Source organism: Aricia agestis, chromosome 1 (genome assembly GCF_905147365.1).
Source record: "Aricia agestis chromosome 1, ilAriAges1.1, whole genome shotgun sequence".
NCBI classification, from domain to species: Eukaryota; Metazoa; Arthropoda; class Insecta; order Lepidoptera; family Lycaenidae; genus Aricia; species Aricia agestis.
This window is the reverse complement of record NC_056406.1, coordinates 6,629,487-6,773,665: the sequence shown is the minus strand read 5'-3', so window position 1 is coordinate 6,773,665 and position 144,179 is coordinate 6,629,487. Positions and strand designations below refer to the sequence as shown.

Genomic DNA, 144,179 nt, shown 5'->3' with positions numbered 1-144,179 from the left:
TGACATTAAAATTTTTACTTAGGTAAAATTATATCTACTTTCTATTACAAACCACAATAGATCTTGTATAGTTACCGGAAACAACGACACCTCATGATTTACTACTCATTATGATAATAATCGATTATTTCTCGAACCGGGCGCGTTCTCTCTTTTCATTATTATGGTTTATGTTCGGAGATGTTAATTATACGGCCGGCCATTTTAAACAACGACATAACTCTTTCCTGCCTCTCGTCATCAGAATATTAAACACCGATCACATTGGCTTTACGAATTTATTATTTGATTGTTCGTAATGCAAATGATATAGGACGGTAGAGTATAGTCTGTCAAGAAAGTGAAGAAATTAAAAAGTGGCAACATCATACTGTCATCCCTTTTTTCTTAGATTGATTTAAAAGGGATGACACTACGATGTTGTCACTTTTTAATTTCTTCACTTTCTTGACAAACTATACACCTATGTTATTTGATACTTTTACATACTTGATACTTTTACGGCCGTTCCCAATATTTGATCTATCTCTGGTTTTACCCTACTAGAGATAGGAATAGCTCACAATTGACATAAAATATATGTCTCTAATGTCTAATGTGAGCTATTCCTATCTCTAGTAGGACAAAACCAGAGATAGATCAAATATTGGGAACGGCCGTTAATCAATTTTGACCTCAAATGTTAATGTCAAACAAAACACTACACCTCGAAATCATCTCGAAATCAATATTTCTTTTTTTCTCGATCAATAAGTGATACTTAAAAAGGTAGCATTAAAGCCGCTTATGCTTTTAGAGCAAACAAATTGATACTTTACTTAGTAGAAAATATGTTATTTTTAAAGACAGAATGTGATAAGGCAAAATAATCTTAATCAGCTACAAGTACAATAACATTTTCAAATAATATTGGACTCAAACTGAAACCACTCTAGTTCTTGGTAGGTCTAGAAATACAAAAACAATATTCCATCCAGGATAAAGAAAACGTTTGTTACATGGTAGAGCTATGCTTTAGCACGAATGGACCGGCTTGACCGGAGAAATACCACGGGCTCACAGAAAAACGGCGTGAAACAGCGCTTGCGCTGTGTTTCGCCGAGTGAGTGAGTTTATCGGAGGCCCAATTCCCTACCCTTCCCTTCCCTATTCCCTTTCTTATCTCCCCTACCCTGTAATCCTATTCCCTCTTAAAAGGCCGGCAACGCACCTGCAGCGCTTCTGATGTTGCGTGTGTGGGCGACGGAAGTTGCTTTCCATCAGGTGACCCGTTTGCTCGTTTGCCCCCTTATTTCATTAAAAAAAAAACAGACCAATAGTAAAATAATGCGATAAATCGTGCACAGTGCGTAACAAGTACATTCCGAAACATACATCACTTCCCTAATCACCGTGAGGGGTGGTTAATCGTTATTTTGTAACGCGAAGGCAGCTACCGGAACGATTACGAGGTATTCCGCCCAGTGTGGGATTAACAGTAATTGCCCGGTAACCGTGTTACGGCGCGCGGGCGCAGCGCGCAGGCACGACTCACGACCACGCTACTGTTCAGATATTATCTCGAAATTTGAAATTTTAATTATTTTTATAATGGCCGGGGATGGGCGTTTGAAAAAAGAATTCAATCTATGCTGACGAAAAAAGGTTTGTTGAAATAGTAAAAACTCTTTGGGCATTCATCACGAGCTTCTTTAGGTCTACCAGAATCTTATGGCAAATTTTGATGGCAGATTTTCAAAAAATATCCTTGATCATTGGGTAAATCTTTATGTTTGCATGTTTCATACACAAAATAAGCCGCTTTAAGGAAAAAAGGATCAAAATGTTTTATTCCAACTACCCCGGTATTGCTAGAGTCAATTTATTTTCTCACTTTTTGCCATCAGATTCTGGTGGACCTATAGTTTTATTGTTAAATAATCAAAAATAAAATTTGTAAAATTTGCGTATTATGCCGGTTACCGAGAAAAAGTTTGTTTTTCAAATGGTAAAAACTCTTTAGTCTTTGTTAAATTGTTAGAGCTGAAATAGAGCTGAATTAGAGCGGAGCAGATGGTGTTACTAGCACATATAGTGAAAAATCCGACAGTTGCACACGTCAGAATATTAACAGAAACGTTGTCTAACGTCGAACGAAACTTGTTTACTGTCTGTGCTGGTGCGACCGTCTTAGATAGCGTGAAAACATTGCAATATATCCTGTGGTAAATCGTAAGTCGCGTGGATAGTATAGTTTATTTAGAGTCTAACAACTTGTTTGTACGACACTTTTATTTCTTTTGCGGTTTTAATTTCATCTTTCGCATCCTCTGGAACCCGTTTGATTTACGACACGTAGACGTGTTTGACCGCCGTTTACAGCTCACTCGTGGCGGTGGCGATGTCGTCTGTAATATAGGTATTGATTTACCGTTAAATTGGGAGTCCTTGGCAGAATTTTATTATAGACTTTACCCACTACTTTACTTACTACGATGGCTCAGCGACCCGAAGTGGATCTTGGACTCCGATACGATTTTGCGCCACTTGTCGCGGTTTTGCGCAGTTTCTTGCCACGCTTCGACTAAAAGATCGCGCAGAACCCAAGAATTAATTTAAAAGGTTACCTTTTACTTCTAAGTCCTAAAAATTGATATGTCCTTTCCCGCGGCTTCTAAAAAATGAACATGGTCAATGACACAGGAAACGAAACGCTCGTTCTTGCGAAGACTCAAATATGTTCCATATTCGTATTATGAAAATTACATTAACACATGTTCTATAACTTATAAGAGCTTACTTACAATATTATATTGAAATTAAAAGCTTTAAACATAATACTTATAAATATATTTTTTTCACATAAGAAAATATTATTAAAATGTTCGAAGAAAGTTATTCTCTATGAATTAGCTGACCCATTTTAATTAGCTCTGTAGACTGCAGCAATCTACTATAGCTAGCGATCGGCTTTGTCTCTAACTTATCGATAGACAGATTATTATTTCTTTGTGGTTAATTAGTTTTCTATATCCATTACAAGTTCATATCCGTATCTATTATGCACTCTCGTAATATTATAAATGCGTATGTCTCTCTGTATGGTACTAAACTTGGTACCTATGACGAGTCAAGTCCCAGGAAAGGCCTCGGAAAGGGACATAGCAGAGTTTTATCATGAAAAAAATTCTATAACTCCCGAGCGAGCATGCATTATGCAACTAAGTAGCAAAATAAATGTAATAAAACGGTGCTAACTGGTTAAGAAATAATTTTGCCACCGACATCCGCCCAGCATGGGTCTGGGAGTAATTATTCACTGAGACCCCGGCTCCCCGCACTCCGCTGCCTGCTGTCTGCTGCCTTTTGCCTGCTGCTCGTTGCCTGCTGCTTGATGCCTGCTGAGTTTAACCTCTTAGTGGTCAAAATATTTTTTATTTCTCGATATTACGTTTTATATTTGCCCTCTATGCATTTACTTTACGAAGGATGTACAGCACATGTTTGTTACCATTTCAGTTAGATTAGCTCCTAACTTTTCTCTTCATTACAATTTTGTAAATGAAATTAACTTGCCTAATCCGTTTCAAAAGCAAGTTAAAACAATTTTAACGTCTTAAATTCTACCAAAATAGCAGTGCATCTTGGTTCATCTCTGTCTTGTCGTTATAGAGTTTTTAATTGCATCTCACTTGGCAAAGGGCCGGAGTAGGACATTCGATCAGCGCGCGCGCAGGCATCCATCACGCAGCCCCGCCCCCTCGGCCGACGTTTAACCGAGGTCAATTATTAAAATCTCCAAACATTTTAAAAGCTACAACCAACTTTAACAGCGTCTAATATGGTCGTTGAAAACGATATTAAAATGGTATTATTGATTTATATAATATTTAGTCTATTATAGCATGTTAACAAATATAGGTCTACCAGATTGCAATTTGTGATTGCAGATTTTCAAAAAATATCCTTGATCATTGGATAAATTTATATTTACATGTTTCACACACAAAATAAGTCGCCAAAGGAATAATAAAGGATGAAAATGTTTTATTCCTATTACCCCGGTATTGCTAGAGTCAATTTATTTTCTCACTTTTTGCCATCAGATTCTGGTAGACGTATACTATCTAACATTGCGTATCAATGACATAGTATGACTACATAAATCATATTATATCGATTACTTCTAGGTATATTAAGATACATTGATAGATGTAGATGCCTAAGCCAATTGATAAGTAGAAATAAAATATATTAATATGGTCAAGGTATTTTATTAAAACATTAGCAAAATAAGCCCCTTATGGTACTAATTATTCCTCTGATTTAAAAACCAGGTGCATCCAAAATAATTTAGTCTCTACTTACTGGCACATTAGAAATTCTTTCAAATAAGAAAAACATCTCGCTGGCAATTTAATACGAACCCGGAGTTTAAAAAAGGAATACACCAGCATGGAATGTTGAAAAGTTGGAGCTACCAATCTATAATACGCCTTCGGAGCTCTCCTCAAATTAATTCATTATTCCTTAGACGGTAAGATTGTATTTCAAACAAGAGATATAAGACCATTTAAACCTCCAGAAGGTTTTACGAGTAAATTACTGGCTTCCGTTTTTCGGTATTTCAAAAATGCGTTTAATCAAAAACAATGGAGCACAATCTGAATTACTTCGTTTTAAAAAACGAATTAGATTTGACCACGTGCTGTACGGTCTTATTTTCCTTTTTCTAAGATCTCTGACAAATTTCATATTCAGTGCTTTGAAAAATAATACACTATTTTCCTTCCCGTTTTTCCTTTCGCTTGCCAAATTTTCCCAATAATGACACTCGTTATAATATACATAGAGAGTTTGCATCAGCTTTCGACTTGTATAAAACAACATGAGTCACCGAAATAACTAGCATACCACGTGAAATAATAACACGTCTGTCGCTATAGGAGTAAAGGTTGTGTTTTTTCATCGCGTCGGAACCGGCCGAGACGCCCCAGGCGTGGCACGGGCGCGCAGTACCTAGAAATTATCGTGCTTAATCTCTGCTCCGTCGGCGCAGCTTAAACATAACTGTCAATAAAAATTGAGCGTTTTAAATGTGGCAACTGGCAACACTTGACTTTCACCTGACAACGGCGGTTCATCGTTGTCGCGATTTTTTATCTTTTCTGTGACAACTTTTCGTCGATGAGAGCCAAGTATCGAAAATGTAACGATGACTGTCTTTACAAAATTGTTACTTACTAGGGAAAAATGACCTATGACCGGTCTCTGCGGGTTTTGACAGGAGATCATCCTTACATTAGCATTGTTGATTTGTTAATTGTTTGCAGAGACATGATAAGTTTACAACAATGTCTTTGATGTTTTGAAGCTAGCCAATTAAACACGATCGTGAATACATAAACTCCTGTAAAAAACACAGAAACTGGGCATGAGTTTTCTCAAATATTATAAAAAATATCAAATTCTCCTTTATTAAGCAATGTATGATATATAATTATTTTGTAGGAATAAGAACACATTGTGATTACAAATCCCTGTTAATTAATTATTACCTTTTTTATGTCTTCGACCGAGCCTAATAGGAAGACCTTTTTGACAGACAGTGCCAGTTTTAACAATATAATATGTATTATGTTTAAAGTTTATCGTTGATAATTTGATATAGTATCATTGTTATCTCTATCTCATTTTTGTATTAACTAAAGAAAAGCAGTTTAAAATCTTGGGAGATAGGACTATTTTATTACTGTCGAATTAACTAACAAAATCTTTGAAAACTTCATAGATTTGACGAGACAACCTCTGTCGGGCTCCCTAGTATTCAATAGATATTAAAATGGTAATTCAACAGATAAGCAAAACGATTATAAGAAAGCTAACATAGAAACGTAAAATAGAACAGAGAATTGAAAGTAAGTTAGACCCATATTTGATTAAACCTTACACATAACTCCGTAAGTGTAGGTTCTAGTGATTTAGATGCGTTATTGACAATTTAATTGGTGGCAATTATTGTGTTGGCCGTCAGAAGTGAGTGATGGTCTATATTACAGGTTTCCGGCCGAGCTAAATACTTACGAGATGTGTTGTGAGCGCCTGTTATCCTGGTACTTTGTTATGACGTGCTACGTTTGCTATTAATGGCACCTTACAATTATGTTTTACTAAATACCTAATACCTACTAGGTATGACAATAAAAGAATTGTAATTTGTAGATGCCTTTGATATAATTATTATACCAGTCTTGTGTATTTGCCAAATGTGTTAATTAATTTGTAAAATCGAAGCTGTCCTAAATCAGTCAGTCTTTAAAAATCTTCCTTCTCACAACACAACAGAAGGCTCACAATTCGTCTTTTTTTTTCTTCAGGTAAGCTGCAAGAAGAAAACACCTAATTGATGACAGAAATAAGGATATTATTTAGAAGAAAATGACTTTTCGTTGTGTTCCAACATTTCAAACGGTGTCTAACGACAGTAACGCCACCTGGGTAAGTTTAAAGAAAATATAATTTTTGAGACTATAGATTCTTGCCACTAGATGGCAGTACTGAGGTTATTTACTTAAGAAATTGAAAACAAAATGCTAACTCAAAAACAAGTGAAAAGTATATTTTTCATTTTAAAAATATTTAAGTACCTACTTATATAATTTTTTTAAATGTTTCGATTATTTAAAAAAGTTAAAGAAATGAGCCACTTTTTCGCGTTTACTTAATGAAGCGCCCTCTATTGATAAAGTACGGAAGCTAAATACTATCACAGTCTAAGCAAGTAGTTCAGATACTCTACGCTAGGTAGCGCTCCGCGTAGTTTTCCAAGATAAAAATTCAAACGCCTTGTTCCTCTGAAATATGTTATGAAACGTACTTTTAAATGTATACTATTTAATGTTTAGAATCTTTTAGATCGATTATTAGCATCAGAATAGATTTTAGATCTCAGATTTAAACTGATATCACGTACGACAAATCGTATGTTTTTAACTCGTTAATAAACACAGATAGGTAAGGTATCCTAATTTCAAGAGCTAACTAAACTTAAGTTAAAATCAATAATTATAATTACGAAATCGTCTAAATACAAGTCTTATTTGAAGGGGTACGTAGGTGGCGAGTATCGTTAGCGGAACAGTTTGACAAGTCATTGACTTGTACCTGTTGACATGTCAATAGACCTGGCCTGACCCGACACCCGGCTTCGCCCACACATACATACTTGAGATTTCCTCATTCATTTCTCGACCATTTAAATTTCAATTAAAATAATTATAGAATAATATGTTGCCTGCTTCGTAAGTGCAAAAATTTGTTTATCTGAAGCCATACATTTTGCGGCAATCAAAACTATCGCGACCTTTCCCATATCAAAATATATCATCTTAATATGTTAGTTTGTATGAACGTGCAGAGGTATGGATAGACATATTTTAGTATTTATTATATTAATGCGTAACTCGTAAGAAGATGTTAGACATGTTGCAATTAACTGTTTTAACTGCCAGGACCTAACCATGTGTTACCCTGGTTTTTTGACAGGAGTTTATCTTTTCAATAATAAAGTAATTGATTGGTTAACATGTTCAACGTTTACCTTTTTTTATTTTATTTTTATTTAATTGGAAAACATAGTGTTTATTTAATTTATAGAAGGCTGTATGAAATCTAGACACCATTTACACGTTTTCACATTTAGAAATATCTATCTATCAAAATCTAGAGGATAAAACTCTTGCCAGAAACCTCAAAAATAATAATTAAAACTAAATGAAGCAAATTAAAATAAGTCCAGAGTTTCCGACCAATTAGTATCGTATCGACTAAAAATATTTTATTAGTTAAAAACCGTTTCGTAGCACCGTAGTCCGTAGCGCGCGTTGAAGTCTTTTGTGCGCAGTCTGAATTATTGTCTTTGTTGCATTAAATTTTCTTTTTTTTTTTTGTTCTACTTCTGGAATATAATAACTTATCCAATAAAATCCATACTCTAGTAGATTTTAATCTAAAATAATTGTCTCAGTAGGTATTTAGTTACTAAGTAGGTACATAATATTTGAAAAGTTATGTTAAGTTATAATCAATTAAAATATTAATAACAATATTCATTCATATAATTTGTTTAGAAAAATATTTTAACAAAAATTCGTACAAAAAAGTAATTACTAATTACATAAATTACGTCCGACCAGCGTCCAGCCGCACGCATCTCCATCCGAACGACAACAAACCAAATTTAGATCTTAGGAATATAGCGATAGGGCTTAAAATAAGAGTACCAGGTTTGTCATACATATACATACATGCAAGCTACAGCGCAATCAAGGTGGATGTATGAGAGGAACAATGTTATAGATTCGCGACGTGGTGCGAGGAGGAAGTTTTCTGTGTATCACACCCAACAAGCGCAGATAAAACGAAAGCTTGATCGCAGCTTTCAATTTTAAAAATATTTTTAACGTCATTTCTTATTGGAATTCTCATTAAATTATTATAATGTTTTAGTAACTTGAATACTAACTATATAGATTATAGGGTATAGTAAAAGTAATATAAAAGTATAAAGTAATATATAATTAGGTTATTTTCAAATGATTTTAAAAAAGCTTAGTATCGCGTTATTTCGAAGGCCTTTTTTTAATCTTTTTTAAATTAAATTTAGGTAACGCATAGGAAACATACATTTCCCCGGCATAAAAACTGGGACTAAAACTGCCGCACTCAGAGTGGAACCACTTTTGACATAAGCCCCATACATTATCTGTCAAACTCTTCATTAAATTGAAGGTTTAGCGTAATTAAATGTCTCTGAGTACGACGAAAAGTATCTTCTGTATTCATATTTATTTACAGCATAAATCAATATCCGTCTTTATTATTTTTCAAAATTAAAAAAAATCTCGTTAAAATATAATGTTTTATCTGCGAGTTTCGTCGTCCACACATTCAATCCCCATTCCCCGTCTTTATCATGTCCGGCGGCGCTCACTCCATGTGATAGCCCCGAGCGACGCGCCGCCCGCGACCGCTCACGTGCGCGCTTAACGCCGCGCCAAATTCGAATTAAAATATATACTTACGTGAAACTAACTAAAAAAAAACTTTTAAATTCGGAATGTTCCAAATTATTTAAAAAAGAATAAGTAAATCGCTTTAATCCAGTTACGTAAAATCAAATTTCGAATTCTGTGACCGACGGTTTTCGTTTTGTATAATATATGGATGGGTATAAAAAAAAGTGTGAATATTGCGAATAAAGACAATTTACACAAGTGGATAACGATCAAAGAAAAGTGCAAGAATAAAGTTCTAAAGGAAGATTGAGTCCGGATTGTAGGCCACGAATCCACAATACAAAGAGGCAAGTCAACAATACAACAATTTTAAATAATCAGATGTAAATCGTCGAAAAGAAAAAAAGACACCGAGAAAATCGAATTCTCATACAAAACGTAATCGTACCAATAATCGTGTAAAAGTTCAGTATAGTTACCCAACCCGGTTACAATAGCCCGACCGATTCGAGTTGAGCTCGGGCAGATCACCGGAGTATAGGCGACCGTTTGGGGCTGAGGTGTCAAGCTAAGCTGGTCTTCGATAGCGGTCATCTCCAGATAATGATCTGTCGATGATTTACGCCGCACAATGGAGCCCGATAACCCGGCGATGTGACCAATTACACCACCATGACCAAAGACGACCACCTGCTCGATGCGGAGCAGGACCTGACAGTCGACGACATACTAAACGGAACACCTAAGAGACAGAAGTACGATACGGAAACGAACAGGAACAACAACTGCAGTCTCCCAAACAGAAACCTGAAGAGGAAGGCAAAGGAGTACTTTGACGAGAAGATGGTGCAGCCCAGCATCAATATTAGCATCAACAAGGATTCCAACAAAACGATCAGACTGGAGCTCCGTCAGCCGGACAATCAGTGCTCGATCACGGACTTCAAGATCAATGAAAATGATGCTGAGGATACGAGTGTGCTAGCGCTGGTTAATGATAGTCTGAGCGATTACAACGTGAAGGATGGCCTGGATGGGGACAAATCTAACGAGTTGAATGTCGAACAAGAGTACGGAAATGGAGAGGAGAAGGTGAGTGTCTAGAATACTCTACAAATGCTAATTAGGTACAACATATTGGTGAGAAGATTCGATAAAATAACAAGAAAGATGTCAGCAAGTTTTATCTTTGAGGATTTCATCTATTCACTAGTTTTTAGGGTTCCGTAGTCAACAAGGAACCCTTATAGTTTCGGTCTGTCCGTCCGTCTGTCTGTCCGTCTGTCCATCTGTCCGTCTGTCCGTCCGTCCGTCCGTCCGTCTGTCTGTCCGCGGTTTTGCTCAGAGACTAAAGGCCCTACAAAACTGTAATTTGGCGTGAATGCACATATTAATAATGCCGACTGTACTTACATGAAATCTTAAAAAAATATTTTTTTCTTGTCTGGTTCCCTACACATCAAGCGGGGATATGATGCTGATGTTGTTAGTAGTGTAAAACACGTTATAAAGTACAATCGTTGACCATACAAAAATTATCAATAACAAGTGGTACTGTACTACGGAACCCTATATTGCACGTGGCCCGACACGCACTTGGCCAGTTTTTTTGATAAGCTAACGTCAATACTTGAAACAATGTTATTGAAAATACTCCTATCAAAAAGCTTCAGATTACGGGTGATTAAACGGAACTTATAAAAATTATCGACTTGCAATTTACTTTTGACGTTCTCAAAATTATTGAAAGCAATTTTCCTTGTGTTTAAAGTAAGTACAAATTGTTGTCCGTTACATTGATGGTATCAGGGCTGACCTCCAAATGTTCACAGTGTACCGGCGCGGAAGACACGACCGATGTCCAGGTATTGATACAACATTACTATCACTGTGCAAAACGATAAATAACTTGCATTTTTCGATTCGAGATTCGATAGAACTATAACTATAGGTAAATCGTTCTGCTGCGGGAAAACAAACTACTAAATAATAAGAGTAAAGAACTACTGGTATTTCAAAATATTACTATCATATTACCCTTTTTTTTATTAATACTCATCCCCCCTAACGGTGTCAGGGCTTGTTGTTAACAATTAAGTTTTTGCAACATAACAATTAATTTACATTAAAAATTAAGTACATTACATTAAAATATGAAATTCTTATAAAATTATTCCAATTAAACTAACTAACGATTAATAATTAACAATTCAAATAAATATTATTCCGATTAAAAATATTATCAATGTCAAATTAAAAACAATAAACATACAGCACAACATTTAACTACCCTAATATCACAGCTTAAGAATCACAATAACATACTCGAATTTCTCTTATTAGTAGCACACACTATTCTCTTACAAAAAGAGAGAACTCATATCATCATATTACACTTTGTTGTTTCTATATACCCTACTCCACATACTTGCGGACAGCACCCCCATCCCCCGCAAGATGCTTAAAAGCATTTTCTCGGCGAAAAACGAAAAGAAAAAGGTATTATCATAGACAAATAGCCTTTTCGGTACTTTATCAGAAAGTTGTAAAATAGGCCCTTAGTTTAAAAAAAAAAGTTAAAAAAAAAAAAAAATTTGTCCACCACACTTGGGTATAGTGGAGAAATATAGCTCTCTCTTTTCACAACGTTAGCAAGTGGTGGACATTGTACATACAAGGAATCGACGTAGTTTTATAATAAAGACTTATGATAAGTAATGTTTATTCATTTCACATACCTATTGTTTAATACACGTATTACGCTGAAGTACATTAGTAAGTACATGTCACACAATCGTCTCAGTACCGTGATATGCGTTTAGAAAGTCACGCGGCGTAGGAAACAAATGATTGATGAAACAAAATCTAAATGAGACTTTTCCCAATGCTGATTATTTCCGAACGTCGTGAACGGTCAATAATAAAGAGAGAGCTGACCCTTCTTAAAAACTTCTGATTGCAATCAGATTACAATTATTGTAAAAAATATATTTGTTAATATCGCAACGAGAATAAACCAATGAAATATTAATGTCCTGTGACGAAAAACATTTTACTATTATACAAGATTATGTTTTTTAAAGTGCGTAAAGTAATGCAGTTATAACGAAGCTTAACGTTAAAAAAAATTGAAGAATTGTAGAGTCTAGAGCCATGCAATTCTTTAGGCTAAAATATGACGTTTTTGCAATTAAAATCATTCCATAGAATATTAAATTTTAACCGCAGACCGTTTAATATCAAAAGCCTATTTAGTATGGAGTGCAGCCATTCCAAATGGACGGCTGGTGTATGACCAGCTTAAGTATATCAAAGAGGTTATACTTTACCATGATTACCATTATGGTAATAGACAACATTTAAAGTCTTCATCAAACTCCCGAGTCACACAATAAATAATACTGTAGTTACTATATTTTAACTTATTTTACCCCGTAGTCCATATAAATAAACTTTATACGGTATTAAATAAAGGTCTTATCGCAGGTAAAATAATTCCGAACAGAGCGTAGCATTACACAAGTATTAATAAGTCGTTATCAGACATCAGAATGCAGTGATTAATAGATTTATTCAAATGGCTGTTACGTGCTACTGTTACATAAATTTAAGTACGTTCATGTAGTGAATTTAGTCATCGCCAATAAAAATTTGATATTTCTTTTCGGCATAAAACTATCTAACATATTTTTGGCTTAAAAATGCTAATATAGCGTTTTCGGCATCTTGAACTGCCCGGGGCAGGCAGGGCGGGCCGAACGGATACGAAAATAGCCGAAGTTTGAATTAAGAACATAAACTACGTATATAATAGACAATAGTACTAAGTCCACGTGCTTCGTGAATCATCAGTTTTTTTCGGCTATTTCCGTATCCATTCGGCCTGCCCTGCTTGCCCTGCCCCAGGGCAGTTCCAGATGCCAAAAACGCTACTAGTTTCTGTATTTATTTTTTCATTCATTATTTTTTAATAAGTGCGAAAGTATTTATCAGTATATCTATACCTCTCCAAGTTTTTTGCAGTTGGTAGGCAATACCTAGTATTACATTTTGTATCATAGTGTATATTATTATACAGCTCGCCTACACCCTACATTCTAGACTACACGTACTCATTCTAAGTATGCTAATTCATACATACAAGTTTTTATTGCGTAAATGGTATTACAAATATAAATTAATACAAAATCTTACAGTTGAGCTTTCATGGACTTACAAAAAATTCACGTTATAGCTTACGTAAACATTATTCATTTTTACATTAGAATGTAAAAGGTTATAATTTAATGTAAGTATGCGTAAGATCACGACTTAAAAAATCCAAGGAAAACATGCTTTTTGCATCTGTATTTAAAGTAGTTTATATCCTTTACGTTGGTCTACTGGTAGTTATGAAAATAAGTCTACTTTTTATATTATATTTCACAATTTTATATGGTTTATCATCATTTGCTGTCAAAAAGAAAAAAACCCGGTTTTGTAACAGTACATAGTGGTGCACCACATTAATATCGATAAAAAATAGTAATGTGCCAACTAGCTAGTATAAATGACGCAAGCTGTCAATCCGACGTGTTTGACGTCGCGTGAGTGATTGTTCCGACCGTCGCGGCATCGATATGACCCAACACTAGTGGTGGTCTCGGGTTTCAAACAAAAGTACTCGATAATGTTCGAGTAGAAAAATGGTTCCAGAGTTCTTTTTGTAAGTAATTAAAAGTTCCACAATATATATCTAAGCGAAGTTATATTTATAACTAGTTATAACTATTGGCTATAGCCAATATTTGTCCTTCTTGAATACTTTGTAAAAGTCGCTTGGAAATTGGAATACAAGAATACAATATTATATCCATTAAACCTTTAAAGTCTTTATAATATAGTATACGTGGGAGAGCCATGCTTCGGCACGAATGGGCCGGCTCGACCGGATAAATACCACGATCTCACAGAAAACCGGCGTGAAACAGCGCTTGCGCTGTGTTTCGCCGAGTGAGTGAGTTTACCGGAGGCCCAATCCCCTAACCCTTACCCTATTCCCTTCCCTACCCTCAACTTTTCCCTTCCCTTCCCTACCCTCCCCTATTACCCTATTCCCTCTTAAAAGGCCGGCAACGCACTTGCAGCTCTTCTGATGCTGCGAGTGTCCATGGGCGACGGAAGTTGCTTTCCATCAGGTGACCCGTTTGCTCGTTTGCCCCCTTATTTCATAAAAAAAAAATACACATTACACAGTGTGGAACTTTAAACTTATTAGTGAGGATGTAAATAAATAATAGGAACATTTATAAAACTCAATCGTATAAATGAGTAGCTGATATGAGAATAACGTTAACATTTAAAAATTGAAAGAAATATTGAATTTTTTTGTTGAGAACCGGTTTTACTAAAATGTTTAATGGACTTTACTCAAGTGCCAATAAGATAGTCATCTAGGTAAGAGTTAAAACACTAAAACGAAAACTTTATGTTTATTTCCGTATAATATTTTCACCTGACTAACATTAAACTGCATTTTATTTTTTTCTACTCAGGTTCAGTAGTAAAATACATAATATACTTTGTTTTAATAATATGTAAGGTAGTTTATGCTTTTAACTTTACAATAAAATAATTATTGTATTAATTTCACTTTTTTGAAGTTATGAACAAATTTTATATTGCTTACTTAGTTTTTGAAGTTCGACCTGAAAAGAGATTAATCATCTGATGGCAAGCGCCATTCTCATTCGAATAAAGCTTTTTTGGGGTTCCGTACCCAAAGGGTAAAAACGGGCCCCTATTACTGAGACTTCGATGTAGCTAGACTTCTGAAATTTTCACAGATTGTGTATTTCTGTTGCCGCTATAACGACAAATACTAAAAACAAAATAAAATAAATATTTAAGGGGGGGGGGGGTCTCCCATACAACAAACGTGATCTTTTTGGCCTTTTTTGCTAGTAATCAATAACGGCAATGGGTAGGTAGGCACTTGAAATACTCATAATATTCTTAGTTATATTTGTACTTTAGCCCTCCGTGCACCACGTGAGTAAAAGTTACACCGTGCACCACGTGGGGTTTGTCAAACCCCAAGACGTATCTGGACAAGGAATGAGTAATTTGTATTTATTTGTTTTTTTTTCCAAATAACTGTTTTTTGTCTATTTAATTGTAATATAAAACGATACTTACTGAGATAACTCCCATTTTTAATCCTATACATCCAAAAATGAAAATTTAGTAATCTTTTACCAAGTAAAACATAGACTCTTTTTTGGTGAGCTCCCACAGTTGAAAAGATACCTTGGATTTCCCGTACTGCTTTAAAATTTTAAAACTAACTATATAAGGAATACAAAATTAATAATATTAATTTAATATAATCAGTCTATACGATATTCAGGCAAGTTGAAATCAGTACATTTTTTACAATGAAAGTGGGCACAGTATGTGTAAGCAAATAGGTCTATTATTGTGCTCACAAGCATATTTGAGTTTTCAATTTATCTTCCTGATACAATCTAAATACTTCTTTATTGATCTTGATAATTTTTCTGATGGTCCAGGGGCTGCTTTGCCGAGAAATTGGTGAAACCGCTTCAATAACCTCTTAGTATCCATGGTTTATATCTTTGCGATTTTTTAAATCTTCTATGAAAGTCATACTTAATTTGTTTATACACCTATCCACGAATGCTTATAAAATCGAAATGAATTTAAATATGCGAGAAAAATAGATTTTTTCACATTTCACAATACTCTGTCTATACAACTTTTTAACGACGTCCTGAACTACGTGGGGTTTGTGGGACCCCAGCACACTTTGTTTATGTCTGTTCGTTGCATTGGTGAAGAAAATCCTAAACTACTGCCGCCGAACGGTAAGGGAATGTCTTAACTCCAGCTACATAGAGCGTTAAAAAAATCTCACGATTATTAAAAAAGTTATTAAAATTTTTGTACGTCTGGGGTTTGTCAGACCCCACGTGGTGCACGGAGGGTTAATAATTACGAGCTTTTGCCCGCGGCTTCGCTCGCGTTAAGAAGTATTATTATATACAAACTTTCTTTGGTTGGAATTTATCAAAATCCTTTCTTAGCGGATGCCTACGTCATAACATCTACCTGCAAGCCAAATTTCAGCCTGATCCGTCCAGTGGTTTGGGCTGTGCGTTGATAGATCACTATGTCAATCAGTCAGTCAGTCACCTTTGAGTTTTATATATATAGATATTAATAAAAATAAAATAAATATTTAAGGGGGGCTCCCATACAAAAAATACATTTTTTGCCTCTTTCGCACAATAACGGTACGGAACCCTTCGTGCGTGAGTCCGACTCGCACTTGGCCGATTATTTTTATTCAAACTTCTTAAGGTACTTTTCGCGCTGGTTTTCAGCCAGGTCGTGGCCAATCGATCATGTACATTATACCAAAGCATATCTCTGGCACTTATGTCGCGTATATTAATCACTCGTTACGTAACACATGCGTGCTACGTCACAAGAGAGGGCGCGGCGGCGCGGGCGCAGACGCCGTACTTGGCGCAAAGGTTGCCGCAACTGGGTCACTGTGATGGGACATCAAGCTGGGGCTCCGTACTGTAAAAAGTGTGTGTCATTTTTTAAATATGTTAATCTCAACTAAATCGTAAATTGGCTTAGCGCCTGTACGCTAGTTTTTCGTAGCGCGAGAAGTAAACTTTTTTTGAGGGTTGTAGCCTGGTTTTATTACAAAAATGGTTTAATTTTTTCAAAAGTTAGAGAAAAAAAATCGAACTCATGAATTATGGCATATTTTAGTGACATATTCGCTTTCAAATATATTTTTTTTCTAACTTTTGAAAAAATTTCTCTGGCTTCATATTAATCTGACCTATACTTCATAAGAAAATCGTTATAACTTCTAAACTACCTAACTTGGAGCATTGAAGTAAAAAAATTATTTAAGATAAAAATCTCGTCTATCATTTTAAAATAAAAAAGAACTAGTTTAATGTGCTAGATTTTTCACAAAAAGCCATTAATTAAAAAATACACAATTTTTTTTCTTAAACTTTGATTTTTCTATGTTTAATTCCACGAAATGTATAACATATTGCCTATGTAAGCGTAGTCCACAAGTTTAGCTATCAAATGAAACCTTTTTTATCCTCATAGGATATTTACATGAGAAGTACTGGTCAGATTAGTGTGAAAGCCCGAGAAAAACTAAAATGGCTGCCATTTTACATTTTATCTCTCTCTCTCACGGTTGTGAGAGAGAGAGATAAAATTTGAGGGCCAATTTGTCGATAAAATATGCCATAGATCATGATATTAAAGGATCGGACACCGGTGTCGGGACACATTGTATATGTCACCACGTCATATCTTCAATGTTTAAATAGTCAAAATCGTTGAGGTTGCGACTTGCGTCATTTGAAATAATTATATGCGGAAGAAGTGTTATTTTTTCTAAATAATCGCGGATATTTTAAAAATTTTCTTCTCGTAAGAACCATCCTCGTACTTTAAGAATATTGGCTCTAAAAAAGAATTTGCAAATTTGTTTCAGCCGTTCTCGAGATTAGCCCTTACCTTACCTACACATTTAGCGATTCACTACAGTGACTTCCAAAAAGGAAATATAACAGCAATATTATGTCCGGAACCCGTGCGGCTGTTGTCACTTTCGACTACACCTGTACGTAAAAAGTGCATGCAGCATGAGGCGGCTCCAATAAAAGATTGACGCTATCGTCATTCATTTATTATTATCGCAAGGATCACGACCACCAAGCGATGTTACATAAAAGATAGAATTACAAAATAAAGTATAATAAAATAATTTTTAAACTGAATATAATAATAGGATAAAATTATTTTAAAAACATAAAGTTTTCTCAAAGCTACGTCTAGCTTCAGACTATAATAACTTAATCATTATCTTTAATTAGGTACTTAATTATTAAATTCAATTTTCAAGTATTTTTAATTTATACAAAAAGTACTTTCCGAATTACATAAAGAGTTTGTACATAAAATTGTAAATTTTATGGAATATTACATACTCGGGTACTAACTGCATCCTAAACACTACATTTTAAAGTGTGTTTCAGTGTTATCAAAGCTATAAACGGCCCTATATCAGGAATGAAGTAGGCTCATAATATGGCGTGTGCGATGCGATAGCTATAAAAAGTTAGTGCTCGTTCGACACCTTGACATCTCATTAAAATTTAATACCCCTCTTAAAAAGTATACGTTTAATTATTAAGTTCCGTCTACACAAACAACAAATGAAAAATTGCATGATAAGGATATTAAGTATTAACACATAAATATTATGTTGGACAATTTTTATGGTTGGCAGGAAGTGTAAGTACAACAATAATTATTGAGCTCTATACTGTTATTTTTTAACCTAGATTTTACTAAGATTATGGATTACTTTTAATATTTAAATTGGAGTCAATATAGTCATAAAGCCGTTTATTAAAATAAGTAAATAACATGACAAAAACAAGGCCTATATGCATCCATTGTGGACGATTTATACAGTATTTTCAGAGCGACAAGTTTTTTTTTAATGTCGGTATGGTTAGCACTGACAAGTGCCTGTGTTTAATCAGCGGTAGTAAATAGCAATTCACAGTTGTTTATATAATAAGGACACTGGACGGTGCGTAATGCGTTTGCGTGAATTTTTACATGTTCACGCGGTCAAAGTTTGTCGACCTTTACGAAATGTGCCGACTTACTTGACGGGGACAGTTTTTGCTTCTGGTGCTGACGAATGCCGAATTTTTAAATTTCACGTTAAATACATTGTATTGAAATCGCTCCTACTTTAAGCTTGCATTTTCACAGCATGAAGAGTAGTTTATACTTTATATTTTATCAGTTATAAGTTATAACGGATCTTGGTTAACAAACTACTCAAGTACACAGAACTACCAAATACGTATTTGATAGTGCGACATATTGTAACCTAAAGTAACTTTTATATTGATAAAAAAAACATAAATTTACTTCGCAACATGTACCGACCACATTGTAGGTCAAACGTGAAAAATGTGTATCAAAACAAGCGCTTAAATCAGATGAGATTTAAAAGTTTGGTTTGTAATCAATCCTAGTTATCTGTACTATAGATAGCAATTATTCAAGACAAGTCGTGTTGCAACAGCTCTCTATCGCACTAAAGGTCAGCTTACACTGGCCGTCGCCCACGCGCTACGCCTCTACTGTGTAATAACTTCTTAACTGTTATAGCCGCTAACAAGGGTTCTCGACGGATGGATTTCCGATGTTTACTCATTGTAGTTGAGTATTTTTATATCGGTAAAAGATTGCGAGATTACGTTGGCGGATTTTAAAGGTATCGTCTCGTATTTACGTACTCAAAATATTGATTTGATTACATGAGCTTTTATTAAATTCTTGCGATGCACGAATTTTTTGGTACTGTAATATTTCATTTTAATGCAGATTATATTTTTATGTGTATCATTTCAGAAAAACCATACACACGGCCGCACTTTAAGAGCTTATAAAATTATGATAGCTTAACTTTTACTTAATGAAGACTTTGACAAAAAGTCTATGGAGCTAATGTGATATGCCAAGTCCTTATATTCTATAATAAAATAATGTAATTATTAAATACTTTGTATCACAGCCGATAGTATATCGTTTAGTTTATGCATCTAATTAGTAATAACTCTGATCGCTACAACTCTTCGACTCGAACTCGATCACTTCCTCGCGAGATGAGTTACGAACGAGAACTGATAGTTATGCCGTTTGTTAATAGACTATCGGGCGACTAACAATAATATATGGCCAGTTCATTTCGTATACGCCATTGTATTTTTTACACATAAGCGGTCACGTATTTTGATAAATAACCTAGCTGTATCTCATCTGCCTCACAAAAGAATGTTTGCTTACACAGATAAAAATATTCTTTATTGGACTCATCATATCTGGTTTTAGAAGATCTTTTGATTTAGGAAAATTCTGTAATTTATGTGAGCGGCTAGTAACTGTAATTGATGGAAATATTCTTATCAGTGGCCATTATAGACTCTATTAGGATTTAGGCATAACTTTATATTAATATTTGTATTTGTATTGGTTTTAATAAGTTAAGACGCATGAACAAAGACTTCCATTTTAACTTCTAAGCGCCATCAACCTCAAGTAACATAAAGCTATAACCAATTGGACAGAATCTCTACTAATAAAAATGATAACGACTCTAGACTAAAGATGACTTCGTCAAAATATTTTGAAATCAAAAGTCACATACGGGTTCCCTAAATGTTCAAGAGTATTATGGTACGGAACGGCCCTCGTTACTATAAAAATTTTGTGTGTTCCTAATACGTGCTAATACTGCCTATCACACTACGCAATAATTTAATCTGCTGGGTGCTAAGTGCGTCACATGCCACATCATTAATCAGACATATAGAGCAAGAACAAGCAGTAGTTCAACATCTAGGGCGTAACTTACATAATTATTGGCTATACTGTAATAAATAATATGTAGAGCACATTTGACAATGTCTTAGTCATTACAAAATCAGAGGATAATGGTTCTTTTTGAGTATACATAAAGACTATATTGCTATAGACAATTATTAAATGTAATGGCACATATCGGCCAGGTGTACCCGCATATAACATACTCGTTTGTATAGAAAGTTGCTCCCAAATCATTCTCGTTATCATTACTCAATAACTAATACAATTTAAGTCGGAGAAATCTAAGCCTTATTAGCAGGCCAGAGAGGTAATAATCATTTAAAACACTATAGCTACAGTAGCCTTTCTCACCGACACCTTACCCATGTTCCTACACTATTTTTCACATGTCTTAGCAATGTAGTTTGCTGTTTGAGACATATTATAATAATAGATATCATATACGTCTCAAACTCTATATAGTGCCTAATATTTAAAAAAAATATAAAATGAAAAATATTTACATAAAAAGCTCGTTCTTATTTAAAACTTAAAATAAATAATTATGCAATATCAAGAGCGATCCACATTGACAAGTGTTTAAACATAAAAATATTGTGATCAGAAATCGTTACAGACCTTCATAAAAATTCTTCATTGGTATGATGTAATTCGAATTTATTTTTGCTATATAAACTAGTAAACTATAAAGTTGGCGGAAAACGGCTAACAAACCTCCGTTTTGCTGACGACATTGTCCTGTTCGCTTCCACAGCCTCTGCGTTACAAACAATGCTCCAAGACCTGAGCACTGCAAGCCTCGAGGTGGGACTAACAATGAATAGGTCCAAAACCAAAATAATGACCAATAGCACGAAGCGTAGGGTCGAGGTAGACGAGCAAGAAATGCAATATGTCGACGAGTACATCTACTTGGGCCAGTTAGTTTCTTTTGAAAATAGACAAGGGAAGGAAATCGATCGTCGAATCGAAAACGCCTGGAAGAGCTACTGGTCCATGAAGACGCTGATGAAGGGAAATTTACCAATCTCCCTAAAGCGCAGACTCGTCGACATGTGTATTCTGCCTGTCCTAACCTACAGTGCACAAACTTGGTCATTGACCAATTCACAAAAGTCCCAACTCGGGGTTTGCCAAAGAGCAATGGAGCGCAGTATGTTAGGAGTAAAACTTCTGGACAAAATAAGGAACACCACACTGCGCTCCAAAACAGGTATGAAGGATGTAGGTGTCAAGGCTGCCAAGCTGAAATGGGATTGGGCGGGTCACGTTGGCCGTATGCATTCCGACCGCTGGGCAAGGATCTCAACAGAGTGGGCACCTGAAGACGGACGCCGCCGCCGAGGCCGGCCTAGAAAAAGATGGCGTGATGAGCTGGAGGCATACCAGCCAGGCTGGCTAGCGGTGGCGCAGGAGAGAGACAGATGGAAGTCTTTGGGGGAGGCCTTTGCCCAGCAGTGGGACAGTTTAGACTTATAATAATAATAAACTAGTAAACATAAAACAGTAATCATTTATAAGTTATAACATACTCGTATGTATATCTTATATCTTTAAACGAGCAATTCTTGTAAATATATATATATATATATATATATATATATATATATATATATATATATATATATATATATATATATATATATATATATATATATATATATATATATATATATATATATATATTTATAATTGGAATCTCGTAATCGGCTCCAACGATTTTCATGAAATTTAGTATATAGGGGGTTTCGGGGGCAACAAATCGATCTTTACTTTAAATTAATTATTACAATTTTACAGTAGGTTCTCTACTGATACCTCAACTGATACGGCCAAAATGAAAAAAATACTGGATTGAAAATAACATGAAACAATACGTACTAATGAGGAATTGATACTAGTGAATAATTTCGTTAATCTCACACATATTTGTACGAAATTAGTATAAATTATCCAACATATAAATAATTCTTCTCATTTTGTGTACACATTGAAATACTCACCTTACATTCCTGAAATAGAGCATACAACAGCTTGCACGGGGAAATCAGCTGTAATAAGGAACACCTGACCACAATGGGCGGTGGAATCAATCACATACTTCCACGAACATAACGGATTCCTGAACATCACTTTAAACTTTCTTATTTTGTTGCCTTCAATTTAATTAAATCCTTTTTTGCAATTGTCGAGTTCGGAATTGGTACAGGGTGTTAGCTGAAAATGAATTGATATTCATTGAATGGAAAATGTATTTCAAGGGGCAAATTAAACCATATAGAATTTTTTATTACAAGACACGTTCTTAAAAAAAGCATTTGAGAAAATATGCTACTTTTGACCTAATTCAAATTTTGGTTGCGTAATATAGAAAAATATTTTTTATTTTTTTAACAATTAAACCCAAAAACTTTTATGCCTTTAATGAGCTTTGCAGAATGCGACTTTAGGAAAGCAATTAATCTTCGTCGAAGGTGCTCACTCCACTTTTCTTTGCCGTCGAATGCTTTTCAATATGCACAATTGGCATTCCAATTTTAAAACCTCAGTAGCTCCGGCGAGGAGGTCGTCACCCTTCTGAACTCTCACCCGACGAGCCTTATATTAGTTGCCAGCACTTTTGTGTGCACACAAAGCGCCCGTCACTTCTAGTTTATGTCAGCCGGGAGATCGGAAAACGATCTTTCGTGTAAATATTAATTTAAATCTTCATTGTTTCGCTGCCGTCCGCTACTCGAAACCTTCTCTATCTATTAGGTTATCGGAAATAAGTAATATTGAGTATTAATATAATTAATCATAACTTTATCTCCGTCGCTCGCGGCCGCGGCTACTAGATACACGTCGATTCTCATATTTCAGCTAAGTGGAATAAATCAAATGTAGGGATAAAGATTTTTTGTTTACAATTTGTGAAACACGTCGAGCGTATTACATCATAACGCAGTTTAATTAATGTAAAAGTTTTTGTCAGCGAAACCCGTTGTGCAGCTTTCCTGGCGTATTTAGAACGAGCTACAAAAAATTACACAACATCGAGTACCAAGGTTTGATATAAGATCAGAGTATTGACACACATATCTTAAAACGAGTTTGTTTTATCATCATTCTCCAAAAATCGGGGCCCGAACTGAAAAAGCCGTAAAAATACCAGGTCTCCGTAAAGTCTCAGGTCACGACTTCTGACCTCAAAAATCTTGTAAATTTTGGCTTAAATGTAGCCTGTTTGAGGTACTTGAACAAGTGATAATTATCATCCGGCACGATTTTGTTGCAAGCGACACACTCAATATAATTGTATAAAAAGTGAGTGACTCTACATTTTTAACGCCGCATAATAAAACAAGTTTGACGAATCACACTTCCTAATTAGGAATCAGGTGAAACGTAAGGCAATATCGTATCTAATATAGCAATAACGAAGGCATTGTTTTATAATGCATATACAAATAAGCTATTACACGTGCTCACGACTCTCCCAGTGACCCCGGCTACTATTGTAAGCCTGGACTCAAATTGGCTCACCTTTCACCGATTTGTGTTATACATAATACTCATATTGTTATGTCCCGTATGGAATACTTCGATTTCAATTAAATTGCAAAATGGAATAGCCGTTTCTGTCCATTTTAGAGTAAACCTATATAATTAATGGCCTTTAGGTTATTGAATACACAAAGCTTTATACTAGCTCGCTTTATTGCTAAAGTTTAGACCTAAATCATAGTCTAAAAAGGTTTATTTTGATTTATTTTCTAAATACTTCCACACTACATAATATTACAAATAGGAAGTGAAATCCGTCTGTCTATCATATTTTTGATAAAAATTTAAATAGAGACTAGAGAGATATACTTCGAGTCTCGAGGAACGACATAGGATAATTTTTATCTCCAAAAATTGTATATCTCGAGCAATAATTATTTATATTGAAATAAAGATTGGGGCAACATCTAGATTCTAGAACCTGTAAGCAAAAAAGTACTGATAACTATATTCCCATTTGAGACTACAGGATTTAGTCTTCTTATTTTAACTTTACTACACCGTTACAGATTTTTGGACAAACAAAAAATAATAATTTCTAAAATGCACAATACAAAAATACACTTTGATTTGAAGTGCGACTCAATAGTGAAGTCATTAGACGAATGAAATTATTCACATTTCCGAACGAGGAGCTGGCAACATTGGCACCCCGCCATCTTGCCCGAGGCGATAGGACCAATTGGCGCGCGTTCTTTATTCAAAAAGAAACTACTGGCACAAATGACAATACACATTTATTTTTCTATTCATTTGATATTTATTGTGTTCATTAATTGAGAAGTGATTTCGAATTTATTGAATGGTTTTTATATATATACTTCTATTGATCAAGGAGATGTTCAGTTTTGATAAGTTTGCTTAGCTTTTGAAATCTACAAATGACTATCCGTCCAAAAACTTTACAACCGAGAACTCTAGATCTATGCTTCAGCGAGTAAGAAAAATTTCGTTACGTTTTCAATAATATTATGTCTTTAAAACTAATCCTAATAACTACACAAGACATTTATTTCTTCAAAGATGAGCCTCAATATTGGGTACTAAAATTAAGGCACTCTCCTGATAATGTATGTATATCCAATCAATAAAATTGATCATAATATGAAGTTCTTGTAGGGGTATATAACAGGATTGTGGGGGTCCGGTAGCCTGAGGCGATGTGAATCCACATAAGGGGGACTAAATAACGGATATTAAACAAAAGTGAACGAATTCGGAGATCCAACCGTCCTGCGTGGGGACCACTCAGTGTTGTTATTTTGTAAAACATTTAAATTTTACTTTTTTAATGTTTTTTCGCAAATTTATGAGTATAGAGACTACATGGCTTTTTACGTGTTAAGAAAGATAGCTTAATGTTCTCTGGCTAGCTACAGCTTACAAAGGATAGCAAGTAAAATATTTAAAATTAGAATAATCGGCCAAGTGCGAGTCGGACTCGCGCAAGAAGGATTCCGTACCATTATAGAGCTAAATTAGTCCAAAAATTGTGTTTCTTGTATGGCAGCCGCCCTTATTTTTTTTAATACGATTATAAAATATTAAATTACACATATAAGTAAGTAAGGATTTTGTGAAAAATTCAAGTACCTACCTATTGCCATTATTGATATATCTGAGCAAAAAAGGCCAAAAAATCACATTTATTGTATGGGAGCTCCCATTAATATTTATTTTATTTTGTTTTTAGTATTTATTGTTATAGCGGCAAAAGATATACCTACCCAATCTGTGAAAATTTCAACTCTCTAGCTATTACCGTTCTTGAGTTACAGCCTGGAGACAGACAGACGGACAGACAACGAAGTCTTAGTAATAGGGTCCTGTTTTTACCCTTTGGGTACGGAACCCTAAAAAAAGAATAATATAGTAAGTGCACACTGCTCAGTCAGATGAATCTTAGCATCACTTAGTTGTGAATTTTAGTTTTTGATCAAACCTTGATAATGTATCCTTAATAATTACTATTCATATCGGCCGGGCTCAATACCCGCAATTTTCTACACGCAGAAATTCACATACTTAATAGAGTAAGCCGTACTTATTTTTTCCTTACAAAAGCAATATCCGGGACTTAAAATATCAGACAGTTGTCTTAGCTTTTTCAGTAGCTAAAGCATGAGGACAGACGGACGCACTTTAGCAATTACATATTATACGAGTATAGACAATGTTCAACTGAATAAAAAGCAATTTTACATAGTGTGTGTAGTTACAGTAAGCCCAGTCATGTGTGAGACGTCTTTATTGTAGCGATTACACATCGTTCGAGCGAGCTTGATCGCCAATCGGAAAACGCTTACACTACCTACTAATTAGCGAACTCAGGGTGGGGATGCCGTACTAAGCGTTCTCGATTAGAACTCGACTTGAATATGGTTTTAATATTTAAATTAAGATGCCAATTTAGGAAAACATTGTAGATATACATAGGGATTTTAGTGGATTTTAATATTTAGTATGGTGATTTAAATTGTATTGTGTGTAAGTTGTGATTATTTCGAGTAAGTTAGTAAAAGGACACAATGATAACTTTTATATTCTTTTGATACATAAATTAAATAATTATTATTAAATGTAAAACCTTGAAGAACCTATCTATCTTCAAAAAAACAGTAGTAGTTAGTATTTATTATTAATACCTATTTACACTTTATATTTCATTATTCGAATACATTTAAATTTTATCAGGTGTTTACCATGGAAAATTTTAATATAGGTACTTGAATTTATAGATAAACGACTAGTAAACTGTACATTGTAAGTCGATCAATCAGTGTGCAATTAGTAGTGGATTTATGGGGTCACGGAGATTCGTAAGGCCGAGAGCACATACCCCGGGGGAAGACCGCCCTCCGGCAGTTGACTTTGAACACGCGCCGCGCACGACCGTAGCGGTCATACGACTTTTGCTATTTACAAACTGTGTTTAAAACGGAAAACCGAAAAAAGAAGAAAATTTGAAAATCGACCTTTTTGAGCGGACGAACTGTAGCGTCTTTTGCTTACAAAAATATTTTCTAATTAAAAAAAGAAGTATTTTTTCTGCGTTTAGTAGAAAATACAGTTGCATTTCCTAAATGTTTGTTATTTTTATTAACTAATATTAGCGCTTTATTGGATGTTTGCACTTTGTAAGACGCTTTTAAAGTTTTGGGTCTTAACTACTTGCAAACCCGTTTTAATGTTTTCTGTAATTATTTTTATTATCTATGGAGCAATTTGAATGACCGTACAAAATCGATTTGATGACGATATTAGCATACAAAATTTTATCGTTTATCGCTTAGTTAATTTTATTCAATTAAATATTTACTTTCATATATGCTACTTTAGTCACTCGAAAAACAGAATTCCATTATTGTTAACTTTTGTTTTAGTTTTATGAGCTCAAATTAACTTAATGAAATAGCATTTTCGAACATTACATAACATTAGATGCCTAAAAGGCTACATCATTTCTAAGTAAAACTTTGGAAAGAATATAACTATGTCTCTAATATTGTAAAATAAGAATACGAGTATGTAACAAACTAAAAATTAATTACAAAATACTCAAGTGAACACTTTTTTTTTCTAATTTGTGAGTGAAAAAGTGGCGGTGGCGTACGTAGACTTGTCCAGTGTGATCGAGGTGCAGGTGAGAATTGCCTTTGTTCTTACTTCTCTTCTAACTCTGTCCCACTAAGTTCTTGTAGTACTAACTACAACTTCTTCACTTAGAAGTTCATAATATGTCGAGATTAAGTAGTAAATATAACCTTATCATATCTTCAAAAAATCCTGAAATTTGTGCAGTATTAATTCATTCGAACCGAAACTATACCTACTCAGATCCTGTTGGATTTAGAAGTTGTTTTGGATTTAGATTCCAAATATAGAAATAAAGATACACATACTTCTCTTTGACCTACCTATCGTAATCAGGTAATTTTTTTATGAAATAAGGGGGCAAACGAGCAAACGGGTCACCTGATGGAAAGCTGCAGGTGCGTTGCTGGACTTTTAAGAGGCAATAGGGTAATAGGGGAGGGTAGGGAAGGGAAAAGGGTAGGGTAGGGAAGGGAAAAGGGTAGGGTATTGGGCGTCCGGTAAACTCACTCACTCGGCGAAACACAGCGCAAGCGCTGTTTCACGCCGGTTTTCTGTGAGCCCATGGTATTTCTCCGGTCGAGCCTGCCCATTTGTGCCGAAGCGTGGCTCTCCCACGGCAAATAACATTTTCGTATTTAACGTCAAGTACATAATTTTGAAGTATAACCTCAGTACTTCAAAATTATGTACTAACTTCAAATTCGGGAACAGACGCGACTACATCCGTTACATGTTCCATACTCATGTTATGTGTAAAATAAAAATGTTAAACAATTCACAATCGCAGATAATTCATCGCAAAAACACTTTTTTTGCTCTTACCGCCATAAAAAGAAATCTCTTCTAATAAAATTTCCATTCGCTAATAGCTGTTTGTCTTGTAATGTTGAGCTAAATACACTTAATTTTTTACAGCAGCGTATGTAGATGGCATCGCATGTTCTCTTGATTGGTAATTTCGATACCATCCGATACACTCATAATTAGAATACATTATATTCCATCGTGATACTAAGAACACTATACTTTATATGTCTAGTAGTTGTTTGCTGTGACTTCGTACGCGCATAACAAAATCGAAAAATCGTACATTTCCCTGTGATAAAAAAGCGCATAGCGTTCCCGTGGTCTATTCTATATTGTGAGACAATTGTCATCTAATTCGATCTTGAACCTCCTAGTAGTAGAATATTTAAAATAAAAAAAAGAAACATACATCAAAGCAACATATTATCTACACAATTCATCAAAAATACTATTCAATAAATTGCAGTTACTTTAAGATGTCACTAATGTACCTAATTATTAAAAATAGTCAATTTTTCAAATTCTAACCTTTGTTCATTTCATTTGTTAATGAGACAGCGCACGCCATTAACTATACCTACGATTGAGATAGCGACACGTTTCAATGTTGATTAATTAAATGTTTATAACAGTAAAACTCTACGATTTATCATATCGCCTAGTATAAGCATCAATTAATTCGTTTATAATGTTTAATGGAACCGAATGATTAATTTGTTGGCTCACACATCAGCAGATTTAGATTTATTATAGAATGATAAACAACCTTACATATCATTGAAAAACTACTTTTGTAATTTAAAACTTGTTTTATACTCAAGTTATACCACCGTCAAAGTTCAAACCCTTGTACGGTTACTTAAATTGTAACATTACAACCGATGTCAATTATTATTTTCTAAGAAATTCCTGCTTACTAAAAAGCTAGGTCTGAGAACCAGAAATATGTTTGATCATCCATACTAATTTAAATATTCATTAAATACTGCAAAAAAATATTATTATTATTAATAATATAATAAAAGCTTCACGCTCAAACCTTGAACTGATTTTGCTATTTGGTAAAATATAAATTAAGAAATACTTTGAGTACCAGGAAAGGACATCAAAGGATATTTTTTAACCCGAAAAAAACTTTCCGCGCAGCGGTAAACGAATTTTGGCGCAACAGTAATATACTTACCCATAATTATATACGAAGGTAATTGTTAGCTGACATAAAAATATATTACAAGAAGAATATTGTGAAATGTGTGTGTAATTTTAATAGGTAAGCGCTGTGACCGTGATATGAATACATCAGCCATCTTATTTATCTCAGCCGCATTTAATGCAAAATCATTAATCTATGAAGCCGTGGAGAAAATTACGCAACACTAAATTGAAAATTCTACGTGTTAATATGTAAATGATTTGAATTAAGAAACGATTAAATTAAAAATAAATCAGAGCTGCAGACAGGCATAAAGAACGTGCTAAATCGTTCATTATGACTTATAACATTTTTAATCTGTATACGGTAATTTGTTTTTTTTATCGTTTTCGGAAAATGTCTCCGATTTTCTTTCTCTTACAACGTTATAAATGCAAATATTTGTGACATTTAATTGATTTATATATATGGACTAAACAAAGTAAATAAGAACCTGAGTTTAAAACAAAATTTACACATAATATGACATTTCTAACTTGATAAAGATTTCGCTGGACTTACATAGTTTTCTCTCAACATGTTCACGGGCTAACATAATATACAGTAGAGAATATATATAATTAAAATCACAACTCTTACAAATCAAAGAAAAGCGCCCACGTTCGCTTAATATAGTGTTACTGTGTTACATTCAAATCTCAACTTTTTTCACTACTTCACTTGACATCGGCTTCGTCAAACGATAATTAAAAATAAACAGTTTGCGTATCTCATGAATACCGTTAATTACATTCTATTTAATTCATTAGGTATACGTATTTACACACCTTTTATAAATTTTATGTTTTAATCAAGTTATAGAAGCGTTAACTCAATTTAGTATTCTTAATTCTTTTATACGATTAAACTGATGATTTTGTTTTAGCAGGTAAACTATAAAACATTTGACTTAATATAAAAATTAACTCCTCACAAAAGTGGCAATAAACAAAATAACCAGCAATTTTATTCATCTGTTATTTAAAAAATATTTATTTAACAAAATTAAAAATTAATAAGCCGAATATAGTACCTCTCCTGTTTTTGGATGTATATTAAAAATCGGTGTGAAGCAACACGAATTTAATACTTGAATTAGACATAAGATAATGTAAACCTGATGTATTTAGTATACTTTCATACGAGATAAACCACATAATTATTTACCACATCCGGTGCATAAATTTAAAAACTAGATCGAATGTAATTAGACACAAGTGACAAGACGACGTGTGAAGCAATCAGAGTGTTGGATAAAAGAAATACAAATGTTAGAACAAGAACTGTTGAATCTTAAATATTTAACAACTTTTCTTTATTAATTTTATTAGCCTTAAATTACTTTTATCTTAATATATATACTTATATAACAGTTAAAATTCTGTAAACCATGTAGAGTATTATTGGTGAGCCCCATATTAAAAGAGTCCAAAAGTTAAACATTTTTAAAAGCTTTTATTTGACTTGCTCTATATGTATGTAATAAATATTCACTTTGACATTCCTATTTTAAATCTTTACCTTAGCACAAAATTTATCTTATATCACTTAACGGACGTTGTTCGTAGAGTCCACATCCTGAGGATGCTCCGGTGTTGGGGCGAAACGCGCGTCGAGGTTTTCAACCTGCATGGTGGTGAGGGGCCTTGCACGGATTTGCCAACATTATTGCTTGTGTGGTGGTGGTGTTTGCAAGTTCTTGCATGCGAGTGTACGCATAGGCAGTGTGGGAGGAGGGAGGTGCTGTACGCATGTCTATGCGTACACTCACTCATTTACTTAAAGGTGGAAGTTGTTTTCGCGGAATATTGCTAAAAATAATAACAAACTAAATTTAAAATATGGATTTCCGCAAAGTAACGCCTGATTCCATTAACTACAAAATTTATCTTGTCGATAAGAGCTATTATTTTAAAATTGTTACTTAAGATTTATTGAGTTATAAATACGAGTTTCTATAATTAGGTGCTACGCCGTGCTACGGAGCGCTACGCGGCTCTTACTTTGTCTTAAATCTCTATTTTTAACAGACTTCCAAAAAGGAGGAGGTAATATGTTATTGCTGTGGATATTTTTTTTAACGGGCCCACCATACATTCCCACCACTGTATCTCCTGTGTCGCCAGGTATCCAACCACACCCTTTGATAATAATTGATCTCAGCGAGCCCGAGACATACGTATATTATAATATTACGTAGGAAGTATTTTCCTTTCCTAAGAAAACCGGCAGTGTATATGAATAACAAATTACTATATAAATTTAGCAATAAGTGCGGCTTTCGACATAAACCAATTATACTTTTAAGTTTTACCATACCATACTTACTGTTGGTTATTTATAAGTTAATCTGTAAGTTCATCATAATGATATTTCGTTTTCAATGCATGACGAACAAAAAAAATTAAAACAATTCTAAACAAATTGATCTCAAGATGGCACGTGCTTTAATTCAAACATTGCGTGTCCGTATGATTATAAAATCATTAAGCTATGAGTACTATGACCATCATAATATGTTACATATAATTTTCCGTTGTAATTTAAATTTAATTTAAACCATAATTAATTTACAAAATGCACATTATAGAATTGATTCTGTTGTCATATTTTGCAAAACTAAAAAGTATCTAAAAACTGTAGTGTTGCATTTACTTTAATGATGACTTAAATGTGAAAGGAAGACGTTTGTTTTGGTTTTCGCATAATAACACAGCTTCAGAAATAATATAGTTGGCCATTGGCATACAAAATTCATTGCTGACTGGTGATGACTATACATAATATTAAAGGAAACAATTAAAGTAAATATTGATGAATTTATGATCAAAATTGTAATAGTATATTTACCACATCACATTTATCATTAGATTTCTATTACAATAGAAATCAGAGATTGTTCTCTATTAACACCTTAATAACTACATAATTAATCTTTTAACGCGTCTAAACGTGATGTTATGAATACACCATGTGTAATTAGTGTTAATTACTCATTAACGATTCAAATAGGTATCTCGATTGGTATTTTAAACGTACCACAAAAACAATCTATTGTAATCAAAGTTTGATGAGGTAATTTTGATTTGGTACACATAATGTAATTTAAATTGATAGCTAAGACCACGAGAGAAATGGTAATGTTGAGCCAGATTGGTTGATAGGATCTCTTACAAGTTTAAATTAAAGTTCACTGTGTTGTATACTTAGATATTAATTTCTATTTAATAAAATTAAAAACAATCAAAGATACATGGTAAAATTAATTATACAATCAATTCTGATTGTATGATTATTTGTGTACATTCGTACAATATATGTATTAACCATATTGCTGACTCCTTGAAAACCACAAAAACTTAACTGCTTTTATATAATTTAAAAATATTTGAAAAAACTATAGGTCCCGCGTATCTAATGCACTAATTTTTATTACACTACGGAGGCAGCAAAGTAAAATAGCAACCAGCTACCAACCGAATAGCTATTTTACGTTATTACTAGATGTTGATTAAGGCTACATTATGCAGATGATTAAGCAGTTTCACTGAACAATCTATAAGTTTTGCACCCATTCCTTATAACAGAGTAAAGACTAGTGTAACCTCGGTCTGTTTGTTGGCAGGAGCGCCTCGGCGGTGGCGGGCTCGGGCTGGGCGGCGGCGGGTTCCGCGGCGGCGCGCAGCCGTCGCTCGCGGACTTCCAGCCGCCCTACTTCCCCCCGCCCTTCGCACCCGCCGCGCACCCCGCCAGCCCACACCATCAGCAGCAGGTACATCCTACTAATTTCTAGAAATAAGTCTTCCTTATTGTCCGGGTTCCCTAAAACAATTTTTTTTATTACTATGAAAAAAATTTTTGGTAGTAATAAAATCGTTAGGTGCTAGGAAGCGTCGTCGTCGATAAATACGCTTTCAAACATTCTGTGCCATTATCATACCATGCCTTACATTTCAATATTACCGGCTTGGGTACTTTAGCCGGCAACGCCAACGGTATAATATGACAACTGACAGTTCTATTACCGGCGATGTTAGCTACCATGATGGCACGGCTATAGGACAGGGTGATGCTAGAAGAGTGAAGACTGTCTTAAAACCATAAAGTTAATATACCTAGCGGAAGGTATAGGAACTTTATGCTCAAAACACATTTTTCATTTATTTTATGACTTAGCGTGATTTGCTCATGTAGCCTAAATTGCAGGGCCATGGCATGGAATACAACGGCGGCGGTGGTGGCGAGTACGCGCAGCACTACGCGCCGCAGCAGCTGCTGCCGCGACACCACACACACCACGAGCCGCACCCGCACCTGCGACACCGCGACAGCCATGACGTCATACACTCGCATCACGTGAGTATACTCTACATATACAGCCCCGTGACCTCATACACTCGTAGCACGAGTATGCCAACCATACACATAGGCCGGACATAGACGGACGGCTGCCGCACGGCGATTTGCAGTTTTTATATTAAATTCATATGCGCAATACACGGACCGCTCGAGTAGTCCTTGAGTGGTTGGAGCAGTCGCTCTGCGGTCGAGTTTTACCGTGCTGTCGAACAACAACAGGCCGACTGCATGACGCGATCGTGTACGACTTCAACGCGACCGCTCCAGAGTTGTCGGTTCTGACTGCAACTTGCAGCCCGTCTATGGCCAGTCAAGTTACAATATACATATTGCTCCTATGAGGTCACACAGACCACAGTGCACACTCATACTACTGCTGCTGTAGGCTGCAAATTACAATCTGCTGCTTCTGCTTCTTGTACACCAAATATTGTATGTCTGGTCTCAGGCTCCGACTGAGACAGTTTATGTATTAACATACGGTAACCAGCTTGCAGATTCTGGAACTCCATACTCCCATTGCCTGGTGCAGTACCAGGCACCGAGTCAACGCTCATTTTTTGCGAAAAAGCCACAAAATTATTAACTTCCGCTTATAATTTTCCAGACAACCTTACAACATAATAATGACGTTGAATATTACATTTAATAAACATTGTTTAAGATAACATTTCTTAAGGGCCGAGATATCGGTACGTCATAACATCTCGCCGAACTATGTGCCCCTTGCCCGAGCCGCGGGCCTGGCATACTTGCCGACCCTCGCTTATTATGTTATTGGAAGACCCTTTAGGAATTGCCTTCATTTTATTAGCCCCAACGTCTCAAGTAACATAATGTTTGAGTATGAAGTGATTTTGGTTAATTATTTAATATTTGGCATTAACCGTAAATAGCTAGTAAAAGATATTTGACAACAAAAGTTGGAAATAGAAATAGTTCTACCAATATTACGTGTATCATAATTACTTACTGATACTGGTATTAATAATAATTCTACTCCGCAACAAAACATACACATTAGCCATTACTCATACGACATACACTAGCCTAACTCAATTATGTTCATCAACGAAAAACCTCTTCCACAATACCAAATACCGAGTGTATTGGAGCGATCAATAAATACCACATTATTACTTTAAGTAAAAATATGACGGTCCCACTTTAGAAGATTAGCTGTGCTCTATGGTCCATTGAGGGCCCACAAAAGACGCCCGAGGACGGACGCGATAAGTTTATAATGGTGTAATAGCAAATTTTAGTACCCAATAAAAATGTAGAGAAAATAAAATGTAGGTTTATTTTTTAAATAAACATAAAATTGTTTACGGTGCTAGCGTATTCAAAATACTGTTGAGGAGATTATCGTTAAAACTGTATAATATTCGACTTTTTTAAAATACCGGTGTTTATTGGTTAAAAATATTAGTTAAATACGATTGATTATATTTTCGTTTCGTTCACTTTTCTCTACATAGACCGTATAAAATGGTTAAGTAGATAACTTTAATTTTTTCCCGATTTACCTACCTGTTTATAGTGTTAAATAATAAGTTCATATTAATTTTCACACATCCATTTTGATGTTTGATGCATCGATTTCTCTTTTTTTTAATCGACATCCAAAAAGTAGGATGTTCGGCTGTGGATATTTTTGGGTTACCTACGGCTTCTGTCCGAAGTAAACTAATTCTAAATTTGAAAATGTCACTGTTGATTACCTATTTTTCGAGTACTGAGGCACCAATACAATTTCAGCTGTCCCACGGCGGCTTCAGCTACGGCGGCGCGGAGCGGCGGGCGGACTACGGCGCGCGGGACCAGCACGAGCTCGCCCTACACCATGCGCTGCACTCCGCTGACGAGACACAGGTATGGTTGTTATTACCAGTGGTATAGAGGATATTTTCCTATGTAAGGTTAGTAAGGGTAAATTCAGACATAGCGTAAATCCGGTTAATTCAAGTTAAAGCTAAATCAGCGAGTATTTCGTTGCCTGGTACCACGATGCGTTGACAATTTTTATGCCACAGCCTGCGTACGTACGTTATCTTAAATTATCCAGACACATATTTTGTGTTCGAACTACATTGAATACTCTTTAACTCTTTAAAAAAACCCAATAAAAACCATTGACCACGAGCAAATATTCCTCTGGATGACATAATACTATTTTCAGCACTATAATATTATTTTACGCCTCCGTGGTCCAGTGGTTAAGAGCGTGGCTCTTGACTCGGAGGTTGTGGGTTCGATTCCCGCGTTGGAACATGTTATTTCCAAGTTTGGCTAGGACAATGCAGGCTGATCACCTGATTGTTTCACAAGTAAGATGATCCATGCGTCGGATGGGCATGTAAAAAGTCGGTCCTGCGCCTGATCTCTAGCCAGTCATGTCGGTCTTCCGTCCCACTGGGTTATGAGAGGAAAGGAATAGACAGTGCTCTTGTGTACTGCGCAAACACTTGGGCACTATAAAATTACTCTTGCGTACCTGGCCTGGTTTCAATGAAACCGGTGTGGGGGTATTATTTTTTTTTTTTTAATGCGGCCCATATAATTAGACTCAATTCTGAATTTGACAAACTGGCTCTACACTGTATAGTGAATCCCCACATACTTCTCATTTTAAATTGCACAAAAATTTCACAAGTGTTTTAAGATCAAGTTCTTTTGATGATGCTTTCGAAAATAAAATGTGAAGTATTTCCAATATCTTCCCGGTATTCGTTATTAATTTTGATGCAAGATCCGATACGAAATTCGAAAGTCTGCCTTTTTCCCCGACGCGGTATACATTTAGCGAAGAAACACTTTTCAGAATCAGTAAATTTTTCAAAACTAAGGTTTTGACTTGTTTTAAGTGCTAACTTAGGTAAATTATAATACTTTTTAATACATGCGAGAGTGACAATAATAATAAATATTATTATAGGTCTACCAGAAATGCATGGCTTTGGATGGGAGATTTTCAAACAATATACTTTATCATTGGATATTTTTTTACATTTGTATATATCATACACAGAATCATAAGGAAAAAAAGTATCAAACGTTTTGCTCCAATTTCCCCAGTATTGGTAGCGTAATTTTTTTTTTCCGTTTTTTGCCATCAGATTCTGGTAGACCTATATAAAGATATTTGTTGTTAATTATCATCCGTAGATAGTACAGCTGTAAATCCAAGGAGAATATATTCCTTCTTTTACGATTTGTGTGCTATGGATTGTAGGTACTATCAGTTGATTCCAAATCGGGGACCTAACTAGTTTGGTTGCGTTACGTCAAACCCAGCTGACAGATCACAATTAACATTGAATTGACATATTCGACCAAATAACATTGGTCTGTCAATTGCATAGGAATCAACTTTCTCGATGGTACATTAAACATTTTAATTTTTTTTTTCAGAATGCGGGAATGGATGATACAAGCGGTTTCATGACAGATCTACCTCTTTTAAAAAGTGAGTATTTTTTTATCTAAGTACAAGAACTATAAAACTCAAAATAACAAATTAATAACATTCATAATGGGATTTCTAAAATAATTCCACAATATTCAAATCAATTACAATAAATAAAACCGTTAATAATTCATTCTTATGCTTTCTATCTCTATAATGCGGCTTCTAAAATATTAGGTAGATATGACTTATTATCTCTTGGACATTTGAATGAACATATTTTTATTCGATACGGCGTATAGTAGGTTAAATTAGATTTGGGAGATTAACGCGGCCATTGAAGACATGAGTGAATAGAGTGGGTAACTAACATTTTACAACATAAGAGCAGTTACTCATTTTTTTTTCTTATAATTTATACAAACATAACTTACCTACTTAACCAGCTAGCTAATATTTCTAGCTATAAGAACATAGAATCCAAATTTTATTTATTTTAAAAATCTTTTTTCAGGTCCTGAAGCCTCCATTTACGCAAAAAAGTCAATTTTGAAATTTTCAGTTACCCACTTTATCCTGTCATGTCCTCATTTTTGTGTCTATAGTCTATACTATATAGGAAGTAGCCGTGACGTCGATGACCCGGCGGTCGCGAGATAAAGCAGTAATTAGACTTCGTAAAACAGTTATCGAGTACGTGTATCGAGTTTTTTCATGTCCGGCCTGGATATCATATAAAAAATAGATATAACTTGATTATTGTTTAAAAATGCTGATTAAGAGTTCAATTTTGAATGTAGAGACATATCTTAATGCAAGAAATTTGAAATAGCAATACACCTAAATACCTAAGTTATACACTTACGCTAACATATTATAAGCTTTTGTAACTATGAAGATAGAGCAGTTTCCTAAAAATTAAAGTAACTATTTACAAAATGTTAGTAACGTTTGAAATATTTAATTCTATTACTACAAATTTAATTTAACTACCTACATGTTAATTGTAAAGCAATGTTATATCAACGCGTATAACTATCTCATTCAACGTTCGAATAATCGATATCGAGAAAATAAGAGTTTCGATCAATCATTCGATATTTAAATAGCGTAGGTGGCATGATACGCGACTCATTATAGCATGATTACAGGTTTGAATTAGCGTATTGTGTGTTTCAGCACATCACTTCCTTCAATAAAGATTCGAATCTCACTCTCATCTTGTTTAGAATAAGTATAATGATTTATCCCACTGTTAAAACTTGTGTACTTATATATACGCCTCCGTGGTCTAGTGGTATAGAGCGCGGCTCTTGACTTGGAGGTCGTGGGTTCGATTCCCGCGTTGGAAACATGTTATTTCCAAGTTTGGGTTAGGACAGTGCAGGCTGATCACCTGATTGTCTGACAAGTAAGATGTTCCATGCGTCAGATGGGCATGTAAAAAGTCGATCCTGCGCCTGATCTCTCGCCGGTTGTGTCGGTCTTCCGTCCCACTGGGTTATGAGAGTAAAGGAATAGACAGTGCTCTTGTGTACTGCGCACACACTTGGGCATTATAAAATTACTCCTGCGTAGCTGGCCTGGTTTCAATGAAACCGGCCACCGTCGCCGAAACCGGTGTGGGAGCTATTATTATTATTAAATAAATAAATAAATAAATAAAAAATGTTTTATTTCTGAGTAAATTTGAATCAAATTTTTTCTGAATGTCTACCTGATGCCTACCACCGGTTCGGGAACTACCCCGGCGAGAAGAACCGGCGTAAGAAACTCGCACGGGTTCCACTTTTTACCAAATTGTTCTTTTCAAATAAAGTTTACAATTTTGTAACTTAATATTATATACAATGTCAACATACATAATTGTAAGTCATAATATAATAATGTAGAAGTAGCCTTGCAAGAAGCCATCCTACTCCCAAGATGTGCCATCTTCTATGAAATCATTGACCTTATTTATTAGCTTTGGCACACAAACGCTCTTTGACTACTTTTTAAATTTATTAATGGAAAGATTTTTAACGTTTTCTGGGATTTTATTGTAAAGGCGTATACATTGACCTTTAAAAGATTTACTGACTTTACTAAGTCTGATCACTGGCATGTCCAGCTTGTGCTTATTTCTAGTATTTCCACTGTGAATGTCACTTTTAACTTTAAATTTATTTATATTTTTTCTAACATATATTACATTATCCAAAATGTATTGAGAAGCAACAGTTAGAATACCAATTTCTTTAAATTTATCTCTCAGAGATTCTAAAGCAGACATTTTATAAATAGAACGTATGGCTCGCTTCTGCAGCACAAATATTGTATTAATGTCGGCAGCGTTTCCCCATAAAAGGATTCCATATGACATCCTACTATGAAAATAACTAAAATATACTAATCGTGCCGTGTCTTCGTCAGAAATTTCTCTAATTTTTCTGACTGCATATGCTGCAGATATTACTTATATATAATTATTAAAGTCTGGTAGAAATGTGAAGATAATAATATATCATTATAATTATTGTATGTAAATCAATCGGCAGTCGTCCACTATGCTAATTTTGCGCGGGCTTTGAAAGTTACTAAGCTTATATAGTAAGTTTATGTTTCGTTTCTGGCTATTATTATTTATTATAGGTATATTCTATGATTCTATGTCAAAATGAAAATAAAAAATTGGCCAAGTGCAGGTTGGACTCGCGCACGAAGGGTTCCGCACCACAATAGAGCAAAAATAGGCTGAAAATTGTGTTTTTTGTAAGGGAATTGGGAGCCCCCCTTAATTATTTCATTTATTTAAATTGTATTAGTTATTAAAGTACAAATAAAAATGAGTATTTCGTGAATATTTCAAGTGCCTATGTGTTGCCGTTATTGATATCGCGCAAAAATAGCAAAAAAATCATGTTTGTTGTATGGGACCTTTACTATATTTTAATTTATTTTATTTTTAGTATTTGTTGTTATAGCGGCAACAGATATACACAATCTGTTAAAAATTCAGAAGCATAGCTATAGCAGTTCTTGAGTTACAGCCTGGAGACACACAGACAGACAGACAGTCGGACAGACATCGAAGTCTTAGTAATAGGGTCCCGTTTTTACCCTTTGGGTACCTACGGAACCTTAAAAATACTTCTTATTTCGTAACTTTCGCATTTTTTATACGATTCGTTAATGATCTACCTCGTGGTATATTATTTGAAATTGTAACTCGCAGAAAACTTAATTGGCCACTGATATTATTTTAATGTCACGCTGATTCCTTTTTCAAAAGGTGTTAATGTAACGCCGCCAGCGTGACGCCAGCTAATAATACATTAATGTTTATTGTATTAGTGTTGCCATACAGAAATATTACAATAAGAATAGCTATCACGCTGGGCGAATGTTTTGGGCGTGGCGCACGGCTCTTTGTTAGTTTTGAACGTGGAGAATTTTGTAATCGCCCGTACCTTTATAAAGGTGTCGCGCGGAACTTTCTTTTGAGCGTTTATTAAATTTTATACGGCCAATTTTGATATCGAATGTACGCAGTAATAAAATACGTATACCGACTGAAGCAGGTGTTATAAAATGCTTTTATATGCAAACGAGATGTTGCAAGCGTATTGTCATTCGAGTTTATTTAATCAGTTGATTTATCTACACAAAGTGATCAAATGATTTGTCTAAGTATTAAACTTAAGTGTGTTATGCTCATATTACAAATACTTTGGTTTAGTGGCATGATTTCAGAAATATTTTGAGGATTGATTTTATTCTCCACAACAGAATGAATTTGCCAAGTTCTGACAATTCACAATCTATATTCCTATTGTAACTTAAGAATTTAACAGTTAGATTATTGCTACAGTCTGTACAAAGTGAAACAAAATCAGTTTTATGGTACCGGACTACATACACATGAACACACAACTTCACACAAGCGCCAAATTAAGCACAAGGCGTCAATTAAGAGGCCGATCGCCATCGACTAATTAAAACTTCCACCTATCAGTTGACGTGTCAGTGAAATATATAGCACTCTATCATTTATTACGCCTTGTAGATTCAAATAGAAATTCTTAAGATTTTAAGCATTTTCACCTAGACTAAGTAGTTTTCACCAGTTATCAACATGAACCGAAAATCAAATGCTCTTAGAGCACATTTATTACAATATTAAATATTAAATTAAATAATATTATGTTACATAGATTAGTAGTTACTATCATTTAGCACTTACCTAGCTACCAAATTAACTTACCTCGTTAAAACTATACATTTTTAAAATATCTTTTTTTGAAACAAATTTACTCCTAACTTTACTTTAACAGACGTCTGCTCTAAATGTACAATAATATTAGGTTTATACTTAAAACTGTATACATATATTATACTACTATATACAGGTGTTATAAGTGATAATACTTTAGGGCTGCGCTAGGCAACAGGCGGACCGCGGTCCGTATGCGAACCGCGAAAGGTTAAATCTCGGACCGCGAAATATTGGAATGTATTTTATACCAAGTACCAATTAATACATAGATAAGGTATACGTGATACCTTTATTAATTAAAATAATATTTTTAAACTACATAGGACAAGTGTGATTTTTCTGGACCTCGTAAAAAATTTCCCACAGTATCCGGACCCCACCTAAAATTACTTGCCGACCCCTGCTTTAGGGTGTGTACTCTCCTCTTAGAGAGACCACATTTTTTTTCACTTTTGTATGGGGAAATTCGTGACGCTGGGGCACTTGCCCATATAAAAGTGAAAAAAAAATTCGTCTATCAGCGGTGCCGCTTTCACAGTGAACAGGAATACGTAATGTACCCTAAAGTATTATTACTTAATTTTGTTACATCCTGTATAACATTCTCATATTAAACTCAGGAATACGTACATACCCTAATGTATTATCAGTTATCACTTAATTTTACCCTGTATAACATTCTCATATTAAACTGATAATATTAGGTAAAAGCTGTATCTAACATTGTGATATTAAACCAACATTATCTGCAGCGATGAAAGGTCGCGACGGTCTGGGCGGCGGCGGGTCGTGCGCGCCCAACGACGTGTTCTGCTCGGTGCCGGGGCGGCTGTCGCTGCTGTCGTCCACCAGCAAGTACAAGGTGACGGTGGCGGAAGTGCAGCGCCGGTTATCGCCGCCGGAGTGCTTGAACGCGTCGTTACTCGGAGGAGTGTTAAGGAGGTAAGTTTCTTACCACTTTTTACTGCGGTCGACTAGGCCTGGTATTGAACCTATGCCTAAGTTTCACAACTTTTTTTTGTCGATAGGCCTGACGCAATGTATTAACCCTATAGCTAGTTGCTTCTTGCGTTTGAAGAATGAAATGTTAATTAAACTAATATGTTATCGACAAAATGGAACGATTAACTTGCATTTTACAAAATTGTACACAATATTTTTGACACACAACTCTACACAAATTGTGAGAATCGCAATGCACTTTGATATTCTTATGCCCGGTCCGCACCTGCGTAGTGCTTCGTGCTTAAAACGATACCATTGGACGATCTGCGTGTATCGTCCAATGGTATCGTCTCATAGCACGAAGCTTCGTACGATAGACGCATGTGTGGCCGCGGCTAAAACGATTAAACTGTATAAATTATTATTATTATTTGTAGTGATAAAAGTTCAGTCTTGATCATTTATTATTATTACGCCATCTTGTTTTTATGTGACTTGACCCTAAAAGACAATCGTAGCTCTGCTTACTCAACCAATAGACTAATAATAAGTTATCAAACTTTCATATGAAAGCCGATTGCAATCGTCAATAGTGTTTCTACGATTAATATACTGCGGCTTAGAAAGCTTTAATTGAAAACCTCTGTATAGTCATATTCTTTATCGCGAACAATAGAGCGCCGTCCTTATTTTCTCTCTAATATCTTTGTCTATTTATAATCACAAAGAAATACAAACAAATAAAATAAAGTATTTATCTTAGCTACTTTTTTATACCCAATCAAAGAGAAGATATTGTATAGAGAAGAATAAAGTGTTATTTTCTGCTTGAAATTTTTACAGCCATATTAACAGTTCTTCTGGTAGCCACATAGTATAATAAGCAGAACCACTAATAAGATTGATGACAAACGAATTGCCAATCAAAACCACATTAGCTGGGTATGGTCAACTAAGCTGCATGTACACTGTAAACCATCCAACGGTATCTCCAATAATTATCTTTCGGAAATCAAAGACGTGTACTTGATCGATAATCTCTTTAATCGGCCGGTATCAGTGTCGGCTTTAGCGCTACAGCGCCCTGGGCGAGATTGCTTCGGCGCGGCGCCCCCTTACTACAATTCAAATACATACGAAAAAAAACGGCCAACTGCCAAAAGGCCAATTTCATAAAATTAAGGAATAACTCGGCATCAGAGCAGAGGGCGCCAGTAGCATATAAAGAAAATAATCCAACAACGTTGCACACGTCATACCAGAATATTGACAGAAACTTTGTGAAATTTCGAATAAAACTTCGAAAAAAAAAATTATAGCGTGAAACATTGCACTAATATATCGTGTTCACAAAAGAGACTAAGTGCGCCAAATAAAAAGGGGCGCCTGTAACGACCGTTTTTGTTTGCCTTCGGTGTCCCTTTTCCTCCGGCGCCCTGGGTCGCCCAACCGCGCCTCCCCTAAGCCGCTACTGGCCGGTACGATATCGGCCGCCTATTACCGGCCAATGTGTCGATTCATTCGATTTAGTTTTCCATTGATTCCGAATATATTCGGCTCGTTAGCTCTATGATTCTCGCTTCTTTTGTTGTTGCTTAAGCGTGTGAAAATTCAAACCGAATTGGCAATCGACTGACGCGTTTTGTAATTGATTAGGTTGTTTCCTTTGTGACTATGCGGCTTTTCGAGTACGTGTGCTTCAGTCAGAGTTGTTGTTAGTGTAAACAAGATCTGACCGCTTCTAAACCTTCTCACTTCTGTAGACGTATAGAATTAGCCTGGAGAGGCAAGAAGCGTCGTCACTTGATAAGCCCCACTTTAGATTTTTTTGGGACCATTTCGACATTTAAGATGAATTTTATTGGTAGCGAATTGTTATGTCAAATACTTAATGTATTATGTACCTACTTTCTGCCATAACCTAAGTAAAAAAAAATCGGTAAAGTGCGAGTCGGACTCCCGCACTAAGGATTCCGTACCATAATAGAGCAAAAATAGGCAAAAAATTATGTTTTTTGTATGGGTATTATTATTATAATTCAAATATAAAAAAGTATTTCGTGAATATTTCGAGTGCCTACATGTTCCTATTATGGTTTACGAGCAAAAAATGGCTAGCCACAATATTACAATATTTCCCCGTCTAGCTATAGAGTAGGTATAGCGGTTCTTGAGATACAGCCTGGAGACAGACAGACGGATGGACAGACGGACAGACAACGAAGTCTTAGTAATGGGGTTCCGTTTTTACCTTTTGGGTACGGAACCCTAAAAAATGAATAAATTCTATTTCCGAATTACATTAGTGTTGGTTTAAATGAAACGGCGAAGGCCTGACTTGTAAAATTTTGCTCGTTAGCGTAGTCGGTTTGTCCATTTCATAACTTCGAAAGTTTTTAATGAGTCTTTCTAAATTACGTATCTCAAGAAATAAGGATCTAAATTATTGTAACCTCAGATTGTAACCGTTACCGTCACACAAGTTATATGAAAGTCTAAGGGCCTGTTTCACCACTTCCTGATTGATATTAGTGCTGGATAGATAGCGTATGGAGCATATTCTGTCAAATAAGTTGTGGATAGCCTATCCGGCACCTGATCAAGAAGTGGTAAAACAGGCCCTAAGTCGATATTTGCATTAAGTGACAACTTTTCACAAAAAAAGGACAAAACAAACATACAAATTAAGATTCTAAATTAGAAATGATTAAGGTTGGGTTGCACCAACTAACTATAACTGTAACTTTAACTATAACTACAGTGCAAAATTTCAAATCTTTGGTTAAAGTTAAATATGGCGTCCAAGGACGCCATATTTACCCTCCGCTCATACGTATATCTGAAAATGTTTTACGGTGTTATATTTTTCCTGTCGATTTTTACGGATAATTCAATTTTGTATAAGTACCCTCAATCCCGTTACCTGTAACATAGCTTCAATAAAAAAAATAAACGCAACAGACATCTGTGAATTTCTCCGGTTAAAGTTAAGGTTAAAGTTAAAGCTAAAGCCATATTTAACTATAACCATAACTTTAACTTTAACCACGCCTCTGGTGCAACCCAACCTAAACATCCCCTATCTTAATCTGACAGATCCTATAACATTTCAATATTCAAAAATAAGGTTTTTTTTAACCCACCACGTGAGAAATCTGATTTCTTTACCATGATAACTAGACACGTCAATATGTAAGAAGCCTATAGGTACAAGCTTAATCTGACACGCTATACTTTGCTACTATATCGTACTTATAGGAAATTAAAACCCACCCAATAAAAAAAAAATAATCTATCAATATGATCGAACATACCTAACCGCTCGAAACTTAATCAAACTTTATTAAAAACAATTTGTTTAACGAGCTCCCATTTCGTCTAATACGGTAGCGCTGTAACAAGTATTTAATAAATAACTGTTTTACTTACGAAATAGGAGGGTCCGTAATTATGGTGGTAAAAAAGTATCGAATACTTTCTATGCGTCAATCACGGCGTGGCGGTAATCGATATGTTATCTGTGGCGCAATCTGCCGGCCGGTAGCGGAACTACACTCGTGCTGGGTTTTTTTTTTGTGATATAAACATCAGCAGATTGAAAACCCGCAATTAAAGCAATGACGCAAATCTGTAGTCTAAAAAGACTATTCACTAAGTTTTTCAATATCCGCTAAAATTTTTTGAGAATAAACAGTGACGCGTAGTATTCCTCGGCGTCAATAGATGGTTTTTTTTTAAATAATTTTTTGAGTGTATATTATATATACAGTTTTTTTTGAACATATAAAGAAATAACTTCGTTCCATTCGGGTGTCCCTTGACACATCTCAAGTTTTTACTATCTAACTTTGCTCAGGAAATCAAAGTTCCTTGATCGATGATGATAATGATGAACATTCGCCTGGTTTCCCGCTAAATTAAATTGACATCTTACTTTTTGTTGGGGCAACAATGACCATTCTTATTTCGAACTGTTGATCAGCGATCAATGCAATCAAATTAATTTCATTGTTCATGTTTCCTCATATCGTGCTAAGTAACTATTTCATGTTAAGCCTTTTGACCTTTCAATTATTATTATGAATGCATTGATTAAGTCAAGATGTTTAATTTAAACTATTGTGATGGTCACAGTTTTTAGAACATTGAGGTTTAGATCGTGTGTAAAATAAAGGAACTAAAAATAACGAGGAGGCATAACACGGGCAATTGCCATACTGCTATGCTCGGCAAAAGTAGTTTTAGTCTTTTTATTCAATACTAATTTTTGTCTTAACTTCCTTTAACAGAATTTCGTTTGTAAACCGCGAACCGTAATCGTTTTCATGGTTGAAGTTTGAAGATGCATCAAAAAGACACGCTTTTACGTTTATACTAGATATTAATTAGATATAGATTTTCTACAACATATTGTATTTATTTCAACAGGGCGAAAAGCAAAAACGGCGGGCGGTTACTTCGGGAGAAGTTAGAGAAGATCGGTCTCAACCTGCCCGCGGGCCGGCGGAAAGCCGCCAACGTTACACTGCTCACCTCACTTGTTGAAGGTAAGTTAGAATAGGAGCCTATACCTTAAATAGTTAATGGAATCAGGCGTTACTTTGCGGAAATCCATAGTTTAAATTTAGTTTGTTATTATTTTTAGCAATATTCCGCGAAAACAACTTCCACCTTTAAGTAAATGAGTGAGTGTACGCATAGGCATGCGTACAGCACCTCCCTCCTCCCACACTGCCTATGCGTACACTCACTCATTTACTTGAAGGTGGAAGTTGTTTTCGCGGAATATTGCTAAAAATAATAACAAAGTAAATTTAGCCTATACCTTAGTTTAATATTTAGGGTAACACATGGCGTTGATCTGGCCTATGAATATAATCGAGAAGAAGCTATCGAGTATTAAGTATTTAAGAAACCAACAATTACAGAAAATCACACTCTACTTCTAATAATTACCCGACGCGACGATGTGTCCTATTCAACGCCATTGACAGAGCCAAAGAAACAAAATATGCGCTTTTATCCAAGAATGCAAATACGTACGTATTTAATCTAGATTCTAGACTTTACAGCCATTTGTGAGTGATGTCAATACTTCCAGCGGAGGCAGTGCACCTGGCGCGCGACTTCGGCTACGTGTGCGAGACGGAGTTCCCGGCGCGCGCGCTGGCGGAGTACCTCGCGCGGCAGTACGCCGAGCACGACGCGCGACGCCGACGAGACCTGCTGCAGGCCACCAAACAGGTAAGCTGAAACTTCTACCTCATCAACTAAGCGATTTCAGGACAACAACGTACCTGTTTACCCAGTTACTAAATTTTGCCCATGCAATAAGATATAAGACTCAGAGTGTGTTTTGTACAACGTCGTCTTTCTTTGATTCATAATGCTAAATTTGGATCGGATTCGACAACCTGCGTGAGAACCAATAAACGCTCTCTGTGCCTCGTAAGTTTCTGAATCCGAATGTGATACAGACACCAAGCTGGAAGCGAACGCGTTAAAAAATGTTTTTAATACTACCCTCCATCTCCAGGTGATCAAGGAGTTGATGGACCTGCTGAACCAGGACCGGTCGCCGCTGTGCAACACGCGGCCGCCGCACCTGCTGGAGCCCGCCATACAGCGCCACCTCACCCACTTCTCGCTCATCTCGCACGGCTTCGGCGGGCCCGCCATCGTCGCCGCGCTCACCGCCATACAGGTACTGTAATACTCCATCTCCCGGCCTTCATCACCCGGCCTTCATCACGTGGAACAGGTAGAAATTTATCCATTGGACCCACCGCTATTCAATGTCTACGTCACTTTTAAACTTTGCTACCCTGTTTTCACTAGAGAGATAAGTGAAGAGATCAATCGCGGTGGCGTGATGACTGATGTACGATTTCTTGCGTACTCTACTTACTGGTCTGCAGCCCACCACCACCGTCGCTCTATGCACATATAACATAGGTACCGTCAATGAGTTTCCTGCAATTTTATCTTCCCAAATCCCATCGGTTGGGAAAGATAGTGCCAGAGATAGTATAATTTTGTAACATAATATTATTTTGTAATCGCTCCGATAGAAGTTTGAAAACATCAGCGAAGCTCAAAAGGATTGGCATAACGATCTGATGATAACGATCCTGGCTATTGTATCCTGTTATATTACGTGTATTGACAGCTACGTTTTGTTGCAGAATTTCCTCAACGAGTCGTTGAAGCACCTCGACAAGCTGTACCCTCAGAGCGGCATGGTGTCCTCCTCCATGGACAAGACCAAGATGGACCCCGACATCAAGAAGTAACACAAGCGCTACCTCCACACACCATATGTTATAACTTGCAGGGTATTTGTTTAAACTGTTTTGTAGTTACTTTAGACGCTTCACAACTCGGTTGCGCCGAACGCCGAACTCAGTTGCGCGGTAATCGGTATATAGTGATAATACTTAAGGGTGTGTATGTGTTCATTATACAGAGTTCACTGTGAAAGTAGCAGCGCTGAAAGACCAATTTTTTTTTTTCACTTTTTTATGGGCAAGGGCCCGAGCTAGGGTTGCCAACTCTCGAAAGGACCAACCCGTCCTTTCGAGAGCTGCCAACGCCCCGTAGGGGGGGGGGGGGATATGTACTAGGTTGTTAGACGATGTTTTAGATTTATTTATGAAAGCCAGCCAATGAAGCTATGGAATGGGTTAAAAATATTAAATATGTAGTTTTTAATATGAGAAAGAACATAGTATCAGGACCATTTCTCTCTATCAATTTTGTAACGAAGTCATTAATAAGCCCAGCGATAATATCCAACCCTAGCCCGAGTGTCACAAGTTTCCCCATACAAAAGTGAAAAAAAAACTGGTCTTACAGCGCTACTACTTTCACAGTGAACTCTCTACAAGGAACAAGTACACACCCTAAAGTATTATCACTTAGTTTATACCACTCTGTATATACCAATATCTGTATATTGAGATTTAATTTGGAGTGACTCGCGAGTCACGACTTCACTTAGACCATTTGCGCAAATTTTATGTAGGTACGTAGTAACTTAAACTATTGCCTACCTACGGGCTACGGCGTTGCGTAGACGTGCTACGCCAATGGTTACCTACGTGACTAGGATACGTATTACGTAGGAAATACCACAGACATAGATCAAGATAGATACCGCATGTCGCTCCATTATATCCATTATACTGTGACGTACCGATGATAAGAAAGGGGCCCATTATCTAGGCCAACATTTCTATTTGAATTTCTACAGCTCAATACGGCACTTTTAGACATTTAGGCATTTTTAAAATTCCGATTGACGTCCGATTCCGGATAGCAGACTAAGGGCGGATTCGACCAAACTGGAGTTAAATTTTACTCGAGTATAACTGTCTCCTAACTAAGAGTAAGCTGGTTTTGCGTTTTTCCAACTTCTAATCCAAGAATGAGGTAATTACACGGGAGTAAATATTTACACGGGCTATTTTGGTGGAATAAATATTAAACTGAGAATAGTTGCACAACAGGGTTCAACTGTCACGGTCGGTGTCATTGTGAACTATAATTGACATTTTATTTCATACTCTTTGAGTAACTTGGTAAAATGCAAACGATAATACCCTAGAGTAAATTAAAGGAGTAAAATTATTCTCATGATAGTTATACTCGTGTAACTTCAAGTTTGGTTGAATCGGGCCTAAAGAACAGACTTTCGAAAGACGAGCATTGCTCGTCGTTTAGGAGCGCGATATGGCACGCGAAGTACATACACATGCGGTATCTATCATGATCTATGTCTGTGCGAAATACCCATATTAAATACCCTTACATATATACAGTATTAAATACGAAAGTGTCCGTCTGTAACCTTTTCATGCTGAAGTTTTTGATGAAAAATATAATGTCTTGGTATTTAATATTATCTAAATTCTAACCTATTTAACCTGACGAAACTTTAAGCCTCAACAAGTTTAAACAAATACCTGCAACTGAATATTGTATTGCGTATTTATTTTTATGATGTTCTAGCCACATACAAATAAAGTGCAATTATAAAATACTGAATATTGTGAGAAATGTGTAAATATAGCTATAAATTAATAGTGTAATTACTTTTTATAGTTCGTACAGCTTTTCACTCATTTTGTATTGTCGGAATTTTTTATAAGGCTGATTTTAGTGTCGCGCTGTTTGCTCGCTGACCGTCGGCGCCGACACCGAAGTGTATGGAATATCAGAGCTTCTAGCAAAGACGTTTTCTTTATCGCTTCTCTAAAGAATCGCCAATCAAGATATTTTAGATAACCGTCGACATACGACTCATGTTACGTTAACTCTTATAAGAGTTGACGTAACATGAGCCGTATATCGACTACGCTTATGTTAATTTCATACATTTTGACCGCAGATTGTATAAAGAACATATAAAGAAAACGTTTTGGCTAAAGGGTCAACGCAGACCGCTACTCGTTGTTCAGAAACATTTCCTAATACATCTCTGGTCATCCGCGCTGACTGTCATCGAGGGGTCAGCATGAGACTAGAATCAGCCCAACAGTGATCCACCGCAATAAATAGACATATCAAGTGTTGTACATAATCAATTCAAAATCATACGTCGGTAAGTTTGTCGGAACCTCTTTAGTTGTTAATTTGTAATTAGGTATAGATTTGCTAGTGACATTGTGAAAGTGTGCCAATTAGTTTTAATACGAAAATGATTTCCTCACAACTATTTATAGTGTATTTATAACGAGCGTATGTAAAAATGGAGTCCATGAACGTACCAATATTCTTCACAATCTGGGCTTGTACCACGAAACCGTTTTGAGACTCAAACAATCGAACGAGAATGCCGCATCGTACTCTAACAAACGTGAAATGACGTTGTTAGAGCAGGACGCGGCATTCTCGTCCGATTGTTTGGGTCTCAAAACGGTTTCGTAGTAGGCCTACTGAAACGCCGAGAAAAATTGAGAGCACTGCATATAGTACTCTGTGCTAATACAAGAGGATTGAAAACAGAATTCGAGCGTGAAAAACGAAAATTCGAATTTCGATCTCGAACTTCTTCCAATTTTAAAGGGTTGGCAGCAGACGACAGCAGACGACGTGTCGTCGCGACACGTCATTTCTCTGTAGATTTTTAAGAATGTGTCGCTGAGTAGGGTATTTCATAGAAATACATAAAAATCAGTAGTGTCGCGCAGCACGTCGTTTGCAGTTGCTTCATGTCGTCTGCTGCCAACCGGCACCTTTAGGCTCAATTCACACCGGAATGGCAGAAGCGAGGCGAGCAGTTTCAGTGTCATATAATTTTAAACTTTATCTTCATTACTATAATATGTAGTATCGCTTGAGAAATCGCCGCCGCCAGAGGCCACGAGCGTCCACGGGCGGCCGTAGATTTCTCAAGCGACACTACGTATTACAATAATGAAGGTAAAGTTTAAAATCATATGACACTGAAACTGCTCGCCTCGCCTCTGCCATTCCGGTGTAGATCGGCCCTAAAGGTGAGAGTGGAGACCGCACTACGCGACGCGACACTATCTAAGGGTCAATTCAGACTGCAACGCGACGCGTAGATGCATTTCTGTACTGATATTACAGATTTCGTGAGCGTGAGACGTCTTGCAAATCTGTCAAATCCATACAAATTTAGAAATGTATCTACGCGTCGCGTTGCGGTCTGAATTGACCCTTACGCTTTACAAACGTCAGTTCTATGGAAGTGAAGAGTCGCGTCGTGTCATTTCTCTTCAGTGCGGTGCGGCGGTTCTATTGTAGTTTGCCCATAGTTACTATTTTCAGGGCTCCTTTGTTTCCTGAGCGTGCTTAATTACAGATCTATGAAGTTATAACCACATATTCTATTAAATCTAAAGTTGTATTCCAACGTCGACGATTTTTGACGATTACAAAAGACACTGGAACTATACCTACTGGGAATTAAAAAAAAAATAATGTAAAGGAAAAAGGAAAGTAAAATATAAATATTTTTTATTTCTTTTTACCTAAAAACACTATGTGTCATTTTTTAACGTTAATCTAAAATGTTTTGAAATTCGCAAAGCTTTTATCATTTAAATTAGAAGCACAGTGTATAAAAGTAGACATCTTCAAGAATAGCGACGTGATCACTGATCGACTAGAATACTGTTGTACTAACATCTACTGCTACGTGGGTATTGGCTATGCCAGGGGTCACCAAATGGCGGACCGCGGTCCGCGTCCAGGCCGCCGACCCATTGTGTGCGGACCAAGCATGTTCGAAGATGATCTTCGTTCGTCTTAGGGGGGTATTAAATTATCATTTATATTGGATCATATATAGGATCCAATATATATGATCATTTGATCATATCTGCATATTACATTATCATTTTTCATTGATCCTATTTTACGTCATATGTGGTTTCAATAGCCAATGGAGAGCGCTAACGCTGACAGGTATTGACGTCAGGGTTACTAGATCTCAGAGAATTCGATTTGTCAAAAGACATCGTAATTTTTAATATGGCTTGTTTTTTGTTATTTCAGCAAGATTATCCAAGTATATAATTAGAAAAATAATTACATTACAAACATATTAACGAACAAGAAATTAAAAACTCTTTTTTATATAAAATAATTGGCAACACCTATTTATATGACCGTATTGGATCCAATCTCTCAGCAAATGTCAAAAATCTATGATCAAGGAAGAAATGAATCATATGTCTATATTACATTATCCAATATCATTGACTCAATGATCTCGGATCCAATATATATGATAATCTAATATCCCCCTTAGGACTTCAACATCTCCAGGATTTATTGTCAATATCTGTAGCTTGCACCAATATTTCAGTTCAAACTTCAGAGTGATAATTAGCTACAAAAAATGGTTACCTTTCTTATTGAAATTTTAAAAAAATACCTTTTTAATTTCCATAATTTAATAATAATATTTAATTACTTACCTTTGTTTAATTTTTTTTATATATAAAATGTGTGGACCGCGAAACTAATTGGTGACCCCTGGGGCCTGGGCTATGCAGCTGACAGGCGCACGAAGCGCACGCATACATTCACTGTACGACACTTATATTTCAACGAAGATGTTTTACAGTCCTGTGAGTTGTGATAAAGGTCAAAGCTTACAGAAAATTTGTTTTTGAACAATCAGAGCATTTTCTCATTTTCTTATCTGGTATTTACTATTATTGGTATTAACTACAACCCACCCTTAATTATTATGATTTCATCTGATAACCAAATCAGGGATTCAGGAACACTCACATTTCACATATTATTTTCGAAAAATGTCAAAGAAACCTACGGACAGTGTGAAAATGCTCGAATAACGTCGATTGTGAGAGCTAATAGCAAAATGAAAGCAAAAATAAGTTTATGTAAAAAAGTGCCAAACTTAAACACTTGTCTTTTTACATACGGTTTTAATTTTTAAATTATTATAAACGTTTTATGTAAATATGTATGTTAATAAAATAATTAAAATATAAATAAAATATAAACTTTGTTACTTGTTTTATTTTTTAAGCCGTGTAAAAACGGTTATATATACTGTATATTAATATTCCTTCACGTTAGGTGTACCTACTTGTATTAATATCATATAATTATTTAAATAATAGAATATTCTTTGTATTAAATTATTATGCTGGGGCCTGGGCGCTGGCTTCTCATGGTGCGTTCAAAAACTTATGGTGTATTCCGAACACTTCAAAGAATTTGCTGCCGTTGGAAATTTAACTTCAAGTTAATTTTTCAACAAATAAGACAAATGTTAACTAACTTAATTTTTTCGAACTTCCGTCCTCATTGTACTTTAAATAAAATCTTAAATAATTGTCGTAAAAATTTTTCACTTCGTATAGCCCTTGATATAAACATACTTAACAAGATCACGCCATAAAAGTTAAAAAAAAATTAATACTTTGTTTATAATAATTTTTAACTTGAACAAAAAACTAGAAATCCATGTAATATTGTCAAAAAAAAATTTGTTTCATTTATTATCACGTAATTGTTTTCATATCAATGAAGGACTTTTTTTCTTAATAACAATATTTTATCATTTATAATAGTTTTTTTAATATTTCAATCGTTTAAATTATTAGTTTAGAAAAAATGAAAGCGCGTGAAACAGCGCTTGCGCTGTGTTTCGCCGAGTGAGTGAGTTTACCGGAGGGCCAATCGCTACCTTATTCCCTTCCCTACCCTCCCCTATTCCCTTCCCTACCCTTCCCTATTCCCTACCCTCCCCTATTCCCTTCCCTTCCCATCCTTACCCTCCCTATTACCCTGTTCCCTCTTAAAAGGACGGCAACGCACTTGCAGCTCTTCTGATGCTGCGAGTTTCCATGGGCAACGGAAGTTGCTTTCCATCAGGTGACCCGTTTGCTCGTTTGCCCCCTTATTTCATTAAAAAAAAAATCTCTTAAAAATTATGATTGATCGTCCTCAATATGGTTACAAAAACAATTTTTTTATCAACAATTTCACCGTTTATTAACTTAACAATTTGTTATTAAAAAAATCTGAACATTTTTATATTATTTTTCTGAAACTCCTAAAAAATACAAAAACAACGATGTACAACAAAGTGCAGAATTATTTTTTTTAGAAAAGGCGCAATAAAAAATCGAAAAAGAATATAAAAAAGTTCAGATTTTTTTTAACTAATTGTTAAGTTAATAAACAATGAAATTGTTGATAAAAAAAATTGTTTTTGTAACCATATTGAGGACGATCAATCATGATTTCTAAGAGGAAATTTCTTTCTAAGCTAATAATTTAAACAATTGAAATATTAAAAAAACGATTATAAACAATAAAATATTGTTATTAAGAAAAAAATTGTTTCTAAAAATCATAATATTTTTCAAGAGAATAAAGGTAAGAAAAATTTATTTTTAAAAGCATCGAAATATTCCATTGGTTTATAAATTTTTAGTAGCAAATGGCGGAAAAAAATTTTTTTTTTTAGTTAATACATGTCCTTCATTGATATGAAAACAATTACGTGATAATAAATGAAACAATTTTTTTTTGACAATATTACTTGGATTTCTAGTTTTTTGTTCAAGTTAAAAAATTATTATAAACAAAGTATTAATTTTTTTGTAACTTTTATGGCGTGATCTTGTTAAGTGTGTTTATATCATAGACTTATAATATATACTGTCGTAGTTTATATCAAGGGGTCCACGAAGTGAAAAATTTTTACGAAAATTATTTAAGATTTTATTTAAAGTTCAATGAGGACGGAGGTTCGAAAAAATTTCGTTAGTTAACATTTGTCTAATTTGTTGAAAAATTAACTTGAAGTTTAATTCCCAACGAGAGCAAATTCTTTGAAGTGTTCGGAATACACCATAAGTTTTTGAAATTTTTAAATTAATATTTAATACCTTTAAAAAATAATCAGTGTGACGTGCTCGGTTTTGAAGCCGCGCGCGCTACCTAAAAATGCCGCGTGGAGGCTTACTTTCAGCGTTAAATTACAATTATAAATAATATAGATAGAATTCCGGGAGTTGGGAATTTTCGTATGGAAATTTCCTCCTCTTTAAGAATCTTTTTTTTAAACTTCTTAAATGTTAATAGTTTCGGAGTTCTTAACAAAAAACGTAATACCTTCTTTTTGGCAACCTAATTTGCTTATAACTTTGCAATTTTTTGTGTGCTAATACACGCTTCCGATACATTTTTCTAGACGTCTTCCCGAATCTAATGAGCTATCAACTTATCGCTTAGACTAGAAGTCGGTAACTTAAATCAAATCAAATCAAATCATTTAAAGGCCCATATAACAAATACATTAAATCTAACATACATATAATTATATAATAAATACCTTAAAACTAACATAGGTATTTTATATATACTTAAAAACTAACACTGTCATATTTTGCCGGCGACGTGACTCGCTTCGTTCCGAAGTCTCCCCCGGAACCTACGATAGACTACATCCATCGGCCAGAACTCCGGCGCCTCGAAAGTCGACAGAAGATTCGTCGGTACTCTCACCACAAAGGAGCTAAAGTTAACCTTGTGGCGAGACTGCAGACGCTCGACCCTCAGGCGCAGTGTCGTCTTCTTCTGGATGTAGTCCACGACGTCCTGGACCTCCATGGACCAGTGCAGGCGGGATATGTACAGGGGCGTCACGGGGACCTCGCTCCGCAAACTCAGCTCAGGTACATATGGTGCGGTGCCGCGATGGTTGATGGCCTCCTCATCGCACCTCCTGCCCTCATCCTTGCCAAGCCGAGAAGACTCCACCTTGCGGCTCTTCGTAGCCTTGCGGCTCTCAGTCTCGCGACTCTTCGGAGCCTTGCGGCTCTCATTCGCCCCATTAGTTTTCGCCCGCGGGAGAGGTGCGGGGCGACCAGCAACAGTCGCAAAGTTTTTCTGAGTCGCCTGAGGACTCGGGGCGGCAGCGGCGGTGTTCGTTGATCCGTCCGATAATGCTGACGGGCTAAACGTGCTCGCTTGCGCGCCACGACGAGTAGTGACGAATGCGGCATCATCAACTTAAAAAGGCGCGGCTCGAGCGGCTCGTGATATTACGCGCCGTGAGAACGGGTAGCCCGCCCGCGGACTCGCCTGTTGACTCGTGCTTGTCGGCTCGGCGTGGCCGTCGGCTCGGGCCCATTCACAGCAGGACTGCACGACAGTCCTGCATTGAATGGGCTTCATTGATTGGTGACACGATCAGTTTGACAGTTTCTCATCAATCTGGTAAAGATTGGCGGAAAACTGATCGTCTAACCTACGGCCTTTCCGGCCGGCAACACCGAGTGTGAACCAATCAGTGAGGCCCTTTAAGCGGCAGTGGAGCTACGCAACACAAAACCAGTCAGCTCTCTGGAACGTGTAGTGTCGCATCGCTCCGCTGCGGCGTAGTATCGCCTTAAGACCTAGGTTACGTCATGGTCAGTCTGGCATCAGTCCATCAGTCTGATCCAGAATGATCATGTATTTTTTATTCTGTAGTTTCCGGTCATCATTCTGAAGTCAGTCCAAGTATAATATGAACAATGGTCGGTCTGGTATATTGAAACAAAAAATAAAAAATCATCAAAATTGACTTTCATCAATCTGACAATACTTCATTTTACGCAGAGTAGTTAAGACGTTTTGAATTCCCACTTTTCAGGAAAATTGACGTTTATTTTACCATGGGCGTACCAACGCTACTTTTAGGACCAACGCTAAACCTCGCGCGGGCGCACACTCGCGTGTGTATAATGCCGGCTCTTGATATAGGCGAACGCGTTGGCCAACGCGTCTGCAGACGCGTTGGCCCAATGTGTAGAACGGGCGTTCGCGCGTTGGCCGTAGGTATTTAGACGTTGGCCGACGCATCTGCGAGCTTGCCGCGCGGGTCGGAAATGTCGGCAAAAGATCAAAGGACATTTGTCGCAAGCTTCGCGCTCCATCCACACATAGGCCGCGCGATCAGTTTGCCCGGAGTTATAATTATGATAATTATTATAATATGTAATAATTTTTGTATGTAATAATTTAATAAATAATAAGTAGGTAATAAAATAATTACTTATATTATTTTAATATTATAAAATATTATGTAAAAGTGAGTTTATTTCTTTGTTTGTTACGTTTTCTCGCCTTTTATTTATTTATTTCCAGAATACTCTTTAAAAACTTTTTCTTGTCCACATTTACAAAGTAATTATAAGCTGTGAATAAATAAACAGCTGCAGCTGTTAGCGACTAAACATCCATTTTGAATCCGTCCGCACATTGGCGCGATCCAAAGCATACTGAACGACCTTCCTATGTGTGGATTACTCACAAACGCCGTTGCAAGCGCACTGCCAACGCGTCTGCAGACGCGTTGGCCAACGCGTTCGCCTATATCAAGAGCCGGCATAATGATTTAAAATAGTATGGGCAGCGCATGCGCGTGCTACGGAGCGAGGACGCGGGCGACAATGATCGTGTAACCGTGTTTAACGTACTCCGTCACCGCGACGGAGTACGTTAAACACGGTTACACGATCAGTTTGACAGTTTCTCATCAATCTGGTAAAGATTGGCGGAAAACTTATCTAACCCACGGATTGAATGGACTGATATTTTTTTAAGCAAGCGCCTTTTTGCAAGATGTCCCACGCAATTAAATCTGTCAATTCAGTACAAATTAATGCCGCGGCCTTACATGCGTCTATCGTTATAGTGAAGGTTCGTGTTAAGAGGTGATACCATTGGACGATACATACATCGTTTTAAGCACGAAGCACTACGCATGTGCGGCCGCAGCATTAGAAATGCATTATATAATTATAAATCTACGAGTCGCGCTGCAGTCTGAATTGACATGTCAGGTATTCATAAAAAATTCGTGGGAGTTTTGTTGGAGATGTGAAAGAGTGATGTTGTGTTTTTTTGTATTATTTTTCTAAAATTGTGTTAAATGGAGTTTTAATGAGTAATATAATTGGTAGGATATTAACCATTATCTTATTGATGCAATATCTAGAAACGAGCTATTTTGTGTGTTCCTTCCAAAACTCCATCGAAAGTTTCAGTAAAGCGTCTACCACTTTACTGAATCGACCGACTTGACTCCTTGACTGTATTGACTACGATATAAAGAAACGATGCTGAAAATTGTCATGCAACAATACTGTTTTCCCGCCATTTATAGGGTGAACATGACTAGTGATTGGACAGTACTAGTCATTGGACAGAGCACAAAACACTATATTTATTAAGGTTGTTTTAAAAACTACCTGTTTTTCTTAAAAATCAGGCGTTTTATTACTTTAAAAACAGGCAGTTTTTAAAACAACCTAAATATTGTGTTTTTATGCTCTGTCCAATGACTAGTACTATCCAATGTACTAGTCATTTACCCTAATACTTGACACTGGCCAATGGCCATGGTTATATAGCCGAAGTGCCATAAACCATAATAAGAAAATAAAATGCGTGTCAAAATGTCATTGTCACTGTCAAGTGTCACTGACTATACAGCCAGTGTTGCCAACTATGGGGATTTTCCACTAAATTTAGTGGGAAAAAATAAATTTAGTGGGTTGCTTAGGTAAAATATTTTGAGGATATTTTTGGGGGTAAAGTTTTTGAAGAATGGAATATTTTTTTTAATAACAACCTTAAAGTGGCTTTCGGATCTTTGCCGCGAGCCACCGCGACGGACGAAAATTCAAACGAAATGCCACTTTATGACATAGGCTATAGGTTTCATTTTACTCAACTAGCTTTTACGCCGCAGCCGGTGGCAGCGTGGGTCGCCACGCAAATGTCAGTAGAAAATGATACCTATATTGTAATATGTCATAAAGTAACATTTGATTTGAATTTTACCGGTCGCGGTCGCTCGCGGCACAGTATAGGAATATGACATAGGGATATTGAGCTATACTGTGCTCGCGGCAAAGATCCGAAAGCCACCTTTAAGATGGAACCATAAAGTTTTATATACCTAGCGATAGAGAAACAAAGGCCTGAGCAAGAGAGATGTCACTATCAGTAACACTGCGTGATAAAAAGAGACTTGTGATATATGACAGCAGCACTCTTTTTTCGACGTCCAGTCGGCACGTGCCATACGTTGACAATTTAATCTCATAGAAATAATGTTCAATCATGCTTGTGTAAGTGTATACGTACGTTTTTACACACAGATGAAACCAATTTCGGTAACGTTTGACAGCTCGAGATTGTTGCTCTATTCCGCTAGGTACCGTATATTAACTTTATGGACGGAACTGCCGCACAAAGCACATGTCTCTATAGTGTTTTGAGTCGTACCAGCTGACACTGCTGACAGTAGGCCGACCACGGAGCTAATACTAAGAGGAGGTGTTGTAATCAAGTTTCCTTATGAAACGACGCGTGACAATTTGCGGGGTGAGGGGGTGTCAAGCTCCGCCCACTTCTCAATATTTCATCTATTGGCTAAAAGCCAAACTACTAGCTTAGGTCGATGTTGATGTTATTACGTAGTTCAACTATCTTACACTAGATGTCATTTTGTCTTGAATATTATGGGACGCACTACGGCCCTGGATAGGGTTTTCAGTATTCAAGTATGATTATTGTAATAAACTTATGCAAAATTATACGCATTTATGTCTGTATTATCTTTCAAAGGTTTGGCCACCTAGTGTCAAGTAGTATAATTAATGCTGAAAGCTGAAATGTTCTAGAACTTTTATATTTAAATTACATTTAAAATTATTTCCAAATGAAATGTGATGGTATTTATATTATCAGAACGTATGTCTGAGTGTTTTCGACATTGTTAAACACAATACTTCATCCTTTCTTTGTTAAATACGCAGAAAACACCAATTTATTGGGAGTCTCTTTACGTGTGCACCTGACAAACGCTGAAAGTGTACTGACTTAAGCCCCGCCCACAATGATGACGTCAGGACCTAGTTGAAAATCACAGTGCACAGTTGCTTAGGCCAGCTCCTCTTTGTATGAGCTCCGTGAGGCCGACAGATTATTATATTTCGTTGTCGTTGTATGTAATGAAAAAAAAAAGATTGAAGTACTTAAAAACTGCTGGCTTGTTTGTTTGATTGGCCTGTTGAAGGTGTATTACAGCGTTTTGAGCGCTTAGTAGAACACACCCCAAGTAATTTTAAATATTTTTTATTTTTTTGGGAGTTTTGGTTGAAATTTTGTGGGTTTTGAAGTTGCTTTAGGGAGAAAATGTTTTAAATAGTTGGCAACACTGTATACAGCTAGGGTTGCCAGATTGGGGGTTTTTTTCGCAATTCTGGGGAAAATTTTGACTCTAGGCGAAAATTTGGGGAAACAGTATCTTTGGGGAAATGTTTGGGGAAAATAAATACACTATGGGGATTTTTTGGGGTTAGCACTTCTAAAAAATATAACAAACAAATGAAACCAACGTCCTTTTCATTCGATTAACTTCCTGGTAAATTTGTTGTTTGTTTGTTTTAGTTTGTTTGGTCGAGTGCGTAAAAGGCCTGACAGACATACGAACTTAAATTACGCGGATTTTAAGTTCGCGAACTTACTCGGCTCGCGTCGGTGACACACGAGAATCGCTCACACTGGATTACCATGCCCCCAGGCTCGCGGCTCTTTGCTGACACACAGGCGATTAAGGCTGGTATAAATATTAAATAGTCAGTACTCAAGATGCATCTCGGTCTAAATTTTGACAGCCAACCAATCACAGAGCCTGAACCGTGTCTTGAGACCGGGTCGCATCTTAAATACTGACCATTTATACCAGCCTAACTCCTAAGCTCGTCGAGCCATAGTCCGCCTACTTACACGCACGTCTGTCACACCCTTAAAAAAATTGTCTCTTTGGTCGAGCGAGCGACCATGTGTTATGTATCTGTTTAACTGTCGAGTGATTGAAACTACTAAATCGAATAAAAGTAGTTTCAATTTTATATTCGGATTTTTTTTCTGTAACAAAGCGATTGGGGATATTTTTTTGAAAACGTATCATTTTGGGGAAATATAAAAATAATTTTGGGGGAAATCGTAAAATTGCATCTGGCAACCCTGTATACAGCTGCCAAAACTTAGCGGCGCAGTGTACCTAGGTATCCAGTACCGCGGTTTTCAAATAAATTATTGGTTTTTAAACTTTTATTTAACAATGGACAATAATAATAGTTACGAAGATGAACAAAACAGAGGATGTTTTAAAGTTCCACATAAAATATACGGAAATTTATACATTACATATAGTGAAAAAAGTTCGCTTACAGTGTTGTGGAATGTTTACCAAATATTTGTTTACGACGACCGTATATTTGAGAGTCCTAAAGTATTCATTCCGGAATTCAACATTTCCAATGTAATCGTATGTAATAATTATCTCATTTGTCTAGATGATAACGATAATATTCACATAACACCCCTTAAATTCAAGCACTCAGCACAAAAGCGGTTGAAAAGTAGCTTTCAACCCAGAGAACAAGGTGTTATGTGTATTGAAAACTTTAATGAAAATGCTATTTGTATAAAACATACATCTTTCAATTATTATTTATGTATGTACAAAGTAAGTACCAATTTTATATTAGAATCTGAACATAAAATTATGTTTGACACACTATCACTGACAAACTTAGAAGCCAAACCTTGGATTTTCCATGCTTACTCAACAACTTCCTCGGAATATGATAGGATAAAAGACTACTACCAACAAAAGGAAACTTGGAAAGACCATGTAATTGTTGTTTTTAGTATAGATAGAAAAAATGTGTTCAGTGTTTTATATAGCAGCAAAAATAGCAATGAGAATTTGATTCCTATCAAACTGTATACATGCCCTTCGGAGATAGCTGATGCATATTATGTTGTAAAAACAAACAACATTCATTTTATATTAGGACTGACTATTGGAACTTTGATTAAAATTTCACTTACCAACCCAAAAAATGATGCTAAAATAATCCATTTAAATGCTGCTATTAGTAAAATAATTTCCATTGAAGATGGTGAGGTATACACAGATGGAAATGCTTTGTGGAAATCTGAGGAAACATTTACAAATGCTATAAAATTTAAGAAATGTTCAGTAGCACAAGTTAAAGACTTTGTTGTAATAACAAATAAAATATTGTGTACTACATTCAGCAATTTAGTATATTTACTTTCAATTAATACTATGCTATTTGAAGAATTACCCCTGGATATATACTGTCCAGCCAGCAAAGTACTTAGTAATGATGATTGCCTTGCAAAAATTATGAAAGAAATCACAAAATCTAATGAAATAGTGAAGAAAATCAAAGAGGAGGAAAGGTACTTAACAATATTATCACTAGCCAACCGATATGACATTCTGGATGAGGTAATTGTCTATAAAGTAGATGTTTATGAAACATTTGGTGATGTACCAAAAGAAGATTTAACTTTAGTTGAAAATATTGAGAAGTATTATTCTAAGGATACACTTTGTTTTTTATTAAATGTTAATATAAAACCTTTTAGTAAATTTGTTGAATTGTTATCTAATATGTTTGGCAATTTGATGATACATATAGCTGTATCAACTCGCACAAATTGCATTAAAACCTTGAGCATTAATATTGAAGGACAATTGAAAAAAGCCAACTTAGCAGTGCCAGTTTGCACAAAGAAAACTGATTTAAACAGAGTGTCCATTGAAATTAAATTAATTAGTAGTATCACTGAAGTATTCAACTCTACACAAAATATGTGGACAGTTCTTTACAGCAAGAGATTTTATTTGAATTCTGAACACTTTATCAAGACTCAGGCTAACAACATTTATTCTGAAGTTGAAGGAGAATTAGTTGACCCATTATATCAAGTCGCTGTTTCTCATTATGGGCACTTATATAAATTTAATAGAGAGAAAAGAAAAACCATTGAGTGGTTGCTGTATGCAAAACTAGCAGAAAATTACCAGGACATCTTCAACAACAAAATTTACTTACATTCACATCTCAGTACAAGAAAAGCTGATATTATATTGAAACAAATTACCTCTGATGAATTTTTAAAATCTAAGTGTGAAGTTGTATTTGAAATTGGAGAAGACAAAGTTCGATTAGAAATAATAAATGATGGATTTTGTAAGCCTACACTTAAGATTAGATGTACCAATGTTGAAAAATCTTATCACATAAGAAACTTTTTGTCTCAAATGGTAAATAGAAATTTCAATGACTTTGAAGTAAACAAAGAATTTGTGGACCATGAGTTATATTCAACAATAGAGGTAAATATTATATACTTAACACTTTGTTGTTAAGAGCCTACTGCCAAAACGCTAGCCCCGCCTACACACACCGCTATCCTCCAATTGTGATATACCGTAATGATTCCATAAATCGTGCCTCCGAGCTTTGTGTTTGGCGCTGCAGCTAATAGTGAACAATATCGCGTAACAACGGTTCCCGCATTATAGCACGAAAGTAAAGGTCGTAAGTCCCAAAACTATTTTTTGATGATTACTTAAAAACTAAATACAATACTAATATTTCCTTTGGCTATTATTTTATAAACTGTGTGATTGTAGTAATGCAAGTTATTGAATGAAGTGTAACATACATTAATTGTTGAAAAGCCTAGAAAGATTCATAATTTCGAAAAATATAACTATCGAGTCAAAATAAGTGAATCGTATTTTCCGTTAGGCAAATATCAGATATACAATGATTAAATAAATCTCAATTTCATTTGAGTCAATCGTCTTCCGGGATCGTAATAATAGAAAACACAGCAAAATTTGGCAGCCCGCTCTTAACACTCAGTTTAACGATTATAAAATTTAAAACTTTGTTGCAGAAGTTTCAGAGAATTCTTCAGGAAATAAACAACAGACCACATTCAAATACTGAATTTATGAAAATATTTGAGAAGTACCAAAGAAGTGTTATTGGAAAACTGCCTATTTAATATTGGTAATTGTTTGGATAAAAATTAACTGTTAAATTAGTTGATAACTTAGTTAACATTAACCATAATTAAAAAGTTACAAATCTAAATTACTTATTATTTCTTCTTATTGATGTAGGTTAATAATATTGTTATTATTAAGTATAAGAGGAAATAAAAAAGAAACTGAAATACATTAAAATCTATATTTTAGACCATTCGCCTCAACAGCTCATTGATTTTGTCTTCACGGTTGCCAAAGTCACCACCGTCCACATAGTGGATGGTCTTCTTGCGCCAGCCTCCGGTGGGGTTGTTCAGCTTGAATGGCCACAGGAAGTTGCTGGCGTACTACAAAAGAAAGAGTATAATTATAAATTAAATATTTCATGGCTACATGCATACCTTTTTTTAGCTAGTCCTGTGATGATTTTATTTCTTGACATGACAGGTTACAAATACTGTTCAAGAGTGTATTCTGTACTACGAATAATAAAAACTATGGAAATGTAATTCTGTCAAATTAAAAGAAAGAGTATAATTATAAATTACTTTGAAAATATTTCTTGGCTACTTGCAAACGTTTTTAGCTAGTCCTGTGATGATTTTATTTACAATTTTGTAACATGACAGGTTACAAATACTGTTCAAGTGTATTCTGTACTACGAATAATAAAAACTATGGAAAAGTAACTCCGTCAAAAAACATGTTCTACAATATGTTAAAAATGTGTACACATTTTCAATACATTTGCAATATTTGGGTGGCCTTCGGCGGTATCAGGCTCATCAGGCAGGCAACCAAATTTAAAATGGACGGTATAGATCTTGCAATCTACGAGCGCGCGGCGCTCTTAGTTGTGTGAGTGACCATATCTACACACGCGTGCATGGCTCGCTCGCTACTGACTGCTCCGACAGGTACGCACACTAACGAAAATGTCTATATTACAATTACAACTACAAATAAAGGCTACGCGCACTCGTAGATTGCAGGAACTATAATAGTATGGGCGTAACATTTCCTTAGTCTTCATAAATTCTGTATTACTTTTTAAATACTAAAGATAAGGCATAATGTTTACCTTGAATTTGTCTCCAACTGTGAAGATCTCGTGAATGAGGTCCTCAATACAGATGATGTTGGTCTTGCCAAGCTTCTCCTCAATGGTCTTGTTTGACTGGATGGGTACTCTCTGACCATTGATCTTAGCAAAACCGCGTTTGTAGATAAGCTGAAACAATAATTTGATGAATACTCATCTTCCACAAACATAAGCAAGTACAACACACTTTGTAGTACACATTAATTAGGGCTCCCACACATAACTGCGAACTCGTGCGAATTCGCATTGCAATGTCATTTTTATGAGTTTTGTCGCAGATATTTACAATGCGATGCAAACTCGCATTTCTGTGCCCTTACTAATCTTTCATCATCAGGCATATTCAGTACCAAGATGGTTTTTGCTAAGATTCATTCGAAATTTCAAAAATATAGAAAAAAATATATGATTACCTCTCGCACACTCTTAAGGTTAGGATATCCCCATGTGATGTAGGGCTCAGCAATACGGAGCATGTTGACGGTGGCCTTGTTTAGCTTGATGAATACACCATTGTTGATTTGACGCAGTCTGAACAGCTGCAGAACTTTGCGGACCTACAACAAAATAAAGATATGCTTCAATTCTTTGATGTAAGGGTAGGATTTTTTTTTTAAATTCTAGAAATTATTTTATGGAGAATAATGAATATCATTAGCTTACCTTAGGTGATACCTGGTTGATACCACGAATACGGATGACGAAAGCGAGCTTAGACTCTCCGGGAACATAGTAGTTGCCACGGTTACGTGCCTAAAAACGAAAAAAGTTATTTAAGTCTTTTTATTTATATAAACATTCTTTTACTACTTTTTACTAATGTAAATAAATATCCTTACTTGTCTGACTAGCCTAATTTCATCACGCTCCTTGATGCGGTATTCCTTAACATATTGTTCAGCCCTCTTGAAGATTTCCTTCTTCTTCTTGACTGCCGCTGAACGCCTTTTGATGGTGACCTACAGCAAATCTACTTGTTAGAGGGGCTCTCTTTTTTTAACATTGGCTTCAAGTTCGTAGTTCAATATCAGAAAATAAAATGTAACATCATAATAATATATAATAATAGCTCCCACACCGGTTTTGGTGACGGTGGCCGGTTTCTTTGAAGCCAGGCCAGCTACGCAGGAGTAATTTTATAGTGCCCAAGTGTGTGCGCAGTACACAAGAGCACTCTCTATTCCTTTACTCTGATAACCCAGTGGGACGGAAGACCAACACGACCGGCGAGAGATCAGGCGCAGGACCAACTTTTTACATGCCCATCCGACGCATGGATCATCTTACTTGTCAAACAATCAGGTGATCAGCCTGCATTGTCCTAACCAAACTTGGAAATAACATGTTTTCAACGCGGGAATCGAACCCACGACCTCCGAGTCAAGAGCCGTGCTCTGTACCACTAGACCACAGAGGCGTTAAAAAATGTAACATCATATTCATCAGATGAACTATGCCTTTGATTTTGCTATCATCATAAGTGAAATTATAAATTACTGCAAGAAAATACTTTAAATATAGAATATATTTATGAATTAAGTTGGAACAATAATAATTATTATCAATGCTTACTATTAATTTTATTAACATTGAATTTAATAATGCAAATGCCACTAAGCAATAACACTCACCTGGATGCGGCGAGCACGGAGAGCCTCCCTGCGTTTGCGGTGCTTGAGCACTGACTCTGGGACAGCAGGCAGCTTCTTGCTGTCCTCCTTACCCTTCACAACTTTCTTTTCGGCCGGAGCCTTTTTGTCTGTTGTCGCGACCATTGTGCTAAAATAAAGTATGTAAACGATAAAATACTCAAACTTCTAAAATCCTAACTAGGTTATGGGCTATGGCAATGTTTGGGTCACTACCTACTTGGAATAAAAGAATGATAATAAAGAGTGCAGTGTGTTATGACAAAAATCTTATTTGTCGTAATTGCTAATTTGAGGCGTGGTTTCCAATCTTTTTGTAAAGTATTTAAATATTGACATCAACATGATGCATGGAGCCATGCAAAAATTTAGGTTATATTTATATAAATTGAAATGTGTAAATTGGTTCTGCGGTTTACTCAATAAAGAGAAAAGCAGTTATAGGCAATACATAATAAAATGTGGTCTTCAGAATGAAACGAGGGCCACAAGATAGGCACCAACAACCACGACGGTACCACCGCAACACAAAAACAATCACTCACAAGATTGTGAACAAATTATATGAAAAGAAACACTGTAAACCTATCGCTTATTATATTTAGCACATATTTATATATTTCCACAAGTAATTTATTAAATATTCTATTAACCTGCGCGAGAAAACTCCACGCGGCACGTGTGTCAAATTCTAAAAAGGAGGAATAAACCATAAATTTCCGGTAATCGTCGCAGACCATAGTCAAAGATAATTTTCGTACGTGGCAACATAATTTAGCGGGAAAATCAAGTTTTCTGTTTCTATAGCGACAAATTTTGTTAAATCATAAATTTAAAAGCAAGTACGCATAATATCACATAATATATAATAAAGTACTGCAAAATGGTTGAAAAAGATACTCAACTAAGCACTCTCGATGTTGGCGAGCTGGATCTGTTTGTACAAAGTATGGAACCGTGGCCTATAGAGGCTATTGGTAATCAAGCGTAAGTAAATTGATTTTTAAAAATTTGATAATCTTTACTGAAATCACGCACATCTTTATTTCTTGTTTTAAGGTGGTTGGACTGGCATATACGATTACAAAAATTAAACCAACAAGCTGTTTTGGAAGCCTCTACCATGCAAGAAGAACTTACAAAAGAGATCTTAATTTCGTATGGCAAAGTAAGTCCTTGTTTTGTTTTCTTGGTAAAATTATTGTTTCCATATGGTTTATGTAATTTAAATATCATAATATTAGAAATACTTAATTTTTTCAGTTGCCCATTTTAGTGCACGAAGCAATATGTATCCAGGTATGGCGCTCAAAAATTTACCCTAAAATACTGAAATCAGAAATCCCCTTAGCGAATACATTTGGTATCTACATGGTGGTAAGTTTACCAGCGTTAATATTATTATGTAGGTACCTACCAAAAAGTAAGTCATTCGACTGGCTTCTTCGTTTAATTATTGCTCTTTTTGCTATTTGCTTTACTTAAATGCTTGTATGAAACAGGAAACCTTACTTCGTGAAATTTTCAGTTGTACCATGAAGCAGCCACTGTAGGTCTTCTAGAAACAGTATTATTTCACGAGGACGGTGCTCAGTGCATAAGCGAAGTTATAATAGATCTGCTGCATTACTCTATTGAGCAATTAACATCGCTTGTAGCTATCCTGAAGTAAGTGCAATCGCTTTACCAATCTTCTGAATTTGTTACAAAAAACGAGTAAGTAAATATGAGTGTACTGACGAGAAATCTTTTTACAGTGATGGCTATCTGGGATCGGAGACTAAAAATACCGAAGGAGAATCCATACTTGAAGAGTTGGAACGCCAGAAGCGCTGTCTGCAATTCGATATAAGCATGAGATGCATTTCTATTGTGCGGTAACAACATTCGTGTTTTCATGAAATTTTACCTACCCGGGGTGAATAGAATTGAAGGGGGCAATAGGAAAAAATCTTAGGATAAGTTTTAATGTTTTTTATGGCAAACTCGGTATTCCCAGTAAAAAACCCGCAACTTTATAAATTTGCTGGTATCATTCTCCTTGTCTGGCAATTTTTTATGTGTGGCTACATCGCTAAAACTGCCAAAATTTAATTTCAAAGTTGACAACAAAACAAGTCGTTGTAGACGAGCGAGTTTGAACCTTCGTATTTCAGTGAATTTTGGTCATAATAGCTTATAGTTCTCTTCAAATTACGGTCAGTGCTGTTATAATATATTTTTATATAGTTATTAAGGTAAGAATATGCAGCAAGTACGGTATACAAAATTGATCTTATTTCGTAAGCCTAATTTTCTTTAAAATTTTGAGGTGATTAGATACAAGAAAGGGGTAAATAAACACGCTTGAGAGGCAGGGACAGAAAACGTTATCAAAAATTTACCGTTAAATTTACCAAAACATTCGTTCCGTTATCGATACTTACAAATTACCGCTACTTTTTTGATATCGTTAAAAAGTATCGATACTTTTTACCGGTATATTTATCGTTATTTCTTAACGTTACCATTGCTCTACGCGCGACGTTGCAAGACCTCTGTGGTGGCAAAGTCGCGCCTCGCACAACGTATATTATGTCAATACGCTTATTCTATGGACTCGCGTACTGCATCGGGATTCGGGACACTCGTCGTCGTCACTCACCGTACTGCGCGGATTGCGGACACGGGACAAGGAACTTGTAACACAGATTTCTTAGCTGTTGAACGTTTGTAAAGCAAAAAGTTCTTTTTGTTTTAAGAGTAATCTATATCTATATATATTATATAAAATTGCATGTCCTGACGGTTAAAACTGTTAAAGTTACAGCCACGTGATCAATTTTGTGATTAGGGTTGTTTTATAAAGTAAACACTTACTAAGGAATGAATTTTGGAAACTTTAACCCGAAGGGGGTGAAATAGGGGTTGAAAATGAGGGGGCAAACGAGCAAACGGGTCACCTGATGGAAAGCAACTTCCGTCGCCCATGGACACTCGCAGCATCAGAAGAGTTGCAGGTGCGTTGCCGGCCTTCTAAGAGGGAATAGGGTAATAGGGGAGGGTAGGGAAGGGAAGGGAATAGGGGAGGATAGGGAAGGGATTAGGGTAGGGGATTGGGCCTCTGGTAAACTCACTCGGCGAAACACAGCGCAAGTGCTGTTTCACGCCGGTTTTCTGTGAGAACGTGGTATTTCTCCGGTCGAGCCGGCCCATTCGTGCCGAAGCAAGACTCTTCCACGTGTATGGATAAAGCGACTATGACGTAGGCATCCAATAAGAAAGAGTTTTAATAAAGTCTACTCCTGAGGGAATGAAATAGGGGATGAAAGTTTTTATTAATTTTCATAGACTTTCGACCGATTGAATTAAAATTATTAAAGATTTAAATCTTTATGATGAAGACATTAACTTAAATAGAATTTTGATAAATTCAACCTCCATGGGGATAAAATAAGGAATGATGGAGGATGCAAATGTATTATTTTGAACCTATCAGTACCTAATGGAACGAATTAATTATTACGAACAATTAAATTGAGTATTTTGTAGTCATATTGTCAAGTGCCTCTGTTGCCAATATTTATGTCGAGCAAAAAAAGGCAAAGTTGCGTTTGTTGTATGAGAGCTACCCTTAAATATATTTTGCTCTGTTTTGTTTTTAGTATTTGTTGTTACAGCAGCAACAGAAATACATTTTAAAATTTTAAAGACAAACAAGTCATTGCAATCCCTCTCTTTTTACCCTTTGTATAAGAACCACAGAAAGGGGAAAACTATCCATCTTTGTTATTATACTATGTTAACGCGGACGAAATCGCGGGCAATAACAGCTAGTTAATAAATAAATCATAATATCACAAACTTTTATTAAACTTTTATTAAATCAACTTCTATATTATGAGACAGTCAATATAGAGGTAAACCTTCAATATTGAAGTTTTGAAATAATTTTAATATTAATCGTAGCTTGTTGACAATATTGAACAAAATTAATTACCGAAAGTCGAGATTAAGATTATAAACCTTCGGTTTCGGCTTCGGCCGAAGGTTGTGGCGATTGCGAATTAATCGGCTTCAGCCCAAAATAGACCTTCGGTCGGACACTAAAATTTATCTATCTCCGTTATTATAATATTAGGTTGGGGAAAAAGTTTCTTCGCGTTTTATATAAAAAATCGGCCAAGTGCGAGTCGGACTCGCGCGCGTAGGGTTCCGTACCGTTATAGACGAAAAATTGGCAAAAAATTGTGTTTTTGTATGGGACCTCCTTAACTTTTTATTTTATTTAAAAAATTATTATTAATTATTTAAGTAGACATATAACTAAAACCTTCATGAAAATTTCAAGTGCCTAGCTGTTACCATTATTTATTACGAGCAAAAAAGGCCAAAAAATAACGTTTGTTGTATGGAAGCCCCCCTTAAATATTAATTTTATTTTGTTTTTAGTATTTGTTGCTATAGCGGCAACAGAAATACACAATCTGTGAAAATTTCAGAAGTCTAGCTGTAACGGTTATTGAGTTACAGCCTGGAGACAGACAGACCGACGCCTAGACGGACAGACAGACGGACAGAAATTGAAGTCTCAGTAATAGGGTCCCGTTTTTACCCTTTGGGTACGGAACCCTAAAAATCAAAAGGTTTTTATATAAAGTTTATTTACAATTGACTATAGAATATAAGTGCCATTTTGTTCGATAACTTTTTGCCATCTTATAGGCATGTCACATGATCCCATTGCTGTAAAAGTTTTGGGGCTTCTGATGAAAAAACTGCGACAAGTGGTTTTCTACTTACCTACCTACAAGCTTACGCCACCGCCGGCGGCAGCGTGGGTCGCAACGCAAATGTCAGTAGAAAATGATACTTAAATTCTAAGTTATAAAGTAGCATTTTATTTGAATATTGAGACAAAACATAAAGTAACGTTATCATTAACGTTAATTTATACCGGTATTAATTACCGCAACTTTTTAACGTTTTAACGTTACCTGTAACGGTAAGAAGTATCGTTACCATATTTTTACCGGTATTCCGGTCCCTGGAGGCAGCCCTACGAAATTTATCCAATCACCCCTCAGGTGTGTCTTTTGTCCCCTGATAAGTAGTAATTAGAAATTATGTATATTTTGTGTCTTTTTTCATTAACTACAAACATATTCGAAGAGAAACAAATTTATATCAATAGTTTGGCCTAAGACTCAATATATACACGACTAAAAAAGTGGGTATCCGACCTGCAACCTTACGAAAATAATTACCAAAGTTCGAAGACTATCTATCTATTCACCCCAAATTACGGTACTTAGTTTAAAGCTGATTTGCCAGTATTGCAGAGCTTCGTGGACCCAGATTTTAGTGTTGCCATATCCATTTATTTCCCATTCTAGTACTCTGGTTGCAACAAGAGCCGTGTTCATTTAATTTTTACAGTTTAAAATAATAATAAAATACTAACAATTTCTGTCAGATTTTAGGACATGACACTCACACTGACACTAATTTTTAACTTGCGCAATCAAAGAGAATATAATCAGTGCTACCTACGTTTTATGCGCAATGTGCATTGAAAAACGAAACGAACACGACTATCGGTTGCAAAATAACATTTAAGTGGCCCATTCACTATCCTACATTGCAGTCCGCCGACTCATGTAGGTTTGTGAATGGTGTCGTAGGCCGGCCGCCACGCAGGCCTTTTTTTTTTTTTTTTTTTTTTTTTTTTTTTTTTTTTTTTTTTTTTTTTTTTCTTTTTTTTTTTTTTTTTTTTTTTTTTCGGAGGGGGAAATGCATTACGCATACCACCCAGGCGCAGGGGGCGACCCACTAAAACCCCCCCCCCATCTTCCGCCACGCCGCGTATTGACGGGGCCACAGGAACGATACACACATCTGCGACCCCGCCAGCGGCCCGAAGACTCCACGATGGGCGCACAACACGTGCGCCCTCCTCCTCGGCCCCCACCAAGGCTGTAGCAGACGCCCCCCGAGTCTGCTACTTGGAGGCCATGTGGCAGATCAGGTCTGTGGCTCTGCCACCGACCACACCTCGGCCGCAGAGGATAGGGCAAGCGGCGCACCGTAATACCTACTTGCCTCCTCCACTGCGGCCCCACCAATGCCGTTCAAGGAACGGCCCCGCCAGCTCGCAGGGGGGGTAGGGAAAAGCGGCAACCTACCACAATGCCTCTCCCCCCCGCGATCCGTCCTCGGCCGCAGAGGATAGGGCAAGCGGCGCACCGTAATACCTACTTGCCTCTTCCTCTGCGGCCCCACCTCGGTGCGCATCCGCAGCGGACTCCTCCAGTCCGCTGGGAGCGCCCTCCTCGGGCCAGGCGGCGACACCGGCCGGCCCTGGTTGCCTCTTTGCTTCACCGCGGTTGTCCAAGCCGCGGTTACTAAGCCCCACCGCCACGACAAGGCGTGCAACCATCGGGGGGGCCGCCACGCAGGCCTGCGACAACATTCACTATCCTGCATCAGCCGGCGGACGGCAAGGCAGCCTGCCGTGAATGGGCCCTTTTATTTGAATTTATAACTGTTATCACTTATCAGGTACCTAGCTGAGCACATTGAGTCTACAGGAGTTGGTGCGTCTTTATCGACTAATATCTACAAAACTCACGATTTGCCATCACTGCTATGCCATCTAATACAGTTACAGCCATGGAGAAAATTTGACGACAAAGGGAACCTGCTTATGTTTAATTGTGAGAAACTGAGTTTAAAGAGCTTTGAATTATATGATGGCTTCACAGAACATGGATCTAGTTAGAACCACCATGTCGCTCCAATTTGTATGAACACGAGCGTGTCACTTTTTTCATACCTACTGTGACGTCACAAGAGCGCTTTAGTGATGGGAATACCCGTACGCGCGGAATCGATTCGAAGGCATCGCCGCGCCCCGTCTCTTTGGCCACTTTAATAGGTATATCGATTTTTTAATCGATTATTATTTGAGGTAATATACAGAGGAATGATAAATCTAAAGATACGTGCTTGCCAGGACAGCTAGTAATATATAATATTATTCTAAACCAAATCACTAAACAGGAACATAAATACATCTATACATCTATAAATATAAATAAAATTGGAGTGTATACAAGGTGTAACAAAAACAAGTGATAATACTTTAGGGTGTGTATGTGTTCCTTATAGAGAGTTCACTGTGAAAGTAGCAGCGCTGAAAGACCAAATTTCTTTTTCACTTTTGTATGGGGAAACTCGTGACGTTCGGGCGCTTGCCCATACAAAAGTGAAAAAATTTTTTGGTCTTTCAGCGCTGCTACTTTCACAGTGAACTCTCTATAAGGAACACATACACACCCTAAAGTATTATCACTTGTTTTTGTTACACCCTGTACCGTAAGGTCGGGTTTCTTTAGCTCCTGCGGGCAACTTTGACTCAAATCGGAAAAATGTTTAAACTTCCCGCCACGTCGCTGCTAAAGCAGCATTCGATTTCGTTCAAGCGGGATTCATTAGAAGCGCTAGTTTTCAATTGGTAGGGCACTTGTTTGCGAGGTATGAAACGGCCATTTTCATGTCGGAGTTCGGACATGTAACAACGTGCTTAATTTACGTGTGCAAACTTTATAGTGAAACTGAAATATTATGGTGAGTTTCGTTTAATATTATACTAATTAAGGTCAGAAATATATTAAGGACTAGAAAGATTAAAGAAACAATTGCTTTTTTACGAGATTAAATTGATAAAATTTAGTTTCAAAGTGTGGGGATACTTTGCCTCGTAAATTCGGGTAACATTGCTCTTGAGCCAAAGTTGAATTTATTATATTTCAGATCTCACAATGCCATCAAAATATCACCGTAAACCAGGTAGTCGTCGCTATATCGATTATACAGATGAAGAACTTGAAGAATGCTTGAATGTTGTGAGGTCCAGGGCCATGCCCCAGCGAGAAGCTGCCGCTATGCTTGGGATAATATTATCCGTAAGATTAATGTTCCCGAATTTCAAAAAAAGGTTGTTTCTCAGTGCCTGAGCTAGATAATTAAGTAAATATATAAGAATCGATGACTGAAGTTGATTGATCTCAATAAGAAGGCTGTGCAATCATAAACGCCATAATATGATTATTTTGTAAGCATTTATAGATACATTATTGAAAAAGTTAATACTTTTGATAGATATATATTCAAAGTAAATATTTTGTTTGTAAGTAAAATGCTATTATTTATAAAACCTACTTAAGATGATTTTCATCAATAAGACGGTAGATAAATGTAAGTTTTTGTTAAAAATATATAATTTTTTGCAAAAAATATAGAATTTTTGATGTCGAAATGTCTATTATTGTTAAATCTGTTATTTCAGCGAGTTACTTTAGCTCTGTGTCAGGATAAATAAAAGTTTTACGCTAAAAATAATCTGAAAGACTAAGTCACCCTCTTATAGATCAACTTTGGCTCAATTTGAAAATAATAATAATTGTACACTTATAAAGATTTATTAAATATATCATTTATTTATAATTAGCATATATCATTATTAACCAAATAAAATCAATATCAAACTTATAAGTCATCCAGCGCCTCTATACCAGATAGATTTATAAAAAATTAAGAAAAAAGTAATCAAAGTAACCCGACCTTACGGTATAGGGTACATACACCAAAAAAACATTTTTTACAATTTTTGTCTGTATGTCTGTCTGTCAGTTTGTTCCGACTAATCTCTGAAATGGCTGGAGCGATTTTGACGGGACTTTTTTTGGCACATAGCTGATGTAGTAAGGCATAACTAAGGCTACTTTTTAACCGACTTCTGATATAGACCGATTTCCAAAATTATTTTGTTGTTGTATGAGATGTAGCCCGAATTTAGTAACCATGGCATAATTATAGTGATGATGATGATTAGTATTATTGACACATTGACATAATAATATGCTTTTAGTTGCTGAAACAACGACAAAATTGCCGAACATTTTTCTATAAGGATTCAAGAGTTATGTACAGCATCTTCGGAACCAGGGTGTACTTCAGCGCAAATTCTTATTTTTTGGTAGTTTAAGCTCATCACTTTTGTGATCATGGACTCCTTAAAATCATGTCATGATCACGGCAAATGGCAAAAAACGGAACCCTTATAGATTCGTCATGTCTGTCTGTCTGTCTGTCCGTCCGTATGTCACAGCCACTTTTCTCCGAAACTATAAGAGCTATACTATTGAAACTTGGTAAGTAGATGTAATGTGTGAACCGCATTAAGATTTTGATATAAAAATGCAAAAAATATTAAAAATTTTAGGGGTCCCCATTGGTACAACTGAAAAAAAAACTTTTTTTTCTCTAATCTATGCGTGTGGGGGTCTATGGATAGGTCTTAAAAAATCATAATATTGAGGTTTTTAATATCATTTTTTTCTAACCTGAAAAATTGGTTTGAACTTGATCTAGCAGGTAGTTTTTTATACGTCAATATAAATGGTAAACCCTAACTTTTCTTTCATTAAATCAACTGAAATATAAAAATAAATCAAAAAACTTTTAATTTCATAGAAATAAACCTTATAGCTACTGCGAAACCCTTCATGGGCAAGTCCAACTCGCACTTGGCCGGTTTTTACTATTTCGGTAAGGAAGGGGAAAATTTGTTTCTTTTTAAAGCTTTTATTTTACTTGCTCTGTATGTATGTATGTATGTATGTTACGGTGGAATTTTGGAACTCAATTTTAAGGTAGATATTTCATTTTCTTTTTTTATCGCATTTTGCTGACGCGGACGAAGTCACGGGCAACAGCTAGTGTTACATAAAATATAATTATCAAGTCACAAAATATCCCAAAGCGAACATTATCATTCCTCTGTTTCATGTTTGTTTCGAAAATCGATTAATTAGAATCGAGAATATGTACAACACTATTTGCTTCATTTGACAGAAAAATGACAATATTGACTGTACCTCGAAACTAAGCGATGAGTGAAAGTATCGATTGTTTTATTTCCATTGCGCGCTCAATAGCGGACAAACAGAACGGGCTCTATAATTTTCTAACTAAAGCGGCAATGTATTATGAATCATGCGGTACACACGCAGTTACGTAGATTTCATGGTAAAACTACAACCACCCACGATTAACATTAAATAATTGATTTTAAAATGAAGGACACATGATATAATAATAAAATTACTTACCGATGAAAAGAAATGTATCCACTATTTAGACCAACGTTTCTAGTCGAATTTCCACAGCCCAATACGGCACAATTAGACGTTTTTAGAATTCCGATTGACGTCCGATTCCGGTAACGGTGTGGAGCGCAGACTAAAGAACAGACTTTCGAAGTTTTGACATTGTACAAAGTTTGAGAACGCGATGGCACGCGAAGTACATACACATGGCAAACTATATCCATTTCTGTGGATGGCTTCAAATATTTTAACAAACTTTTAATTTCTGCTTGAAGGCTTATGTAGCTATAGTAGCTAATTAATTAGCTCTCCTTGCCTATAAGTAAGTAGCTAACCGCCGTACTCAGAAACATTTAAGTAATTACGATTAACCTTCAAATTAATGGAGAGTTTGACAGATAATGTATGGGGATTATGTCAAAATTTTGAATTAATTACATTTAAGAAATTAATGTTCCACTCTGAGTGCGGCAGTGAACTACTTACTTATAGGGAAGGAGAGCTTTCTTGCAGAACAATAATAATTTGTCTTTTTTCGTTCTGTAATGCTACAGACGGTCGCTGGTCGAAGCCCACTTCTGAGGAATCGTCCCAGCTGCATCGGACGGAAGCGCAGCTTTGGCTCTGTTTCCGGCAACTACTGTTGGAACCTCGTCTAACTCATTACTATACGATCGAAGAATGTCGTCGGGCTGCTTTTTGTAGCGTAAGGACACGTTCATAAAATACGTCACACTAAAATTCACTTTTTTTTGACCACCTCCCCCCCAGTTGTCACACTTTCTGTGACCCCCCTGTAAATATTTCGTCACAAAAACTAAGCCCCCCCCCCCCCCCCCAAACAATTGGTATTTTTAGGGGGCATTTATCCATTCTGCATTTTCCGTACCAGCGTTTTCATCTCCTAATATACAGAACAACTTTTGAAGTTTTTTAATGAACGACGAACGTCACGCTGCCGTAGACCCCCTGTCCCCCCTTGTCACATTCGACAAAACCCCTCCACCCGCTTGTATGCGAACTTATTTTATGAACGGCCCCATGAGTTCATTATGGAATAAAAAAGTTCCATTAATATCGTTTAGTTTGCTCCGCGACGATGCTTGAAAATGCGCGCTGCGTCTGCACGTAGTGTGTCTGATGGTAACATAATAAAATTATTCCAAGCTGCCATTCCGGATTTAATAAATTTAAAAACCATCTCTTTCATTTAGCTGGAAGCAAAAATATCTGACTTGATGTTGGACCAGATTCCACCGTTAGGGGATCTCAAGATGTTTTTATGCAGACTTGCTGTAGGGGACTTCTCGAGTCTTCACAACCGCGCCAACGGAACAAAAAACCCTGGTTGTACCCTTATAGAGGTAGTACCTCAAGTAAGTGGAGTCACTTTATCTGTGTAGGTACTATGAATTTAATGAATATATATGTAAGCTACCTACATTATATACGTTTTGTATAATTATCATTAACTCTAAAATAAAAATGTATTTTAAATCTTAGATCAAAGAAAATTATTTGAAAGAAGTTCGTAAACGATCAAAGGCCATAAGTAAAGCTCAGATGAAGAACTTTCAAATGGATGGTTCTGATGAGTCAAGGAACATGGCAAAAAAGCTACTGGAATCCTACACCAGCGATGCTGCTCTAGCGCTAGACAGCGGCGGTGCTAAGTGCGCCAAATGTGGGGACAAGGCCAGCAAAAAATGTTCTAGATGCAAGACTGAGTGGTATTGTGGAAGGTACTCCACCATTTTCGAACTCTTTTTCAGAATTGCCTAAATTTGCACACATCACTAAACAGACACCACAATCTTGCAGTGCTCTCGACTTGGCGCGTGCAAACAAATTGAAAATGTTCTTCAGTTCTATACATTGATACACTAGCTGGCACCATGATAATTATTGTCATTTATTATGGTGGCAGTTGAGCAATATAACAATTTGTTTAATACGTGGGAGAGCCATGCTTCGGCACGAATGGGCCGGCTCGACCGGAGAAATACCACTTTTTTCACTTTTAACTGGCGTGAAACAGCGCTTGCGCTGTGTTTCGCCGAGTGAGTTTACCGGAGGCCCGATCCCCTACCCTATTCCCTCTTAAAAGGCCGGCAACGCATCTGGAGCTCTTCTGATACTCCCGAGTGTCCATGGGCGACGGAAGTTGCTTTCCATCAGGTGACCCGCGGGGCTAAAATGGTCGCTTTGAAGAATCATGATATGAATCATAATATGATTCATTTTTCTAAAATCGCAAAATGCAAATTTACTGCTTGCAATTCATTTCTGTATTTTTGTACTGATTTGACATTTGTCAGTTTGACAGTTTTGACAATTCATTTGCTGAATTGATTAAAAGGAATTGCTAAATGTGACCAATTTAGCCCCGCAGTTTGCTCGTTTGCCCCCTTATTTCATAAAAAAAAATAGTGATGGCAATAGTGGCTCTAAATATTTGCAATCTAGTTTTGTACTCAAAAATTTGCTGGTCTTCTGTTTTAGGGAATGTCAAGTGCAGCAGTGGCCGAAACACAAAGACATTTGTGACCAATTTGCAAACCTATGTGTGTAATTTTATACCATAAGCAGAATAAAACTACTAAGAATTTTTTTGGGTTTTATATTTTCTTACATTACACCTATGTTTAGCTTGACGACTTAAGGTAATCCTTCAGCACATCCAAGGCGGGTGTCTCCTCTCCGAAATCCTAAAAAGGACAAGAGTAATTTATTAATTCATTCATTTCTTTTTTTCAAACAAGAGAGGCAAATTCACAGCTTGAAGCTGGGCTAGATGTGTGGAATCGCCTCCCACAATAGGGATGATGACAAGGTCAAAGTTTGTTAATAAAATAAAGAAATCACGGTAAAAAATAAGTGTTCCCAAAATTTCAGCTTGATAGCATTTGTATTTTTTTTGTTATGCGCCTTCAAAGTTCGATATTCAAGTCGATTTTATTTTCAATTAAATTTCTTAATATTTGTATACAATTCGATAACTTATGCAATTAACAGCAACTTTTGTTATGAAACCACTTTCATAAACGCAATATTTAATATACCTGTCGAACAAAGTTGTCTCCCGATGTGTACAAACTACGAAAGACTGACGTCATACTTTCGTAGCACTTTGTATGGAGCGTTTCGGGCAGGTCTTTTTTATGAGATATTTGAATTGTCATATCTTGGTGAATTTTTAAGCTATCAGTCATTCTTTCAACGATGTTTCTATTTTTTAAGTGACTTTCAATTACCGATAAGAAAAGAAAATAGTCATCATGCATATTAGGCCAATGTTGAAAAGATAATATTATATAATATTAACATTTTTTTATTAATAAAAAATTAATCATACTAATATTATAAATGTGAAAGTGTGTCTGTCTGTCTGTTACCTCTTCATGGCCAAACTGTTATCAATATTGCTAAAATTTGGTATGAAGATACTCCTGGGACTCCCAGTCCCAGGAAAGGACATAGGATACTCCCCGGAAAAATGTATGGTTCCCGCGCTATAAACAAATTTTGGCGCAACGTAGTTGCGGGCGTCATCTAGTAGAATAATAAATAAGAACTTCTTTATAGAAATAAATGTTTGAGTGATAGGAAAGTTGCCTGTGCAAGTGGCACGACACCATAGGGTCAATCAAGTTCACTATAGCGCAGAAATGTCACTTGTAACTCAATAAAATTGTTACAGTGTTCGTGCTTGCGCAAAAAAAGACTATGGCTCACAAATAGTTAATTTTTTTATGGAATATACTTCATTAGCTGATTCACTAAATATAAAGGGTGTAAAAATCAAAGTGATAACACTTAAGGGTGTTTATGTGTCCCTTATATTGAGTTCCCTTTGAAAGTTCTAGCAGCACTGAAAGAGCAATTTTTTTTGTAATTTGTATTGTCATGAATTCGCCCATACAAATGTAAAAAGTCACTCTTTGAGCACTGCTACTCTCACAGTTAACTTTATACAGAAAAATTATACAGTGTGTATGAGTTCCCCTTCCCTGTATAGAGTTAACCGTTAACTTTTTATCGATTTGATTTCGATTCAACAGTATCAATCTCTATTGGCATAAGTTCCATTTCATGCATCTGACATTTTTGAAATATTTTCGTAACAATAATTTTCACAGTTAAAATTTATAATTTTATATTAATAAGTTAGCATTTAGCAACTTTTTATTTTTATTCATTTACAATTATAGGAAACATTTAATTTTGTAGATGGAATATAATTTATTACATTTTGTTTTTTTTTTTTTGTTTTCTTGTAAAAAAACCCGTAGCAAGGAATGTGAGAAGTGTCACCCATATCATCTTAAAACGCATAAACTATAGCATGTAATATCCCGTTCTACAATAAAACGAAAATAAATTGATCAATATAGCCAAAGGTTACTTACAACACCTGATAAAAATAAATTACTTACCTTCCATTTCTGTTTATACACGTAAATAATCACTTTTAAATACTTATATGAACTATAATTCCGTTCACGTTCGCTTTTGGGTCGCTACTAAAAGAAAAACAATTGGAAACAGACAAAACAGCGATAAATTACAATCTCTGGCGGGTGGCGCCCGTGAGGAGATATCAAATTTCCTGGCGGTAGGCGCCTCAGAGGAGATACGAAATATTTGTTCGCAGCCAGGCGCGTGAAATTGCCAAAAATGACACCGCACTGAATTGGTTAAGTCTTATCTTTATAAAAGTATTATCAGTTTGTTTTTATACACCCCGTATATATACAGTAAAATATTTATATCCAGCTTTGTACTTACTTTGATGACTACACATGAGCATCCAACAATCTTTCTGGCCTTGCCGTCTTTGTCGATTTTGCAGAGTCCAGCCCATTCACCAAGCTTCTTATTGTTGTCAACCTGTTAACACAAGAAACAATGTAGAGTCCATTGGCATACATTTGCATACATTATTAATTTTTAAAACAGTAAGTGTCTGGATGCTAGGAAAGTTGACTCATCATATTGTGAGGCACCATAGGGGCACACAAGTTTTTCTACGCTCATAATGTGCCACTTATGCTATACAAACACAAGGGCTCGTGCAGAGCGTTTATTTTGTAAAACATTGACTTGCTTATTATTATTATCATTGGCATTTTGTTTAATAAGAATAACAATATGTTTTACCTTGACAAGTGGGATTCTGTGTTCATTGCAGAGGGCCTGCACAAGCTTTTTGTATGCAGCCTCATCACAGTTCTCAGCCAGCACACAGAGAACAGCTTGCCTCCTGTAAATTATGATTGAATATTTAACCCGTTGATCGTGGAAAAACGAGACACAATAGAATTTCTATTGTGTCTCGGTCACCAGTGACCGTATGGGGCTTAATGAATTAATAAAAGTTACAAGCAGTTACAAGTCACAACTTACCCAGGAGATAAAGAAAATAATAAGTATTAAATAAAAATGTTGATTTTGTTGTGTAAAACTTTACTTACTAGTATAAAGGATCTAAAATTAAAACAAAGTCAATTGTTGCACACTTGGGAGGCCACAACCTTTATATAAAGTGAAATGGTACTATGTGTATGCATTCAATATTGGCTACAATAATGATCACACCTTCCTGATAAAAGGTATGATATTTCCACAGAACACTAAGCTAGAACAGCCCAATGTTACATGAATATTGGTTCGATTCTCATAGCCTATACACAAACATGGTTAACCTGAAAATTATGCTAATTACTATTAATGCTCTGAACTTAGAACGAAGTGGTAATTGAACTTACTTGTCGAGAGCCTTGGCGGCTTCGTGGAGACCGTGCACTAATCCACCGTGGATGAGCGCGGTTTTCAGCACCTCTTGAAGGGCTGTGTTTGCGTCCATAGCACCACCGCTCAAGACGGGGTTGTTGGGTGCTTCACTAAAAGAAAGTTTTGATTTAATATAGAGGAAACATATATAGTTAGGAATGTAATTTATCGCTTGAACCCGTAAGTAAGAGTTAGGTTATAAGCGAGGTTATGTTGACATGAACCACTAACCATTAAAATGCCATGATATGTACAAAATTACTACGGCAATACATATTCATGATAATAGTTATCAATTCATGGTAAAAACTTAATGATATGAGGTAGTGTAAACCCAAAAAATATACTTACACTTCGACATCGGCCATGGTTAAGTTTATGTTTTATAAACCTGAAATACGTAAATATACGGATTAGTGTAACTTTACTCATTCTGATATTTATTACTTTGTACACTATAATAAAATGATTATGGAGATATTTGAAGATTCAGAAAAATTAAATACAGGCACTTTTGACACATTACCTTGCGTCTCCAAAAAAGACTTTAGTTGCCATTTTGACAGCTGACATTAAATTTGTGTTGGCAATAATGGCATTGTAAAAAAAATAAAAAAAATTTTTAATTGCGCCTCTACACGACGGCCCATCGTAGTGACTAGTGGCCCATCACGAATGACCAGCGTGTGGAGGATGGCTGATGGCGCCAGCGATGGTCGTGGGATGGCAGCGGTGTCTGTTTTTCAGCCGCACATCAAAATGTCGGCTGTACACTCTCGCCGAGACACAGCGAGGCGGCCCGAGTGCGAGAGTGTAATTGGGTGCGCTCGCCTCGTCTCGCCTGTCTCGGACCCTCACGGTCCGGTGTCGGTATTTGCGCCCGAGACAAAGGGTCTCGCGAGGAAAGCGAGCGCATTACTGTACACTTTCGCGTTTTTCACTACTAGTCGCGCTGCTAGACAGTTCAGAACAGAAAAATAACAATAATAAACGTCATTATCAGTCATTATCTGTGAGAAATAAAATTAAATATGATTATAGATCTTTGGATTACAATGATATCTTTCGATGCATAGAGAAAAATAATGGTCCGTCTTCTTTGAGTTCATAACTGCAATTGAACTAAGGGAGAATGTACATGATCGCACTTGGGCAAGGGGCTCTCGCACGAGACTCTCGCCCGAGAGCTCTCGGCGAGAGTGTACAGCCGACAAAAGGAATGGCTTACGTGGCCCATACCATAATCTGTGCCCGACCGCGGTGGAGTGAGGAGGATTTACGAATTTCATTCATAATGACGACGTGGTCGATGTACGTGTTCTCTTACGGCGGTTCCCAATATTTGATCTATCTCTGGTTTGGCCCTACTAGAGATAGGAATAGCTCACATTAGACATTAGAGACATATATTTTATGTCAATTGTGAGCTATTCCTATCTCTAGTAGGGCAAAACCAGAGATAGATCAAATATTGGGAACGGCCGTTAATGAATGAAGTTATAATATTACTAGCGACCCGCCCCGGCTTCGCACGGGTATAAAATATATTAAAGCCTATGTCACTGAAAAAATGATTAAAATCGATTTAGTAGTTTTGATTACTACCCATGGCCCGCATTGGTCGGTACTGCCGCAAAAGCTACGTCCCGCGATTTTTAAATCTGTAATATCTTCGAAAATATTCATTTAAAAAAATCATAATAATATGCTGTAAAGGGCCATAATCAATAATGTATTTAAAGTATTTTATTGAATAAGGATTATTGCCGTATAGGTTAAAATCGCTTCGAAAATTAGCAATTATTTGAAGTTAAAAGTAAATGAAAAATAAATGTTATTGTGGAATATCTATAAGAGATATACATAATTTAATATGGCAAAACAACGTTTGCTGGCACAGTGTTAGGCCGCTTAGTCCTCCAAAACGGCTTTACTGATTTTAACCAAATTTTATATGCATATTCAGTGGGTCTGAGAATCGGCTACTGGGTACTTTTTATATTGATAAGTTGTTGAATAAATAATAGTAAATTATTACAACTCGAAAAAATAGTAAATTACTTTTTATATTGATAAGGTAATGTAATATTATTATGGCATCGTAATGCTCGCCGGCAAACCGCTATGCAGTTTGGCAGGCTGTTAGATTATCATTTAACATTTTAAACTTTCGCGTTGCATTATAATTAAGACTTTTAAGTTTCGGTCCCCTCGTGACCACGGCCGTTGCAACACGGCCGAAACATCGGGGAAAAGTATGTACTCGTAGTAGCATTACTACTTGAATAAGTCGCGTAAAGTCCCGATATAAAAGTTTTAATTAGATTATGATTTATTATTTACTAGCTGTTGCCCGCGACTTCGTCCGCGTGGACTTCAGTTTATAGCGCGCGATGTCAACAAAATTGGTGTCAAAAGCTTTTATAAAAAAACCCTGATATCCCTTAAATCAAAACAGCTGTGCTGTGTGCACATAATATATATTTTTTTAATTAAACTTATATTTTATGCCATATTTTAAAGCTTATTTAGCCCCCCAATTACACAACCTTGCCCATAAACTATTTATCATTGATAGGTTTAAGGTTACGTCACTGTATATACTTATTATAAAGTAAAAGTATTGACTTATTAAATAACGTAAAAAAGAAATAACAATCGAAAAAATCGAACCTCAAATGTATGATGATACCACCTCACGCACGCGCACGGCGCCATCTAGTATGAATTTTTGGAACTAACTTAATTTGAACAAATTTTCGTATTTTCACCCCCTTACAACCCTTTTTCCCAGTAAAAAAGTAGCCTATGTCCTTTCTCAGGCTTTAGACTATCTGTATACAAAATTTCATTACAATCGGTTCGGTAGTTTTGGCGTGAAAGCGAGACAGACAGAGATACTTTCGCATTTATAATATTAGTATAGAACAAAGGTGAATGCCCAAAAAAAACCCATAGTCGATTAAAATAATTTATATACAGCAAAGTAGACCATTAATAGTAGATTGTAAATATTAACTCATTTTATTCAAAACCATAACCGAAACGGATAATTTGAAAAAATAAATCTGAGATTTTGAGACAGCGCCTTGAATCAACTATGTAGTTTCATCCTTTGTTTTTGTGTTTTCCTCGTAAAAACGATGGTGATACGTATAAGAATATATTTAGAGAAAATAAAGTCAAAACCGGCCAAGTGCGTGTTGGACCACGCGCAATATAAGGTTCCGTTTTTTTTTACGTCCGTGGTTCCGTAGTACCGCTAGTTTTTGATATTTTTTGAATGGTCAATGAATGTACAAAATCTAAGCGTACTTATAACATATTAATATTATTACATAAATCGGGTGTGGACTGTGGTGTTTTAATGTTTAATTTTTTTTTATCATAACACCTTAATGAGGGATTTTCCTATTTTTTAAATTTGATTGTCAAACAGTTTCCATTTTAGTAACTAGATGGAGTATGGGTAGACAACTATCGGTAATACCAGGGAATACCATCAATAATTGCTACAAAACTGGGCAAAAGAATATAAAACTTGATACATTTCAACTTGAAAAAGACGCAATAATATTCCAATGAATAGGATAATAATGTTATTATAACGATGTTTTAGCTAAAATTCACGGAAGAAATAGCCCTATTTAACGATATTCATACCAAATGTCACAGGAATTATACATTTTGGTTTTGACAACATCTTACCTGCACTTGTGCAAGATAACGGATATTTAATGGCTAATGTTTTACCAATAATGAATATGAAAAACCCAAAAACCACAATTTGGGAAAAAATAATAAAAACCACACCAACAATAAAAAGTAGAAGAAGTTTGAAAGTGACATGCCCGCCAAAACTCTTTCAGTTGTCAAGTTTCAGTTTGCCAAGTTTTTATTATGTCAGCGTGTTCCTAAACTATTACCAGTGTACTGGCCTAATCGCTTAGGCCAATGATCGCTTAGGTTTAAGATATTTTGATTTATGGTACACTTGACAGTACACTGATATTTTTTGGAAACACAACCCATATGTAGTCAGTGATGCCAACCTGCAGATAATTTCAGATCGGTGAGGAACCAATAGAAAATCTAGAAGTGTCTATCCTTACGCCATCTAGTTAAGATTGTTAAAATTAAAATTAAAAAATATAAATGAAAATCCCTCATTGAAAATCAATTTAAAATGTTTTGTATTTTTTACTTTTTTTACGTCCGTGGTATTTTTATTATAATAATTTCTGTCATTTTTACTCCAAAGGTACCTACGTTAGCAATCGACATGGCGAACTCGTAAATCATGATTCGTATAATACAAAAATAAATACAAAAAACATTAGCGCCACATCATTGATATACCTAATTGATGTACGTCTTCACAGCTCTGAGCTCGCGCAGTGCGGTGCGAATGAAGCGTCTAAAATTCTAAACCTTATTCTACCTTTCTAAATAGCTTCTCAACCAGGATGCTAAATGATTTAGTCAGTCAGAACTCAGATGCCACAATTTTTCCATTGTTTGATTTAGTACACTAATTAGGATCCTAACTTTCTAAATGCTATTTTCACTTGACTAAATTTAGTTACTAAATCATTTAGACGTCTAAATTTAGTCAAATGGAATAAGCGCTTTAGTCGTATCCTCATGGCTGACATGACCACCAAATACCAATATTTTCCTTCCGGGATAGGGCTCTCCAATCATCAATATAAAGTATCTATATTCTTCCTATCAGCAAAATCGTATGGACGCGGACGTTTACAAGCTTTGGCCAAAATATTATCGGACGTTTACAAACTTTGGCCAAAATTATCTCCTATGAAAAATAAAAGTTGACACATTTTGACAGCATACGTAGTATCCCCTTAGTAGTCTGAGTTGACAGCCAATTAAGAAGGAGAAGAAGTAGATGCTAGCTTATTGTTTCTTTCGGATCATATTTTCGGATTCAACTTGTATCAATAACTAATAAAGTTAGATTCAACTTGAATTAAATAATAACGACACAACCTAGTTTCATGAAAAAGATAATATGTAACAAATTTTTATAAAGTGTAATGTTTCTATGAGCATTATGTGTGTTACTGTATAATATTAGTGAAAACTAGTCATGTCTGATGCTTGGGAAGAAATTCAAGCTGTAAAAAGCAAACGAAATAGTTTAAGAGAGAAATTAGAGAAAAGAAAAAAGGAGCGGCAGAACATTCTTGGGACGACCTTACCTGCTAGTGATAAAGTTGAGGGATCTTCGTCTAGCAAAGAAAGAGCTACCGGGAGCCCGGCAAGAAGTGATGGTAAGTTGCTACTATTCAAATCGTTTAATTTGAGACATTTTGAAGTCTTCATCCTTCGATCGTGGATTCTTGGAAATCTATTTTTATTCTATTGTGTCTCGCTCACCGGTGAGCTTATGGGGCTTGATAGGTAAATATACTATGATGTTATCAATTTACAGTGCCACCTGCAACAGAGAAAGCTAAGCCTGTTCCATCGGCATCGTTGGAAGTGAGACTATTACAAGTGCTCTCAGACATGCAGCTCCAGCTCCCAGCCACTGCCAGTGCTCTGATGCCTGGCCTTGGCGATGTAGATGCAGGCATTGTTGCTAGCTTATTACAAAAATTTGCCACTCAGAAACTCATCAAGTAAGTTACAGTTTTTTGTCACTATATTTTTTTTAAATATAAACCATAAACCAAAAATGTTTCCTCCATGATCCCATGATCATAAGGTTTATGTTATTCTTATTAGGGAATCATTAACACAGCAAAAGAAAATAAATGAATAAGTGTTTAAAGTAAAAACAAGGCTGTATATTAATATGTATGAACCTTTTTATTCCAGCATAAAAGAGCGAACCGAGAGTACAACAGATGCAAGTATTGAGGTGGTCAGTGCAGAGTCAGTGAGGCTGGCTGCAGTGCTTGCAGCTATCATGGAGGAACAGACTAATACTTCAAACACTAGTAAAAGAAAAGGCAAGGAAATGTCATAGATTGTAAGGTCCCTTCTTAAATCTACAATAACATTGAACATAACATTTTATTGTACAATAAGATGGAAAGGCACTTTAAATCCAAAGAACAATAATAATTTTTTTTGTGCAATGTTTTTATGTTCAGTCGCTTGTAACTATAATATTGCTCAATACTGACCCTACACAATGAAATTAAAAACCCTACCGAATGAAATTAAAAAATATGGTACAATAAAAAATAAACTAACTGCACAATATTCAATATTAACCCTGAACCATTAATAATATTGCACAATTCGTAATATTGGGCAATAAAATTGATTGTTTTGGGGACCGCCTTACATTCAAGATTTTCTATTATGATAATACTAATTGATATGTTTTGTAATTGTATAATTTTTTATTGAAGGTGAAAAAGTTACAGAAGGTTCAAATCCTAAAGTATTTAAATCCAACACAGAAGAGAAGAAAGCTACAAAAAGTGATACTGACATAATGGTAATTTAATTTTTTATTACTCATTAGTAAATTTTATTTATGATCACTTCAAATATTAGTTTAAAAATACCTTAAAATAAATCTAAAGGTGCTACCTGACCAGAGGCATTTGCTTGTAATGCAATTTTACAGAGTCGAGCATTACATCAGTGAAGGAGGAGAACTGAGCATTACACTGTGCACCTTGTAATGATACAATGTGTAATATCTTGAATCTTGATACAACTTGTAACATCAATGCTATGTGACAGTGAAGTCAACTTACTATGGAATACCCAAAGTCGAATCTATAATGTTACATTACATGATTACACATGAATGCTCCCGGTGAGGGAGCACCTTTATAATATTCTTAATTTACACAGTACTATAGATAAAAGTATGTATTTTTTTATTCCAGTCATTACTAGCAATGCCATCAAGTAGAGAAAAAGCAGTCAAAAGAGTTGGAGAAGAAATAATGGATCTTCTTAGTAAACCCACTGCAAAAGAAAAGTCTTTAGCTGATAAATTTAAAAGTCAAGGAGGTATGCAACAATCTTTCGACTTGTTATAAATCCTTTGCCTTTTAGTATGTACTTTGCTAATAAAAGTCTATTATACTGTTCAAACTATTGAATAACTTTACACTTAGTTACTCTCTTTGTATGTACATAAACCACATATTATTTATTCTAACTTTATAATATAACGCACATTGTTAAATATAATGTAAAAACAAATAAATTGATTAAATAGATTTCTTTTTATGGTATGTAAAAATATTATTAACTAGATGAAGTCCGTTGCGCCAAAACTTATTTATCGCGCGGAAATCATCAATCGCGGGTACATTTTTACGGGATAAAAAGTATCCTATATCCAGCGTTGCCAGATTTTTTTTGTTCTAAGTCGGGACTTTGGAACTTTTTGAGTGAAAATGTGGGATTCTTAAGTCAAAAGCGGGACAAAGTAAAAAAGGTATAAAATCAAAAGTTTTTTTTAATTTTTATCGTTTTATTTGCCTTAAAATAATGTATACGTGACAATAGATAGCAAAAGTAGCAAAAATAAATCCACCCCTCTACCTCCCACACTCTTATCTTCATTACGCACCTTTCTTAGCACACTGCACGTACGTTCGGGCTTTCCCCGAAAAGCAGGACTAAGTCTGTCCCGCGCGGAACATTCAATTTTGATGAAAAAATCGGGACGTCCCGCCAAAATCGGTACATCTGGCAACGCTGCCTATATCCTATCCCAGGAATCAAAGTATTCCCATACCTTTCCACAAAATCGGTTCAGTGGTTTGGGCGTGAAGAGGTAACAGACAGACATATACTTTCGCATTTATAATATTACTTATTACTTATTAGAATGGATGTCTTGTATACAATAACCAGGATACTTTATTCATTGACCCCAATGTATCTGTAGGTGCCCAAGTGATGGAGTTCTGTCCGCACGGGACGCGCGCGGAGTGTGTCCGGCTTGACGGGCGAGACGCCGGTTGCAAGAAGCTGCACTTCAAGAAGATCATACAGTCGCACACCGATGAGTCACTTGGAGACTGTTCCTTCCTGAATACATGCTTCCATATGGACACTTGCAAGTTAGTATGTCACGTGGGAACCATACATTTTGCCGTGATAAAAACTGTAAGGTCCTTTGTTAGGACTTAAAAATATATTTCCATGCCAAATTTCATCTAAGTTGCAGTTTAGCGGTTTGTGCATGAAGAGGTAATAGATAGACACTTTTGCATTAATAATATAATTAAGTAGTATGAATAATTGTAAAACCCATATCCTAGTTCCACTTTTGGTATTTTTTTAAATATAATATCTATGGATGCTTCACACCACGTCAGTCTGGCCCCGTGCTAAGTACCTGAACGACTTTTATACTATAGTCTATCTATACATCTACACATATATTTAAGGTAGTATTTAAGATTTTTATTATATCATACATTATTTAATATATCATACATTTAATACACATCCAGACCCGGGAACATTGCAAACTTTTTGTTCCGTCGGCGGGATTCGAACCCGCGACCCCTGGCTTGAGCTACCACACACCATCAATTGAGCCACAGAGGTCGTCGTCGTTGGTAAATTTAGATGTGAACAGTTTTTTGTCAACTGCTATTATAAGCTGGCCGTTTTAAATATCTCCTTCTTAATCTTAATATTATAATATTTCCCTTACAGATATGTTCACTATGAAGTGGACAATGCAGACCCAAATGTGACAGCACACAAAGCGTCCACTGAAGCCTCTGCTAAATCTGGCCAAAATGGTGAGAACATCAGTGATCAGTGTAATTTCTCCTAATATTATAGTGAGTACTTCAGCCATCGTTATACCAATTATAAAATTCTGAAACTCTTTTCAGGTTCAAATCCCGTGACGAAACCAGACGGAGTTTTGACGCTAACCCCACCTCAATGGATACAGTGCGACTTGAGATATTTGGATATGACGTTTTTAGGTAAGTTGATAACACATCAGTTGAGCTATAAGAATACTTCTCGCATCATTATAGTCGAGAGTCAACACGATTCGTCGTTAGAATGTTTCGTATTTTTCTGATGGATCAGAGAAAAAAATAAAATATTGTGAGTTATGACTATGTAATGTAATATGTAAACAGTTCTTTTTTATATATTAATATAGTTGTACTGCCAAAACTCGAAAAAATAAATTTTGTGGGTATAAGCTATACTGTATAACCCTATATATAATGTTTAAGGGGCATATTAAATTATAATTTATATTGGATCCTAGATCATTGAGACATTTATATTGGATAATGTAATATAGATAAATGATTCATTTCCTCCTTGATCATTGATTTTTGACATTTGCTGAGAGATTGGATCCAATACGGTCATAGAAATGGGTGTTGCCAGTTATTTGTTATATGTTTTTTATTAATAAAGCTGGTAAAAATATTAGGAAAGTTTGCGGTAATAATGGCAGACCCGCCCTGGGACATCCACATGGAGTTACCGTACGGCACGATGTCGGACGACGAGATGAGGTGTCTGGGTGTACCGCAGCTGCAGGATAGCGGACTCATATTCCTCTGGGTCACAGGCAGGTAAACTATAGTCATCCATACTATATAAGGAGGTTCTGAGTTTATAATAGGCCTTGTTGGATATTGATGGGCGAGACCGCAGCGACGCCTGAGACGCCTAGCTTCCAGTGATATATCCAGTAAAGTCGCTTACTAAGGCCGTTATTGAAATGAAATCTACAACACATACAACACAATTAAATACAAAAAGTGTAGCAAAAATATTTAACAGCTATAATATCTCTAATAATTTAAGTATAATATTATGAACTTTTTGTGAAAATTATTGTCGTAGCTTGTTCAATCCATATAACTCCATATCTGTTTCATCACATTCCAATTTATAACCTGTCTACAGGGCGATGGAGCTGGGTCGCGAGTGCCTCAAGCTGTGGGGCTACGAGCGTGTGGACGAGCTGATCTGGGTGAAGACCAACCAGCTGCAGCGCATCATCCGCACCGGCCGCACCGGACACTGGCTCAACCACGGCAAGGAGCACTGTCTTGTGAGTACCTGGGTCCTGGACACGATAACTTAACCCTTCGACTGCTAGAAAAAAATGCCCTGGGCGATTGACAGTAAAGACTTACGTCCATATCATTACTCGTTAGTTAAGATTTCTTTCACTCGACTCAACCACAAACACCAAAAATTATGTTATTTGTTCATCAAAACGTCATAATCTCGATGAAATTTTGAGGAAACGACAATGATACGGGCGTAAGATGCTCTAACCATGCCGTGGTTGCCAATAATTTATTGTATGTAATAAATCTTATATTAGAGAAAAAGCGATAACTCAAAATTATTAATTGCTTCGCGATCAGACTCTAGTGTGGTCAGTGTCATTATGCGTGACTGACGTCTGTGTCTGACAACAATAATTACGGTACTCCCAAATTAATAATGCGCATGGAAATCTTCGCTAATTGTCGTAAGCACGAAAACACCCGAATCTATGAAACTTGTATTTTGCACCTTGTTGAAAGGAAATAGAAGTAAATATCATTTAACCAGGCCTGTCTCACTTCCATACAAACGGCGCGAAATCGCCGAGATATTTACCAACTATTCTGGAAAACAACCTAATTTCAACCTTTTGCATTGCGTTTAGCGTTCATAGTACAATAACTGTCTGCCGTCTCGCTTCAATCTGCCAGGGCTGTCAAGCGAGCGGCGGCGCGGCGAGGGTGACCGGGCCATGCCGGGCGGCGAGCGCGCGAGTCGCACAGCCACAGAAGTGCCAGCCTATTGAGACTAGTCCGGTGACCGGACGCTTGCGTTTATCATACCTAAACTCGGGAGTGAAACTTATGTACCGTAAGGTACTAATTATAATGTATTCTGTGATATAACCGGTGGCTGTCCGCTGTCGCTAACTCACCGGGAAGCCATCGCGGCGTTACCATGGTAACGTCCAAGCAACGTCAGGCGCCTCTACGTCGCTGCAAAGTGCTGTTTTTCTTAAAGTTTAGTTTAAAACAGCGCTTGCAGCGATGTCTTCCGACGATCGGGAAATACGATCGATGCCGAAAATTATGAAAATTTCTATGCGCATTATCACTTTGGGAGCACTGTATGTGTTATGTACAGACTGTGACAGCAAGATGGTCGATATCAAACATCTGTTTATTTAACAAGTTCCTAATAGGAGCTGCATTGCAATACTTTACAGTATTTTTTCACATTCTTAACCTTTAGCGTCACGGGCGGGGTCTACGCAGACCCCACGCGCTGTTTTTTGATGGTATTTTTTTAAATTTGCAAGTTACGATCGCACGTTCAACGCAAGGTCTTTCAGTGAGTAAAAGTCCTCCACTCCTCTGCTAAGAGAAGTTACATTTTTGCTTATGTGGGGATACCTGCAGACCCCACCCGCGATTTAACGTATATACTTTTTTCACATTGGTTATGTGTTTATTTGTTTGTTTTTTTTGAATTGGCTTTGTATAAATGGTAAAAATTGTTGCCGACTAAAAGATAATCAAATTGCACAAAGCATAATATACAATTTTAATGACTCTGAAAGTTTTTGAAAACATGTTGGAAGAGTTAGAGGTAGCTAGACCTAGTGCATCAAAAATGAAGCGAAGATGCTGTTATTGCCCCAGAACTAATTATTATTGTCCGTAAGCCTTGCTGTAAAACTATTTACAAGCCTTATTCAGTAAAATAATGTATTACTTACCTTGCCTACTCATGAAATAATTTTTGTTTAGGGTAGTACCTTTCAAGGATTGTCAATTTTTTTTCTGTAATGTTGAGTGTTAATTTTTCTTTTGATTACTTATTTCCAAGTCTTATTTTATTAGAAAAAATAATAAGTTAGTAAGAAATATACATTTTTGTTGAATTTTAGTACTTACATTAAACCTGTGCCCGAAAACCTTGCACGAAATTGGTTAGTTCACAAAAATTTCCTTTACTGTCTAAATAATGGTTACTTTATTATTGATAAATGCTTTTCATAAATAAAATAATATCTTTTCTTATAATAGAAAACGAGTTTTAAAAATTATTAAACAAATCTGAATATATAAATGTATATTTATATTGGGGTACTTCTAGACCCCGCGCGTGACGGAACGTTACCCAAAACAACGCGTGTACTTAAAGGTTAACTAACTGAAATTGTATGGACCTAGTTTTTTATGTATGGCGATCGGCAGGTAGGGATGAAGGGCAACCCCGAGAACCTGAACCGCGGGCTGGACTGTGACGTCATCGTCGCCGAGGTGCGCGCCACCAGCCACAAGCCCGACGAGATATACGGAATTATCGGTAAATATAAATACATTTACATTATATAAAGTAAATATAAATATTAAATACATTTCTCTGTAAACTGCGCGGATTATACTGCATTCAACAACGTCGCCATTACGTTTATTTAATGATATTTTAATAAAGCTCTGGTTTCCTCTAAAAGCGGTGCCGTCGTGTGGCGGCTGTGATGTAGCGGTGTCAATTACCGTTCTCTAGGAAACCGCGCTATACCGCCCACATAGACAATGTTCTAGTGACGTCATTCACCGCTGTATTGCGGCCGCTGCATGACGGCGCCGCTTTTGGAGGAAACCAGAGCTTTAGGGCCTAAGGGGGATATTAGATTATCATATATATTGGATCCGAGATCATTGAGTAAATTATATTGGACTAGCTGTTGCCCGCGACTTCGTCCGCGTGGACTTCACATTTATAGCGCGCGGTGTCAATAAAATTGGTGTCAAAAGCTTTTTAAAACCCTAGTACTTACCCCTTAAATCAAAATACCCAAAACAGTCGTGTAGTGTACACATAATGTTTTTTTTTTATTAAACTTTTTATACATTTTAAAGCTTATTTAGCGTTACACAACTTAGCTGCATAATGCATTACACAACTTTAGCTTTGCCCAATAGCCAATACCCATAGGCCATAAACTATTTAGTATTTATTATTGGTAGGAAATTGTTTCTGATTTCTATGTTGGTACGTAAGTTATTTAATAACATGTATAACAATCAAAAGAATCGAAATATTAACTCAATATGGTACCACCTATTATAGAAATACATATGAGCAAGCGATAGCGCGATCTAGGCGACTCTTGGCGCCATCTGTACCAGTTTTTGGAACTAACTTAATTTGAACAAATTTACGCATAAACACCCCCGTAAGAAGTAGCCTATGTCCTTTCTCAGGCTTTAGACTATCTGTGTACAAATTTCATTCATTACAATCGGTTCAGTAGTTTTGGCGCTGTTGTTTTTGAATTTGATATCTAATCTAAGTTGGTAGGTGAGTTCTTAGTTGATAACGTGTATAACAATTGAATGAATCGAAAATCTAATTTAACATGGTACCACCCCTTATAGAAATACGCATGAGCAAGCAATAGCGCGATCTAGGGGACTCTTGGTGCCATCTATTTTGAGTTTTTGGAACTAACTTAATTTGACCAAATTTACGCATTTTCACCCCCTTACAACCCCAACGCGTTAGCATAGTAGATCACATGACACATCCCAAGTATTATTTATTGTACAAAAATATTCAATGTACAGAATTGAATTTCCTACGATTTTATTACATAAAGATGTTGCGCGCGGTTTCGTTTGCGTAATTTAGGAATTTCACGCAACCGTACATTGTTCCGCAAAAAATAGCCTATGTCCCTTCACGTGGTCTATTCTTCATGTTTGAAAAATAACATAAAAATTGCTCCAGTAGTTCTTAAGATTTCATATAATTCATCAAATTTCATATAATTTCCCCCTTTTTTTCCACATTTTCCTCTATTTCTTCGCTCTTATTAGTCTCAGCGTGATAAAAAATAGCCTATGGCCTTCCTCAATAAATGAGCTATCTAACATTGAAAGAATTTTTCAAATCGGACCAGTAGTTTCTGAGATTAGCGCGTTCAATTATTTGGGCTTATGCCCTTTCATATGATTTCCCCCGTTTTTTCCACAATTTCCTCTATTTCTTCGCTCCTATTAGACTTAGCGTGATAAAATATAACCTATAGCCTTCCTCGATAAATGGGCTATTTAACACTGAAAGAATTTTTTAAATCGGATTAGTCGTTCCTGAGATTAGCGCGTTCAAATAAGCCCTTTCATATAATTTCCCCGTTTTTTCTACATTTTCCTCTATTTCTTCGCTCCTATTAATCTTAGCGTGATAAAATATAGCCTATAGCCTTCCTCAATCAATGGGGTATCTAACACTGAAATAATTTTTCAAATCGGACCAGTAGTTCCTGAGATTAGCGCGTTCAAATAAGTCCTTTCATATAATTTCCCCCGTTTTTTTCCACATTTTCCTCTATTTCTTCGCTCTTATTAGTCTCAGCGTGATAAAAAATAGCCTATGGCCTTCCTCAATAAATGAGCTATCTAACATTGAAAGAATTTTTCAAATCGGACCAGTACTTCCTGAGATTAGCGCGTTCAAACAAACAAACAAACTCTGCAGAATTATAATATTAGTATAGATGACGATGTCTTTTGACACATCGAATTCTCTGAGATCTAGTAACCCTGACGTCAATACCTGTCAGCGTTAGCGCTCTCCATTGGCTATTGAAACCACATATGACGTAAAATAGGATCAATGAAATATGATAATGTAATATGCAGATATGATCAAATGATAATATAAGTATACTTATTGGATCCTATATATGATCATATAAATGATCCAATATAAATGATAATGTAATACCCCCCTTAATCATAAACATACTATAGTTACCACACTGCAGGGTGCAAGATTTCATAAAAAAATTGTACATTCAGTTACGTAACGACTACTTGTACGATGTACCTAATGGTTATTTTTTTATTTCAGAGCGACTAAGCCCAGGGACTAGAAAGATAGAATTGTTTGGACGACCCCACAATGTTCAACCCAATTGGTAACATTATAATATTTCTACTTATTTTGCATTACCCTACAATTAACATTAACATAATAATTGATATAAATACAAAGAATTAAATTACTAAGTATATATTATTGACTAGCTGTTGCCCGCGACTTCGTCCGCGTCGACTTTAGTTTATAGCGCGCGGTGTCAACAAAATTGGTGTCAAAAGCTTTTTAAAGCCCTGGTAGTTGGTACCCCTTAAATCAAAATACCCAAAGCAGCCGTGCAGTGTGCACATATTATAATATATTTATTTAATTAAACTTTTTTATACCAAATTTCAAAGCTTATTTAGCTTTACACAACTTAACTGCATTACACAACTTTAGCTTTACCCATAAACTATTCAGTATTTATTATTGGTAGGCTGTTGTTTCTGATATCTATGTTGGTATGTGAGTTATTTAATAACGTGTATAACAATCGAAATAATCAAAAGAACTTAACTCAACATGGTACCACCTCTTATAAATACATATGAGCAAGCTATAGCGCGATCTAGGTGACTCTTGGCGCCATCTATTATGAGTTTTTGGAACTAACTTAATTTGAACAAATTTACGCATAAACACCCCGACACAACCCCTTTTTCCAGTTAAAAAGTAGCCTATGTCCTTTCTCAGGCTTTAGACTATCTGTGTACAAAATTTCATTACAGTCGGTTCAGTAGTTTTGGCGTGAAAGCGAGACAGACAGACAGACAGAGATACTTTCGCATTTATAATATTAGTATAGATTGTATTTTAACTTATATCTACAATGGGATTGTTTTTATATGCATCTAATTATACATATGCTTAAATAAAAATAAAGATTATTTAATTTAATTTATAACATATTAATTTATAAGTTATAACTATATATATTTTATACGTGGGAGAGCCATGCTTCGGCACGAATGGGCCGGCTCGACCGGATAAATACCACGTTCTCACAGAAAACCGGCGTGAAACAGCGCTTGCGCTGTGTTTCGCCGAGTGAGTGAGTTTACCGGAGGCCCAATCCCCTAACCCCTACCCTATTCCCTTCCCTACCGTCAACTTTTCCCTTCCCTTCCCTTCCCTTCCCTTCCCTACCCTCCCCTATTACCCTATTCCCTCTTAAAAGGCCGGCAACGCACTTGCAGCTCTTCTGATGCTGCGAGTGTCCATGGGCGACGGAAGTTGCTTTCCATCAGGTGACCCGTTTGCTCGTTTGCCCCCTTATTTCATAAAAAAAAAAAAAAAAAAAAAAAATATTTAAACACCAATACATAATATTTAAATGTATTGATGTTATAGTATTGCTTCATTGTAATTTATAACATAGACGAAGACCCAGTTTCATCAAGCAATGTTAAATAAATAACGGCTTGTTAAATCAGTTAACGGCCTGTTAGAGCTATCGAGCGTTCCACCATACGCTAATGTCATGTCAAATCGCCTAACACGGTGTTAAATTTTAATTCCTGCTGGGGAGGTCCGTTAAATATATAACAGGCCGTTATAATAGTCAAAACAACAACTTTTTAAAGACAATATCCAATATCAATAAAATAATCTGTTTTGACTTTTGAGTGTTGCCGCCATGTTTCGCCACATCCTTACATATTATTTATTATTTTTCATGTTATGCATAATTATTTATTTTCATTTTGTCAAAAATTCAGCCCTCGGATTTTCCTTGACATTGCAAATACACTGACTTGTATCAAAATTACCAAGCCGAAATAAGTAAATAAAAGTTTGTATCATAATTCATGTTTTCAGCTTTGACAGATCATAATTATTAACCTGGTAAATTAAAAAGAACTATTGTAGTGTAACAAATGTATGCAATCAGTGATATTTTAATTTGGTCGCATTATCTACCAGATGACGTATTATACGAATAAGGTGAAAATGACACATTGCAGCCAACATGTCGTATTAAACTTGTACATTGCAATTTCGTCGCCTTATAACAAGAACGAACGAATTGAATGTTATTCACTCGTTGTTCACATTACGTTGTATTTACTAATCCGCTGTTAAATTTTTACTGTGGGACATAAGTATTTTAACAGTCTGTTTAATTTTTCAAAGTCCGTTAAGTAATGCCTTGTTAGGATTTAACAAACAGAGGTTGGTGAAATTGGGTCTAAGGAAAATATACAAAACTCAAAGGTGACTGACTGATTGACATAGTGATCTATCAACGCACAGCCCAAACCACTGGACGGATCGGGCTGAAATTTGGCATGCAGGTAGAGTTATGACGTAGGCATCCCCTAAGAAAGGATTTTGATAAATTCCTATCCCACCAAAAACATTTTCATGTAAAAATGTTGCCAAGATGAGAACATAATACTATAGTTCGTCGTGTCAAAAAGTAGTGAGATCTCATGTAGAGCCAAGTTTCTAACCTTACATACTCAACCTTAAATCTAAAAACCTTAAATTTACCCTAAAGCGCGGCAAAATATTTGATGATAATATTATAATGTGTCAGCCGCACGAGGAGAATCTATAAACTACACATTAGTCAAATTCTTCTCGTGCGGCTGACACATTATAATATTATTATCAAATATTTTGCCGCGCTTTAGGGTAAATTTAAGGTTTTTAGATTTAGGGTTGAGCATAGACTTAATATATATTATAGGATTATGGGGTTGAGTATATAAGGTTAGAAACTTGGCTCTACATGAGATCTCACTACTTTTTGACACGACGAACTATAATATTATGTTCTCATCTTGGCAACATTTTTACATGAAAATGTTTTTGGTGGGATTTCATTTACATTAGTTCATTTTTTAGGGTTCCGTACCCATAGGATAGAAACGGGACCCTATTACTGAGACTTCGATGTCTGTCCGTCTGTCTGTCTCCAGGCTGTAACTTAAGAACGGTAATAGCTAGAGAGTTGAAATTTTCACAGATTATGTATATCTGTTGCCGCTGTCACAACAAATACTAAAAACAAAATGAAATTTATATTTAAGGAGGGCATATCCCATACAACAAACGTGATTTTTTTTTGGCCTTTTTTGCTCTATATCAATAATGGCAACAGGTAGGTACTTGAATTTTTCTCAAAGTCCTTAGTTATATGTCTACTTTAATATTTAATAATAATATTACCAAATTATAATATAATTATATACCAAATTTCAGCTTTCTAAGACTTCAGGAAGTGCCCTAACAGTTTTGATGATCGGTGAGTCAGTGACCAAATTGTGGATTTTTGGACACCTATAAAATCTAAAGTATAATAGCTACGATATTCAAAATTTGCGCATTTAATAACTATACACATGTCATTATATCTTAAAAATTTCAACTATCTGGTATTATTCAAACCAAAGTTACGAGGTTTCAAAAATACGACGAAACGTTTCGAGAAAAGGTAGGTAGTGCCCTTGCGCGCTTCGCTTGGCTCATCTTGGCGGGGGCACTCCCGTGCCCCCAGACCCCAAGGGGTTCAAATAGGGGATGAAAGTTTGTATATAATAGTACTTCTTAGCGCAAGCGAAGCCGCGGGCAAAAGCTCGTTATAATAATAATATGAAAAATATGCTTTTAAGATTATTTCACTTATGTTTTTCTATTCAGGATCACACTTGGCAACCAAGTAGACGGCGTGCGACTCGTGGATCCAGAGCTGATAGCAGCGTTCAAGAAGAGATATCCCGATGGAAACTGTATGGCCCCCCCACCCCCTGACCCCAGTTTAGCCTAATTCTATTTCAAGTTATGGACATTAAATTAAATATTTTGTGGAATAAAATTAATTAAACAGTGACCAAACAACACAAACTTATAAAGGAATTGAGCAAGAGGAAGAAAGCATAATTATTATCATTAATTAATGACATGGTAAGTAAAAAGTTGTAATTTTCTATAAGTACTGAAAATTGAAATGTATTATTGACATGAATTATTTTATGACAGAAATGTTTTGACTGTGCTTATAAAAACCGATTTTGTTGGTCAAATATATTGTATTTTTGCAACATGATAATTTTTTATTCTAAACAACAACAATATAAAAAATATTCAATAAAAAGTAGTTAGGGCTGGTCGTGTAATTTTCGGTGAATTTGCACGACTATTTGGCTTCCCAATACTTCCTTGATGTTGTGGCACAGTGGCTTGACCCGAGCTATAAAAAAGTTGTATTATTTTCTTATGCATTTTAATCGATAGTTTCAGTACTTTAAAAGATATTGTATTTAATTCAGTGTTAAAACAAGTTAGCTGTAGCCACTTTTTTCATTGCTTGTTTCATTTTATAAATAGTTAACTAACCCTTTCTTATTTAATTTTGGTTCTTTAGTAGTACTAAAGGTAGGTTCGTGAGCGTGAGCAGGTCCCCAGGCAGCTCTAAGCGGTGTCATAGAACTATAAACACAAAAGTTAGATATTACCATAGAATAAAAATAGAAATATTTTAGAATTTCATATTATGTTTGCTAAGTTATATAAAAAAAGACAAAATATAAACCTTTTATCAAATGTTTTCGAATGGTTTTCTGCTTTGAGTGATTCTTTGAGTCTCCTTGAAAACTAAAACCAGGAGTAATAATTATTAATTGTGAAGTTTTTTTTTTAAATATTTTTTATATCGTAAAAACCCGATCTATTTACAAAATATGATTTATCTACTCTACTATCTACCTAAAAGATAAGTAATGTATAAATTGTTTCATTTTGGAATAAATTTGAAGAACATACTTTCTACAAGTTGACCTACCACCAGTTTGGGAACTAACCAGTCTAATATCCCTTTTTTTTTGCTGAAGGTAGGTCAAGTAGCCCTGATTTCACTGCGACCCTTGAGGATCTATTGGTGACTGACATCTAATAACCCATAGTAAATACCTTAATGCCATTAAGCAAATCTCCTTGTGTGGCAGTTGGTCTTTCATCTGATCTCACTGAAGAAGCTCGGTGTTCCATCGGAGCACTTTTTTGAGCATCAAGAGACACACCACCCACAGAACCTCTTCGGTGTTTTGATACTAAAGCACAAAAGTATTTTAATACATTCTCAGAATTAAAATTAAACATAGGCAACATGATAAAATAGGCTAAGTATAGAAATAAAAGACAACATAAACAAATAACTTCTTTACTAATATCTATTTAAACATCATTAAAACAATTACATCACCAAATCATAATGTTGCATCTCAAGTCTCTACATTTAAGCTAAAGAAAATATTATCACAGTTCTTTACTGTTATACTTTAAACATAAACTGCTTTTTAATTAATACAATATGTGAATTCCATAACAATGTGGGAACACCTTCACCCAAGATAAATATGTATTACATTCTATCGTTTCCTGTTAACCACTCCTTATTGAAATCTAAAGAGTAAAATTATTGTAATTAGGACTTATAATTTGGTGAAAATACTAAGAGATCTCTATGTTGTTGATGTAGTTTTTGTTGTAGGCTTCTCATTCTCTTTTGAATTATCTGTATCTCCGAGTTGTTTTCTTGTTGTGTCATACAATTGTTTTCTTACTTTACTCGGTCCAGCAAATTGTGCTGGGGTGTTTTTAGTAGGAGGGACATATATTTCATATGTTTTAAAATACTTGAGTATAGTTTCAACATCGTTTTCTCTCATTTTGTACTCGAATGCAATTTTTGCCGCCGTCACCTCCTCTGGATTCACTTGGTGAGATGCAAGATACTCAAGTACTAGTCTAAGAGTGGTGCGACCGTGTGGAATCTTGTCTGGCTCTTTTAACCCAAAGTCAAAGTCGTCTATTAACTTTCGATCTTGAGGTAGTGGTCGGTCAGTACTTTTGTTTTTAATTTCTTTAGTAACGTCGTCTTCTGGGCGACCGAATGAAGTTACATAAACATTTTTTAGCCTAAGATCGAGTCCGGGGTCCTTTTTATCTAGCTTCTCATCAATATTCGGATCTACTTCACGCACTCTCTTTAGCTCTTCGAGTGTTGATGGGTAACTTGGTGCAGGAGTAGGTTTTTCTTTTGATATAAGTTTGTGGGCACGGTTCTCAATGTTAAACGTTTTGACAGGCCTGAGGGCCTTAGTTGCTAAAGCACCCATCTTAGGTGGCAATAGAACTACGTAAATAATTGTATTTATGTGTATTTTACATGTATCTCATTATTTTTTATTGGGTTTATTGAAATTTAGAGGTTATGCCTGGCTTGACAGCCAACTGACAGATTTTCAGCAAATTTTGACAGTGACGTTAAAGTGGCATTAATTTTTTTAACAAAGAGGTTTTACTGCACTTTTAATAAGCATGATTATAACCATAGAGTAATGATGGTTTTAATCATAAACTTATAATGCATAGACCAACAAAGAGTGCGAGAGAGAAGAAAATCCTTTATGGAATTATAACAAGATGAAAAGAGAAATACAGTCTAATGAAAATTGTAACAACTTTTGACAGGTCGTCAAAAGTCGTCAATCGTTTTTATGCCCTTTCGGTATTTCCAATATATTGTTCAATTTGTTTGTTATTTTTAATAAATATTATTATATTTTAACATGTTTACTTGTTCTGTACTTGTTTGCAGTGTAAACCATAAGAATAATCCTGAAAAATATACATTTCACAGGTAATTAATCTTCATGTCCTAATTACTACGATGTGTTTATTTTTGCTCTATTCTGTCTTTAGCTCTCTATTTCAAATAAAATATTGTGAATCCTCCCTTTTACTTTCATATTTTGCGTAACTAAAGTTACTATTGTTCTTATAATACACAATTTTTGAAGAAACATTTTTCATTAAATTTTTTTACATATACGCTAGTGCTTGAATAAAATTTATCGATATGCTTATCGATATTTTACAATAACATAAAACTAAAATAAAAGTCATTTACCTTTATATTTATCACCTTAAAAAGGACATATTATCTTATTTTAACGATTATTTTTATGTAATAATTATCTTTTGACATACCTAGTATAAAATCAAGGTTTCACAGATCAGTTACTTGAATCTAATACTCATTGAATGCAACTTTCAATAATATAATAGACAGTTCTGTGACAGAATAGGTATAACTGCAAGTTATATTATACTTATTAATAGGACTGGTACCGACTTCAAAATTATGAATATTGAGAACAGAAATACTGAGTACAGAATAAGGATTATTTAATACTTTTTAGTTCATTTAAGTATTGTTAGCGGAACATCTTGGCAACACCTATAAGCTGTCAAGTTCGATTACTTGACAGCTGTCAACTGTCAAACTAGTGCTGTGACAAGTGACATGCTCGTGACCTATATAAGACGCTAAGTGCTGTGATTCGCTCTCTTTTTGCTCGTGCAACAACGATCAGGTGATATTAGGGATTGTATTAGTGCGTGTAGAGTAGGACTAGTGAGCCACTGTGCTTATGTTAACGTTAAATTGTGCTGTGATAATTATTTTTTAGTTTAAAAGTGTAGTTGGGTAGATTTTATAACTTTTGTGTACGAATGTTAACTCTTTTCTTTAATTGTTTATCTAATTGTTAAGTGTAACTTGTTTTGTTAATTAAAATCATTTGTTTCTGACTCTTGTTTAATAATATCCTTAGCTTAAGGCTTTCAGAACCGGGATAATAAGCCCTCATAACGCCCACAATACAACAATAGTTATTTAAATCTACCCACCTCAAATGCTCGTTAGTTTTTAAACGGTTATTTTTCTTTCGTGTTAAATTAAGTGCTTATTTGTTCTGTTATTTACACTAAGTGATAAGTTGAAACACAATGTCGCGTAGTAGGTCGCGTAATAGATCAAAACGTATAAAACGAACGCATCGACGTTCAAGTAGCCCGTCCAAGACAAAGTCGCGGAATAATTCGGGATATAAGCGTAGCCGCACTGAAAGAAATTCACGTTCGCTTACACGTCATTCGTATTCGCGTAATTCTAAAAATAGAACGCGTTCCCGTGCTAGGGACCGTAAACGTTCGATTTCTTCTAGCAGTAGCAGCGATAATAGTGCTTCAAATAACGAATATCGTAATTCAAAAAGACAAAGCCGGCGTCTAACGGAAAAAGACCGTAGTGTTAGACGCACGGAAACGCCCGTTCACTCGCCAAATATCTCAAATCAAAACCGTGATCATATTGAAGTGTTACAGGTGGTCGAAAATGACAATTCTGTGGTCGATAAAGCCTCGTTTCCACTAAGCAACAATTCACGCGCAACATGCTGGACAACAAGTTGCCCAACATGTTGAAAGTCAGCGCGGGACTTTTGATGAACAACGTTGTCTGTCTACGCATCTACTTTACGTCAGTCGTCGCCAACATGTCGCCAGAGGAACTTGTGTTGATTTTAGTGGCAGTGGTTATAATTTTTTTTATAGTATCTGTGAGCAGTATCCCATAGATGTTCATAGTTTTGGTACAGTTCGCTTAATTTGAGCACTTGTTCGTTAGACCACACTACGGACATTGTTGCGCGCGTCTCCACTTGACGACATCATGTTGCGCGTCAGCTGGCAACATCGCGCGCTGTTGTGCAGCGTTGCCGTACATGTTGAGCGTCACGTGTCGCGCGCTAAATGTTGCCTAGTGGAGACGCGGCTTAATACACACGTCCGTTCGTCTTTGATTGTACCCGGTCCAGTAAATTCCACGCCTAATGATTGTGGCCAATCTTACGGTTCATTTCAAGCTTCCGAATCATCTACACTGGCACAAGCTATTATTAAAGCTATCTCTACTATTCGGCCAGAGAGGTCCCAAAATTACTTTGTCTCTAACTTTGACCCTTCAATCCACAATATCGACACGTGGTGTAAGGAGGTCGAACTCGCTAAAAATACGAATAATTGGAGTGACCATGAGTGCTTATCTCGTGTAGCCGTTTGTCTTAAAGGGGATGCGAAAATTTGGTTAAATGAGTGGGTAACGAATGATCGTACGTGGTCTAATTTTAAATAAGAATTTATTCCTCTATGTCCCGGTCAATTAGATTTCGCTAATATTTTATTTGAAGCCATGAAAAATACTTCTGATAAATATACGACTTATGCTGAATACGCGCGTCGCACATTGTTACGTCTTCGAGTAGTAACCGGTCTTAGCGAGGAGTTAAGAACGCTTATTGTGATTCGCGGTATTGATAACCCTCAAATAAGAGCAGCAGCTGCTAATGCAGAGTTAACTTCTGATAAACTAGTGTCGTTTCTGTCGATTTATTCTAAGCCGCATAAGCACAATCATTTTCCTACGTTGAATCGTCCTTCTCAAAGACGCCCATATCAAAGTAAACCAATCGTTAGTGGTGAGAAATCATGTTTTAATTGCGGTGAAAAGGGCCACGTTCGAAGTAATTGTCCGAAAATATTAAAAACAATACGGACACAGCCCCGCGCATGAAATCGAACTCTAGTATGACGTGTACTTTTTGCAAAAAACCTGGCCATAAAGAAGAAACTTGCTTTTCTAAAATTCGTTTTGAGAATCGTAACCAACAGAACGTTAATTTATGTTCAGATATTTCCAAATACCCACTAAAAACTAAGGACGTGACCGTAGCCGTTGTAAATGGTATCCCTATGGACGTCTTAATCGACAGTGGCGCAATTAATATCTCACTTATTTCCTCGGGTGCTTTAAAATATCTCTCGTGTCAACCAAAAATTCGTCGATGCGTAATAAAAGGAATTAGCGATAAGGAGATCGAGTGCACATCTTACGTTACGGTTACCCTTGAATTTAACGATATATCTTTAGAAGTAGATTTAGTAGTAGTTCCAGAACCGTGCATGAATACTCCTATCGTTATTGGTACCGACGTACTCAATCGTGATGGTGTTACGTACGTTCGCACTAAAGATCATCAATGTCTTACGCACTCAAACGTTATTAAATCTAGTGTTCACACGGTTGAGTCGGCTGATATAGAAGTTAACTTGCCACTTCAAGGTGAAGAACGAGAAATTTTGATGTCAGTAATCCGAAAGTTTTCCATATTCTTGATTTCCGGTACGGCTACCACAACGGTTACTACGGGAGTAATGGAAATTAAGCTTACTAGTTCTACGCCTATTGTATACCGACCGTACAGACTTTCCTACCAAGAAAAACTTAAGGTTCGCAGTATAACAACCGATGTGTTAGAGAAAGGAATTATTAGACGCTCTCAATCTGAGTATGCAAGCCCAATAATCCTTGTGAAGAAGCGTGACGGTTCAGATCGGCTATGCGTAGACTTTAGGGCCCTCAATAAAATAACAGTCAAAGACAGGTATCCCCTTCCCTTAGTTGATGATCACATTGATCGTTTGGGGAGCTTCAAATTTTTCACTAGCTTGGATATGGCCACTGGTTTCCACCAGATACCCATTAGGGAGGACTGTATTCATCTTACAGGTTTTGTTACTCCGGAAGACCATTTTGAATACGTCAAAATGCCGTTCGGGTTGGCTAACACTCCGATAGTATATCAAAGGAGCATCAATGATACACTGCGAAAACACATCGATAAAGGTAATGTTTTGGTTTACGTAGACGATGTTTTGCTCTTGAGCAATACAATTCCTGATGGAGTGGAGCTATTACACCGCATGCTCAACACCCTAACCCAGGCTGGGTTCTCTATTAATTTACGCAAGTGTACACAGAAAGGTTGAAGCTTTGGTGAACACCTCTCCGCCAGCAAATGTCAAGCAGGTAAGACAATTTCTGGGTCTTGCGGGCTATTTCCGACGCTACATTAAAGATTATGCCACGAAAACCTCTTGTATAAGTCGTTTAACCAAAAAATCTGTTCCGTTTTACTGGGGAAATGAGCAGGAAACAGCCCGCCAGCATATAATCCAGCAATTAACAAGTGCACCAATTTTGGCCATATTCAATCCCGATTTAAGTACTGAAGTTCACACAGATGCAAGCAGCTTAGGCTACGGAGCGGTACTTCTTCAGACGCATCAGGATGGTAAGAAGCATGACATTGCCTACTTCAGTAGATTAACACAGGGAGCCGAAGCCAAGTATCATTCTTACGAGCTCGAAACCTTGGCGGTAGTTAAAGCACTACAACATTTTCGCCATTACCTCGTAGGATTGAGATTTGTCGTCGTCTCTGATTGTAAAGCGCTGAAGTCGACGGAACGTAAAAAAGATTTAATTCCACGAGTCGCAAGGTGGTGGATTTATCTCCAAGATTTTGATTTCACGATCGAATATCGAAAGGGAATAATGATGCCACATGCCGACTATTTAAGTCGCAACCCTCCTTATTTAGCCAACCAAATTTCGAAGCCTCGCAATTGGGCTCAGATAGCTCAGGCGGCTGACGAAGACACACAGAGACTTTTGGAAAATCTACAGGAAGGTAAGTTAGATCCAAATAGGTACGTATCTAAGAACGAGGTTTTGTACTACCGATATGCTCCAGTGGGAGAGGAGCCTAGACTCCTCTGCTACGTCCCCAAGGGACATAGGCTTAGTTTGTTAAGAGTGTTCCACGACGAACATGAGCATATCAGTGTGGACAAGACCATCGATCTTATCCTAAAACATTTTTGGTTTCCGGGGCTGAAACATTTTGTAAATAAGTACGTGGCTCACTGTTTGGTATGTTTGTCAAAGAAGCGTGTACCTCGAGCTCCACGGCAGCACATCACTTCGTGGGACAAACCAGATGTTCCCTTCAATACGATTCATGTCGACGCATTGGGTCCATTACCTGTGTCAGATGGGTATAAATTTCTTCTTATTATAGTCGATGCATTCACAAAATTCTGTCTCCTTCACACTAGTGTGTTAGAGTGAGCTAAAACGAGTCAATCTCGTTGTTCGGGGTGCCTTCGCTTATGGTCACAGATAAAGGAAGAATGTTCGAGTCCAGCGAATTTACTACATGGATTAACGACCTCGGGTGTAATCTTCACTTTATCACGCCGGAGATGCACCATGCGAATGGTCAAGTCGAAAGGTACGTGAGAACTGTGTTAAATATGATTCGTATAGAGGTGAATCATAAACGTGCCTCATGGTCGGAAGTACTCTGGAAGCTCCAGCTGGTTCTCAACATCACCAAGCAGAAGTCCACGCGCACCTCTCCACTTAACCTTTTAATAGGTACAGAAGCCACCACACCAGTTATTAAAGGGCTGGTTAGAGACTTAGCAGCAAATGGCCCTGGAATAAACCGAGAAGCATTGCGTGAAATTACAAGACGTAAAGCTAAACAGCATCTTGATGATAATCAAGCACGTCAAGACGCTCACGAAAATCGTAGCAAACACCCACCCCGCCAGTTCAAAGTTAATGATCTCGTTTTTGTAATAAAATTTTCCCAGTGTACAGGAAAATTAGATCCTGGTGTCCGAGGACCGTACAAGGTTATCGATGTGCTGTCGAGGGGTCGATACAAACTCAAGTTACTTAGCGGCAGCTACGGAAAAACGACCCAGTGTTCGAACATTCATGGTGCCTTGGAATGGCGAGTGGTGCCCGGAGACGTGTGCTGCATTTTTCCATAGTAAGTAATTGACCACTTTTATTTTTATCCCCAGCACTTACATCTCCACTAGTTGCTATCGCGTTACAAAAGAATAGCGGCTGGTGGCGTTGTGTCTGACGTGTGGATTTGAATAAATAGATGGTTGGCAGACCCACTCATAAGTTGGGTAAACGACGGATGATTGTCGTTGGCAGATCTGATAAACAATTTATCAGGTATCAAAAGATATGGTAGGCAAAGAATTGTAATCAAGCCGGTTAAGTTGCTTCGATCCTCCGATAATTATAATTTGTGACTTGGTGGGATTGACAATTAGGCCATGAGATTTACTCCAATGAAGGATTGTTGCAAGATTATTATTAATTGCTTCAATGGCAGACTTAAGATCATTGGCAGAAGCGTGGGTGAAAATTTGGAGATCATCCGCATAAAGATGGAAGAAGCAGGATAGGAGGGGAGTGAGGAAATTAATGAATATGGAAAAAAGGAGAGGGGACAAGATACCACCCTGAGACACGCCAGACGAGATACTGCAGAAACCAGACATCCGATCATTGACCCTTATACATTGAGTCCTACCATAAAGATAGCTACGGAACCATTCAAGAACAGGATCAGAGAAGTGAAGCGCACCTAGCATTGCTAATAGTATGTCAAGGTCTACGGTATTAAACCTATTGCTGAAGTCCAGCAGAGCTAGCACTGTAAGTTGCTGATTTCACATGGCCAGGCGCGCGTCATCAGATACCTTAGTTAGAGCAGTAACCGTACTGTGGCCGGGTCTGAAACCGGATTGGAGAGGACTGAGCAGACCATTGTTATTAATAAAGGAGCTTAGTTGTTGATAAACAAGGCGCTCAAGGACTTTGGATAAGAAAGGAAGGATGGATATGGGTCGGAAGTGAGAAGGAGACGTAGGTGACTGAACTTTGGGTATAGGGATGACTGCAGCTTTTCGCCAACAGCTTGGAAATGTGCTAGAGCTTAAGGAAAAGTTAAAAATGTGACCGAGGATAGGGAGTGTAACGGGGAGGGTAAGGGTAATCATTTTCCGGCTTATACCATCAACACCCTGAGCATTAGACTTGATGGTTGCAATTATTTTCTCAATTTCAGGCAAAGAAACAGCTTTAAATACGTAAGGTGATAACGGAGGATCAGGTGGAGGAGATGTCAAAAGGGCATTTATGGACTGCTGTTTAACGGAGGCTGGGATGGAACAAGTAGTGGTAAAATGATGATTGAGGGCATCGAGGTCAAGATTGGGAGAAGGGGAGGACTTTGGTTTACCAATTCCTAAGGAGTTAAGGAAAGACCAAACCTTAGCAGGATCTCCATTGCTAACTGAAGAGTGTATGTGGCGACGCTGTGCATCCCTACACAATCTACTACATCTATTTCTTAGCTCTTTATACTTTTGATGATTGAATTCAGAAGGGCTGTTTCTAAATTTGACTTTGGCGACGTTTCTTTTAGCCATAAGTCCCTTTATCTCATCGGTAAGCCACGGAGCAGGCAGGTGTTTTAGCCTAACAGGTCGTAAAGGTGCATGTAGATCAAATATTTGTAATAGAAGCGTATTGAGAATTTCCATCTTTTCGTCCACAGTAGTAGCACTATACACCGCCTCCCAGTTAATAGCCAAAAGGTCAACTTTGAGCTTATCCGGGTCAATTGCGTTGTAGTTACGCTGCATGACTATGCGAGGTTTGGGCTTAGGACAACGGATTTTCAACGGAAGATCAGGTCATGGTAGGAGAAGGCTTCAGCGTTAAATTGCCCATGTGTACTAACGTGATTCAAGGAAGAGACTATAATCAGATCAAGCAAAGATGGGACGCAGTTAGGAAAGAAGTGTGTAGGGTTAAGAGGAAGGATATTGAGGTTAACGGAATTTAGTAAGGAACGTAGTTTGGTGGCTCGGGTCATATGTACATTTTCTTTGTTGACTAGACAGGTGTTAAGGTCACCCATTATGATGGTGTGATCTACATTAGTGACATTTTTTTCTAACAGGACTTCAAACTTATGGAAGTAGTCAATATGTAGCGAAACGTTTGGATTTGGGAATACGCCCAAAGCATACACGCGTTATTTGTCGATTTTAAAAAAGCCTATGACAGCATCGACCGTAATCGATATATCGATATTTTCTTTCAATTTCGACATCCCTATAATCCCTATAATACAGTTTATGTACCTCGGAGAACCGGAACATAAAATGGCGGACCGGCCACAGTATTTTGATTTGGTAGAGACCATTATGCCGCGTCCACTTAGTCCAAAAGTCAAAGAATGCGTTATACACGATCTTAAGGAACTTCAACATCCCTAAAAAACTAGTTGAGATGATAATGATCGCCACTAAGGAAAGCAAAATGAGAGTGAGGGTTGCTAAAGAGCTTACGGACGAGTTCGCAGTGGTCACAGGACTTAAATAAGAATATGCGCTGTCACCTGTGCTTTTCAATTTAGTTCTGGAATATGTCCTCAAAGAAGTGATTGCACTAGATATAGGGCTACAACTGATTGGGAAACATAGGTTGATAGGGTATGCCGACGACCTGGCATTACTGGGTGAAACTCCAGAGGAAGTGGCCAGTGCGGCCGAAGTCTTAGAAAACGAAGCCCTTAAGGTATGCCTAAGTATAAACCGCGAGAAAACAGAAAACCTCCACATTAAACGCTATAAAAACACGCGCACAAAACGAGAAGACCTGAATGTGAGAGGGATTTCTTATAAAGGGACGGACAAATTTAAATACTTAGGCTGCACCATTACCGACACCAGGGCATTTTCAAAAAAACGTGTACCCTTGCAAAAATATGTCTATATTTTTTAAGGTCATTTATTTACCTTTTTTTGAATGTCATATACAAGGAAAAATATTGAACTAATGGAATAAGTTAAAAAGAACGCTGAAAACGTTATATTATTCTGATATTATTGAAACAAAATCGAATTTTCGACGAAACAGATTCCGTTGTGCGACTAAATGTAAAATATAATTTAATACAAAAAAATACAGCAATAAATGGATTTCTTCGTTAATTTAAACTAGTGAAATGCATATTTAATTGTTTATTAAAAAAAATTTAGATAATTTCAAGGATCAACAAGAGTAGCAATTATTTTTAATCCATAGTGTGACTATGTGACCCAACCACTACGTTATTTTTCATTTTTTTACATGAGTAAGTAATATTTAACATATTTAAAGGAGTTTTTATAACACAAAAACCTTTTATTTAAACATTTTTATTGTTGCACTACTTATAAAAGTAAAAAATTCTTTGATTTCATAGATTTAACTTCAATAATTAGAGGGACGAACATCTCATAATCATAAAGATGTGTTCACATGTCTACGAATTCCTAAGTTATTAATGACATCGGATTATATGCACGATCAAAGTGCCGAAATATCCATGCAAATATGCACGAAAAATGGTCGAAATATGCACAAAATATGCACAATCAAAAGTCACTTAATATTAAAATTTATTATTTTTTTGAAGACTTTTCCGGTAGTGACATTAATAAAAGCGCCAATTTTTATAATTTCATAAAATCCAGGATTTTTAATTTCTTGAAATAAAGACTTTTTATTTATTTATTATACGCCAATAATAATTTTCTACCAACAATTTCCGATTGCAATCTTAATGCCCATGGAAGTTAAACTACCGAAATATGCACTATCAACGAAAAATTGCCAAAATATGCACTATCGCCTAAAAAGTGACATTATATGCATTTGCATATGCAAGTATGCAAATGCATATAATCTGATGTCTAGTTATTATAAATCTGCAAATATCAACGACACAAAATGATTTTCAACTTTACTGATAGAAAAGTAGTGGAAATAAAATCAAAATTTTTAAAAAACATAAAACTTTTAGGTACTTAAATTTTAAATAGTATATTTGTTATTGTTAAGTAAAGTCGACGCCTTTATGATTTGGCTGTAGCGATATCGATTTTTCTCAGCAATAACTAAAGCTAAGAAATTAAAGTTCATTGGCAGTATTTATCATGTCTTTGTCTTTGATTTACCCATAGCATAACACGATTGGTCAACTTTTATAACACAGAATAATCAATCAAATAGACCTGTGTAAAAAAAAAGGATTCCTATTTTTCCCTACAGAGGAGAGTGATTTAAGCTTCCAAAAATGTACATGGATTGGTTCAAGCATACACTTTAATTTGCCCATAGCTTATATGAAATGTATTTATGGTTTTTAAATTACGCGACAAAACTATTTTGTCGCTTACGCCCTTTCCATTTTTTGCTGTTCCATTGCTTGTTTTCTGTGAGAGGCCGGGCCGGCCTTTCATAGAAAACTAGCAATCTAAAACATATCCAAAACGGTTTTTTACTTTAACGCGGCGTCACCTTAACACATAAGTAATAAAAAATATATTTGTACGTTAATCGTACCAGTTTAAAAATCTCCAATTTTCTTAATAAAATCTGTGAATAAAAAAATAATTAATTTAAAATGTGAACTAAGCCTTATGCTTTCCGCCTGTTGTGACTTGTCCGTTCCATTATATGTGACCATACGAAAAGTCACAAGTCGGAAGTCACGTAATATTACTTTCTTTTACTTTTAAAGTGTTTGTAAATAACCGATAATAGTTATCACAATTTCATTTTTTATACTAAATACTAAACTAATTTTGCAACGTGTCAACAGTAAAAACAGTTGGAGAAAGTATAATAATGCTTACAAAATATGGTCACTTATCTGAACAAATAAACCGTTCCTGAAGAACCATCCAACCTGCGTCCGCGTCTTGTAGCAGATTTTTAACTACTAAATTTAAATTGAAGTTTCTCGATGTACAATGAAATATAGTGCTATCATTTAGTGCCGAAAATATTTTTGTAGTATGTTTATAAAACTAAAAAAAACGGTCACTAAACCGAACATTCCGGCCGGGTTGTTTTTTCATGATTATAATTTTAATTAATTTGTAGTTAAATTATGTTAGATTTTTCAATAACAAGACATTCAATTGATACATTAAGTATTTAAGAATCTAACATATGTTTTTTAAGTAACTTACTTTAAGAAAAAAAATAGTTATTAAAGATTTTGTTACAACTTCTGGGAAGGGGACAGGTGAATTTAATAGGTTTCGGTACTTAAAAACCCTTATAAATCTCATACTAAATAAAATTATATACAAACGTGAATGTATTTTAATAAAAGAAAACTTGTTTATGCTCCTACATTAAAATTACAAAATGTTAGTATGTAATTTTTTACAAATAATCTGTAGCGAAGTCAAGGGACAAGGTAAAAACCAGGGGTACACATTTTTTTGAAAATGCCCACCAACACGAGACAGGAGGAAATAAACACCCGCATCCAAAATACCTTACGATGCAGTGCGGCACTTCATTGAGAAGCCGAAAGAAAAATCCTCCGCAAGATCTTGGGCCCGGTGAAGACAGAAGACGGAGGAACCAGAATCCGAACCAACGCGGAAGTTGAAGACCTCATGGCTGATCCCAATATTATTGGCGTATCAAAAGCCCAGCGACTCCGATGGCTCGGTCATGTTGCAAGAATGGGGGAGGATCGTGCTACTAAAATGGCGTTTCTTGGGCGTCCGATCGGGCGACGACCTGTCGGTCGTAAACGGTACCGGTGGCTAGATGTCGTGGAGTCGGACCTGCGGGGCTAAAATGGTCGCTTTGAAGAATCATGATATGAATCATAACATGATTCATTTTTCTAAAATCGCAAAATGCTTACAATTCATTTCTGTATTTTTGTACTGATTTGACATTTGTCAGTTTGACAGTTCATTTGCTGAATTGATTGAGAGGGATTGCTAAATGTGACCATTTTAGCCCCGCAGCGCGATCTTCAAGTTACAGAGTGGCAAGAAATTGCGCAAGACCGCGACAAGTGGCGCAAACTCGTGTCGGAGGCCAAGATCCACTTTGGGTCGCTGAGCCATCGTAGTAAGTAAGTAAGTAAGTGATATTTTACAATAAATTTAACGTCTATGGGGTAATATTATTATGACAAAGACAAATAAAACTTCTGAATATAAAATTAAAGGTAGACAAAACAATGTTTTTGTCGGTCATCAATTTGAACATTCTGAAAGCTACTTGAGCTCCAGTCTTCAGACTGCAGACAAAGTAAAACCGAAGTTTTAGACATGAGCGGTAGGCGAATTCATATTATCGTGCATTACACTTTTGTTTCTACTTGATTAACGTGAAGCACTTAATTAATGAACTTAATAAAAAATATGTAATAAATAGTAAATCTATAATCTACAAACATGCTTACGGCTTACCTTTAGGTTTGTTAATTTTTTTTTCGTTTGAATTAGATTTTCTTAATTGTTGTGCACATACACTATTTGACGCTATAGTTGGCTCATTTATCATGCGGGTTACAGGTGGACTAGGGCTTCGGCCAAGACGGCGGCGAAATTGAGGTTGAAGTAGCTCCTTAGGTTCTTCTTAATCACAATTTTATGTTACAATTTTATAACGGCCGTTCCCAATATTTGATCTATCTTTGGTTTTGCCCTACTAGAGATAGCAATAGCTCACAACTGACATAAAATATATGTCTCTAATGTCTAATGTGAGCTATTCCTATCTCTAGTAGGGCCAAACCAGAGATAGATCAAATATTGGGAACGGCCGTAAGTTAGTAACCTAAACTTTAAATTTAATAATGTTATAATAATATTAAGCTTTGCGGAGTTCGATGAAGTATGTAATCTCGAGGACTAGTTAAAGCCCGAAGAGGTCTACCTAGACGTCTTCGGGCCTACTAGGCCTAGGGACGTGGACCGTGGTTCGGATTTTGCAAGTACATTTTAGTTTTTTAACTACTTACATTTTTCAATTAGTTAATATTGTTTTACCTTTTGCGAATATGTTTGCATTTGTCAGTTCGTATTTAAATTCAGATAATCTATATTGAGGTGTCGATATTTTAATTAAGTTTTGTAGTTGGCACTGTCGATTTTGTTTTGCGCAACTATATTGGACACTTCTCTAAAATAAAAAATAACTTTAAAACACTTAATGTAGCTATTAATACATCTGTGAATAACAGGTAAAATAAAAGATACATACGTCAGGCGCTTTATCGTCATTTCTTCCTTTTGATTTTATTGATTTTAAGTGCTTCGAAAACCTAGATGGTCTAGAGCTAATAACATGAGTCTCACAATCATGGATATTTTTCGTTTTTGAAAAATCTTTACTTATTGCCTCTTTATAAAACGATTTTCTAAAAATAAAAAAAATTTGTCTGATTTTTCTGTCTGAATTTTTCTCTCGGTAACTAGACTAAATATATTCTTTGAACGACTTACTCCTTATCGATAATGATTTTCTGATTTTGAAGAAACGACTTTTGGTGCCAATTATGATCCTCCCTTTTAAAGTTCTTCTCGACTTCCCCTTTAAATGTATTCAGAAATTATACCATCATTACTCAAACTGATCTAAGGCATGGCATTGAAATGACCAAGCGTCGTTTACAAGTTTACTCTTAAATAACTCAAAATTAAGATATTGTTAATATTTAAAGTTGTAAATAGCCTTGTAGTCAGTTAGTCACTAATATGTGTACCTAAATTCTATAAGATATAATACACAGTTAAATTATTATAAAATACTATGTGAAAGTTTGTCTGTCTGTTACCTCTTCACGCTTAAACCGCTGAACAGATTTTTATGAAATTTGATATGCAGATACTTGGGAATGCAGAATGGTCCCGGGAATGGACAAAGCATTTGTACGATTTTTCATCGGAGTTTATCGGGTTTCACCTAGTTAAAAAAAACGCTGATTTAATTTTTAAACAATCCTGTTTCAAAATTAACGCCAGTCGTCAGTACGGCAATAAGAGACGTCTTACCGAACATTTTTCTTGAAATCGGTCGCGACCCTGACGATAGTTCTGACGGACTTAGCTTTCGTCTGGAAGTTGGAGTCGATGACTTGCTGAGCATCGCTCTTTGTAGATAAGTAGTTTTGACGAAAGAATAAATTCCATATTCGTGCTTAGGAAATTGGTTTACATCTTGAAACATTCGCCTCCTGATATGTAATAATAATTGTTACATTACGTAGTGTCTTCCTCGTTACAATTTATTAGTTATTACAAAAATATTTTTGCTCAAAAACACTATTGTAACTTACCGGTAGATATTTCCTTGTTTTATTAGCCACGGTTCAATTTTCTCTAACCATTCCTATTGTAAAAAATATGTTTTTAAATAATAATAGTCACTGGACTGCGTCCGATATTATTTACTTAGATTTTAGAAGATATACCTGCTGATGGCCTATAACAGATCCAGGCCTACAAATCCTCATCCAGGCTATGGCCTCGTGAGCTGACATTCGGTAATGCTTTATCAGATAAGAGCCAATTAATGTTCCAGTGCGGCCCAAGCCTGCCTAAACAAAAATCCTTATATTGTTTTTTATTTGAACATTAATATTTTCAATTATAATATTCTAATGATGGTACGTTTTACTTATGGGTTAGATGACAAACCTTGCAATGCACTGCTATTGCACCTGTTGTCTCTTCACTAATTTCCAAAAATTTCATCACAATGTGTTTTTGTGGACACGAACCATCGGGAAAATATAAATCGTAATGTAAAATCCCGTTCGACGTAAATCTTAAATAAAATTTTATTTTAAAATATTTAAGAGATTGCGGCTACCTCGGTAATGGTATTAAAAGTACCAATGCTAACTCATAAAGTTAATATACCTAGCGGAATAGAGAAACAAAGCCCTGAGCAAGAGAGATGTCACTATCAGTAACGCTGCGTGGTAAAAAGAGACGTGTGATAATCTCATAGAAATCATGTTCAATCATGCTTGTGTAAGTGTACACATATTTTATAACACAGATAAAACCAATTTCGGTTTCGTTTGACACCTTGCCCTATTCCGCTAGGTATATTTACTTTATGTGCTAACTACACATTAAGATATTTTGATTCTTACGTATTGCTATCGTAAAGCCTTTTGTTGAGTCTTATAACAACTTTAACGTTGTTATGAATGAAATAAGCCACGTACATCTCCGGAGGGTTATACACCGAATAAGTATTATCAACTGGTCCAATGAACGCCAAAAATTTTCCTACAAAAATAAAGCTTTAAGTGCGTTTTCACATTATGCGATACGATATCCAGTACTGCACCGATTGATTACATAATATTAAAGATCTCTCTCTCGTCTTCAAAAAGCAAGTGAAATTATTATAGATGTGACAGATGATAACTTTTTAACCCCCGACAAAAAAAGGGGTGTTATAAGTTTGACGTGTCTGTCTGTCGGTCTGTCGGTCTGTCTGTCTGTCTGTCTGTCTGTTTGTCTGTCTGTCTGTCTGTCTGTGGCATCGTAGCATCCAAACGGGTGGACCGATTTTGATCTAGTTTTTTTGTTTGAAAGCTGACTTAATTGAGAGTGTTCTTAGCTATAGTTCATCATCATCAGCCTGCTCCGTACTGAAAAATCGCGGTTCATCTGGTTCATGAAGGGCCGATTAGCAACTTGCAGTAGTTTGGTGGGCTTTATTGCATTCTCGTTCATGACATTTATGAATATTTACACATTAATGGAATGTTGACCTGGAGCTGCAGCATCACCTGGTAATCAATAGGATACTCCTCACCAACTTAGAGCAATGGTTTCGTGTTTGGGCTCATTTTAATTGCGACAACTAGTAAGACGTAAATAACTAATAAATTTTTGCATGCTGCTGCTGCAGCATCACCTGGATTATATAAAAGCTGAGCTCAATATGAACCCAAAGTGGAGGTTTCATGTTTGGACTCATATTGACGGCCTCATGCAAAAATAACATTCCTAGATGGTTCATTGGGATATAATATTATGATCCTGTTGACAGGAGTTACTCTGCGCTATAACCAACACAAGTAGCCGCTAATGTAGATATTTGATTTCACATAACATAGTTCACAGCGAACCGAATCGTGACATGGCGATACAAAATGCAAAAGACACTGTTGGCGGTCCCCCGACACACCGTGACAACAATTATGGACTAAAATATGACTTTACACTTAGGAATTATTTAAACTTAAAGTCGGTAAAATATGTTATTTCATTACTTTTTAAAGTTGTTTGGCGGGTTTTTTTTTAAATTTCTTAATTTAATTGTTGCTTGTGTTCTTGAATAAACGATCAGACACAATATATTATGAGTGTTTGCAATTTTTTTGCGGATGTGGGTGTCGCGTGATGTGAAAACGCTTCATGGCGATGCAAACTGTAAACCACGAGGATGTGGGAGTCCGAATTACTGGAAGTATAAAATCTTTCAGGTTTAAGCTGGTGTGTGTAGGTACATCAGGTTGCTTTGCAGAATTTACAGTACATTTTCTTACCTGGAATTATCCAGTTTAGATCACCTCCTTGCAGTTTGTCTAATTTGATATACTCTGCGACATTGAAGTCTTGAAAATTGAAGAAATTGAAATCGCGAGCCTTGGCAAGGCCTTCTAAGCAATCCAATATTGTTATAGTGTATGGGGATTTTTGCTGGCATGCGTCTTGAAAGGGTCTTTGAAAAAAGCATAAATTTAATTTGGTGCCTTATTAAGCATAATTTTAATTCCTTCAATTTCTAGTTCAATATTTCGAAAAAACTGTGTTTTCGTTATAGTCAGGGAGCCCTAGAACGTTTTATTTTTATTACTACAAGCAAATTTTTTGTAAGTAGCTTTATTTTGATACGACAAACAACATTTTTATCTGCGAAAAATCTTGAAAGTGGTAGCCAACAGAGATAGAAACATTTTCATACTTTGATTTGATGGTAACATTGTCCTACAAATAGATCAATCCATATTTTAGCACCATCACATTCAAGATTTTTCGCAAATAAAAATGTTGTTTGTCTTATCAAAATGAAGCTACTCACAAAAAATTTGCTTGATTTGATAGTAATAAAAAAATATTCTAGGGCTCTCTGACATACATACCGGGACCGGAATACATACACTCTACTTAAAATTATTATTTGGCGATTAATGGTACAAACTACAAACTATCAAAGAACTTACACAAATTGCTCACGTAGTAAAGGCTTATAAGCTTGATCGGCTGACAAACATAAATATAAAACCCCAAAGCAGCCTATCAAAAAAGCAGCATTGGCCTTTTTTCTGGAGTCAGCACTTGTGTAATGTATTAGTACTTGATTTTGCGAGTGCAAGTTTATTTTATCATTTAATAGTTTATAGTACTTGTAGACGCAACCTAAATTTAACGGTCCAAAGTCTAAATAGTAATTTTCATAAATTAAATCGTCATCAATGCAGAAATAATGTGTATTGCAACAGTTAACTGGAACTCGGCCTGATTTAAACACCGCGAAATAAAGTACGTTTTTGATATATTCTGTTAGGAAAATTATATCAGGATTTCGACTCATGATAATAACAAATCTCGATCAATAACAAATTATTATTTTAAACATAAACACATTTTTGTAGAGTAAAATCAGAAACAGCACATTTTAAAACTCATATTGTGATTATATTCTCTTTGCTCATATTATTAATAGTTACCTATAGGCTATATTTAATATTTATATTTTATCGATCATGTATTTTGTAACCATCTTACAGAATTTAGTAAAAACATGTAAACGTCATTTTATTTACTCTATGGCACAATGTGACGTTGACAGTTGACATTTGACAATTAAAAAATGAAAAGTAGAAGATTTGTAATTATTTTGTAAATACGGGTGTAGAATTTTTATATCAATTTATTTCTTTAGGCTTTTTCTAATTATTACTAAGATACATTAGGATACTTCTGAATATGAGTGAAAATAAAGAAATTGAGAAAAAGGTGCCTATGACTGATGAAGAAAGGCTAGCCTTATGTCAAAAACTAGACCAAGAGTTAGATGATTTTATCAATAGCTTAGAAAGAAAAAGGTACACAGAAGGATGGCCAGAAGATCGATGGGAGGTATGGTTTCTTTCATTAATATTCAAGCCTAAAAATCTTATAAATTAGAATTTGACTCCGTGTTTTTATCTCCATTAAAAAAAAAAAACATTTATAGGTTAGGTTAGGAGTTTTAATAATTTTTACTAAACATTTGGTAAATGAGAAATTGAAATATATAATCAAAAATAAATTTAATCAAATATATTATCATACTATTGTTTTTTTCATACAGGAAGAAATGGACAAGCATCCATTTTTCATGAAGTCTGTACCTGAAAATGGAGAATTATCACCCTTGGCTGAAGGTTTGGCTAAGCTTAAATATGACCCTGAAGAGAATACCCCACTAGAACTTACCACAAGCTACAAAGAAGATGGAAATTTTAACTTTAAACACAAAAATTACAGACTTGCAATATTAGGGTAAGAATTGTTACTTACTTGGAAAACTCTTTTATTTGATAAATTTTTTAATATAATATTAAATTGCAGGTACACAGAGGGTATTAAAGTAAGATGTGATGATCCAGAAATGAATTCCAGTTTGTACAACAACAGAGCTGCCGCACATTGGTTTTTGAAAAATTACCGATCAGCCTTATTCGACAGCGAAAGAGCATTATCATTCAAACCTGATCATACCAAAGCTCGAGTGAGAGCTGCAAAAGCTGCATTAGAGTGTTCCAAGTACGACACATGTATTGAACACTGTCAAAAACTTTTGGAAAATGATAACAAGGAGAAAGAAATAATAGATCTCCTAAACACAGCTAAGAAAAAGAAGGCTATTCAAGATAGAGATGACAGAAGAAACAAAAAAGAAGCTTCCAAAAAGAAGGACCAAAAGGATGCCATTGTAAAAGCAATCATAGAAAGAGGTATTAAAATTTCAAACTGTGAAGATGAGGATGATATTGATTTATCAAAACTAGAACCCAGTTTACCGGGAGCTCAAGATTCAATCGTACACATTGAAGATGGTGTTCTGAAATGGCCGGTCCTACTTCTGTATCCTGAGTACCAGATGACCGATTTTATTAAATCATGTCCTGAGAATGTTCCCCTGGTGAATCAGTTGCAGCAACTGTTCCCCGCACCCTGGGATGAGAACAGCAAGTACAGCGTAGGAACAGTCAATGTGTATTTTGAAGGCTACGACAAAATGCCTCATGTAGTTGATCCAACAAAAAAATTAGGAGATCTACTGCTGTTAAAATATTTTGAGCTCAAAGCTGGAACTCCAGCATTCTTTGTGCTGCCTCGAAAAAGTCAGATTGAAGTCAGATTTCTGGAAAGCTACCTGTAAGGTAGGTGTAATATGGTTTATACTTAAGTCTATGTAAAAATTGAGGAGCTGGTGAACAGAACTGGATTAGTCCGCGAGAAAAAAAATTACACAGTGGCTAAAAACTAGTATCAACTACTGCAGCTACTACTACTACTGAACTAATCCGGTTGTGTTTGAAAATTGACTTTTTAAAGCCTTCTTAACCGGTTTTGATTGAACATATTAACAGGGATTGACGCAGTTGGGTCAGGAGAAGACAATTCGAAAAAAATATATACTTTCGCACTCTGGTGGACTTGTCCGGTTATGTGTGCCAGCTCCTCAATCGTTATTACTTATTACATACTAGCTGTTGCCCGCGACTTCGTCCGCGTGGACTTCAGTTTATAGCGCGCGATGTCAACAAAATTGGTGTCAAAAGCTTTTATAAAAAAACCCTGGTACCCCTTAAATCAATACAGCTGTGCAGTGTGCAAACAATAAGTACTTCATTTTTGTATGTTAAACTTTATATATTATGCCAAATTTTAAAGCTTATTTAGCCCCCCAATTACACAACTTTACCCATAAACTATTTATCATTGATAGGTTTAGCCCCAATTTCACCAACGTCTGTTAGTGTTAACAGCTTGTTAAAATATCCTGTCTTCTCTTTCATTCATATGAAAAACGAAACAGCTAACGTGATACTAATTCGAGCATTAACTTTAACAGTCGTTGGTGAAATTTGGTCTTAAGGTTACGTCACTGCCTGCACAGATAAAGTTCTGAGTTATTTAATACCGTAGAATAGATATAACAATCGAAAAAAATCGAGACTTAAATGTAAGATGATACCACCTCTTATAGAAAGACTTTTGAGCAAGCGTCAGCGCGATGTAGAAGACGCACGGCGCCATCTATTATGAATTTTTTGAACAAATTTACGACCCTTACAACCCTTTTTTCCAGTAAAAAAGTAGCCTATGTCCTTTCTCAGGCTTTAGACTATCAGTATACAAAATTTCATTACAATCGGTTCGGTAGTTTTGGCGTTTGGCGTGAAAGCGAGACTGACAGACAGACAGACAGACAGAGATACTTTCGCATTCATAATATTAGTACAGATTATGTGCACACTGCACAGCTGTTTTTGGGTATTTTGATTAATTAAGGGCCGCGCTACACCGGAATGGCAGCGGCGAGGCGAGCACTTTCAGCGCTGCCATTCCGGTGTAGCGCGGCCCTAAGAGGGGTACCACTTACCAGGGTTTTAAAAAGTTTTTAAATTTGACACACATTTTGTTGACACCGCGCGCTATAAACTAAAGTCCACGCGGACGAAGTCGCGGGCAACAGCTAGTTATGAATAAAAACAATAATATATAATAAAGTAGGTATGATTAGTTCTGTTATAATAATGAAGTAAAAAATAAAGCGCCATCTGTTTTCATATATTAGAATTAAAATGTAAAAATATTTTCTGGATGGAATATAGGCCAACACAACACACTCGAACTCCTTAGAAATGCAGTAGGATTTCTATAAGATAAGATAGATTGATTATTATTATAGCAAGTGATAATATTATTAAACATAATATTCTAACGTATTAAAAACTATAAACAAAAACATAATAACTAATAAGTATGATTAGTTCTATGTTACAACGAAGTAAAAAAAAAGCGCCATCTGTTGAATCGTATTAGAACTAAAATGTTCATTGCATCGCGTCGATATATTTCTGGATTTTTTATAATATTATACATAAAATATATTTAAGATTTTTGAAATATTATTTTAATACACATCCAAGACCCAGGAACATTGAAAACTTTTTGTTCCGCCTGCGGGACTCGAACCCAGGACCCCCGGGATGAGCGCTGGCCACGCGCAATGCGAAGTAATTTTCATCGATATTTTCATGGAAATAAGATATTTTCCCACATCAAAATGTAGCCTATGTCCTTTCTCAGACTCTAGAATAACTGTGTACAAAATTTCATTGCAATCGGTTCAGTAGTTTTGGCGTGAAAGCGAGACAGACAGACAGACAGACAGACAGACAGACAGACAGACAGAGATACTTTCGCATTTATAATATTAGTATAGATTATGTTTAAATATTTATGCAAGTTTTTGTGCATTTGTTTAAAAAATTGTATTTGTTGTCTAATATATTACTGTAAAACATGTAATATTGGTGTAAAATAAAACAATATTATTCATACTATTATATTCACTTTAATCTACATTGCGTCGTCAAAATCATCTCTCGCAGGTGAGTAGACCCCCCCAGGTGGCACCTCGAAGGCGACTACCGGTGGTTCAGCAGGATTGTTTGTATCTGTTTCTACTGCAGGGGGTATCGGGCCCAGCCATTGGGGATACCAATAAAGACCCTGAAACATTGATAGAAGTTAGACTTTGGTTACAAATGTCAGAGGGCAATTATAGTTACCATATTAATATGGTTATAGAAATAGGTGTTGCCAGTTATTTAATATAAAAAAGAGTTTTTAATTTCTTGTTCGTTAATATGTTTCAAATAATATAATGTAATTAATTTTCTAATTATATACTTGGATAATCTTGCTGAAATAACAAAAAACAAGCCATATTTAAAATGACGATGTCTTTTGACAAATCGAATTCTCTGAGATCTAGTAACCGTGACGTCAATACCTGTCAGCGTTAGCCTTCTCCATTGGCTATTGAAACCACATATGACGTAAAATAGGATCAATGAAATATGATAATGTAATACGCAGATGTGATCAAATGATCATATAAGTATATTGGATCCTATATATGATCATAGAAATGATCCAATATAAATGATAATGTAATACCCCCCTAATAAAGAAAGCAATAGTAACAAAATGACTATTATTATGTTACTATTACTTACTTTCTTTACAGGAAGTCATGCACAATTATCTGAATACATTTTATACATAGGTAGAGTTCTTGTTAAAGCTATATAATGTATTGTTTGAGACCTAACAATCTAAAGCCCTAAATTAAGATTAATTAAAAAAAGAACCTTTTTTGATAGATCAAGATAAGATCTTTATTTTATCTTGATCTATCAAAATATGATCTTAGCTTCATTTATAATTTTATTGTTACTTTAAATTATATAGTCCTATTTCTACATTCAATTAGTGCCTTTTTTGTGTGGACAAGTGCAAAGTCCATTTCGGCACTTTGTCAGCGCCATAATGTGATGCATGATAATTGATAATAATCTGCGTAAGCGTAACTCACTTGCTTATTGTCACCAACGTTACACCTGTATCTGTTGTCGTGCAGTCTGATGCTGTCCAGGTAGCTCTTCCCGTCTATCGAGCCGTAGTTAGGCGGGTACATGTAGAAGCAACCGTCCAGCTCATCTAAAGTATAGCAAATGGCATTAAGAGGATTTCTTGTATTTGCCTCACTAAAAATGCCCCGCGTTCCGAGCAGTAATCGAAAGGGTTTAAAAGAGCGTAGTAAAATAATCTAAATTTATGATAAGACTAGATGTTGCTCGCATATATTCTGTTGCAAAGAAATTCGTTTATCAGTTATCACTGTATATAAAAATCCATACCAGATTTTATTAAGTCTATTCAGTGGCTTAAGCGAGAAGTGGTAACATTCAAACAGGCAGGTAAACTTTTGCATTTGTAATAAAATAATGAATGCTATGGACAACTAAAAAGTTATACGTAGAATCTAGCGTATTACTATGTGTTGAAATTTTAAAATTTATATGCTTACTGGCTGTCCCGGCAAACGTTTCTTTTCCACATAAAGTATCTCTTCTCCTTTTCTATCTTATCGCTCGTATTATATTTTATCGAAGTGACTAAATAAGTATGTCACCATGGCAACGTCCATCGCTATCCCGTCGCACAAACAATAGTCGTCGTCAGTGTCGAGTTGTAATAATTTAGTATTTATTCAGCAAATGCACTTATCAATATAAAAGTACCCAGTAGCCGATTCTCAGACCCACTGAATATGCATATAAAATTTGGTTAAAATCAGTAAAGCCGTTTAGGAGGAGTACTTACGCTATCTAACATTGTGACACGAGAATTTTAGGTATATATTAAATGTACCTACAGTCAATTATGGTTGCGTTGTCTTCTTCGATGGGAGTTTTCGTTGTCGTCTCCACGAACACCGGTATTGGAGGAACCTTGTCAGACGGATCTCCCGGTACTGTGATTGGTCCTGCAAAAAGTGGGCTGTTGTATTTAAATGCAGATCTTGTAATCCAGTATTGCCAACTTTAACTAAGTAAGTAAATACTCTTTGTTCTACGTTAGGCAGGCGCGGTCGCAGCCTAAAATTTGGGGGGGGGGGGGGGGGGGGGTTGGTCACTCACTACTCACCTACACTAATATATATTTTTTATCTGCGCCCTCGGACGGTTCTGGGTTGACAGCTGTCTAAGGTCGGACACAGTGACCCCCCCCTTCGGACCGCGCCTGACGTTAGGTCACTCGATGACCCGGCGAACTTCTTATCACTTTTAGATATGATATTGAATGTACTGTCACTTCTTGGTGGAAATTCATCTTCAATTAAATAATTATACACTTTTCTTGCACTTATTCCACTTTATTTGTGGAATAAGTGCAAGGAAAGTGTATAATTATTTAATTGACTTATCACTTTTCTCCTAATAAACATGCCTTGGATTTCCACACATATTTCTAAACGTCTTGTTTCTATACGTGGGAGAGCCATGCTACGGCACGAATGGGCCGGCTCGACCGGAAAAATACCACGTTCTCACAGAGTACCGGCGTGAAACACCGCTTGCGCTGTGTTTCGCCGAGTGAGTGAGTTTACCGGAGGCCCAATCCCCTACCCTATTCCCTTACCTGCCCTCCCCTATTCCCTTCCCTTGCCTTCTCTACTCTCCCCTATTCCCTTCCCTTTCCTTGCTTACCCTCCCTATTTACCCTGATCCCTCTTAAAAGGCCGGCAACGCACTTGCAGCTCTTCTGATGATGCGAGTGTCCATGGGCGACGGAAGTTGCTTACCATCAGGTGACCCGTTTGCTCGTTTGCCCCCTTTATTTCATTAAAAAAAAACAGAATCGACCAAATCGGTTCAGCCGTTTTTGAGTTTTAGAGAGACTTGTAAAATTCAAAAATTAATTTTTTTATACTTACAGAAAATTCTACGAATAATAAAAACAAAATTAGATTATCTACCTCCATGGTGGTTAGTGTAGTTCCACTCACAGACGTGTTGATCACATATAAGTGGTGCGCCGTTCTCTTTCGTGTAGTATGTGTTTCCGTTCGGGGTGAACTGTGAATAAAATTATACAGCTATAACGTGGGCCGTCTTCAGCAGCCGTACATGAAACATATTTATATATATTATTTTATGAAATAAGGGGGAAAACGAGCAAACGGGTCACCTGATGGAAAGCAACTTCCGTCGCCCATTGACACTCGCAGCATCAGAAGAGCTGCAGGTGCGTTGCCGGCCCTTTTAAGAGGGAATAGGGTAATAGGGGAGGGTAGGGAGGGGGTAGGGTTCCCACAAAAGTCACAAAATAACAATTTAATTGTTCATTATATAGTCTCTATTAACCAATAAATAATCGTGGTGTCGGTACCGCAGTCCCTGTATGTTGAAATCCAATATGAATGATCCGGAGGTAATGATACAGGAGGCCGCCGATAGTGGGGGTAGTTTGTACATGACCAAACCGCATTTGACGATCGCCTTCGGGAGAGTGATGACGTCTCTATCTCGCTGCAACAATTTTTTGAACGGAAATCTGAAAAGTTGTTTGCCTTCATCAGAACTTTGCTATAAAATACTCAAGAGTTGCCTATTTCTTAAAAATACAAGTATTAAAATTACTGGTTTGCCGTCCTTGTCTATCAAAATATTACTTTTTCAACGTGTCAGAAAAAGTCAGCAATACTCATCACTAGGGGATAGTGTAAAAATACTTACCTAAACATGCACACTCGATTGTGACATTTTAGACCGTGCAAGTAGTTATCAGTGGGAAAGGCAATGCTCGGATCTTCTAGAAGATAGTACTTGGTGTCGTCTTGGCGATGAAAGAAGCCCAGGAAGTAAAAAGTAGTATCCTGGCAATATGGGGCAACATCACGACCCATGTTGTAGATGTCGCTGTACGCCTCCGAAAGGAAGAGATACACATTTTTTCCGCAGTAGAATTCTGAAAAATAAGTTTCGCTAGTTTAAATGAGAATTTCAAGACGGTGTGGGATAAGAGCGTGGTGGCCAAAGGAAGATCTTCCGACCGAGCGAGGTGTTATGTTCGGTCAGATCGGAGCCCCACGTGATACATATTTTCAGCTGTCGTATATACCCACGCACTCAGAAAACTTCGATAGCGCGATGCAGGAGTGTTAGGCGAATTGTGGGTACCGCCACAACGGAAAGTTAAATAAGACACATAAGTCAAACCACCGAAATAGATTTTTGTATTCCCTAACTAAATGGTATAGTATGATGGAAAAACTTTAAGTAGGTATATAATATTCTTTCCTCGTAACATAAACCTTCTCATGGACTTCCATGAGATACTTCCATATTTCAAGACTAAAATCATTCGGTCGTCAATCAAATCGGTTCAGTTAAGCCGTTCTCGAGTTCAAGCGAAATAAAAAAAAAATTAAACTACTTTTTTATTTATACCTATAATATATTGTGGCTATTATTTACCTGAACTAATATAAAATTCCATTGGCACTGGTCCACTGGAAGACGATTTCCTTACAGCCGCTATAGAGTTGTGGTTCTCGTACATGGTCAGCATGTTGTCTATCACGTCGTCCAGTGCAATAAGTAGTACCTTAACCGATAGGATTTTCTCATTTCCTTATAGAAAGTCGCACATTCAATGTTTTTCTGATACGTTTTAAGTCACCTTACACAATGCCAAACATACTAAATTATAATAACATTAAAACCACAATACTGGGAGTTGTTTAGCTTATTATAATATAGTAACCATATAGTAACCATGCCAAGACTTCATTGTGTCGATAATTACGATGACGGTGTTTTATTAAATTGTTTTTATTATTATGTTAAATAGCACTACTATTTGTCAAAAAACGTAATACCTGTTACTGGCCACACTAATTGTTACATGTTTAGTGTTTAAGTTCTAAATTGTAATACGCTGTTGGTATTGAATAAAGAAAAATAAAAATAAATAAAATAATAATATTACATCTGTGTACACAGTGTAGATATTTTTAATAATAGCTCCCACACCGGTTTCGGTGACGGTGGCCGATTTCATTGAAACCAGACCAGCTACGCAGGAGTAATTTTATAGTGCCCAAGTGTGTGCGCAGTACACAAGAGCACTCTCTATTCCTTTACTCTCATAACCCAGTGGGACGGAAGACCGACACGACTGGCGAGAGATCAGGCGCAGGACCGACTTTTTACATGCCCATCCGACGCATGGGTCATCTTACTTGTCAGACAATCAGGTGATCAGCCTGCATTGTCCTAACCAAACTTGGAAATAACATGTTTCCAACGCGGGAATCGAACCCACGACCTCCGAGTCAAGAGCCGCGCTCTATACCACTAGACCACGGAGGCGTTCAGATATTTTTAGTAGTAGGGTAAAGGTATCGTTACGATCATAGGTCATGCCTCATGGGTCCTTTTGCTATATAGTCTATGCCATTACAGAGCAGCGCAGCATTGGTCATTGTCAGTAGAAAATGAAAACTATCTAAGCAGTGCGGTAGCAGCGCGGCTGCCGCGCGACTTCTCTACAAATGACAGTCGCGCGGCAGCCGCGCGATTCTCTTTTGTATAGAAATCGCGCTGCTGCCGCACTGCTTGCGACGTAATGTGAAGGCGCTCTATGTCAGAGGTTCTCAAACTCCTTTGATGTGAAAATATGATGTCTGATATGAGAAATCAAGCCAACAATTTAGTTCTTCACTGCAAACTATAGTAATTTTCATGGGCCACCTTACCTTTAATTCTTTTATATGTAATGTGATAAACCTCGAAAGATGATCGGTGGCTATGTGCACTCGCTCGTTGATTTTATACTGCAAAAAAATAACAAAAGTACTATCATAATTCAAACTATAACATTCAACTGTTTTACCAAGCTTTTAATTTTTAAATATCGAAATTTAAAGAACTTTCTGCAACAATCAGAGACGTAGTTTAATTATACTGTAATTAAATAAAGATTTTGTCAGATTAAATCAGTGGTGCCCAACTGGTATTGCTCCAAGGGCTATTTCGAAAACCGAGATAAGCCACGCGGGCACCACGAAGTTTAAAAAAAAAACATTCTTAAGCGTTATAAAGGAAACTAGGTAATTTAGTTATTGTTTATTTAATTTATTTGACCCATATTGTTTGCGGGCGCCTAGATAACAGGCCGCGGGCTACCAGGTGCCCGCGAGCTACCGTTTAGGCACAACTGGATTAAGTATATCGGGTCGAGTATGTCAAAATCTTCATTTAATTATAGTTAAATGAAGATTTTGACATACAAAAAGGGGCGCCCCAGACACCCCTTTATTTAGAGCTACCGGCACTCTGGGCGCCGAAGAAATCTCTCCCAGGTCGCTGGTAGTGCTAAAACCGCCACTGCCCAAAAAGTAGTTTTCATGAAATCAACGTATGATATTTTATGTATGTTACCTGATCCTCTGCAGTCTTAACTCTCATCATTTCGTTTTGATACAGCCACAGATTGTCGAGCTTATCAGTAGGATCGTGGCCGTAGATCTCAAAGGCATCAATTAACATGGCCAAAGTAACATTCTCACTAGGTTCCAAGCAGCAAGGGTGGTTCTTGTAGATGTATGGTTGCTGTATGGATGAAAAGGTATTGTGAACCTAAAATCATACTTTAGGCCGGCCATAGACGGACCGCATCTTGCAGTTCAAACCGACTGCAACGTGCAAGATACGGTCAACTCTTGGCGATCTGCAGTTTCCATTCTAAATTCATATCTGCAATGCACGGACCGCTCTTGAGCAGTTCTTGAGAGGTTCTTGAGCGGTCGGTACAAACCATAAAGTTAATATACCTAGCGGAATAGAACAACAATCTCGCTGTCAAACGAAACCGAAATTGGTTTCATCTGTGTGTAAAAATATGTGTACGTATACACCTAGGTACACAAGCACGATTGAACATTATTTCTATGAGATTAAGTTGTCAACGTGCGGCACGTGCCGACTGGTTCAATTACCGTAGTGGTTCAATTATTGTCTCAGCAATAATTAGACACATACTTAGCCATAAAAGTGGAGCATGGCATGGCAAGTTTTGAAGTTTTTTTTATCGACGGCTTCTTCAGGTTCAGGTATCAGGTTTTTGAATGATAGTCAGGTACGGTACAGTCGGTATCTGGCGTGCACAAATACGTCAAAAAAGTGTATACTTACACAAATCTGTGAATAAATTAAACATATCGCTACTATGATTTGCGCGCGGAAAAAGACGCCCATGTTTCCAACATGGCTGCTATCGTTACGTTTGTAACGACCGAAAAACTAATTGCAATTAGCCAAAAGCGATTAGTGGTATAACTAGAGTGTTAAAAATATCAATATCGGAAAAATGTTTCTTTCGATGTTCTATTAACATTTAATAATTTAACTTATTTCAAATAATAAATATCCATAAAATACTTATTTTTACTATTACCAATATGAGCATCGCTTAAGACATATTTGTAACTTCCGAAAGACAGCGACTAATTTTTTTGCCCTCGCTACGCCTTCTGCTACGGGCTACGGGCTACGGGCTACGAGCTACGCCGTAGCCCGTAGCCCGTAGCAGCAGTCTAATGAAGAGAATCTTGTTTTATTATAAACTTTCATACCATTGTACCATCGAGGAAGTTGATTCCTATGCAATTGACATCACCAACGTTATTTGGTCGAATATGTCAATTCAATATTTTGGTCGAATATGTCAATTCAATGTTAATTGTGATCTGTCAGCTGGGTTTGACGTGACGCGACCAAACTACTTAGGTCCCTGATTTGCATAGGAATCAACTTCTCTGATAAGTACATCTAATATATAAAATTCTCGTGTCACAGTTTTCGTTGCCATACTCCTCCGAAACGGCTTGACCGATTCTCATGAAATTTTGTGAGCATATTGAGTAGGTCTGAGAATCGGCCAACATCTATTTTTCATACCAAAAAAAATATATATATATGGCAAAACAACGTTTGCCGGGACATCTAGTATTTTATACTAATATTATACATGCGTAAATGCGTCTGTCTAATACCTCTTCACGATTAAACCGCTGAACCGATTTGATGAAATTTGGTATGGAGATATCTTAAGCACAAAATAGACGATAATTCAGCATTACATGCGTTACGTGCTGCCATCAAAGAATTCTATCTAATTTGGCTGCCATGCACGCATGATCGTTTATTGTAATGATTGATGCGAATGACATGCAAACTACGTGCTGTACATTGATTCACAAGTTCTTTAATTTTTCGTCCTGCAATATGTGCATTATGCACGCATGATCGTTTCGCAATCGGCATGTCATGCAACAATTAATACTGTCACGTAAATGCATGTAATGCTGAATTACCGTGTAGGGAGTGTTTTAGGTCCTAGGAAAGGATAGTTTTTATCCAAAAAAAATGTACGGTTCAAACGCGATAAATGAATTTTGGCGTAACGGAGTCGCGAGCGTCATCTTTAGTGTCTAAACACACTAGGCCGAAGTTACGCGGCGTTAATTCCGCATGATTACGTCTGCAATGTGAAACGCATACAATATACGGACGGAACGCGACGGAATAGTGTGTCATCCGTAATTTTAAATACATTGCGGGCGTAATCATGCGTAATTTACGCCGCGTAACTTCGGCCTAGTGTGTTTAGACTAGGGTTGCTGAGGATTCCTCTTCCGCTTCCTCATAATGAGGAAGTTCCGCAATATTTTGGGTTCCTCAACCGTTACCGCATTCCTCATAAATAAAAATAAAAATTCCTCTTCCGCTATCGCTTCCTCAAAATTTAAGAGGAATTTATGAGGAATTACACTGCGCATGCGCGTGTCGTATCCAATCACGCTCTGGCGCGGCGGCGCGGCGTCGTGTGGTTTCTCCCTTCTCCCATAGAAGTGCAAAGATGAGTATTGCAGCGGCGCCGCTGCGGCGTGTGTCTAAACAGCCTAAGGGCCGCGACACACCAGAATGGCAGCGGCGACGCGAGCACTTTCAGTGTCATAAGATTTTAAACTTTATCTTCATTTTTGTAATACATAGTACAGCGGCCACGGGCGGCCGTAGACTTCTCAAGCGGTACTATGTATTACAATAATATATTTATATAATATATATTATTGTACTTAATACATAGTAGATAAAGTTTAAAATCATATAGTATATGACACTGAAAGCGCTCGCCTCGCCGCTGTCATTCCGATGTAGCGCGGCCCTTATTGCTAGACTGATTTTGATGATTCTTTATTGTGTGTGTTTTGAGAATGGTTTAGAATTTAGATTCATAGTTTGGTTCACTGGAAAATGCCCTTTTAATTAATTTTTGTGTAATGTATGTACCTACTACGTTATGTACAAAGTACAGACAGGACAAAAGTTTGGGTTGGCTCTGCTAGTATTTATAATTTTCTATCTTCCTCTTCCTCATCCGCTTCCTCTTCCGCTTCCTCATCCGCATCCTCTTCCTCATAAAATATCCTCTTCCTCATCCGCATCCTCAAAATTTGCGCGTGACAATTCCTCTTCCTCCTCCTCTTCCTCATAATCACTTCCTCAACAACCCTAGTTTAGACACTCAGTTACGAAATAGTTGTTAAATAGTAAGTGGGGAAGTGTGGCAAAATAAAACAAATTTATGGAATAACATTTTATATTATTTAAAATACACACCTAATATTTATAACGCAATACGTTTGTATTGTAGGTAAAATTATTGCACTCTTTATATCTAATCAATTTAGTTTCAAGCGGAAGACAAGTGATACAACTCATGCTTAACAATAATATCAATATAATAATATGTTTGTAATTGGTAAAAGGTAGGAGTTTATTAAAAATCTCATAACGTATAATTAGATACTCTATTGAACCCAAATGATTTAAAAGAAAATCCGGCTCATATCAAATGCTTTTAAAACATATTATACATTTTTGTAATGGTGCTCGTTTTTTGTAATTACCATTGCACTTGGAATAGCGATGCTACCCGTAGGCAGTTTTCAATTTTGTATTGTAAATTATAACACATGTTAGACACTTAACTCTAAATAAGTTATTAGTATTTCTGTTTTGCATAATATAATATAATATAATAATATTAAATAGGTACTTTGTTCAACAATCACCAGGTATCTATAAGGTTGTCTATTTGAAACAATACGTGTATAATCACAACAATAAATTGCCTATATGAGCTAATCCAGGGGTAGTGTAGAAAACCGAATCAAAGACGAAACCTTCTAGCTCACTACTGTTTTCGTCAGCTTGTCAGTTCTTTGACCAAAATTAGCCATTCACGAAGTCTAGTCAAAATATTTATAAGAGACGAGTTGGTTGATCTCTCGAAGGCTTCCGATACGAATACGCACTACACGACTATTTATAATATTGTATATTATAATATTCTCCAAACGAGGAAATCGATTATATTATTGAACATTTACAACATTAAGTATAACATTCTTAGACATATTTTTGTTGTGGAACATACGACATCTATATTATAAGCCGATATAAATTTTTCGAGTCAATTACTGGAAGACTTCGTTGTCGAAGAATTGAATCTTGGAAGACGTGGATTTTATCTTACGACCTATATTTATACATACATAAATCTATATTCGGAAGACATGATATACATCGCAACAGTAAATATTATTGTCTTTACGTATCCTAAGTGATCTAAGTTTACAAAATCACATCAGACTAAATAATTGGCGTTCCAAAAATGTGATCACCAACCGCGATATTTACGAAATATATGCATAAATCTAAAAATAGTTCAACAATTATCTAGAAACGCTAACATTAAAACGGCAAACCTATCTTGAACGCTTTGATCAAGGCCGAACCGGAATCGTACATCCCGATAACGCCGAACAGAACACCCAGGCCGATAATGAAATAGTCGTACGCGATGGTCTTGCTCTCCAGCTGATTGCCTTTCAGTTTGATATGGAAATACGCCGGCCATATGAAACTCAACATGGTTCCTGTAAAACTCCCGATAAATCCCATCAAAATAGCGAAGTGCGGAATAAATATCGCCATCAAAATAGTAAACATTATGACTCCTAACCTCCAAGCCAGACCCCACACTTTGAGCTCGCCGTCTAAAGCGTATATCGGTGGGAAGAGTGTTTTCGGTTTTCCTCTGAACAGCACTCTCTCCAGTAGATCACAAGCTGCATAATATGGAAGAGGATAGCTCAAAATCGCCTTCATCACTAGGAAGAAATTGACCAGCCCTTTGAATCCAGCCGATCGAAGGTTATTCGTGATCACTTGCTGGGTATCGTTTTGAAATGTTAAAAAGCAGATGTATCCGAATATGGATTTGAAAGCGGCCGCGGCGATATGCGACCAGTTCAACATCCACTCGAAGCGAGACCGATCCTCCATGTTACCTTCTAAAGTGGGAAGGAAAATTTGGGAGGTGTAGGAGAACACGATTACACCTAAACTGATCGGGAAATTTTCGAAGTCCAAACTCCATTTTACTTTCGACCAACCCCAATCCCCGATGTACAAGATGCAGTACCCTATCACGACGGCGTTGATGATGAGATGGCTCATAGTGCACCAAAACGACAGCATGCTCACACTTTTCAACGATTTCAAGAAGCCCAACGGGAGCAAAAATATCCCAATGAGCATCATCCAGGATCGAGTATCTATAGAGCCGTCTGGAAAAGTTCCGATCATCAAGTCGCCGCAAACGACGACGTACAGTATGCACGTCATGAGAAGCTCAATTATTTGAGCTATATTGACGATCTTAGCTCCATACTTTTTCCCGAAGCATTCTTTGGCGATGCTCACGTAGGAGTCGCGAACTCTAACCTTCTGTCCGGTCACTGGGTCGTCCTCGTACAAGCAGTCGACGAGGATCTTCCCGGTGTAGCAGCAAATGTGGGCGATGCCGATCATGGCCGCTATGGCCCAGTAGCCGCCCTGGAGTACAGCGAACGGTAGCGATACCACGAACATGCCCTGCAGAAAAGAGAGAAAGAAATTGTTAAATTCTTGTGATATCAAATACGTCAACAAAGTGAGCTTAGACAACATTTTACTGTAATTACCTGAATAGCATTAGTGACGTTCCAGGCCGCTTGGAATTCGTTAATTTTGGCGCCCGGAGGACCTCCACCCTCCTCGAACCCTCCTTCTTCTGATGATGCGTAGAAGTCAACGCTTTGCATGCTCTGTGTTCTGAAGTCAATGTTGAAAAATTATCAGTATATTGTATAAAGTAGGGATTTATACTCAGTATATTGTATTAAATGGGAAAAGATCATATTTGATGTTCATGAAAAATTTTCGGTATTGAGTTAAAATGTTCTCCTTATCAATGGAACCAAAATATAATGTCTGTACGCAGAATAAGATCAAGATCAAGCGGTAGTAAGGTATGTTACCTTGGTGCTCCATCCTGCTGCGGGAAGGTGTTCTGGTAGCTGGTGAAGGACTCCTCGGCCTGCAGGTTTCCGCTAAGGAAGGGATTGGTGGGGTTCGTGGACTGGTAGGTCGGCGACGTCGTTTCGTGCATTGTGGACAGCTCGCAGCTCTCGTCCATTTCTGGATATCATACGAATTTTATATCACGCCCCGGATAAGTTGACAATTTATTTAGCCTAGTTATTGATGGAGTAAAATGATTTACATAATCATTCGTATAGGTCTACTAGAATCTAATGGCAAAAAATGGGAACATAAATTGACTCTAGCAATACCGGGGTAGTTGGAATAAAATATTTTTATCCTTTTTTTTCCCTATAGCGGCTGATTCTGTGTGTGAAACATGCAAATGTAAAAATTTATCCAATGATCATGAAAGAATATTTTTTGAAAATCTGCCATCCAAATTTGCCATCAGATCCTGGTAGACCTGTACCTAGATAGCAGTCTGTAGTTGTGGGTTTTTGTTCGTCATAACCATAACAGGGATTTTTCTTACCAATAGTCAATTATTTCGAAACAAATCTGACTAAAGCCATTATTTATGCATCGTAGAAACAAAGGTATTTAATCTAAATATAAATGTAATAAGGTATACCATCTCATTAAAATAGTATAACAAAATTTCAAAGAATATGACCAATATTCTTTAGTATCGGGAGCATCTTTACTCAAGTATAATCTTACCCATGTTAGCAAATCGGACATTTTGTGGCGGCCGCGTGGAGGTGCCAGGTTTGTCCGGCACCTGCTGCCTCACCGTCTGCATCGCCACGTCCAGCACATTCTTCAGCGGCGGCAGCTTGATGCGCCCGAAATTCATTTTCGACAATTTTCACTACACCTCGGTATATAATAAATTCTATATAAATAACTAACTTTATCTAACTGGAAGACTTCTTTACTATACTAGAATTTTACATTATAAACTAAAATCAGGCAGCCATTGCCCAATTTTTATTGCTTTCTTTCAAACCATATTTGCGGTGATCGATCTGGATCTTTCAACACTTCACGTGGATCACTGTTTTGGGGATTTTATTGTGTAACAAGGGCGAATATTATATGGTTTTGTCCATTTTGGGGGTGTTTTTTGGGTGACAATGGCTGCTGATGCTGTACTGAGCGCGGTGTGTCGGGCGCGGAGTTGCGCGCCAAAACGATCAATATCGCGTACGGAGAGCAAATCTGTGTCTTGGCAGTTGGCACCCCGATCATGTTGCAATTTAGGATTAAGTATGATATTAGAAATATTTTGCAGGAGCCTAAAATTAGGCTCCTACTAAATCCTTTTATGTTTTTTTACTAGTTTTTATGATTTAAATGTAGCAAGTTGTTGATTGTAATTTGTACCAGTAACGAAAATAATACCTAGATATAACGAAAGTCTACAAAAAGTGGATTTGAAAACATTTAGGTCAAACAATTTATATTGTTTTGTTCCATTGGATTCCTGCTATTTGAGAACAAAGATTATTTTTTACAAAGCGGTTTAAGCTGTTATCGCGGCCGTAGGTAGTAAAATTCTCAGTTGCCTAACTAATTATTTATAGGTACCTAACTATTCCTAAAAAAATATGGAAAAAACTTATGATTTTGTAATTTTGAATTTATTCCACAACTATTTTCCACTTTATGTGTACCTATAGTTAAAATAGTTTCTAACTAATTGGTCAATTAATTTAGGCCATTTTATAGTCGGGCTGGTAGTTACTCGAAAATGAATTTACGCACGTGCGCGTTTGCTGTTTTGGTTTCGTTGTGCTTATTCAATTTAGCAGTAAGTAAGTGCAATTAAGTAGTCATAACATTAATTATTATCAAATTCGAAAGGCTCTAAGTACATGTTTGGAAATCTGTAGAGTATAAATGTTAGGTACGGTCGAGAGGGTTGAATGTTTAGCAAATCGCAAAATGTTTACAGTTACTTTTCCCGGTAACAAACATTATGAAGTGCTAAATATTTACTTTTTTCAACTGAGCAGCCTATGTCCCAGGTATACGTTTGTAGGATTTAGTAAAACGCATTCAAACCTTCGTTGCCTCACAGTGTAAGAATAATTTATGGATCTGCTGATGTTACGATTAAGCTGCTGTGCTGTAGCGAAATTGTAGTTAATTATGGTGGTTGAAAATGAAAATCGTTTAAAAAAGATGATTTCTGGAAAGTATACGATGCCTACCACCGGCTTGGGATCTAACCCGGCGAGAAGAGCCGGCGTAAGAAACTTGAAGAAGCCACTCTTAGGGGGCATTCAGACGTGTGCGTTTTCTTCGCGTAAGCGGTTTGTGGAAATGTATGAAAATAATCTTTATGTAATTTGGCATAGAACCTCAAACCGTTTAGGAAAGCACGCGACGCGCGCTGAAACCGCCCGCACTCGCACAGGAGCATGGTTATAACCACTATAACCGCTATTATTCCTACTATCTCCTATAAGAACCCGTACATCGTCCGCAACCACCCATGCTGCCAAGAGCCGGCGGAGAACGTGAGCCTGGCGCTACTCATCGACGCCTTCGAGGTGTACGGCCACGACCCCACAGACAAGCTGGACCACCTCGCCCACTACCAGATCGAGATGATGAAGGTCAAGCACGCGCCGGATCAGGTTGGGGACCATAGAGTACTTAGATAAAAATATATATAATTGAAATAATAATATTAATACGTTTGCTAATATCCCAGAGCCGTACTAAGTCAAAATGCATTCGCTATTTTCGATAGCAAAGGTGGATGACAAAAGTGTATGGGATTTGACATAACGCATCAAATTCTTAACATATTTTGTGACTTCTTCGCTATCGAAACTAGAGAATGCATTTTTAACTAAATACTCTGAGGTATGCAGCAGACGTGCGATCACTCGTAGACGAATATTATGCTGTTTCATTCTAACGCACTTAAACTTGAGCAGCGGCTCAGTCACTAAATAAATCGCAGGCAAGGAGTATGGTCAATGTGTAAGGTAAGTATTAAAATAGAGCCTTGGTGGTAACAAAACGAAGTTGGGAGGTTAGATAGGAGAAACAGTAGAATGTTTATAGTGACATACGTCTGTTAGTATTACAACTTACAACTGCTCAATATTTAAATACAAAATAATTTTGTTCAAATGCTGATCAGATCTGAAAGAATAACCTTTCTAGCAAGTCGTTCTTTTTTTTCGTTCAAGTCGTTCATTTACAAGTTAAAATTATGTAGAAAATCTTGAATAAATAAAATCGGCCAAGTTTAATTTTATTTTGTTTTTCGTATTTGTTGTTATATCAGCAACAGAATTAGGTAGTTATATAATCTGTGAAAATTTCGGAGGTCTAGCTATAGCGGATACAGATTTAAAATAAAATAAATGAAAGAGGGTCCCATTTTTACCCTTTGGGTACGGAACCCTAAAAAAGAAAGTTCAGCTCAAAATATAATAAGAAAATCGGTCCGTAGACGTGCCGTAGCTGCTACTACGTTACCCGTAGTACTGATACGCCGCTGCTACGGACATCCCGGAACGCCATACTTCTACTTTTTATTAATTTTCTAACTATATTTTGTTATGTTTTATTTTTTAATAAGTATTTATTTAATATATCTACATGGAAATCAATATCTTTCTTTTTTTCAGTACGTAATAAATGAACATATCCACATAGCAACTGATCACTTGGGAAGGTTTATCAATTTGCACATAAAAGAATTAAAGGTAAGAAATAAGTATGAAAGAAATATTTTATAAAATACGCTAACTGTACCCTTTGATACAGCTAGTTGGTTATTATAAATTAAGACTTTTCTTAACTTATATGATAGCGATTCAAAATGAATTCAAAATAAACCTTTATTCACTACAAGACATTTTCACAGCATGTGAATTGTTAAATTTTTAACAAAATTGTATGATTTTTATAAATGACCTAGGTGCTCCTGATAGCGCTGGACGACGTGATCGACAACATGCTGACGATGTACGACAACCACAACGCCATCAAGACGGAGCGCGTCGCCACATACAACGCGGCCGGCGGCGGCGCCGTGCCCGCAGAGTTCTACATCAGCCAAGGTTTACCAGTACTATAATATTATACTAATCGAATCGATAATAGTGTGCGAAAATGTACTTGTCTGTCCTCCCTCCTGTTCTATCACCAGATTTAAATCGGTTCAGCGATTTAAAGCGAAGAGGATGGAGGTTGTTTTAAATCGCGAAAAGTGGAACAGTTTGCATCACAGTGAATTGTCAATTGGCCCAACACACATTCCCACCATTGCAACTCCTGTGTCGCCAGGATTATCAGTCGTAGTCAACCACGAATTGTACGGTACCTAGTTCTATTGCGATAAAAGAAATTACTGTGCAAACGCAAGAAATTCAAAAATAAATATTAACTATAGCAGCATTTTCAAGTATCGCGTCGGCCCTGTATGGCTTATCTGTACGAACATTGATGATATTCCCCCAGAGTTCTACTGCGGCAAGAACGTGTACTTATTCGTGTCGGAGCTGTACAGCGACATCTACAGCATGGGTCGCGGCCCGGCGCCCTACTGCAAGGACCGCGGCTTCCACTTCCTCGGCTTCGTGCACTTCATGGACGACACCAAGTACTACCTGGAGGAGGACCCCGGCGTGGTCTTCCAGATGGACAACTATATGCACGGGCTGGAGTGTCAGTTGGATGTGTGTATATTCAGGTAGGCGGATCTCTACTATTATTTCTTACTTTGACAGTTTTTTGGGACAGATCTTAGAACTATGTGCGTATAGGCGTATAGTTTGCTAGAGAACATTACTATAGTCGCACCTTGGATCGTACTAGACTAGTCATGGCTAAGCGTTTTTTAACCGACTTCAAAAAAGGAGGTTATGCATTCGACCCGTATGTATGTAATATTTCCAGAACTGCCCAGTTTTCGTATGTGTTAGTCTATATCAGCGTCTGAACAAATGTGCAAATTTCAAGTGTATGATGTATGTATGTTTTTATGTTTGTCATTGCATATCTCCGGAACAACAAATCCGATTTAAGTGATTCTTTTTTGTTGTAATAGGTATTGTTCAACTTAGAGAATACTGCAAGTTTCATTAAAATTGATTCTATATTTTTTGAGATAGGGAATTTT

At 36.4% G+C, this 144,179-nt stretch overlaps 12 protein-coding genes and 1 long non-coding RNA gene across 14 annotated transcripts in view; 7 read left to right on the top strand and 6 right to left on the bottom strand.

Moving 5' to 3' along the window:
• LOC121729814 (transcription factor AP-2-epsilon) overlaps positions 1-48,992 on the top strand; it is a 64,126-nt gene extending 15,134 nt beyond the window's left edge. The window contains exons 2-10 of the mRNA XM_042118448.1: positions 33,224-33,370; positions 33,805-33,954; positions 35,719-35,832; positions 37,372-37,426; positions 42,377-42,566; positions 46,998-47,116; positions 47,671-47,813; positions 48,106-48,273; positions 48,755-48,992. Of these exons, the coding sequence (XP_041974382.1) occupies positions 33,224-33,370; positions 33,805-33,954; positions 35,719-35,832; positions 37,372-37,426; positions 42,377-42,566; positions 46,998-47,116; positions 47,671-47,813; positions 48,106-48,273; positions 48,755-48,862 (1,194 nt within the window). The 3' untranslated portion in view covers positions 48,863-48,992. The remainder of the gene's footprint in view (positions 1-33,223; positions 33,371-33,804; positions 33,955-35,718; positions 35,833-37,371; positions 37,427-42,376; positions 42,567-46,997; positions 47,117-47,670; positions 47,814-48,105; positions 48,274-48,754) is intronic.
• Positions 48,993-62,136: 13,144 nt separating this feature from the next.
• On the top strand, positions 62,137-65,074 carry LOC121729735. Its single transcript, XM_042118347.1, has 2 exons — positions 62,137-64,305; positions 64,875-65,074. Exons 1-2 carry the CDS (start codon positions 62,209-62,211, stop codon positions 64,983-64,985), a joined length of 2,208 nt encoding a protein of 735 aa, XP_041974281.1. The 5' UTR covers positions 62,137-62,208; the 3' UTR covers positions 64,986-65,074.
• An 82-nt stretch (positions 65,075-65,156) lies between these two features.
• LOC121729787 (60S ribosomal protein L7) lies at positions 65,157-68,457 on the bottom strand. Its single transcript, XM_042118413.1, has 7 exons — positions 68,373-68,457; positions 67,702-67,849; positions 66,910-67,029; positions 66,734-66,823; positions 66,484-66,627; positions 66,050-66,199; positions 65,157-65,315 (listed from the first exon to the last, which is right to left on the bottom strand). The coding sequence occupies exons 2-7, from the start codon at positions 67,843-67,845 to the stop codon at positions 65,175-65,177; spliced, it is 789 nt and encodes a 262-aa protein (XP_041974347.1). The 5' UTR covers positions 67,846-67,849; positions 68,373-68,457; the 3' UTR covers positions 65,157-65,174.
• A 134-nt stretch (positions 68,458-68,591) lies between these two features.
• Positions 68,592-80,479, top strand: LOC121729749 (zinc finger MYND domain-containing protein 10). Of its 2 annotated transcripts, XM_042118372.1 has the most exons (10): positions 68,592-68,706; positions 68,779-68,887; positions 68,983-69,096; positions 69,248-69,387; positions 69,477-69,596; positions 74,260-74,414; positions 78,425-78,576; positions 79,085-79,246; positions 79,374-79,612; positions 80,373-80,479. In XM_042118372.1, exons 1-10 carry the CDS (start codon positions 68,603-68,605, stop codon positions 80,440-80,442), a joined length of 1,365 nt encoding a protein of 454 aa, XP_041974306.1. In that variant the 5' UTR covers positions 68,592-68,602; the 3' UTR covers positions 80,443-80,479. The 2 variants fall into 2 exon arrangements, with proteins under 2 accessions (XP_041974306.1, XP_041974312.1); XM_042118378.1 differs by lacking the exon at positions 79,085-79,246.
• On the top strand, positions 75,207-75,688 carry LOC121729827. Its single transcript, XR_006036011.1, has 2 exons — positions 75,207-75,327; positions 75,514-75,688. It is a non-coding gene; the product is annotated as an uncharacterized LOC121729827 (long non-coding RNA).
• Positions 80,475-84,214, bottom strand: LOC121729804 (40S ribosomal protein S12). Its single transcript, XM_042118437.1, has 6 exons — positions 84,190-84,214; positions 84,015-84,054; positions 83,639-83,773; positions 83,031-83,133; positions 82,659-82,760; positions 80,475-80,578 (listed from the first exon to the last, which is right to left on the bottom strand). Exons 2-6 carry the CDS (start codon positions 84,029-84,031, stop codon positions 80,516-80,518), a joined length of 420 nt encoding a protein of 139 aa, XP_041974371.1. The 5' UTR covers positions 84,032-84,054; positions 84,190-84,214; the 3' UTR covers positions 80,475-80,515.
• Positions 84,215-88,619: 4,405 nt separating this feature from the next.
• On the top strand, positions 88,620-102,464 carry LOC121729742 (N6-adenosine-methyltransferase catalytic subunit). Its single transcript, XM_042118360.1, has 13 exons — positions 88,620-88,957; positions 89,119-89,308; positions 89,508-89,641; positions 90,050-90,138; positions 90,539-90,665; positions 91,555-91,729; positions 92,334-92,422; positions 92,519-92,614; positions 93,082-93,226; positions 93,564-93,711; positions 95,876-95,987; positions 98,541-98,607; positions 102,195-102,464. The coding sequence occupies exons 1-13, from the start codon at positions 88,774-88,776 to the stop codon at positions 102,319-102,321; spliced, it is 1,683 nt and encodes a 560-aa protein (XP_041974294.1). The 5' UTR covers positions 88,620-88,773; the 3' UTR covers positions 102,322-102,464.
• A 174-nt stretch (positions 102,465-102,638) lies between these two features.
• On the bottom strand, positions 102,639-122,595 carry LOC121731074 (tyrosine-protein phosphatase CDC14-like). Its single transcript, XM_042120409.1, has 15 exons — positions 122,180-122,595; positions 121,502-121,677; positions 120,092-120,230; positions 119,628-119,757; positions 119,402-119,527; positions 119,267-119,319; positions 118,983-119,164; positions 118,434-118,521; positions 118,192-118,348; positions 117,978-118,110; positions 117,396-117,563; positions 103,464-103,603; positions 103,087-103,148; positions 102,891-102,983; positions 102,639-102,744 (listed from the first exon to the last, which is right to left on the bottom strand). Exons 1-15 carry the CDS (start codon positions 122,548-122,550, stop codon positions 102,639-102,641), a joined length of 2,124 nt encoding a protein of 707 aa, XP_041976343.1. The 5' UTR covers positions 122,551-122,595.
• Positions 103,698-104,780, bottom strand: LOC121729796 (protein NDUFAF4 homolog). Its single transcript, XM_042118425.1, has one exon. It carries the CDS (start codon positions 104,669-104,671, stop codon positions 104,015-104,017), a length of 657 nt encoding a protein of 218 aa, XP_041974359.1. The 5' UTR covers positions 104,672-104,780; the 3' UTR covers positions 103,698-104,014.
• A 266-nt stretch (positions 122,596-122,861) lies between the features above and the next one.
• On the top strand, positions 122,862-124,483 carry LOC121729777 (DNA polymerase interacting tetratricopeptide repeat-containing, protein of 47 kDa). The gene is made up of 3 exons (XM_042118402.1): positions 122,862-123,098; positions 123,313-123,503; positions 123,573-124,483. Exons 1-3 carry the CDS (start codon positions 122,946-122,948, stop codon positions 124,384-124,386), a joined length of 1,158 nt encoding a protein of 385 aa, XP_041974336.1. The 5' UTR covers positions 122,862-122,945; the 3' UTR covers positions 124,387-124,483.
• A 2,092-nt stretch (positions 124,484-126,575) lies between these two features.
• On the bottom strand, positions 126,576-133,916 carry LOC121729766. Its single transcript, XM_042118390.1, has 10 exons — positions 133,787-133,916; positions 133,034-133,204; positions 132,349-132,426; positions 131,066-131,195; positions 130,325-130,556; positions 129,953-130,142; positions 129,565-129,664; positions 128,461-128,571; positions 127,618-127,742; positions 126,576-126,749 (listed from the first exon to the last, which is right to left on the bottom strand). The coding sequence occupies exons 1-10, from the start codon at positions 133,847-133,849 to the stop codon at positions 126,597-126,599; spliced, it is 1,353 nt and encodes a 450-aa protein (XP_041974324.1). The 5' UTR covers positions 133,850-133,916; the 3' UTR covers positions 126,576-126,596.
• Positions 133,917-136,479: 2,563 nt separating this feature from the next.
• On the bottom strand, positions 136,480-140,195 carry LOC121728846 (vesicular inhibitory amino acid transporter). Its single transcript, XM_042117157.1, has 4 exons — positions 139,751-140,195; positions 139,024-139,183; positions 138,688-138,817; positions 136,480-138,598 (listed from the first exon to the last, which is right to left on the bottom strand). The coding sequence occupies exons 1-4, from the start codon at positions 139,884-139,886 to the stop codon at positions 137,414-137,416; spliced, it is 1,611 nt and encodes a 536-aa protein (XP_041973091.1). The 5' UTR covers positions 139,887-140,195; the 3' UTR covers positions 136,480-137,413.
• A 508-nt stretch (positions 140,196-140,703) lies between these two features.
• Positions 140,704-144,179, top strand: part of LOC121729148 — a 6,828-nt gene continuing 3,352 nt past the window's right edge. The window contains exons 1-5 of the mRNA XM_042117554.1: positions 140,704-140,843; positions 141,505-141,675; positions 142,684-142,761; positions 142,977-143,118; positions 143,519-143,750. Coding sequence (XP_041973488.1) covers positions 140,784-140,843; positions 141,505-141,675; positions 142,684-142,761; positions 142,977-143,118; positions 143,519-143,750 — 683 coding nt within the window. The 5' untranslated portion in view covers positions 140,704-140,783. The remainder of the gene's footprint in view (positions 140,844-141,504; positions 141,676-142,683; positions 142,762-142,976; positions 143,119-143,518; positions 143,751-144,179) is intronic.

Coding starts and splice junctions, on each gene's coding strand:
- LOC121729735 (XM_042118347.1), top strand. CDS start 62,209: ATGGACAATAATAATAGTTACGAAGATGAACAAAACAGAGGATGTTTT. Junction 64,306..64,874: donor AGTTATATTCAACAATAGAG/GTAAATATTATA, acceptor ACTTTGTTGCAG/AAGTTTCAGAGAATTCTTCA.
- LOC121729787 (XM_042118413.1), bottom strand. CDS start 67,845: ATGGTCGCGACAACAGACAAAAAGGCTCCGGCCGAAAAGAAAGTTGTG. Junction 66,628..66,733: donor TCAACCAGGTATCACCTAAG/GTAAGCTAATGA, acceptor ATTTTGTTGTAG/GTCCGCAAAGTTCTGCAGCT. Junction 65,316..66,049: donor CAGTTGGAGACAAATTCAAG/GTAAACATTATG, acceptor TTTCTTTTGTAG/TACGCCAGCAACTTCCTGTG.
- LOC121729749 (XM_042118372.1), top strand. CDS start 68,603: ATGGTTGAAAAAGATACTCAACTAAGCACTCTCGATGTTGGCGAGCTG. Junction 69,097..69,247: donor CATTTGGTATCTACATGGTG/GTAAGTTTACCA, acceptor TGAAATTTTCAG/TTGTACCATGAAGCAGCCAC. Junction 69,388..69,476: donor TCGCTTGTAGCTATCCTGAA/GTAAGTGCAATC, acceptor ATCTTTTTACAG/TGATGGCTATCTGGGATCGG.
- LOC121729804 (XM_042118437.1), bottom strand. Junction 83,134..83,638: donor GCCGCCAAGGCTCTCGACAA/GTAAGTTCAATT, acceptor CATAATTTACAG/GAGGCAAGCTGTTCTCTGTG. Junction 80,579..82,658: donor GCTCATGTGTAGTCATCAAA/GTAAGTACAAAG, acceptor TGTCCTTTTTAG/GATTTCGGAGAGGAGACACC.
- LOC121729742 (XM_042118360.1), top strand. CDS start 88,774: ATGTCTGATGCTTGGGAAGAAATTCAAGCTGTAAAAAGCAAACGAAAT. Junction 89,309..89,507: donor GCCACTCAGAAACTCATCAA/GTAAGTTACAGT, acceptor TTTTTATTCCAG/CATAAAAGAGCGAACCGAGA. Junction 90,666..91,554: donor TAAATTTAAAAGTCAAGGAG/GTATGCAACAAT, acceptor ATGTATCTGTAG/GTGCCCAAGTGATGGAGTTC.
- LOC121729796 (XM_042118425.1), bottom strand. CDS start 104,671: ATGGGTGCTTTAGCAACTAAGGCCCTCAGGCCTGTCAAAACGTTTAAC.
- LOC121731074 (XM_042120409.1), bottom strand. CDS start 122,550: ATGAGTCGAAATCCTGATATAATTTTCCTAACAGAATATATCAAAAAC. Junction 118,111..118,191: donor ATGACGATAAAGCGCCTGAC/GTATGTATCTTT, acceptor TTTTTATTTTAG/AGAAGTGTCCAATATAGTTG. Junction 103,149..103,463: donor ATTTGCTTAATGGCATTAAG/GTATTTACTATG, acceptor TCCTGGTTTTAG/TTTTCAAGGAGACTCAAAGA.
- LOC121729777 (XM_042118402.1), top strand. CDS start 122,946: ATGAGTGAAAATAAAGAAATTGAGAAAAAGGTGCCTATGACTGATGAA. Junction 123,099..123,312: donor GGCCAGAAGATCGATGGGAG/GTATGGTTTCTT, acceptor TTTTTCATACAG/GAAGAAATGGACAAGCATCC. Junction 123,504..123,572: donor TACAGACTTGCAATATTAGG/GTAAGAATTGTT, acceptor ATTAAATTGCAG/GTACACAGAGGGTATTAAAG.
- LOC121729766 (XM_042118390.1), bottom strand. CDS start 133,849: ATGGGCGTCTTTTTCCGCGCGCAAATCATAGTAGCGATATGTTTAATT. Junction 133,205..133,786: donor TAATTTATTCACAGATTTGT/GTAAGTATACAC, acceptor TCATCCATACAG/CAACCATACATCTACAAGAA. Junction 132,427..133,033: donor TTAAGACTGCAGAGGATCAG/GTAACATACATA, acceptor ATTTTTTTGCAG/TATAAAATCAACGAGCGAGT.
- LOC121728846 (XM_042117157.1), bottom strand. CDS start 139,886: ATGAATTTCGGGCGCATCAAGCTGCCGCCGCTGAAGAATGTGCTGGAC. Junction 139,184..139,750: donor TGTCCGATTTGCTAACATGG/GTAAGATTATAC, acceptor TATGATATCCAG/AAATGGACGAGAGCTGCGAG. Junction 138,818..139,023: donor CAGCAGGATGGAGCACCAAG/GTAACATACCTT, acceptor CATTGACTTCAG/AACACAGAGCATGCAAAGCG.